We start from the raw sequence: 144,179 nt of genomic DNA on the forward strand, positions 1-144,179 counted from the left end.
GCATGGTTTTTCAGTTTCAGTTCTCGTTTTCCACTTAGCATTTTGTCTTTTCGACATTCTCGTCTTTTTTCATTTCATGACAATGCCTACCTGTTGCGCCGCCAAATGCATGAGGAGAGCAGCAAAGTCCTCGGGAAATACGTTTCAAAAATAAGAGTCCTTTGCATCGTTATGGGACGACACTAGCAGACGACATAACGTTGCTACACACAGTACGTACGGAACCTCGTCTGCTGAGCTCTGTGTCGTCCCGTTGCGCTAGTGTCGCTAACTCTGCTCTTTGTTGTGATGTATGTTGTCGCGTTTTAAGCCAAAGTTATACCATGAATGAGGGATAAAGTTAAGAAAGAATGGGTGGAAACCTTCATTAAGCAGCTGACTTTGCAGTGCACCATTTTACTGAATTATGTTTAGACCGGACCGGAGCGAAGGCGAGGCCACAATCTGGTGATGTGCCGTCGGTGTTCTGCTGGTTCACAGAAGGTGTGCAAGGAGTCTGTCGCAAGAAAGAAGCCACGACAGACAGCTTCGTCGCATGGTAATAGCCACGACAGGTACTTGTGTCGCGTGGCAGAAGTCACGACAGATACCTCTGTCGTGAGACAAAACCCACGACAGGTGCCTCTGCCGCGAGACAGAACCCACGACAGATACCTGTCGTGTGACAGAGTCCATGATAGGTACCTGTCGCGCGACAGAGCCCACGACAGGCGCCCCTGTCGCTAGACAGAACCCACGACAGATGCCTCTGTCGTGAGAGAAAACCCACGACAGGTGCCTCTGTCGCGATACAGAATCCACGGCAGGCGCCTCTGTCTTGCGACAGTTCTACGACACAAGTCACTGTCGTGCGACAGACTACACGACAGGTCTCTCTGTCGCACGACAGAAATTTCTGTCGTGCTTTTTGATCGGGAAGAGAGCCCTTTGCCGTGCTGTCGGAACGTATCTAAAATCTCATTTGCAACTTCCTGGTAACCACCTGTATTACTCCTCTTTAAAATCACTAAAAATTAATCAACATATCTAAAAATATTTAGGGCTGTTCCATCGTCAATATGTGCAGCAAAATGTTGTCAATTGATGAATGAAAAATATTTCACAAAACCGGAGCGACACCTAATCCTATGCAGATGCCCGGACGTTGTAAAAACCGTCGGTTGTCAAACTGGATAAAAGTGGCATTAATATAAATCTCTAAAGGTGACATAAAAATATCGACACTCAAGCCAGCTGCATTCTGGAAGACAATTAGGCCGTTTCTCTCAATGCAATCACTAACAGCAGTAAACAGGTGATTATGTGCTACTGAATAAAATAGATCCTCAACATCCTCAACATATTTTCATCCGCATGCGCTCTGGTCTTTTGTTGTGTATAAATGCAGGTTGTGGGAGCCTCACTAAAGTTAGTAGGAGTCAGCGCCCGTCCTGTGTACTTCTTCCTGTGTCCTTGTTTTTTGTAGCGCTATAAAGAACTTCGAGAGACTATGTTTCGCCAACTAGCCCCACAGCGTGTTTTGTTAACTAAAATAGACATTTAAACATATTAGAATGTGAGATCTAAACGTAGTAACTTTTCATGCCCTGAGCATTGTGAAGGTTTTCCTCTTGTGCGTGTAAAAGGTTATTTCATGCAGAATGCAAAATATATTTTGGGATGTGTGATGCCCGAAGTATTCGTTTTCATAACGTTATCGTGGTTATTATACCCCTGCTTCACGGGCACTTTCGATACTTATTGAGTCAATGCTCATCAAACTCAATGCAGATCGACGGTTGTCACACGGCCACTTTCAACCGCAATCGAGCTCGACCCTGCTTGGCTCGATGCCAATTCCTCAAGAGTGCTTGAGGTTCCAAGCCGAATCGAAAGCACTCTCGCTGTCATGAAGCTATAAAAGTAAACACAAGTTAACAAAAGAAAACCACAATTGTTGTAACTGATTAAAATGTAAAACATAACATTTTCAGGTACAATACCTGCATATCTGCAAACATTTGAAAATAATCTCTACACTACGCTCCAAGCTTCGCCGTCAGTGTAAACAAAGATGGCGTCCTCCTTCTCGTCGGCGCTGAAACTCTGGAGCGAGCGCGAGACAGCCGCTGTCATCGACTGCGGGCAGGACCGCTTAAATGATTTGCGGCGCCAGAAGAGAAACGCCGCAGTCTATGCCGTAATCACGGAGGCGTTGCGGATCCTGAGGTTTCATCGCACAGCAGCAGAGGTGCGCCACAAGTTTAGAAACCTGAGGCAGATACGCAGATGTACTGATTTGGCTAAGGATTTGGCAGCCGTGCCCCCGACTGCGCAGGTGCGCTGGACATCGCCATGTTACGACTGTCGGCGGAACATTTGGCGCCACCTAACACACATGAGGGAAACTTCTCAATGAGCTTTGAAAATGCCAGTGTAGCACCGGATGTTTCGAGCGTGCTCGAAAATCTCAATGTGGATCGAGTTCAATGAGGATCGAAAGTGCCCGTGTGACAGGGGTATTAAAACTGTTTCATACTATTTTTGCATTTTCTGTGGGTTTAGGTTTGAGTGGTTTTCAAAAGTTCCTTGCGACATTGAACGTGGACGAAGAGTTTTGAGAATCAGTAAAAACTAAAATAAAAGTTTAAGCTTATTAGAATGTCAAATCTAAACGTAGTAACTTTTTATGCGGTGAGCATTGTGGAACGTTTTCCCAATAGGCGTGTCAAAGGTTATTCCATGCAAGATGTTAGAGATATTTTAGGATGTGTATTGCCAGCTGTGATTGTTTTCATAAATTTACACTGTTCTTTTAGAGAATGTTTCACACTACGTTTTCTATTTTCTGCAATTCTTAAGCATTAAGGGTTTTGCAAGACGTTGCCGAAAACCATCGGGAAGCATTTTTTTAAGCGCATATAGGCTGGCTATTACAAGTTGTGTACAGCTCCCTGATGTTCCCTCAAGACAACCGCTTGACAATGGAGCCGTAGAGCAGGCCTACTCATCTCCTGAACAAGCGAACCGCTGGCTTTGTTGCGTGTGTTATGTTTCCGTTTTACTCACACAAATCGTGTAGTCAAAATGATGATCTCTGAACAGTATTCCTGCTAGTCTATCTTTTCCTGAATAGAAAGAAACGTTACGTACTTTTGATAATACCCAGAGGCAGCTACAAAGTTTCTTCCTGTTTCCTTTTCTGCCTCTATTCATATCTTTCAGCTAATTTTTGTTTACAGGCTGACCCGCTGGTTATTGCGTGGCAAATGCTTACGTAGCTTGGCGAAAGCCTGATATTGTGACGTGACTCGCCTACGGTGAACTCCTCCGAGTTGCCGGCGCTTACATACTAGTTATATGATGACTGCTGTCCTTGATGCGGCGACGCACCAACCCCCAAACACATCACTTGACATTGCAAACAAAGACCAGCAGAAGGAAACTCACCCCTCTTCACCTGCAACGAACTTGAAAGGTCGTGGGAAGCGCGACTCGCCCGGCAGGACCTGGGAGGCCAGCCGGCAACCTTGGACCAAGCCGAACGATCCGCTTGAACAAGTAGGGCCCTGGAATAGGGGCTTCACCCGCAAGAACTTCAGTCTGCTATTTCAATAAAATGTTTATTCCTCCTCACCCTTTACTTTATGTGCTAAGTACTCGGCGCAATAGCGCTCCGATGGCATTTAAACTTTACAAGTCCGCATACACTTGGCTTGTTCACAGTGATACAGAAGTCAGCCTGAAACCCGAGGGTCGCTAGGATTTGACTGTGTGTAGTCAGGGAATAGGGGCTGCTTAAAAGAAAACTTTTAACAAGTGCACGCTCATGTGTTTTTGGTCCCAGTGGCGTTGGCGGAGCTCGTCGTTTAGAAGCCTCTTTGAACGTAAGTACGGAGGCTCTCCGCGCTTCGATGTCGACGCTTTCAACTTCCGGTGTTGCGAACGTTCACCAGGTGAGTGGTGTGCTCCTGACTCGCTTTGCACCGCGGTGTTTCTTGCTTGTGGTGCATTAAATATGTTCCGAGAATAACATTAGCAGCTGAGAGTATCAGTTCGTATCGAGCGGGGCGCTGCAGTACCGATTTGGCAGCCGCTGCAGTGGCGGCCACGAGGAATAAAGTGCTCTGTCGTGCGGCGGCTTCGTATTCCTGTATTGCGCCGCAGACTCTGCGTTCAGCGACCAGCTGAAGTTTGTGGGATATAGCCGATTGCGTACGGTGACTGTGGTGCTTCACGCTTGCGTTAACCCCGATATTTATGTGGTTTGTGGACGAAGTTGCAGAAAGAAATTACGCCTAAGGGGGACACTTAGTCACTATTTACGTCCGACAACACGGTAGCACACCGCTCCCCACAGACACCCAGGCTATAGGCACCCATAGTGTGACGCGTTCTCATAGGCACTCTTGCTTGTATTGGCTGACGGTTCCGCTTCTTACCGATGGGTGGCGCAAGTTTCCACTACCAACTCTGTGTTTGATCGGCGGCAGATTGGAACTCTGTGTGTACTGCACTGTGCGATCAATAGCCGACCCACAATCTTAGCCCCAAAATCTCCAAACCCCTCATCAAGTGTGACAGCGGAACAACGCCGCGAAAACATCTCAACGTGCTCTTCAGGTTATTGCATAGAACAAAAAATGGCCCGTAAGAACTAATAGACGCAGTAATCGTCTCGATTCTCGGTGCGCGCCTCAGTTTCGTTGCGAGGGAATCGGTGAATGGAGATTCTGAAAATAGGAAGAGCGAAAGAGGCTCCGTAGTGGAGACCGAGGTTTGAAACCGCGTCCTCATGCCGATGCTCTCAATGCCCTAAGCGCCGAGAGCCCAATGCTCTCACTGCTCACTCCCCAGCACTCATAGGTCCACATCCTCCAGCATTACCGGCTCGAGCGGTGTCCATACCCTCGAGGACAGCGGGAGATCTCCCGGGGCGACGCCTACATTGGCGCAAAATACAAACAGGAATCTTCCCATACTCGCCGCTGTGGCTCAGTGGTTAGAGCACTCGGCTACTGATGCGGAGCTCCCGGGTCCACACTCGACCGCGGCGGCAGTGTTTGGGTGGAGGTGAAACGCTAAGGCGCCCGTGTGCTGTGCAGTGTCAGTGGACGGTAAAGGTCCCCAGGTGGTCGAAATTGTTCCGGAGACCTCTATGGCACCAATTTCCACTATTACACCTATTTCTCCGTTTCTTCTCTTAGTCCCACCTTCCTCCATTCCCTTGCGGCGCAGTTCAGGTGTCGGCCGGTATGTGGGACGTATACTGCGCCATTTCGTTCCCCAAAAACCAATCCTCCCCTCCCCTCCGGTTCAATGCATGCCTAATGCTCGGCTCGCTGCGTTGAATTCAGCTTTTGTTCCGAAGGGGCACAGCACAATTGGCCAAGCCAGCTGCAACAGGAACATCACGCGTGCCCGCTGGAACACGTTTGCGTCGCATCCCAAGGCGCTCACTTCTAGGCGTTCGGCCAGACGAGGTAAAAGCGTTCTCTCACGCCAGTAGTAGTCGTAGTACTTGTAGTGCTTTGTTAAAGTAATAATAAAAAGGAAGGGTAAGATTTTTCCTTTCCCCGGGATCTGCCATCGATATTGAAGCACCTGATCTGGGGCAGTGGATATAAAGGATAACAGGCACAATGAAGAAATGAAATGAAAGAGGTAAGGCGACAGGAAGAGAGTCTAGGGGGAGGAGTAATATAAAATAAACTCTGTACACAATAACTCGCATGCCAGGCCGGGCGTGGAGTGTGGGCGCAGGAGGACGCCTTTGCGCTTTAATTTCCTGTCGCTGACGTGACGTGAAATGTCTACTGCTTTATCACGAGTAGAAACGCCGCATAATGCACTGAACAAGCTCGATTTTAATAATTGATATAATTCAACTTTTATCGCATTGACAAGAAGAACGGGTAAGATTACAAAAATCTGTAGCTCCAATCAACCGTGTGAAGGTCATTGGACAGCGAAAGTGTAAATCGACACCCAATTACTTATTGCGACGTCACTTCAAAATACACACACGTGGCTCTACAAAAAGTGAAGCCGGAGATATGAGCAATGTACTTGAGCTCTATGCTGTATGCCTGATATCAAAATTTATATGCTTTTTGCGTTCAGTTTTCAGCCGAGCCTTTTTCGCTTATGACAACAAGAAAACACAACCGTAATTTTTACCGGCAAACATACGAGGGCGAAGGAACGTGCTTCGCATTGTTTGTAGGCGTCGTTATCTTATATTGTGCGGTTTGCACTTCACACGAGCGCTTCGAATGACTTCAACCCCTTTCGAAGCAGCTGCAAACTTAATACTTACCAGAACGCGTCGGACGGTGTTCCTATTGTGGACACGTGCCTTATCATTCATCATGTGTATTTGATGCTTGTTTTGAGTTTTTGAAGCGAAAAGCTTCAATACGCCAGCTTTTCGAGCCGTTAGTGGGGCCGCAAGTTTGAACTTGAATGTATAGAGGTCAAACCATGAGTATAACCTATAGCAGTCAAGATCGACACCTGACGTCAGCTACAGCCTCGACACCAGCGGCTGTGACGCCAACTGTCTCGGCTTTGATCTTGGCATTATTATTATAGAAGTATGCAGCTTCGTCATCAAAATTACCTGCGGTTTAACTAGGGCTGAACCTGGTTACAGAGCGAACATTGTGGTGGCACTAGACGCGGATTGGTGCCTGTAACGTTGAGTGTGCGCCGCACACTGGATAGGCAGCGTGACCACCCTGCCACCCTAGCAGGTGGCAGTTAAATTGGTGGTTGATTGCGAGAGGTTGGTCACCCTATGAGCGTTGCGGCCTGGTGGTGGTGAAGTCTTTATTTTAAACACGGGCGTTTAGGACACGTAGGTCCTTGTGCCTCCTTACGGCCCCAATCAAAGTGTCATTCCCGGATAAAATCAGAAAAGCAATGGAAAAATTAAAGTGGAGTGAGAAGTAGCCTGCACCTGCAAAGCATCAACAGGCTTAAACCAATCAAAGAAAAAATGAACAGGGCCCATCCGGAAACAATTGAATTTCGTAGACATAGGCAATGGAAAAAATAAAATGGTGGCCATGGTAACTGAAACGGTGTCCAAAAGGCACAACGAGCACAGAGGAATGAAAAAGCCCTGCGTGAGCTGGTTTATTGATGATGAAAGAGATTTTCATTTAGTATGAAGGTGCCCAAAAGGGGAAAAAACACACATGCACAGACAGAAATGAAAGGAAACAATGAGAGTGAAGGTGTAAACTGAAGGCAGGGATGAAACGGGCAGGAGGTGAATGGTCGAAATGATATGAAAAAAGACAAGCAGAAAAAGACGCGGAAGAAAAGAACAATTGTGCACGAAAAATCCTGTCCTGAAATTAAGGGAGAGAACGAAATAATACAAAATAAAATAGCCCCTGAGTTCAAACACACCCCTTCAAACACAAAACTACACACTTACACGCACTCACACATACACACATACTAAATCCGCGACATTTGGTTCGAAGAGGAGCGGACGTCGAAGATATCCGCCTCGGGAAAAAGTGCCATGGGAAAAAGAAGAAAGGAAACAAAATAAAGTAATATTAAAAATAAAATCAATGAAATAAATAAGAGATATAAAAATAAGTAAAATAAATAAAAAGGGAAGGGCGCCCCTAGGACGCGCCGGTCCTGAACACAAGGCCAAAGAACACGGGAGGACAAACCGGCTCTGAAGGCGAGGGCCAAAAATGAGGGGGCGCCTCTCGGACGTGCCCCCGAACAGAAGAAACGTTGGTTCCGATCACGAGGGCCAACGACTGACATAGGGGCCCCCCGCCCGTCGGGTGGGTGGGTCAAAGGAAATGTGTGGCCGGACCGTCAGGTGCTCCCTCGAACATAATTCGGAAGAGCAGCACTGACCACCGCCACCACCTGAGAAAGTAACGCACAAGAGCGTGCGATCATCTCGCTATCGCCGCCAGACAACCGAAGAAACGGCTTCCCCGAGACTGGGCAGCCCGGCCACCGCTGCGCCCGTAATGTCGAACGTCGCCAGTAGGCGCCCCGCACGGGCACTCCGCCGACGGCGCAAGCCCAAAGCTGTGTAAATACGCCGGGAACCGGCCATGCCCAGTCACGAGGGCAACGAGGGGGCGCGGCGGCGGAAAGGAAGATGGAATGTTGAGGGTGTTGGGCACCAAGGAAATAATCCCGGTGGCCTTGTTGTTTACACGGCACCATGCGGCCCGCCTGGCGCGCACGAAAGCGCGAAACGCCGTCCTCACAGAGGCCCCCGAGCGCAGCACACACCTCATCCACGACGACAAGCTGGCCCGCGAGGCCATGACATCCGCTATTTCATTGCCGAGCACACCTGTTGCCTCGGAACATGACAGAGACGAATTAATCTTTTGGATGCCACCGCACAGAGGTAAGATTTAATGCCGTCAATTTCGGAATCATGCGTGGCATATGTAGCCAGCGCCGCAAAGACTTGCAATCCGTATAGAAATGGACCGCCGCCGCCAGCGGCACCAACATTGCAAAACGAACCGCCTCTTTAAAGGCGACCAGCTCCGAGCATAAGGACTGGTCGCGCCCTCTACCCGAACGCGACCGACAGCCCGGAAGTTACCCCGCAGGCCAAACCCTACAAAAGCAGCACGTGCAGCAACGGAGGTGTATGCACCGTCTGTAGACGTGGTGCACCGACAGCGACGCCGCAGCCGCTGTCGCCTCCACGTCCAAGCGGATGTGCCCAAAAGCAACAACCTTCAAGGGGTGCCGAGGGGAATGGTCGAAGGGCTCTTCTACCTCGACAGCCCGGAAGGATCTCGTCCCAAAGTGACATCTTGACGACGGGAAAAGAAGTCAAACTCTGCGTTTAACCTGTCGAGCTCTATCGCCAAGGGTGGGGCGTGCAGAACATCTGCAACGCCCGCGTACTCGTCGCGGAATAGGCCCCCGCCAACACCAAAAGCAGTGACCTCTGAAGAGACACGAGGCGAGCGCAGAGGCCCGAGTGGGGACACTCAGTCCACCAAGCAAGCGATGCTTAGGCGAGCGTCGGTAGCGTTACCTAGCTGTGAAGCGCCCTCAGTCGAGCAGGCGCTGGTTTGCCGCTAATGCGCAAGAAAGTCTCCAGGAGGGCGGACAGCGTCTCGGCACTCTCCTTGAGAATCTCCGCATGGGGAATAAACGTAATGGTGCGGTCGAAGAGAACCCCAGCACCTTCACGGCGGGCCGGAAAGACAGGCGGTCGTCGCCAAGGTGAACTGCGGGCATGGTGCGACCCATTCCCCTCCTGGGAAGAGAAATGATCACGCACGCCGTCTTGTCGCGGGAGACGGTAATCCTGGCACGCCTCGCCCACGCGGCGACTCGGCCGAGCGCATCATCCGGCAATCGCTGGAGCTCATTCCTATTGGCTCCAGGCACAAGGCAGACGACGGCGACTGCATACGCCTGGAGCGATACACCCTCCAGCACGCCCACCGCCAAAAGCCCACATTGCACAACAGGGGAGACAGCGGGGATCCCTGCGGGCTACCTAGGGTGGGACGCGCGACCGCGTCTCCCGCAAGGAGTGGAAACCGACGTCATGGCCAGAAAGAAATGAGCGGAGCAACGCGCAGAGGTTCTTCTGGCACTCCCATTCTCCGAGAGAACTCAGGACCAGGGGCACCACACGCTGTCAAATGCCCCCTGGACATCTATAGACAATAATAGTACGTGCAGGCAGCCGTCCCTTATGTGCCTCAATTTTAAAATGAGTGCGTAGAGGCCCTGAACAGCCCCTCGCCCTCTCGTCAATCCGTATTGGGCCTCGTGGTGCAGGCCGCGACGGACCAGGAATTGGCAAAGGCGATTGAATAAGAGCCGCTCCAACACCTTCCCTTTGGCACAATTGATGACAATAGGCCGGTACAACGCAGGGGCCTCGGGCTGCCGACCGGGCGTCAAGAGGAAGATGATTCTTCCCCACCGCCAGATTCAGGAAAAGTGGCCGAGGTGCAGCGCGGTGTTTAAATGTAAACGAAGAAATTTGGCTGAGATGCCCAAAGTGCTCGCAGCACGCGTGGACTGATCCCGTCAAGGTCTGAAGTCGTTCCCAGTTTGACGCTGGAGATCGCCAACTCGACCTCGCCAAACGTGAAGGCAGCGTCTACTGGACCCCCTAATCAGGGCGGCCCGACGCAGCGTGCAATGCCACGCAGACTGGCGTGTGAAATCAGTCGGGTCCTTTGGTATCTGCTCCTCGAGCAGGACCTCGGCCATCGCCAAAACAAAGTCTGTAAGCTCTCCATCCCGCTTCAAAACCAGAAGGAACAGCGGATGTCCCCGCAGACGGCCGGTTGCCCTCCTGAAGCGTGGCCTCACTGGCAAGCTCGCGCGCAGCCGCGACACGGTTTCTGAACCGGGCCAGGCCTCCGTAAAAGGCGGCTCTAAAGAAAGAGAGCATCGATGCGTCGCGCGCACGCTGGTATCTCCTCCTCAGTGCACGCACGCGCTAGCGCTCGAGGGCCAAGTCTTCCGTCCACCACGACGCCCCCCGGCGGCCCGAAGGAGCAACCCTGCGAGCGGACGAGTAGCGACGGCGCTCCCGCTAAAAATGGCGTGAAACTTAGTTACGACCATGTCTAGGGCACTCCCCGTCCTGAGGTTACCGCTAACCGCCACCGAAAACGAATGCGAGCGGCCCAGCACAGCGATGGCGCGGGCCGCTCCACGAAATATTAATAACCTCTCGCGAGGCGCGTCCCCCGCACCGAAATGAAGTTCAGTGTGACGGTGTTGCGATAAGGTATCTGTATGAGCCACGGCCCAGCAGAACCCCGCGAGCGCCATGACTGGGTTAGCGAGGGTGACGTCTATCCAACTCTTATATCGCGTGGTATAAATGGCGGAGACGCAGTATCGTTGAGGACGAGAAGCTCGGCCCCGGAAGCGAAGCGCAGGAGCTCCCCTCCGCGCGCATCGCAGAGGTCGGTACCCCAGGCCTCATGCATGGTATTGAAATCGGTGGCGACCACTGCGGAGGCACAGTTGCAAGCGTTAGCGCGGCGGAGATCTCTCCAAGGACGGGAGCCATTGGAGAGTGGGGTGCGCCATAAACCCTAACTAAAACGAATGACACCGAGCGGTGCGTGCACTCACGGCCACCACTCATGGTGAAACATGAATAGGAAAGAGGTCGACCTGCCGAAGTCGCGCCAGGATGGCGAATCGCGGGTTGTTCGACGCCGTAATCAACGCCCACTCTTGTGGGATGGACGGTATTGCGTTATCGCGGACATAAGGATCTGAAAGAAGGGCGAAATCAAAACCGCCCTACACAACCCTTGCAACCAGAACTCCCGTCGCGCGTCTGCAGTGGCCTAGATTTGCCTGAATAAATGAGAAATAAAATTAAAAGCCATGGCAATTTGTAGTGAAAAGAAAATCGAAAGAAAAGAGAAACAAACTGGAGTGGCGACAACACTGCAGGCACAAGGGCGAAGGTTGCAGCCTCAGGACACCCCCAAGTCTCGCGGAGGTGGTCCATAACGACTGAGATGCCAGCGACAGAGGCCAGAGAACGCGGTCAAACGAAAGAAAAAGAGCAGAAATTTTACAGACGCGTAAACGAGTTCATGTTGGAGAAAGAAAAAAGCAGAAAATTAAGAGTAAAGTTGGTAACGCTCTATTTTGATGTTTTTGACAACGAATAAGGAGTCTAGAACAGAGAAAAATTAATTTGCGCGCCGCATAATAGGTTGGCGTCTCGATCCGCGCAAAAATCGAGACCGCACAAGCGGTTAGAAATATAATGTGATTAAAAAATCTCAGCGGTAGGTACGAAGCCACCAAAGAACGCGTACGGCAGTAATTGCAAGAAATCTCTTGGGGAACGGGAAGGCGGAAGGGACGCCCCGCACGTAATGGTCAACTGGGAGCCGAAGCACACCAGCCAGCTGTTGCAGCGAAAAGCCGATGCGCCGGTGAAAGAAAATAGAGCGAGAAGGGAAGCCGCCCAAGAAAAATAAGAAGAAACACGATGCCGGAGGCGAAACGAAAAAAAAGAAAAGCGAAAAGAAAAAAGATGCTACCAGCGTGGGCTCCGCGAAGGAGAGAGCGGCGCCCGGAATAACACCCTCTCAATACGGATGGTGTTGCATAAGTACCGTAGACGAAGTAAGAAAAACGAAATGCCTCCGCCAGCTAAAAAAATAAAAAATGACAAGAGGAAAAAGAACTGAGATCGCGCCGTGGCGTAGGCACCTCGAGGTGCGACGCCAACCGCGATGTAAAAAGAAAGAAGCCCGGCTCCCCACCCCCTTATCGCTAGTGCCCCAATCCAAAGAGGGCCATAAGCAGTTAAGATCTAAGGAGGGCCATAATAAGTTCTGGCCCGCAACATAGACACCCGTTCCTGCAAGATGGGGCATGAGGCGGCGCCCGCAGGATGCGAGGAACCATGGCTACCAGCCCTCCGGCACTCGGCACACGCAACCGAGGCGTCCCACGCGTGGACCGCACAAATCTCGGCGAGGTGGGGTTGAACATATTTTGTGCATACAGCGTGGTCTGGTTGCGCAGATTGACGGCACACTCGACAAGAGGGGCCTTAAGAAGCACAAAATGTGCACATACGCACATGAATGTCCTCAGCCACCAAGGCTGAGAACCAGCCGCTTTTGACTCTGTCCCTGTCTAAGAAGCGTCTGAAGGCATCGGGCGCCAAGCACAGCATGTGTGTCTTCGCTCCATCGCAGTGCGTGAATGTATAAGAACGGATAGTTCTGCGTTCACCCATGTCTAGACCTGGATTCTTGGCGTTGATGTGGCATATGACCTCGTCGTTGGCATCGTCGAGATCAGGTCAGTAAATGCGAATGTGGGGTTTACGGCGCACATGACTGGAACATTCATGACTGTTCATGTGGTTTCGTTGGACCGCACGGCCGGGCGCAAGTTGTCTGCCGTCATGCGATCTTTGGCAAGAACTGTTACGCCCGCGGGCGTAGGACGCAGAACAACAGGGCCTATGTCCGCGTCTTCGGGGACGATGTTATTTTTGAGAGTCGCATTAAGTTCTCGCCGCGAAACGTTTGGCGTGGGCGCTGATGGTAAATATGCAACGTGGTAAGGCTGGACTTGCCGATGCGGCGAGGCGTCTATTGCAGATGAATGTGCACGAGCAGCTGGCGTCGAGCCTCACAGGACCTCAGCAAACGTGAGGGTCCGCGGAGCCTCCAGCAAAGTGGGCCGCGGAACGCGAGTGGCAGCCACGTTAAGGCGCGCCTCGGCATTGAAGGCCCGGGCTCTGGCCTCCCATGACTCCCTATGCTGCGCAGAGCGCATGGCCCGCAGGACTTCAGCGCGTCTGCTCGCATCCGAGGTCAGTGCCTGGTAGAGTGCGCAGCGATTGACCACTTCACCTAAGAGGTTGATGATGGCCACGCGGTGTTGAACGGCGATCTTGTTATATCCGCTGTTCACATAGGCGACCAGCTTGTCCTGCAGCGGGATCACCTCGGTAAAATCCGGCTTGGCGCAAAATCATAAGTTGAGAAGCGGCTTAGGAGGAGCCGCCGGCGCAGAAGTGGGCTCGATCACGGGAGGACCGGCAGGGGGCGTCCCGGAGGAGGACCCCGGGGTGGTAAGGACGTCACTCGATGAAGGCTGCCGCTTAGGGCTCTCCTGCGCCCTGGGACCCGTGGCGCCCTGAGGAGCAGCAGGAGGCAGCGCGGTCTGGTCGGCCCCGGAACTTGAGCAAGGAGGTCATCTCCGTCCTCAGAGAAAGGTGAACTCGCAGGATTGGACCGTGCTCCCAAAGTGCCCGAGTCCGAGGTCACGTCCGGTGAAAGACGGTGTAACTCCAGAGTGGGCATGTTCACCCCAGTTGGCGACGCAGAAGGCGGCATACGTGATACTCATTGCTGCGGCCGCGGTCGAGACAATGCCCGACCACCAGCACGGCAGGACGAGGCCGGCTGGCCCTAGGCCTCTCTACGGCAATGCCTCAGCACGAGGCCTAGAGTTCCAGAAGCGCGTAAAAGCTGCGGCTAAATCGCGGTCCGCAAAATGCGGTATAATCCACAAAAAGCGGTTAAAAACCGCTAGCAGTCGCCTGAGACCTTGATAGAGGGGTCTACAGGCCGTCAGGACCGCGGGGACAAAGGCCGGTCCCCTGGCCCGGCAACAGCAGTGGCCCGCATCGTGAAGTTACAGAGGGCAGTAGTAAATCTTTTGCTTTAAAACCACGTGTCCATTCATGTGCGCTAAAGACATGAGTGCCTTCCAACGAGGAATTCCTGAAATTGCCGCTATTAACCGAGTCATATGGCCGTGAAATCTCTTAAGGTTGTGACAAAGACGCGGCTGCTGTCTAACACAGGCCCGTGGCCTGTTCGCTTGCTGTCAGGAAATCGGACTGGTTACCTGTGGTAGCGACATGAACCGAAGTACAAACCGCCGTTCCTTTGGTATCGGCGGACTTTCCACCTCTGGCGCTCGAAGCGATCGCCCCACTTCTGGCGTTCACGGTATTTTTCCGGCGGCGTCTCGTAACGAGAAACTTGTCGATGCCTGAGAGGCGCTGCTTTTTGTTGCGGTTTTATATTGCTCACTTGAATTGTCGCGCCGGTATTTCGCACTGCGTGAGAAGAGGTCACTGCACCGTGTCGAAAGCAACATGAGAACAGACCGACTGGTCTGCCTCTCCTTGCCTACAGGTAAATAATCAACCCTGCCTATATATGCTTTAAGCGCTGCCAGGGTCAAACAGTCTTCCAACGTGGTACTTGACGTCCGCGGGTTCTGAGAATGTAACGATTTTAGCTGCCATTCTTTTCAAAACCAGGTGATCATCATCGCAAAACCGCGGCGAAGCTCACGCCGAAACTGTGACGAAGTTTCCTTTCCAAATTTAATGGAGCAGAAACAAGCTTTCCATCCCCGCACCCCGAGGGGGATAAAGCCCAAATCCGGCGCTTCGTCTCTCGACGGCTCAGACCTATAGGCGGTGGCTGCAGTGATCTATGCTGACTGTTGTGATTGACATATACTACATTATAACAACAAAAACGTCGTCGTCGTTGTCACTTTTCATTCATTCATCTTCTCCCAAGACTGGGTGGCAATAGCGCTTTACAAAGTAAAACAATATAAGTCAATAGCACTGCAACCGTGGTCGCGCAGTGTAGCCGGATGAATTTTGTAGGAAGGCTCTCTTACGTTGACAATGGTCCTTTAATGTAGCCGCACACAAAGGTGGGAAGGCGGCCGAACTATCTCTTTGGCCGAAGAGGAGCTGGTGAGTGCTGTGGCGAGTTAAGCAGTGAAAGGCGCAATGCACGCTGCGCGAACTGCACAGCCATAAGTGAGAAAAAATTCAAATAAGGAAGGGTGGCAGGCGGGAGGCATGATGTCATCAATGATATTCAGGGCCGGTTTACAGGGTGTGTCCCGAGGCTTAGATTGCAAACATTTGGGGATGAGAGTTACTGAAGAATACGTTAGTAATCTGCGATTCGCTGATGACATTGACAACCTGTGGCACTCATGAGATGAAGTACAAAGCATGCTAAATTAATTAGACAAGCACAGAAAAATGGTGGCTATAAAAATTTATATGCAGAAAAGAAATTTTCAACAGTATCAGAAGAGAACAGAAATGGTAAGGGAATACGTATTCTTGCGGGCTGGTAGTGACCGCAGATGTGGATCACTAGAGTGAAATAAAAAGAAGAATAAGAATGGGCTGGAGCGCAAATGGCAGATTCTCTCAGATCATGACTGGCAGCTTTTGAATACTCCTGAAGCGAAAAATATTTGAGAGCTGTACCTTACCGGTACTCACCGAGGGGCAGGAGCGTGGATGCTGACGAAAAGGGTGCAAGTTAAGCTCAGGACCACGCAGCGAGCTACGGAGAGGAAAATGATAGGCGTAACCTTGCGAGACAGAGAGGGGAAAGGGGTTCAGGGAATGAACGCGGGTTAATGTGATCTTGGTAGAAATCAAGATGAATAAATGGGCTTGGGCACGAAATGCAACGCGGGGGCAAAATAACGAATGGTCATTAACAGTAACAGACCGGATTCCAGGAGAAGCTAAGCGCAGCAGAGGACAGCAGAAAGTTAGGTGGGCAGATAAGATTTAGAAGTTTGCGGGGATACAGTTGTCTCAGGTGGCACAGGACAGGGTTAATTGATGAGATATGAGCGAAGCCATTGTCCTGCAGTGGGCGTAGTCTGACTGATGATAATGGCCTGTGGCGTGAATTTCAGCGATATTCAGGGCTTCCAGATTGAGCTATTAATACCCAAATTAGGCTACCTTCGTCCAAGTGGGGCATCAATTTTCTCTTGGCTGTGGGGTAATTTTTACGCTGCTTTATATTTTTGGTCTGCAGCCTTTCTCGGCTTTGTGTCAACGATCGATACATCTCTGAAGAGGCTATTTTCGCTGTTGAAGCGCTGTTAGCTGATAGTAAACATTAGGTGCGTGGGCTTCGGAACAGACGGCCCAAGTGTCCTGCGGGCGCAGCCCAACAGCCTTTAGAAAAAACTTACGGCAGAAAATGCTTACTCCAGAAGTGTGTGTGTCATTCCCTTGAGTTAGCCTGTAATATGGCGATGATGTGCTACCCACCCACAATGACTACCTTGGATATAATTTACCGGAATTCTGGTACGCGAAACTTTCAAATGGATTACACGTTCCCCAAAACGGCAGCAAGAGTACAGGGAGACGTACGCCACTATCACCTCGGCCGGTGTCATCAATAATTATTCAGGACATAGCCCGAGGTGATGGTGGCAGTGCTGGGCAACTTGTTATGGCTCGGAATTGCACCTGGCTTGCCATGAATTGTGAATCATTGGGCTGCACTGGAAGCCCACTTTCAGGCAAAGAGAAATACAAAGTGCTGCTAGCAGCAAGAGTGCATATTAAGCAAATGTACACTGGTGAGCAGAATTAACTTTTCGTTGAATTCTTAAGCCCACTTATCGGTGAGTTTTAGCGAACGAACAAGCCTATTCGGCGCGAGTCGCCAGCGCCTGTTGGGCTAACTGAGAAATTTATTTCTACTGCGAACACGTTATTGGCATGGGTTGTAATGCCTGCTGCTAAGCAGAACCACAACGCAGAATGGTATCAGCACATATTACGTTTCAGGGCTTGCGGTATGGGAGTTCTATTTCTCGACAGCCTCGAAACGTCTCCTCTCGGAATGTCTGACAAATGTTTTCGGTTGTATAGACGGTGCAGCTTTATTTTTTGCGTGCAATAAAAGTGCGCTGAATGGTCTGCCTTTGAAACTGAAGAAACTGAGCTCCCTGCGCTTTCTCGAACCAAAAAAAAAAGACAAAGTACTCCTCCGATTTTCTCCATCGCTCCTTCGTTGCTTTTATAGCGACAAATTCAGTTTTAGCAACCGAATTTGAGTATTACCTGCTCCAAACGAAATTCGACAATCTGACAGAGGATACTCATTTCAAAATGATTCTGGGTAAGCGAGAGAAAAGCAAAATGTGTTGCTGGTAAGCCGGCCTCCCCTTTGGTCTAAACTGGCACTCTCTTTGTTGTCACTTCCATTATCAAAGGCTGCCGTTGAAGGAGTGTTCAGTCAGGTCTGGCTCTCTATAACCGACCTGCGAAATAGAATGTCGAACTAGACTTTTTCAAGTACTCTTTCACGTGAATCAGCTCTACCTACTTTCTACTGTTTATTGTATTATGCTAGACTTTGTGGTAGTCACAATCTGTACAAGATTTTGTTTCGCTTAATTCGTTGTGTTCAGCGAAATTGACGCGAGATGTAACAATACTGCAATACTGTATGGCTGAATGTATACCATTTTGGGCTATATGTGGTCTACGTAAAATTTTCGCTTTTGGCTATATTTGTTCTACTTGTAGTTGGAGCTATTCGGCAACCCTGTCTGCGTCGTCTGATTCGTTTTGTCTCGATATCGGTGGCACGAAACTTCGATATTGAGATCTGCGGATTCTTGCCGTAGGGCGGGTTTTCGGCCAGCATTATAACGGCGTTCATAACTCATACCTTCCGCCGCACGGTTGCGGGCTCTGGCCTCCATCTGACGTGCAGTGGTCCGAGCACGGCGCTTAACCTTGGCGCCGCATTCGTGGCCACCCAAGGCTGACCGACAGTCGCAGACGGCTCATTCCACGCCAAACATCTCACATGTTGCGCTCGACCATCTCTAATTTTTTCAAAAATATTCACGTGAACTTGTAATGTTCGTAATCAAAGTAAAATATTTTTGCCAAAAAACAAATTTATTCGAGATGAGAGGGCAGTTTGAATATTTAGAAAAGGAGAGAAACCATGGCAGTGCTCAATTATTTATAAAAATTCAAATTTTTAGAAACACTTATCAATTTTATTCGTTGACATTTGCAGAGACTCTGGCTTTCGATATAATTCGGAGCATGCTGTTTTATACGGCATAAATATTTTAAAATTCGAAAAAGATAAGAAAATATACAATTTTTGTCGTTTTATTTTCAATATGAACTTGCGCTTAGATATTAAGAAATAATTGTTTCGTTTTTCTTGATGTCTAGTATCTATGAGAAATGTTACAGGTGACGAAACGGCGTATATCGCGGTGAAAAAAATACGAAAGCTACGAAAAGTGCGTTTTGAGCCAAAAACACTCGTTAATTTCACCCCGAGCTGCTCCAAGTAAAAATAATAACAATACCGGGGGACGTAGAACCGTTCATTGCCTTTCAGTTCTGAAAAAGGTTTAGAGGTAATTTTTGTTGGAAGAGAAAAAAAAACAATTTTTGAACTCAGCTTTCGGTTTGCAAGTTGCGTCGCCTGTGGAGCATGAGACACCGACACTGTGGCCAGACTAAATTTAGAGTTCCTGATTTTAAATGAGGCTTGCAGTGCAGGCAAACGTGGGAACGTTCAGTAGTTGCGAAAAGAGTTTCTTAACGCTGCCGGTACACCGCATGCCCATGTGAGCAAGTTGTTCGGTGTAGTTCTGTCGCACTCAGTCATTCTTTCCAGTGCCATGACAGACGTAAGCACCAGCAAAAGAGCTTGTGAGACGTCGACCTGGAAATGACCAGAACGATACGGTGTTGAAAACAATCCTCGACGCAGCAGCACCACGTGGCACCTGACCCTTGGGGCCGTCAGAGGCTCATGACCAGTTCTTTCCGGTGAGATGTCTTGGTTGTATTTGATTTAGTCAGTGCAATGTCTGCAATATTACTCCAGCGACAACTGTAAAGAAGCCACTATGCTGGCGAAGCACCTTCATGCGAGAGACACACCTACGCGTGAGCGGGCCGCTTTCACCTCCAACGCGTCTCGTGCAACTGGCCGCAAGCCCGCAGCAATGCCCACTTTCTACCTTCACGTGTGCTCCGAGGCATACCCTCTCCACGATCTTAGTCCGATATAAATAAAGCACTTGTGACACGCTTGTCATGCCGGCTGGTCAGGCCTCCTCGTGGTCCATGCGAGACAGCACGCAGAATGCCCTTGCTTTTGTTCTGTTGGCTGCCCGCACCAAAGCGCGTATGCTCGAACTTCGAAGGCGAAAACGATCTCGTTATTGCGTACCATCCGCGAAATGCGACACGATATCTTCTTCAGCGTCAGGTCTAAAAATTCATGGCTGCGAACGACAGAAAATTGAAGTCATTGTCTTGCCATAAGTGTCGTGCCATTCCAGGTGCCGTCTACTACGGTGAAGAGGCGTTAACTTAATAGAGGACGCAAATTGTGACGTGAGAGCTTGACCTGAAATTTTTTTATCCCTTTGTACAAAAATTACCTCGACAAAAAATTTCAGAAATGAAAAGCAATAAGCTTTCTATGTAACCCGGATTTGTTTGTATTTTTAGTCATGCCACCTCAGTGTGAAAGTAACGAGTGTTTTTGGCTCAAAACGCACTTTTTGAAACTTTAGTATTTTTTTCCGTTGATATACGCAGCTTCATCACCTGTAACATTTGTTATGGGTTCTGGACATCTAATAAAAACAAAACGACTATTTCATAATTTCCAAGAACAAATTGATCTAAATATTCTTTAAAATAAAAAACTACAAAAATGACACCTATTCATACTAAGGTTCCATTAAAAAAAAATATTTATGCTGAATTAACCTGCATGCTGCGAACTATATAGGCAGCCAGAACCTGTGCAAATGATAAAAGAATTGCGAAATGTTTTCTATAAATTTGATTTTTTTATTGATTATTGAAGAGTGCCTGGTTTCCCCTTTTCTAAATATTGAACTGACCTCAAGAATATTTTTTTCCGGCAAAAATATTTCAAGCTTTGGTTGCACAACTTATCATAAGTTTGCATGAATCTTTCTGAACAAATTGGAGATGGGCGAGTGCAACGTCTGGGATGTTTGGTATGGAATGACCCACACTCAGTTGAGACGTCGACATGCATGACGAGCTGGGTCTCCCGGTCCTTTCCTTCTTTTCCTCCTTTCTCTTTTTTCCTCGCTGTTTATCGTCCACGGGGGGAATCCGTCGCTGTTGCTGAGTGGTTGGGACGCTCGGCAACTGAGGCCGAAGACCGTGGTCGAATATTTCGCGTTTCGACCGAGCAACGCAAAAGGCGCCCATGTGCTCGACCGTTTGAGATCGAAATTACTCCGGAGCTCTCCACTACGGCACTTCTGTCTTCGTTCTTTAACTACTTCCTCAGTCCCTTCCCTGAAAACACGATGGGCCTGCCGAGAACTGTGAACATTTCTGCGTCTTTTTCTTTCCTCTCGACGAATGCATTGACGTCATTCATCAGCATGGCCGACGACGACTGCGCGAAATGCGCTGAAAGAAGCTAAAACATCTATCGCAGTAAGCATTTCGCTAGGCCACAAACACACGAAGATAGGTTGTACAATAACATGGTACCTTCTTCGGGTGGAATAACATCGCTTTTAGCGCAGTACAGACCTGGCCATAGTTGTGTAGAGTGGTCGATCGGCACCTCCGAGCTACACGTGCGACTCTTGGCGGTTGCCGCTGGATTCAACGTTTGTTGGCCAAGAGCGCCAGAAGCATGGATGCAGCAAGCAGTTGTGGTGCGTGTGGGATTTGTTGGTTGACAGCTTTGATCGGTAAGGGGATTGAACGACAACAATTGGCCGCAGCCGCTGCCAGTGTCGGTTTAAATCAAACAAAAACAGAGGCTGTGCGATAGGATATAAGCTGGATCCCGCTTGAAGAGCGGGAAGCACGGAGTAGCATTCTCACTGAACAACAGATGATCACGATGAATAAAAGCAGACGGTAAGCTGAGGTATTTAACTTCAATTTAGACTATATGATTTGGACTCACTTAAAGTTCGAGCGTGGGGTGTGTTCGAACATAACGTTTTGACCCCTCCGCAGACATCGGGAACTGGATGCGGTTAACTTGAGCGGAGCCTTTTTCAAATTTCCGTTGTACCTTCAAATTGACGGTTTGCGGAAACCCCTAAGTAGTCTTATCTGCAAGGCTTGCTTTCGAACCATAAGGTCTCAAACCCAGACGACACACTCACATTTATCGAGCGAACGAAAACTCCGGATGATCCCACTCTGCCTGCATCAACGTCCAGGCAAGAAAAGGGGGGAGACCGTCCATTGTCAAAGTGCTGTGGGAAGTGGGTTGTTCGTTGTAGTAGCTAAGGAAGGTGAAGAGGGAAGTTGGATTGAGAGTGTTGTTCAGCAGAGAATTTTTAGAAAGTTTAGTATGAAGTAGCTCACACATTGCTGAAAAAGGAACAAAGGTTCATTTCCTTCTATTTCCTGCCTGGCAACTACTGCAGTGCTGCAGAAGGTTGAGTGCAATCCGCTTTTGAAAACCGTACTTTAATACTCTTTCGACGGCTCTCTCAGGGCCATCTTGAAAAAAGGGGCGATTCCTTAGTTTACTCAGAAAGGAGAACATGACTCGTTTCACTTCCACAAGGAATGCGACATTGTCATCACGGAAAGAGACCATTTGGTTGGAAAACCAGACTTGTGGAGAAGCTGACCTGCAGATTTAGTAGTATTAGTGGTTTATTAGTGTACAAAGCTTTCGCTTGCCATTTCTTCCTTACGCTACTCTCAATACTTCTCGCTATCCTTTCCCTTTCACCTCAGCAGGCTGCGCTCGGGTGCTTGCAGGTTTTTTCAAATAGTGAATTTTGAACGGAGTTAAAAGGCCGCGAATGTTTCGGTTTCGTCGGTACACGACCCGCGGTGGCTCCGATAAAGCAGATTTGCAGCGTTCACTTAAACATAGTATGTTAGTCTCTGGCTAGAATGTGTAAGTGAACTCGAACAGGAGAGAGCGTTATATTTAGATTGCTACGGCTAAATTTGTCGGCAGCCATAGAGCTCCTGAGAATCTCTTCGCGGTTCAGATCATACGGCTTTGAGGCCACCAGCACAGCCTCATTCTTTCTTAGATCAGGATGATAGAAACCAGCCGACGTGACAACGTGGCCCAGGTATCCCCCTTCGTAACCATGAAGCTGCATTTGTCGAAATTCAGCTTCAGTCCGGCTTCCTTCAAGCGATGCAGTACTCGCTCGGGTCAAGTTCTTAAGGTGATCAATATCAATCCGCCCGGTCACTAAGACGTCATCAAAGTAGAAGACCACGAGCCCAGTCCTTGCAATAACTTGCCCATCTTCATGTGGAAAATCGACAGTGCTGACGTAACGCCGAAAGACAGGTGAGTGTTTTGTTACAGCCTTTTTGACGTGTTGATGGTCAGCAGCTTAGAGGTTGCTTCGTCCAATTTCACTTGCAAATAGGCATCTTCGCGGTCGAGCTTGGTGCATTTTTCACCTCCACTCAGTCAGGCTGAGATTTTCTACACTTGATATCGGATACCTTTCGTACACAGTCATGGGGTTTACTGTGAGCTTGAAGTCACCGCAGATTCGAATCTCTCCGTTGCGCTTGAGAATAAGCACAATGTGTGCAGCGGAAGTTAGTGCTAGACTTCTGCGAGTAGCACAACCTTGTTATTGTAAACAGAAAAATAAATGTGAAGGACAAACCACGTGGGAATCACATAACAGACAGACGACAATTGACTCTCGCCTAATGTCGCAGGGGATCTATAGAAAACTCGAAATAATAGAAATAGACAAAAAGGGGAAGTACAGCCTGGGAAGTGATCATAAGCGTGTTAGCAGTTGGGAGCCCTGGTCAAAAAGAAATGCAGAGCGCGAAATAAACGACGAAAAAATAGCGTTAAGAACAGTCTGCATAGATGAGGCAATAGAGAATTATCCATGGAAAAGTGGGATTATAATCAGTTAGAACTACTCAATTGCAGGAAACTGCTGGAGAAGAAAGAGTGAGCCACAAAGCTGGCGGAACAAGGAAATTAGGGAGGCCATCGAAGAACGACGGGTACGCCGAGGAGAACGCAGAGAAGAAAAGAGGGCGCAGTTATCTGAAGGGGAAATGGTGAAAAATTGGGCATCTTAGTGCCGAAAGAAACGGCAAGTGCAGGTCTTCGTCCAGGCTAAAATAAAGCAGTCCTGTCATTGCTGGCCGGCTGAAGTTCGTGATGAAAGTAAAGAGGGCCAAGAAAAGTGTTGAACCATATGAGCTGGCTGAGTAAAACGAATCAAAGAGAGCAGGAACAGATTCAAGAGGCTGAGGGAAAATGTTTAGAGGGAGACGACGCTGTATATCAGTTACAGCTGAGTCATTTAGGAACGACGATAGGGCACTGCACCCAGATGAGGCAGCAACACAGGACAGGATAAAAGAAAACAGCTTAGAGCTGACCAGTTTTAACTGAAAAAAGGGGGAAGAAAATAATCCGAAATGCACATCCGCAGGGATAGACGAAATTGCATTCAAGCTGATTAATGAACTCGGCCCAAGAAGCAAGGAAACTATGATAAAAGTATTGGAGACAGTCATAGCAAATAAGCAAATTCCGCACAGCTGGACACAGAGTACAATAAATTTGATTTCTAAGGCGAAAGGCGATAAGACGAACATATCTTTCCTGCCGATTACGATATCATCAGTTATATACAGGCTCGCAATGAAGGCGGTGAAATTAGAAATGTAGTCATTGGTAGAACGTAATAGAATACTCTGAGAACTTTAGAACGGCTTCAGGAGTGACAGGCGCTTAGAGGATCAATCAATCAATCAATCAATCATTCTTTATTTTTCCCAGAAAGAACTGGAATGGTCTCCTGGGCTAAAAGCTGGGTGAGCAGCTTGACGAGGCCCAGGAGACCGTTACATGGCAGAACAGTGAAGTTGAGAAAAAAAGAATAATGTGAATATAAAGCAATGTACACCATACGCAACATAATACAGTATTGCGGCAACATAATACAGTATGTAATGCACCATATTCGCCAAAATGAGCTAAAAATAGTTAAAAATAGTACAAGTTGACATAAATAACAGTACGAAATTGTAAACAAAGGAAGCACAGTAGAAAAAACTAAGTATAACATCAAAATGTGGTTCACAATGTTATGAAGTACGTGCGCAATTTCTTGGGATTCAGACGAGTTGTGTTTTGGTACATATTAAGCATTGATGGCAGGTTATGTGCTAATGATTGATGTTTATAGTAAGTGCGGAAGTGGGGGATTTCCCAGACATCTTTACTTCTTGTGTGTATATCTGTGCTACGTAGTGTTAAAAATGCCAGAGATGAGAGTAAGTTCTTGACTTCAGTAGAGGAAAAAAAGAATGTTTGGAGTAATCGATATTTGTATAAGTTATCAACCCTTATGATGTTAAAGGAAACAAACGCATCTTTAGTACTGGCTGTTGGATCGATATTTCCAATGTAGCGGATAACCTTCTTTTGTAACAAATGGAGTTTGTCTAAGTTTGTCTTTGTTGTTGTGGCCCATACCAACGAACAGTAATTTAAATAGGAATTGAATAAAGCATTATAGACTTGAAGTTTAGCTTTTACTGGAAGCAGTCTCCGACAACGCGATATCATGCCTGCAACTGAGGATAGTTTTTTCCTAAGATAGTGAGTGTGTGCATCCCAGCTTAAGTTCTGAGAAAAATGTACACCGAGGATTTTATGAACGTCCACAATTTCTATGTTATGGCACTGAAAATTAATAGACTGATGTATTTCAACAGGTTTATTCCGGGCACGGAATATCATTGCTTTTGTTTTCATTGTATTTATTTTAATTACGTTGAGCTGAGACCATATGGATAACTTCTGGAGGACTTCATTGCATTTTATTATTAGTCGGTCCACATTGTACTCGGGAATAAGTATGGTACTGTCGTCAGCATATATTATAAATTGAACTGTGGCATCTATGTTTACAAGATCATTTATATAAGTATTGAATAATAACGGTCCTAATATGCTACCTTGTGGAACGCCGTGAGTAATTGGTAGGAGGGAGGACATATAACCGTTTACATATACACACTGAGTCCTGTGGCTGAGGTAGGACTCCAGCAGGGCCAAACAATTACCGCGAATGCCATATGACTGCAGCTTACTAAGGAGCACTTTATGATGTAAGCAATCAAATGCCTTGCTGAAATCTACAAAAAGGGCAGCAGTTAACAAATTATTTTCAATATTCCGCAAGATATTTTCTTTAAGTGCTAACAAAGCTGATTCCGTTGATCTGCCTTTCCTAAATCCGTATTGTGCAGCTGTCATAACGTTTTCTTTATCGAAAAATTGTGTTATCCGAGTGAAAATGATTTTTTCAATTCCCTTGGAGAAGATAGGCAGCACAGATATCGGGCGGTAGTTAGTGGACAAGTTACGTTCGCCACCTTTAAAAATAACAGATACTCTGGCTGTTTTCATTTGCTCAGGAAAGGTTCCAGACTCTAGAATTAAATTAAAGATATGTGCAAGTACAGGACTAATTATCGGTAAAACGTACTTAACCGGTCCTATCTGCAGGTCGTGAATGTCTAATGCTTTACTGTTCCGCAGGCACATAAAAGTACTGTATATCTCAGATTCATCAGTTGGCTGGAGGAATATGGTTTCAGTGACAACACTATGGTGCGAATTTGTGGAGGGGGTGCCATTACATGCGGCAGCAGCGTTTACAAACTGATGATTGAAGTGTTCTACTAGAGCTTTGTCCCGTAATTCATTACCATCTACCATTACAGTATCTGGCATATAATTTTTGCTCTCACGACCGAGGACGTCGTTCATAGCCTTCCAAGCAATGTCTGGGCTCTGCCGGGCAACATGTGCAAACAGATGCTCGTAATATGCACACTTTGCCCGTCTAAGTTCACTGTTCACTTCGTTTCTGACTTTCTTAAATTCTTTTAAGGTTGTTTCTAAGCGTGTCTTCAAGAAAGAATGATAGAGGCGGTTTTTGTTTGTAATTTTCTTTAAATGGTCACGAGTTACCCATGGTTTCCTGGCTTTTTTTGAAGGTTTGTGCATCTTCAATGGAAAATGCCTAGCGTACACACACACAAAACGTGTAATGAATTCATTATAGGCATCGTTAACATCCATTTTATTGGTCACGGGTGACCAGTCTTGTGACAGAATGTCCTGCTGAAATGCCTGTAAACCATTCTGGGTGATGTGCTGAGCAATAAAGGACTGTTTTTGTTTGATAGATTTGGGTGAGTGGGTAGAATATGCCATGAAAACTGGACAATGATCACTTATGTCGGACACAATAGTGCCAGAATTGTAAACAGTGGTATCGATATTAGTTACAAGGAGGTCAAGTACTGATGATGTAGTTCTTGTGATACGAGTTGGCGTGATTATTAAATTTTTGAAACCAGATGAAACCAAAATGTCATTAAACTCGAAAACAGAATTGCATTCTTCAAGCATGTTAATATTAAAATCTCCCGCGCAGATCAGGCGAAGGTTATTATCACAAACATAGTCCAAAAAAGATTCATAAAATTCCATAAAGCGTGCAATATTACCACTCGGAGGGCGATATAGCACAGAGATGACATCGCTCCTATTTTTGACAGTCACGATTTCATAGTCATCCGTTACAGTGCTGAAATCCGACACCAGGCAACAATTCTTTGTTTTCTTGACAAGAACTGCCACACCACCACCTCGTCTTTCTGGACGATTAAGAAAAAAATTATCGTAGCCATATATATTTACCATTTTACAATGAGTTGAATACCATGTCTCAGAAATCATAAGAATGTCAACTTTGAAGCGAAACTGATCCAAAAGCAGAGCAATATCATCCTCCTTGTTACCAACTGAGCGGGCGTTTATATGAATAACAGATTCGCACAAGGGGAAATCACATTTGACTTCGGTAGGTAAAGCGAGCTCTTGATAATTCATTGTGCAACTTATGTTCTGGCTTTGTGGAGTCATCATTCCTGCCCACTCTCGTTACGAGCCGATGTGTCGCCTATCTGCCTGGAAACAATCTTCTCGACATCACACTCCCTCGCTATCTGAATGATAGGCGTATTATCTGCTTGCTTCGCGAAAATCTTTCCGTTGTTCGTCCAAACTGATTTCCAGCTGTGTTCGTATTTCCTTTTCACGGTCATTCCAAGAAGCTTTTTTAGCGCTGGGCAAAGATGTTCATTTACATAAACTGGGGTTGTATCTTCGAAACCAAGGTCACTGTTTGTGAACCGTTCCTTCCTAGCCTTTCTCAAAACAGCATCACGCTTCGCTCGTGATCTAAACTGGACGACGATGTTGGTCTTGTTGACGTTTTTCTTTGTCGGGACGCGATGGCAGGTTTCAATATCGCTTTCCTCAATAGGCTCACTTATCAAGCTGCCAATGTGGGACAGTATTTCGGGGAGTGATTCAGTTTCCTTCTTGATTACGCCTTGAATTTCAAGGTTGCTTTTTCTGGAATATTGCTCAGACTGAACAAGCCTGTATTCGAGATCGTCTATTTTGATTTCCAGGGATGAACACTTTGCGTGGAGAGCTTTATTTGCAACTCTTAGCTGCGTATTTTTTGCTGCCTCATCGTCCAGCTTTTTTCCCAGGTCCTCAATCGTTTGATGTGCGAATTCCAAACTCTGGGTTATATTTCTCTGCTCATTTTTCAGTTCTCGGATTTCACTTCGCAAGTCTCGTTCAAGGGACTCACGAAAAGCTTTGACTTCTTGTTTCAGTTCCTCCTTTAATTTAGCCAATTCAGTTCTCATGTCTTCCTTTAGTTTGCCTATTTCTTTACTCATGACCAAGGTGGCTAGTTTCTTTGCACAAACCAAAAACACGAAACACAGAAACACGAAATGGAAACAATGCACTGTACACCCGTAACTTGACTCGTAATGAGCGGTTTCTAGATTGGCAGCAGCGACGAAGCGCAGAACAGAAGTAGACCAGTGGAAAAAAAAAATTTTTTTTTTAGCACTAACCTGCAATGAAGCAGAAGACTTAGCGAAGTGCACACACGCTTCACCGCTACTGCCAAGTGAAGGCTGTGGGGATGAAGGGGCTCCTTTTGTAGGGTCCAGTCGAAAGACGACTACGCAGGCGTAGACGAAGCAGCAAGTAGCAGGCGTACGTAGCCAGCGATTACGCCTCCTGGTATCTGGAAAGCCGATGATCGCACGGGCGTTGGACCGGATGGCTTTTAAACAACTTTGCAGTATGTGCCCTGCAATGAAGCAGAAGACTTAGCGAAGTGCACACACGCTTCACCGCTACTGCCAAGTGAAGGCTGTGGGGATGAAGGGGCTCCTTTTGTAGGGTCCAGTCGAAAGACGACTACGCAGGCGTAGACGAAGCAGCAAGTAGCAGGCGTACGTAGCCAGCGATTACGCCTCCTGGTATCTGGAAAGCCGATGATCGCACGGGCGTTGGACCGGATGGCTTTTAAACAACTTTGCAGTATGTGCCCTGCAATGAAGCAGAAGACTTAGCGAAGTGCACACACGCTTCACCGCTACTGCCAAGTAGCCTCTTCGTGCTTACCCAGTGCACAGAAATAGCTAAAGCGGAAAACAGACCTCCGCGTTTAGCCTTAGTGGACATAAGCGGTGCGTATGACAATAGGAAACTCCCGTGGAACATATTAAAGGAAGAAGGTATCGGTCATAAGGTAACTGATATTCTACAGGGAATATACCGTGAAAATAAAGTTGAAGTTATATGGGAAGGGATAAAAGGTACGACGACTACAGAAGTACAAAAAGGAGTAAGGCAAAGTTGTCCTCTATTACCGCTGATGTTCGTGCTTTATATAATAAGAATGGAAAGAAGGCTACAAGGAAGCAATCGAGGTCATAATATGTCGTACAGATGAGGCGGAAATGTAGTTGAGCAACGGCTGCCCAGGTTTCATGTATGCGGACATATTGTACTGTTCGAAGATAGCCAGGAGTATTTGCAAACTCTGGTACATTACTGTGGCGACGAAGAAGATGCACCAGGTTTCACATTTAGCGCAAATGTGTCAGGTGTGATGATTTTCAACGATACAACTGATCAGGCGCTTACAATACAATGCCTTGAAATACCCAGAACGGCCGAAATCAAACATCTCGGAGTATGGCTAAACGAAGGACAGACATGCACGGAAAAGCATGAATAGTCTATTGTGACAAAAAGGCAAACAGATGCCGAGATGATGAAACATCGGACATAATGAGGGCACACCAAATATGATGTAGTGAAAGGTATTTGGAAAAAAATAATGGTGCCGAGGCTTACTTTTGGGAACGTTGTTTTGTGCTTATGGGCAGAAGTAAATCAGAGAGCTGCTTGAAGATTAGCACTGGGTGACCACGGCAAAACCTCAAACGAGGCAGTGCATGGCGATATGGGTTGGTCATCGCTCAAAACACGGGCAGCTGAGAGTAAAACACTACATGAAGAACGCCTGAGGAAACTGGACGATAACAGTTGGGCAGCTAAGGTATTTAAATCCCTATAGAGAAAGAGCGTTGACTCACACTAGCGGGAAAGAACTATGAAACTAAGCAGTGAGAATGCCGGACGCGATAACGGAGAAAGAACATTGAACGAAAGATTTAAACCGCGAGAGGTAAAAAATTGAATAATTCAATGGGAAAGAACCGTAGTGTAGAACTATATATTGTCACGGAGTTCTCACGGAGAGACGCTTCAACAGCTGGAGTCGGCAAGAGGAGACGGTAATGGCGGCCGATCCACGATAGCACGATCGCAACCTCATCGTCTTCGCGGACAGCTTGCGCCACCTGGCAACACTAGGTGGCATTATTCCCCCCTCCGAAAAAGAAGGGCATCGCAGTGGTGCCGCCAGCAGCGTAGGCGCGCTAAGGTTCAGAAGGGAAACAGAGAAGAACGCGAGGAAAACGGAGCACACACAGAGACACAACGGAGGGCCGCTAAGCCGTTATCGGGCATAGTACGGCTTAAGCCGCACAACGTGCACAATGTCAGAGCTGTTGGGTTGTCGACGTCTCGGTTGCGCGGCACCGTCGGGAACCACTTCATAGGTAACATCACTGATACGCCGTAGCACTTTATAGGGGCCAAAGTACCGGCAGAGTAGTTTCTCGGACAAGCCCTGGCGGCGGACAGGTGTCCACACCCAAACTTGTTCACCGGGATTGTAGTCGACCTGTCGGTGTCGAAGGTTGTAACGGCGCGCATCAGTGCCCTGCTGCTGGCCGATGTGTACGCGGGCAAGCTGACGGGCTTCTTCAGCGCGTTGGGCAATTTCATGAACATCGGGTGCGAGTTGGTCGTCATCGAGGCATGGTAGCATCGCGTCAAGCATGCTCTGGACTTCACGTCTATATACAAGACGAAAGGGAGTAAAGCGTGTAGTCTCCTGGAGGGCCGTGTTGTACGCAAATGTGACGTACGGTAGCACCTCATCCCAAGTTTTGTGCTGAACGTCTACGTACATTGACAGCATGTCCGCAATGGTCTTGTTTAAGCGTTCGGTTAGCCCATTGCTCTGCGGATGATAAGCTGTGGTCTTGCGATGGCTAGTGCAGCTCAACGTAAATATATGGTCGATTAGCTGCGCTGTAAACGCTGTGCCTCTGTCGGTAATAACGCACGAAGGGGCTCCGTGCCGCAAGACGATGTTTTGCATGAAAAAGTCGGTGACCTCTGAAGCTGTGGCACAGGGTATCGCCTTGGTCTCGGCGTAGCGATTCAAATAGTCAGTAGCGACTATGATCCACTTGTTTCCTGAGAGTGACAACGGAAAAGGACCGAGAAGGTCCATTCCTATTTGATCGAACGGAGAGCGGGGTGTAGTAACGGGCTTGAGAAAACCCGCCGGCTTAAGCGGTGGCGTCTTCCGGCGCTGGCATTCACGGCAGCTTTTTACGTACCTTTGGACATCGTCCGAGAGTCCGGGCCAGTAGTACATGTTGCGTATCCTGGCGAGCGTCCGGGAAAAACCCAGATGGCCTGAAGTGGGCTCGTCGTGGCATGCCAATAAAATGTCGGCGCGAAGATCGGCCGGAAGTACCAGAAGGTAAGCTCTTTCTTGGCCTCTCGAGTTCTTCTTGTATGAGATACCGTCGCGCAAACAGAAAGAGCCGAGACGTCGAGCGAAGTGTCGTGGTAGAGGCATGGCGTGACCTTCAAGGTTGTCAATCAGCGGTCGGAGGTCCGTGTCAGCCCGCTGCCGGGCTATTATGTCCGATGCATTAAGTATACCGAGGAAACCGCTGTCGTCGTCGATTTCGGGACCGGAAGAGTCGAGTGGTGCACGCGACAGCGTGTCGGCGTCTTCGTGTTTACGGCCCGACTTATATACGATGGTAATGTCGAATTCTTGGAGCCGTAAACTCCAGCGGGCCAATCGTCCAGACGGGTCTCGCAAATTAGCCAGCCAGCATAGGCAGTGGTGGTCGGTTACGACTTTGAATGCGCGGCCGTAAAGGTAAGGGCGAAATTTCATGGTGGCCCATACGACAGCAAGGCATTCCTTCTCTGACGTAGAGTAATTGCGTTCGGCGCGGGAGAGAGTACGGCTAGCATAGGCTATAACTCTCTCAATGCCCTCTTGGTGTTGGACAAGGACAGCTCAAAGACCGATATTGCTGGCGTCGGTGTGGATCTCGGTGTCGGCCTCTTCGTCGAAGTGTGCAAGAACGGGAGATGTCTGAAGGCGTTGGCGGAGCGAAGAGAAAGCCGTCTCTTGGTCTATTGTCCAAACGAAGGAGGTGTTGCTCCTGGTGAGGCGCGTCAACGGCTCTGCAATCTTTGCGAAGTCCGCAATAAACCGTCGGTAATATGCACAGAGACCCAGAAAACGCTGGACAGCTTTCTTGTCAGTCGGAGTAGGAAAATTGGCGACGGCGCTGTCTTATCGGGGTCGGGTCGAACTCCGTCGGCGCTCACAACGTGACCGAGGAACCTGAGCTCTGTGTAACCGAAGTGGCACTTCTGGGGCTTCAGCGTAAGGTCAGCGGAATGGAGGGCTCTGAGGACAGTTCGCAGGCGCACGAGATGCTGTTCAAAAGTTTCTGAAAAAACGACAACGTCGTCCAGGTATACAAGACAACTTTGCCACTTGAGGCCGGTGAGGACAGTGTCCATCATCCGTTGAAAAGTCGCTGGCGCAGAGCACAAGCCAAAAGGCAGCACTTTGAATTCATAGAGGCCATCTGGTGTAACGAAGGCAGTTTTTTCGCGGTCCCGTTCGTCCACTTCAATTTGCCAATAACCGCTCTTCAGGTCAATGGATGAAAAGTACTTAGCACGCCGTAATCTTTCCAGGGAGTCATCAATGCGGGGCAACGGGTAGACGTCCTTTTTAGTCACATTAATTTACGGTAGTCCACGCAGAATCGAAGTGTTCCATCCTTCTTTTTAACAAGGACAACAGGCGAAGACCACGGGCTTTGGGAAGGTTGAACTACACCGTCGTCAATCATCTCCTGAACTTGCTTTTGGATTACTTCCCGTTCTTTGGCGGAAACACGATAAGGCTGCTGGCGGATAGGGCGAGCGTCGTCATACGTAATAATCCGGTGTTGCGTTAGGGGCGTTTGACGAACTTTCGACGAAGAAGCGAAACACTGTTTATACTCCAATAGCAAGTGCTCTAAGGCGAGGCGCTTCCCTTCGGGGAGGTTGCAGTTGATGTCGACATTCGGAACAGATTGGTCGTCAGTGGCGCTCGATGATTGGTCGTCAGGGGCCGCTGCCGCGAACGCAAAGCAGACCGGAACATCCACAACCGCTTCAGCGGTAGCGATCGCAGTTCCAGAGAAAAGGTGCCGGTGCTCTGGAGAAAAATTTGTAACAAGGATCGCAGACCGGCCAGCGCGAATTGTTAGTAAGCTTCGAGCGGCGCAGATGCCTTGAGTCAGGAGGAGCGAATGATTAGCCTCGGCGACTGCTTCAGCGTCGTGCAACTCAGCACAGGCGACTTCAATCAAAACACTGCTACGGGGCGGAAGTGTGACGCTGTCGGCGAAAACGCGAAGTGCGGCACTGCGTTGGCAGGAGTTGTCGAGTTCGGCGGCTTGCTCTGTGGAAAACATGACGATTCGGTTGCGCAGATCGATAATTGCTCCATACTCCCGCAGAAAGTCGATGCCGAGGATTAGGTCCCGAGAACACTCGCCCAGGACGATGCAGCTGACGACGAACGTGGACTTGCTGATCTGAACGCGAGCAGTGCACATACCCTTGGGCGTAACCAGATGACCGCCGGCAGTTCGAAGGTGCGCGCCAGGCCAAGGGGTAATCACTTTTTTCAGGATGGTCGCCAGTTGTCCACTTAAGATCGAATAATCGGCCCCGGTATCAACTAATGCGCTTACTCTGCGACCATCGATAAGAACGGGTATTTCTAAAGAAACGCGGTTTTTTAACTCTGGTGATGGCGTCGGCGGGTTTTTGTCGGATTGTAGCGGCGACGACGGGAGGTCTTCAGCACAGCGCCCCCCAGCGACCTCGCCCCCGAAGGTCGCGGGTTTCAGTTTTCCCGACGAGGACTTGGCGATCGGCCCGGTGCCGCTCGCGAGAAGCCGGGAGGTGTCGGGGAAGAGCGCCTCGGTGAGGGTGAGCGCGACTGCCGCTGCGCTCGGGATGGATTGCGCTGGTCCGCAAGGAATTCTTCAATTTCAGGGGGTCGTTCACCTTGACGGGGTCTCGGTGAGTCGGTGCGGAAGCCTTGGATGCCGATGCGTCGGTAATAACAATTTCGATAAAGATGACCTGGCTCTCCGCAGTGAAAACAGAGCGGTCGTCGGTTAGGTGTACGCCAAACGTCGGCCTTTCGGAGGGGTGCTCGACGATCCTCGAAGTACTGCACCGGTTGCACAGAGGGCCGCGGGGCTTGAGGCGTGGCGTGAATTGGTGGCGGCGAAGCGGGAGCCGGACGCCTTGCAACTTCGGCGTACGTCGGATGGTGGTAGTCCCCAGGCAGAGGTGGTACGTCGACCACAGGAACAGGGCCCCGGAACGCCTGTTGCACCTCCTCTCGTACAAGAGCGGAGATGGAACCGAGCGCAGGCTGCGACGGGCTACAAAATTTGTGAAGCTCCTCACGCACGATTGTGCGAATAAGTTCCCGCAAATCATCAGGATGCTGTCCGATGGTGGCAAACGATGATGTGACTGCAGCAGCATGCACGGGCCGGTCGTAACTGGCGCAACGCTGTTGCAGGACCTTCTCCATCGTTGTGGCTTCCGAAAGAAATGCAGCAACTGTAGATGGTGGGCTGCGCACGAGGCCTGCGAACAGCTGCTCTTTGACGCCTCTCATTAAGTGCCGAAGTTTCTTCTCTTCAGGCATGGCAGGATCAGCTCTCCTGAAGAGCCGCGTCATGTCCTCGACGTACATTTGTACGCTTTCGTTCGGTAGCTGGACGCGGGACTGGATTGCCCGCTCCGCTCTTTCGCGGCGATCCGCGCTGGTGTAGGCCTCCAGCAGGCGACGGCGAAACTCTCGCCAGGAAGTTAGAACTTCCTCACGGTTCTCAAACCACGTGCGGGCGCCATCCTCTAGGCTAAAGTAGACGTTTCTTAGTTTCGCGGCGTCGTCCCACTGGTTATAAGCAGCCACACGCTCGAAGTGAAGGAACCAGTCCTCCACGTCTTCGAAAAGGTCCCCGTGGAAGGCCTTGGGAACCCGCGGGGTCTGCAAGGTATAGTGGGCAGGTGTAGCACCGGCAGCTTGCGTGAGAATACCGGTGGCTGGCATCATGACTGTCGCGAGTGGTCCAAGCTCCGGTGAAAGTCCCTGCAGCCTCCGGCTGAAGCGGTGTACCGGGGTGTCAATCGGCGCAGGGCTGGCGGCACGGCTCCCTGGAGGGGTTTCTTGCATGGGATACTCGTACCCAGCAGGCTCCACCAAATTGTCACGGAGTTCTCACGGAGAGACGCTTCAACAGCTGGAGTCGGCAAGAGGAGACGGTAATGGCGGCCGATCCACGATAGCACGATCGCAACCTCATCGTCTTCGCGGACAGCTTGCGCCACCTGGCAACACTAGGTGGCAATATATTCTGGGAAAAGCAGTTCAGGAAGGAAGCGTTTTATGATAACTCAAGAGGCTGTGCCCTATTCATTGAAGCTCGGTCAGGGTGCCTTAGAACGCGGAGCTGCATAAATAAATTTAACGAAGATGACACAAGTGCTGTGTGTGATAAATCTGTAAAAACAATTGTAGACCTCATGGTCGAGTGTGATGGTGTCCTTCCGAATATCAATACAGGCCCAGTCACATTTCCTGAGGCCCTAGGGTTTAAAGATAAATATGGTCATCTAAATAAATCTGCGGAGGAAGTAAGCAAAATTGGATTGGAAGATTCGTGACTCATAAGCAAAGAGGTGACATTTTTTTTATACGTCTTTGTTTCTGCATAAAATAGGCCTAGCCTTGCGGCAGAAATGAGGGGCTTCATGGGGGTGGAGGTTAGGTTAAATGTGTAGGAGAACGTATTTAAAGAAAATGGCGAATATTAATAACAATTTACAACAGAGTTAAGCAAACATTAAGGAAAAACGACGAGCATGGGGCGGAAACTGCCATCACGCCATTTCAAAGGAGAAGCTCCTTCCTTCCTTTCTTCCATCCATCCATCCATCCATCCATCCATCAATCCATCCATCCATCAATCAATCCATCCATCCATCCATCCATCCATCCATCAATCCATCCATCCATCCATCCATCCATCCATCCATCCATCCATCCATCCATCCATCCATCCATCCATCCATCCATCCATCCATCCATCCATCCATCCATCCATCCGCTTATTTTTCCATCTGTTTTCCACACACTCCATTGAGTCATTGGATGGGGTTGACACCAGTAACCTTGGTTGACGCGAAGTCCCAAGGAAGGTATATTGTGTTCAACAGGAAACAGTCTCACAAAGGCTGAGGATGCAGTCTGCCACAATGCCTCAGTCTTTTCCTCCCATTTCAAAGGAGGCGCTCCTACCTTCCATCCATCCATCCATTTATTATTATTTCCATCTGTTTCCGCACACTCCAGTGAGTCACTGGATGGGGTTGACACCAGTAAACTTGGTTGACGCGAAGCCCCAAGGAAGGTATATTGTGTTCAACAGCAAGCAGTCTCAAAAAGCCAGGGGATTCAGTCTGCCACAATGCCTCAGTCTTTTCCTCCCATTTCAAAGGAGACGCTCCTACCTTGCATCCATTCATCCATACATTTATTATTATTTCCATCTGTTTTCCACAGACTCCAGTAGTCACTGGATGTGGTTGACACCAGTAACCTTGGTTGACGCGAAGCCCCAAAGAAGGTATATTGTGTTCAACAAGAAGCAGTCTCACAAAGGCAGAGGGTGCAGTCTGCCACATTGCCACAGTCTTTTCCTCCACCCCTCATCACCCCTTTGGCCATACATACACATGGCTCTAGCAAAGATTTCAAACGCACCTTTTCTAGGTAATGTTAGGGTTGATTGCGGCGGCATAGCCGTCAGGGCCTTGCATTACTCTAGGCTCGAATACCTTCTGATGAGTTAGAACTCTTCCCGGAAAAGTTCCGTATGACCCCTGCCCTTCCTTCAATCAAAGCAATCAATGAATTTATCAGCAACTTCAATGAAAAGGAGTCGGTGTGTGTGTGCTCAAGCGTTTTGTGTTGCATGCTGTGTTTGTGTTGCGGAATTTTGTGGTATGCCGTAACTATGGCCGCTTAATACCTTCCTGAACTGTGACTCCTCACACTCCAAGCGCGTGGGTGCCATTCTTGTATTCGTTTTCTTTTCTGTAGCGAGAGCTACACTGGGCTACCAGCCGAACACTTTGCGGTAGCCGGGAGAGGACGATTGTGCGCATGCGCCGTTACCATGACTACTGGAGCGGAGCAGCAGGTGCGACATGTTCACGATTATTCACGAACACAATGCTGTGCCCGGCAGTACTAAAACACTTCGATCCCGCGTTCACTGGCAGGTGCAAACACTATGGGAAGGTGGCTGACACCTACCACATGGTTTGGGCTTGCCAGCGCAACTCAGCTCTCTCCCCCACCCCAACCCTACCAGAGAGGAATGGGAGGCGACCCTGCTTGGCTCTTCGGACCTTCAGTCCCAAAAGGCTTTGGTCAAGAGGGCTAAGCTGGCGGCTTCGACCAATGGGTTCCCGGAATAAGGACTCCACCCATCGCGGGGCTCTTTAAAGAGCCTCCCCTCTTTCATGAAATATAGGCTTTTCACCACCACCATCACCACGGCCGTGCTTGACGTCACGGGGATGAGCAGTTATCTGCATGCGTCGACACCATGGTACCCAGGGAGATCCCAAAGGTGCGCCGCGCGCTTGGGCGCCTCCTCACCGCATGCCGCTCTATTACACGAGCCGCACGTCGCATGCGCAGCGTTGAGTATGAAAGGGGGTATCACAACGTTTCATATGGATGCACAGAAGGAGAGCCCAGCCGCTGCTAAATGGCGGTATAGAGAAGAAACGATTAACTCTTTCTATCCTGAGGTTGTCGCCTGGCACTTGGCTACTCAACCAAGAGAGGATGATCTTAAGAAGGCGAAGAAAGCAGCGGAGAGGCCAGAACAGAAAGCGAAAAGGCTTGCCAAACGGAGATGCCAGATTGCCGAGCTTAAAAGAGGCGCATAGGCGCCGAGATGAAGACCTATATCTCTCAACGCTAAACATAGTGACGACAGCAAGCTCAGCCATTGAAACGTACCTTTAGCTACGTATATCGTGGCATAGCCAAGCTAGGCAACTGCCAGTTCTTTTTTTGGGGGGGGGGGGGGCGGGAGAGGTTAACTCGGGGTCATTGTAGCAGCCTTGTTCCAACGCCTATATATATTCGTCTGGAATAAGCATTTAACACTCTGAAGAAGTTTGGTCGCAAGTAGAAACATTCGGGACAGCGCAGGCTGCTTACCCTGTTGGCGGCTGTGCAATTAATTGTTAGAGGCTGCCCGGCAAGAGACCCCTGGATCGCAACCCAAGTCCCACCGATGGCAGAACCTGCCATAGAAGTGCAGTGGCGCATTGCTATACCGCTGCACCACTGCGCCAGAATGCTAGGAAGAAACCCAGGGACCTATGAATGTATACAATGACAATTCGGCATATATGCACACTAACCCATTATCGCTACCCGAACAACTGGCATTCGTGAACACTAGACCTGAGTAGACGAAAAGAAGGGAAAACCCAACTGCTACCGCACTTATTTCGGATTTAGAATGACTACGAAAATCGATCATCATTTGTATTCTTTTTTTCAGCGCTTACATTTCAAGGATGCCGATGACATGGCTGTTCAGGAAAACCGGCCTGCTTTCCGGCATTTCTTAAGCACGGATTTATTTTGTGTTGCTCATTGCCGTTTGAAATAAAAAAAGCCAACTGGTGTCTTCACTTGCCCAGCAATTCGCATTATACCTCAAACGTCGTTATGATGCCGCTTCCTTGCGCCCTGTGCAAAACTGTGGAAGCCCGTCGTTTGATTGCGAGTACCACAGACTTCTATACAAGTTGGCTGGATTTTTGGGTTTTTATTGCTGAAGTGCAATTGTGAAGAATGCAACGATAATTTTGGAGGTTGTTTATCCCGCCTAATTGCGCGAAGCACACTGAATTTTCCTGTGCATTGCAGGTTCAATTTATTGCTGGCACACAAGAAATAGTTGCTCTTCAATTTTTCGCCCCGGACGTTCAGCACGCAGGTCGGAATGATTTGTTGCTCCCTTTTTATCTATAGGGCCCAATTATACCTCATAGAGCTAAAGAATTGGATATTGCTTTTGTGTGGCTATGGATATCACCTTATGTTACGCTCTAATGCGTATTGTATATTTTGCATCCTGTGATTTTTTTGTTTTAATATACAATTGCTGTGATTATGATTGCTCATTATTCCCTGTTTAATTTGCATTTACTGACAGCAAATACGTACGCTCTGTTGTCTGTTTCGCGTCACAGCTGTATTGTACTGTTCATTACATCATCTATTTTAGCGTAATTACCTTTTGTGCGGCTGAAGAAGTTGCTGGCCTCGCTCAGGCCCAATTCTCTTAATTCAGCATCCAGGTTTATAAAAGAGAAGTGAACTTGAAACAAACTGCGATGCGCGTCCATAAGCTGTAGACATCTTCCTGGCGTAACGATGACGTTGCCAATACTAAGGTAAGAACTGCCGTGCGTGCGCTTGGTAGCTAAAGGAACCCCTTTGAGGGGTGACCCTTTGCTTTAAATATTTGTTAGCCCATAGGCAGCGGTTTTCTTACAAGTGGTTCACGGTTGTGACGATGGTTGTGACATTGCAAGCGTGAGGTCACGCGCAGAGATCACCGTCAAGTGAGCAGGAAAAATACAGCTTTATAGTGGTGTGGGGCGCAAATAAGACGCCACTGGCAAATAATGGAAAAAATGTTCGTAATTTAGTATTTGCAGTAAGGGTATTACATAAATTTTGGAACGTCGAAAACACACCAATGTTTCCAATAATCGAGCTTACACTGCACTCTAGTTCGCATGAAGCGGAGTGTCTGTGCTTGAAATTTATTTCTTAGCTCTCGGTTTATGAGCCTTGAAGACAAGGCAATGCAAGGGAGTGCGCATCGTAGAACCCCAAAGGATTTTTTAGTTATCTTCTGTCGGGCGAAATAGCACGCGCCTTGTGTTTGCATTTTCCTCGCACCATCAGTACATTGTTGTAGCTTTACACGAAATTAACATTTATTTCTTCCCGGCCTCCCTTTGTTCTCTGCGTCCGTAATTTCTTGGTGCCTAGTCATAGATCGAGCTGGAAGCATCTATCGACAGCGGTCGCCTGTCTGACGTAGAGTTCAAGGTTCGCACGGATAGATTCCTCAAGGCGGACCAACGCAAGTTCCGCGCCCACAGGCTCCAACTCCCGTTGAGCAGCGACGTTTTTGACGCCATGTTCTTCGGGGACCTTTCTGAGTAGGGCGTCTTTGATGTAACGGACATCCGCCCAGACGGCTTTCATATCATGCCCAGGTAAGCACCAGAAAACTGTCAGCCTCTTTTGCCACTCTCGCGCAGGCTCCACTCTCCCACGGGCACAGGTTTCGCGACAGCAGCTGAATTAGGGTAGACGAGCGTCAAATTTCTATGCAAAAGCGGCGCAGTGATCGGCAGTGACGCGAGTTGTAGGCAAAAAGCAAGACGCCTACAGGACTGTGCCACTGTGTCAAGCGACACTGGCGTCGAAACGAACTCGCGTGTGCGGATATTTCAAGGTGCGCGTCGGTTGTGGTTACAAATGTTTCTTTTTATGCCTGGAGAAAACTTTTGATCGTTTTCAACCTGTTCGCCAGGCGGAATTACCAATCGATGAGCTGCTTCGGCTTCCTTCTCCGCATCTAGTTACCAGCAAGTAAAAGGGTGGCTGCGGCAGGCGACTGCGTCGACATGGTTAAATAAAACCTTTCGAGAGCTTCCGTTCTGGCCATCCGTTCTGGCATTATCTTTATTAGATACTCGCCCTTCCTTACGTTGTGCCCAACCTTGTGGCCTTTAAAAGTATAATAAAATGTGATGATTAATGGAACCGAGAAAACGTGAGGCGTAGAGATAAAGTGATTGTCTACAGTCCTCAAATTTCGGCTCGATACAGCACACGTACGTGACTGTTACTAGTACAATGCCATCAACGACGCGAATCAGCTTTTCCTGCGGATTAAAATGACGAACCGTCGCTTCGGAAAACGTGCAGAAAAACTGATCCAGCAGCGTTTAATGAGGCAAATGTTGTCTCTGTGTTCTTTGGAACTTTGTCCATCGAGTGCGCAGCTAAGTGTGCCTGCACACTTTTTTGACGAGAGTGGATACCTCCCTTCACTGGCAGCGTACGGAGGTCCGCTAGAAGGCTCGCTTTTTACTCTCTAGATTATCGGCAAAGTGCGCAAGCACAATCATCGACCGTTTTGTTCTAGCTTCAAAGGAAAATTGGCGCTCAATGTGCTGAGCTGAATATTTCAAGTCATTCTGCTTATTTTTAATCTCAAAATATGCATCCAAGCGAATCATCAAGTGCCGAGTGCATTCTTCTTTATAAAAGTTGATATTGGTGCGGTGTTTATGCTGCGTCAGCCGGCCTCTGAAGGAGGTGAAATTATGGAACCTAGATAATCTAGGCCATAAGTTTAGTCAACTTGATCTTAGATCCTAGAGGCGTTTAATCGCTCTCTGGGAGCGATGTTGGAAGGAGACACTTGTTAGCTCAAGAAAGTGAAGAGATGGAAATTACGTGTCGTACTCCTTCCAGAGTTTGGAGTTGCTTCGGCAACGTTGGGACTGGCGGCTCCACAGCTTTGATCGCTATGTGACTCGCAGCAGCTCTTCTGCCTTTCTTTTTCCTGCACGAAGGTTTCGGCACGTAGTGAAAGCAACCGGGACCGGACAACGGACCCGGAATGTCGCGTCTAATCTTCGAACCCGACCGCGGCGGCTGCGTTTTTATGGAGGAAAAACGCTAAGGCGACCGTGTGCTGTGCGATGTCAGTGCACGTTAAAGAACCCCAGGTGGTCAAAATTATTCCGGAACCCTTGACTACGGCACCTCTCTCTTGCTTTCTTCTTTCACTCCCTCCTTTACACTTCCCTTACGGCGCAGTTCAGGTGTCCAACGATATGTGAGACAAATACTTCGCCATTCCCTCTCCCCCAAAACCAATTATTACTATTATTATTCTCATGCCGACAGTACAGCAGAAGGCGAACAAGGCGTTCATTCTTGAATCGTTCGTTGCGCTACTGAATAGCAACCAAGTGGATTAAAATTAGGATGAGACCTGTAAGTTCCACTTTAAGGGTGTGACGCGATAGTTTTATTGGGTTATAACACCCATGTATGCAGAACTTGTCATTCCGGACTTCATATTTTCCTCGGAGTCTTCATAGCAGAGCGGTTAAGCGATGGACCTGACATAGCAGATGCAACCATCGGTGGGGCTTCGGCGACTCAGGTTACTCCTCCTGAACAACTTACTGCAACCGATCATTAATTTCACTGCTATCTGGTACGGCGGTCAATTTGCTCACGATCCGGTCGGCAAGTTGTGATGATACCATGAGGTTACATGACCTACGTTGCCACCCAGGTTGTTTCTCCATGGACTTTTTGCTCAAAAGGCCGACGACGACGCCAGATTTTCAATAGAACGTGAACATCAAACTATCGCCTTAATAGCCGCGAACAAGCTCCTTAGATTTTAATTCAGAAGTGCATCACTAGCCTCGAAGCCAATCCGTTAGGGAAAGGGGCCCACTTGTGCCGTCCACGGCCGCTGCCCATCGCTTTCGCCCCTCTTTGACTTTAAGGAACTTTTGAAATCTATTGCGACTTTCTTCCTTGCATCTTGTGGCGCCACCAACCGGTACCACAACTTTACAGCATATCGCGAATAGTGCTAAAAATATGCAAACGGGCATACCCAAGGATGACGGTCTCGCCTTTTGCCTGCAGTACGGAAGTGACTTCTGACGCCAGTGCGGCCGCATCTTCATGACATCATGCTCTGACAGGATGGCGCCTGCCTGTGGAACTCCGTGCTACAGTGTCGGTCGCAGATAGCGAGAACACTTGAGCACGTGGCTGAAGATAGCGGGAAGAAGAGGACCTGGGCCGTGGGCATTGACATGCTGGCTGCCACTTTCGTTTCCGTTCTAGAAATTTCTCTTTCTCCAGCGGGCACGCCGAAAACGTCCGGCGTTATCTATGGGGGACTTAAAGAGTGTCAATTGGTATTCAGCTGGGCACCTAATCCAGGAAAAGCAGATGCCCTCGCAATGACCTGGTTTTCCAAAGATGTGACAGAACCGAGTCGCGTTGCTCTCGCCTGTGAACGGTATCATAACTTCACTAGTCTTATTTACAAAATAATAAAAATTTTTGGAGCGCGACAAATCGTCTGATCAAGGTGCTTGCAACGGCTACCCTTAAAGCAGCCCTTTTCGGCGAAAGACTGAAGTCTCACAACGTAAACTTGTTAGGAACTGACACCACCAGTCACCATTAAGTCGTTCTTCGCTGAAAAACGTACAGTTCCAGGACGGTTCTCAGTATGCCCTTGAAACTTTTGAACGCTAGAACCTCGTCGCCTTTATATTCGCCTGTAGGCCACCTCTCGTCGCCTACAATTAAGTGTGCCGGGCACTATGTAAAATCATGAAAACTCTTTCCTTTGCAACAGGTGAAAGGCTCTTCAGTTCCTATGAATAACAGTGTCTCTCTTAAACACAGGGTTTGAAGGAAGGAAGGAAGAAAGGAAGGCCTCAGACATTGATGCCACATGCCCACTACGAGGGAGTGGCCAAGACACACAGGGTTGGAACAGGAGTGACTCTCGGTGGGGTGTGCTTTTCTTCTTCGTCTTCCGCGTATTTTAAAGTCATGCTTGGCATAGCCTGAAAGTTTAATTAGAGCTTGTATTTAAAAGAAGTGTGAACTTCCAGGCTGTGGTTTTAAGTTTGATAAATAGTTCTAAAAATTAATTAAACTTAATTTCATTACCCGTCTACAGTGAGTTTCTATTAGAGGCCTTTGAGAACCGCGTAGCTATTTGTGTAGCTGGGAATTTTCTGGGCGGACATTGCCTATTTGTCGGAGTGCTACCGCTTCTTATTATCTCATCATATTAGTTGGCTTCGTTTTAGTCATTGCTTTATTTTTATTGATCTCAGTCATTCTTAGATATTTTTATTTTTGTTCAGTCATTTCTAATCACTTTCAGTCATTATCCCTTTTACATATTCGCTTCGTTAATCAGTTAAACTCTCTTTGGGCAGCCGCCTTCCGTCCTTTTTCCAAAAAGGGGAGAGGAGAATTTCTGTCTTCACTCTTCCACCTGCCATGACTGGGAGGTGGATATTCTGTGTACACAACCTTGCATACGCCGACAGCTGCGAGTGCCCACATTTCGGCTTAAAATGCGGACGCATTATAAAGTGAATAGAAAAAAATCTTGGCTCCTGCCATAAGCCAATTCTTACCGCCAAGTTTGAAAACTCGAAATGGGCAACCATGTGACCAGTGCTATGTGACCGATACGTAACCAGGACATAGAAAAAAGAATGATGAATTAGAGGCAATTAGGTAATTAATGAGAAGCATAAGACAATTACCGGGTTATTAGATGGGTGGGTGTTTAGTGGGTGTTCGGGAACGATGCATAGCGGAAAATTTGAAAACACGAAATGGTTGCTTGGATTGAACGATAAAACAACCATGGAGCCAGATTTGAAAGGCGACCAGTGTCGAGGAGGCGTCAACGCTTTCGCATTTTTTTTTGTGTGGGTAGCTGCGGTGATCTCGATTTTTTCTTTTTTCAGACGAGACAAAGACCACTTTTCGTGGCTTATGGGCGATGTATCTAGAAACTTGCGGCCAGGAACACGCTTGACAGCGTGCATCAGCAAGCTCGAAACAAAGTACATAACAGTAAACAAAAATTGATCATTTTCATTTCCATTCTAGTGGTTTTGTACATGAATTACCCTGGAGTGCACTAAGATTGTGTTAATTGAGAGGCGACTATTAACAAGGCTAGCATTTTTGGCCATTGCCTACTCCAGAATACACAAATGCTGTGTTAATTTAGAGGTGAAAAAGTAACGACTGCGAGACAGTGTACGAGCACTACACAAGACACTACAGAAGACAAGGCAAACTACAGAAGACAAGACAGACTACAGAAGTCAAGACAGACAACACAAGACAGGAGAGACCACAAAAGGCAAGACAGACTATACAACACATGCCCCAAATACGACAAGACTACAGACAACAGAAATTTTCTGTCTTAGAATCCCGTAGCGTTTTTTGAACGGCATCGCCTCTATTTAGAGGAAAGGTTCTTGTCAGCTATCCATTTATGCTTGATGCAGGTACTTGTAGTCTGAACAGTGTACTGGTTGCACTAAACTCAACAACGCCGGCCAGAAAGTACCTCATAACGTCACTGGTGGAACGATGCACAGACTACATCCAACAACGCCTGAGTCCCGCAAATCTGTGCTCGTACTTGGACTGCTACGCGTTGACCAGCGAGCCAATCATGGATGACGTTTTTCTGGAAATAATGCGATCCTGGCCACTGTTGACATCAATACCAGTGCTGTCGTTCCAGGACCTCGAGCAAGCAGAGACGTACACCATCGACAACATATTGGAGAATGTCAGGTGTGTCTTGATGCCGATAATGAGAGCCTGCAGGGAATTTTCGTTGCCCCTTACAGTGTAAAAGGCGTGACGTCCTCGCTGATTTAATCACATCGCTTAGAGAAGCGATGTCCCTGAGAAACTGGCGACAAATTCTTGCCGTATTTTGGTCTCATTATTTTGTTCATATACCGTTTCGTCGGCAGTGTCTCTTGGAAACCAGTGCTTTTTAGGCGCTCCTTATGTACATTTAAATATGTTATAAACGCCAATATCATAATCATAACAGTAATAATTCATTCATTCATTCAGACTTTATTTTTCTCTTGGACAGAGAAGGAGACAGGACTAAAAGCTCGTAAGCTTGACAGAGGTCCTGCCCCCTTTATCAACTTGGCAGTACAGTACACAGGCAGAGATTTTCAATTTTGCAAATAAATACTGGAACAAAATAACAGAACACCTTGTAAAAAAGCAACACTATGCATTGCAGCACAAACATAAGTATTAGAAAAACAAATAACTGGCCATGGGGAAACGAAAAAAATAACAGGTATAGGTTTAAACTGAGTGCAATATTACGTAATCTTGCTACGAAAACATCGCTTAATTACATGACTTGAATGCTGAAAGGGGTCAAACAATTCTTCGTTTAATTTATTTATTAATGCTGGAACAGTATAAGAAAGAGACTGCTCTGTGTAATAAGCCCTAGGCGTCGGCACTAACCAAACTGCTTTATGTCTAGTCTGCAGGATATGCGTGTTTTTCTCAAGTTCTGCCAGATAACTAATATAATGTTCATCACTTTGTGAAGAGCGTTTATATATCATTAAAATTCTATAATTGTTTAAACTATAGATTGGCAGGATTTCATATTTTAAAAACAAGTCATGTGTGGGGGAATAATAAGGAACACCAGCAATGCACCTTACAGCTCTTTTTTGAAGAAGGTGAAGCTTGGATACATTTGTGACACCCGCAGTGCCAAAAACGGTACAACAATATTGTAAAAGAGAAAGAACTAATGAGTTGTATAGCAATACCCTAACTTTGACAGGAAGAGTACCGCGCAGCCGCAACATGACACCGACAGCTGAAGATACTTTTGATTCGATATAGTCAACATGATCATTCCAAGTCAAATGCTTTGAGAATATAACGCCAAGGATTTCACAGAATCTACAATTTCAACAATATCAGAGCTTAACAACACGTTCAACGGCCTAGAAATTATCTTTCCTCTTGGAATGTGCAATATTATTTTGGTCTTTTGAGAATTAATCTTCAAACAATTTGATTTTGCCCATGTATTTAATACACTCAGTGTTCTGGTTGCTTTCTCTTCAATGTCACTTTCTGATCTCCCGGTTATGAACACCGAAGTGTCATCAGCGTAGGATACAATTTTTCCATTAGTTACACATTGCACATTGTCATTTATATAGATTAAAAATAAGAGCGGACCCAGTATACTTCCTTGAGGGACTCCTGCATAAATATTTTGTATTGAGGACAACAAATTTTTAAAGTCAACATATTGTGTTCTGTTGGACAAATACGATTTCATAAGTTTGTGTAGTAATAAAATTCTGTGGTTTATCAAGTCAAAAGCCTTAGTAAAATTTATATATATGCCTGCACCTATTTCCTTATTTTGAAACATATCTATAATGATTTCTTTTTGCGTCAGTAGTGCTGTTTCAGTGGATCGATTCTTTCGAAACCTGTGCTAAATGTCAAGGAGCAGGTTGTTTTTCAAAGAAAGATAGTACCCTACAATGCATTAATTTTTCTATACCCTTCCAGAAAACTGGCAGTATAGAAATTGGACGATAGTTAAGAATCAAATTCTTGTCGCCGCTTTTAAAAACCGGTATCACTGGAGCCATTTGCAGTGCCTTTGGAAATACAGCGCTGAATAATATGAGATTGTAAACGTGAGTAACAGCGGGTCATATTAGGTGAAGAACATGTTTAATGGGCGCTATTTGGAGGCCAGTTGCATCTACTGACTTGCAATTTTTTATATTACTTATGCACGAGAAAACTTCTGCGTAGTTCGTGGGCGCAACGAAAAGGAATGATGGACAGCTGCTTCCCTTAATGAATTATTGTAGTTTTGGCAGCACTCTACACGACTATGAGATGCTTGTAAGATAAAGAAATTGTTGAAAGCATAAGCTAAACAGGTCCCATATATTCGTTCACCTTTATGCTGAAATTTTCGGAAGTATCACAGGTATTTCGTTGCAATAAGCAATTCAGTTTTCGCAAGATTACACCCTATCGCTGTTGTTCAGGGCTCCACAATACATTTCTGAAATAGGCGTCTCGAGCCATTCTTAGTTTTGATGTTAGATTATTACTGTAATTTTTGAATTGCCGAAGCAACTCTTCATCTTTTGATTGTACAAACTGTGCGTACAATCGGTTCTTTTGCTTGATCATTTGCAGCAAGTCCGACGTTAGCCAGGGTTTCCGCGCTTTTCATGACGTGGCAGTCTTTTTTAGTGAAAAATGTGAATCATATATAGCCTTGAATGTAGTGATGAAGTTAAGGTAAGCGGTATCACTACTATCTTCCTCAAAAACGTGGTTCCAGGTCTGTTGGCTAATCGCAGCAAGAAAGGATTCAAGATTTTTTTTCGTTATATATTGTGTATAAATTATTTGCCTCTTGTAATTAACATGTACAGCTTTATCAGCCATCATGACGATTCCAAGATGATCACTAATGTCGGTATATACTACGTCTGCAGTTACTAAATTACTGTCAACATTTGTAATAAATACATCTAATAAAGATTCACTTTCTAAGGTCACTAGCGTCGGCTTTGTTATTACGCTACAAAAACCATTAGCAGCAGTTAAATACTGGAGTTCTTTTTGCGATTGACTCAATGAAAGCATATCTATGTTAATATCGCCACCTAGAACCATATCTATAGACTGATCAGTTGCGTAGCTAAAAATCGTTTCAAGAAATTCAAAGAAGTGATTAATGGCACCAGATGGTGGCCTGTAAATAACACAGAAAAGTTTGTTAGAACATTATAGAGTGAGCACTTCGTAATCAGCAGTTGTCGTCATGTATTTTACGACTATTTCGCACGATAATGTTTCTCTAAGCAGAAGCGCGACGCCACCTGCCCTTTTATCTTCGCGGTTTTGAGGGAAGCACTGATAGCCAGGACGGTGAAAAACAATTGATGCTGGTGTGTACCAGGTTTCAGTTAACATGATCGCTGTTAGTGACACTCCGAAAGTATCGAGAAGAACAGCTAATTCACCTTCTTTGTTTGTTAAGGATCTGACGTTTAAATGAAAAGCTGACAAAACACATTTTTTTTTGGTTTCACTATATGCTTATTTCGTGTGGCTGATAACCCATGCCGTGAAACAAATTTTAGGTGTCCGCAGGTATAACTACACAATTTGACGCAAATCATCAAACTTCGTGTTCGTCATGACTGCTGAGGTATCCGTTCTGCGCACAAATATTTTACCATTCCGAGTCTATGCATATTTCCATTTCCACTGCTTTTTCTTTGCATTTGCCGCACCGAACAGTTTTTTCATGGAAGGGCTCAAGTGCTCATTAATGAAGATGGGGGTTTTGGGTTCAAGTTCAATGTCCTCTGACGTTATGCTCAGCTTTCGAGCTTTCTCAAAAAAGCAGTCACGAACTGATCTGCGAACAAACTGCACCACTATATTTGGCGCTTCTGTATTCCCCGTAGTTCGAAAGCGGTGACAGACCTCGATGTTTCAACTTTCAAGGGGCATCTGAATAGCCTTCGCTATCTTCTTTGTGATATACATGACATTCTCGTCTTGCGTCTTCGGAACACCTTTCACTTCAACGTTGTGACACCGCATGTGCTGTTCATTTTGTAGAAGTTTCACTTCATGCTCTTGAATTTGAGCATGCGAAGCGTCTCGTTCCTTTTCTAGTTTTACTATAGATGTTCTTAGCTCTCCATTTTCCAATTCAACGCGGTTCACGGACGTTTTCATTTCTTCATAACTCTCGTTTATGAAGCCTAGGCTGTTCTTTACCTCGCGGATGTCCTTTCTTATGTCCCTTTCGAGACTTTCCTGTAGTTCGCGGAACTCTTTAAGTTCTCGTTTCAGTTCCTCAAAAAGTTTAACAAGTTCCTTTGACATTGCCACTGGGCAAAGCGGAAAATAAGCTTGCAGCTCGGTTGACGCAATGACAACAACAATACACAAGAGCAAGTACAAGCGATAGTTGGCATGCAACAGCAGCAGTCACGGCAAACGAAAAAAAGCTCCCAGGTTAGTAGGAAAAATTTCACCAACCTGAGAATGCACAGCAAAGCGCTTCGAAAAGCGTGCGATCGCCGTGACTGCTCCTGCCAAGTCATCATTAACGGCAATAATCAAAGCTGTGTTTATTCTCCTCAAAGATAACCAGCATAAGTAATCCTTGCACAGAGTTCTACTGAGATTCAAAACTGCCTCGTGGCATATATTTAGTACCGAAGTGACGTGGTTGCAAGTTCCGCTTGATGACTTCCAATAAGGAACTTCAAAGGTGAGAGAAACACACTTGGTTTTTGGGCATCAGGCATGAAATGTTTTTAGCGCCTGTTCTTGGCAATCTCAAACGTCACCCTGAACTCGTGGTGACGTTCATTGCAAAACCAACGGCCATGCCTACCTAAAATTTTAATGCCACCCCCCCCCTCCCCGCTTCCTCCGGCCCTATCTTCGCGCCATCCAATTGAATATCGTGGCGCCGTTAATCGTCGTGTGACTGTTAGCATATGTTTCCGTTCACGCGTTTTTCATGCCGGCCCTCTAATTCTGCTTAATTCCTCGATTCCTTTTGCCTTCCATTTACCCGCTGTGCGTTTCACAGGCTCGCTGCTTTGAAGTGTTTTCGATAATGTTGAAATTTGCCAAGGAAGGCTGAGCCCCACCGTCACTGTTTCCTTTTCAAACACGGTTGTAGCCAAAACAAACACGGCTGAAATTTATTCAATGGGCAAGCAACCTTCTTCAGGCCTGTAAGAAATGCGGTCTGTCTGGTCGTGAGTGTACATGGGCCGGCATAAAATAATTTACAAGACCACAGTGTGATATATTCCTGTACGGGCCGTAGAAAGTGCTAGCTGGCCTATTTAGCGCAGTCGCGGCGAGACCATATAATATAGAGAGCCGTTTTGTAGCTTTAAATTTACAGCTTAACGTTGTTTTCCTTGGCTGCCTGCTCATATTTTCGTGCAGTCACTTAAAGTTGATGATATCGACAGAGTGGAGTGCTAATCTGCTTCGCCCTAAAGCTCGCGTTTGGCTTCATGCAGGTCTTGAGGAGGCCGCTTCGCTCTCGGATCTTGCGGCTCTATTATGCGAAAACACAGCAGCCGCTGAAGGTATCGGTGTCGTTCCCGGCACTGCTTTTGCATTGGGGCGATGTTCTGACGACGTTGCCCCATAATGAGAGCTAAAAGCATTTCGTGCTAAAAGAAATTATGGCTTCTGGCGAGTGTTTTAACATCTTAAGAAAGCGCTCTGTCCGTGCCGGCGTTTTTTCTAACCCAGCTGGGTGAAGAGTTTTTCTCGGGCATCGATGCATTTTAGAGCGAATGAACTGTTAGTGTACATCCCCCCCCCCCTTCTTAGGGTATCTGGCGTCAGGATGAAGTTAAGTCACTAGCACCTCGATAGCAAACGAGGGCAATAAACATCTGATTACACATGACCATCTGGTGGTGGCCTGCGATAACATCACTTGGGAGCCCCAAGTGATACTGGTGAAGAGAGGCAAGGGTGATAAGGGGGAAAGCCGCTGCGCCTGTCAGCACTTCACGTCTGGTAAAGCTGGTCCCATCGATAACATCAATCAAGAGGTTGGGCCGCGCCGAGGTTCCTTGCCATTCGTGCTATAAAAGCGTTGTTCGTTTGCGGAAGGGTTTCTTCTCTCCCGACAATTGCATGGCCGCGCGCTTTGGGAGTCCCTGTTAAGGGCGCTCACGGCTCTTAGCTCCCTCGCGCTGGGCCGAGCCCCAGCATTCCAGCGAGGAACGATGTCAGACGCCATCGGGGATCTACAGGTGGTTCGGCGAGCTCGCCCTGCAGAGCAGCAAAACAACAGCGGTTGGCCTTACGATTAGCCGTTCATCACAAACAACATTGCGGTAAGTCCAGGGAAGTCTGCAAATCAAAGGCGAGCATTAGTGCGGCAAGTGCAGGAAAAGCAGCAAAATCAAACACGGAATGATCTGACAGAAGTACCGCCATTTCGATGTGGCAGGATTTATAAAGCATCCAAAGCAAAAGAATCATTTGAAAGGTTTCTCATCAAAAGCATAATAACAATATCACCACTTCTTACGCGCTATGCTCACATCTATTGTCTGATCGTTGGTGCAATTTTTTTACTAATATTTCGGGGCCAGTTTCGGCGTAACTTGTGTGTGTGTGTGAAAAACCTTATTTCAAAGAGGAAGCTTGAGGTAGCCGGAGCAACCTCTCGCAATCTCTAGGTGGGCTCCTCATTACAGGAGCCCATTGGCGACCGCCGCGACTCGGGCTCGGTGGATCAGGACCTTCTGGCTTTCTAGGTCCGAGCAGCCGAGCAGGGCTGCCTCCCAGTCCTCCCGGGTGGGGTTGGGTTTAGGGGCGAGGTTCGGGGTTGACTGGCATGTCCACGCCATGTGAAAGATGTCCGAAGACTTCTCCGCACAAGTGGGCATTCTCCTGTACAGGCAGGATCAAAGTGTTTTAAAACGGCCGGGCACAGCAGCGTTTTGGTGTAAAGGCGTAGGAGTGTGCGTTCCTCCACCTTTGTGAGGCCCTTACAAGGCTTGTGATAAATTGCATGGCCGAATTGGAATAATTAAGTAATTTCTCGAAAAGTGAGGGCCGTATTGGGTTCGGGATCCGTATCCAAAGGGTCTGAAGGCGTTGCCCGGAGAGTGAGCGCGCGGGCGGCGGCGTCTGCCGTTTCATTGCCTTCGAGGCCCATATGAGCTGGAGCCCATACAATCGTTCGAGACGCGGGGGCCCCGAGGTAGTTACTGTTTTGAAGGATGCGATGCCCAAAGAGAGGAATGTACCCCTGTTTAATATTTCTGCAGGCCCCTCTCGAGTCGGTGACGATCACTCGCGACTCCTGGTCTGCGGCGGCTAACGCGATGGCAACTTCTTCCGCATGTGTTATGTCTGGAGCTCGGAACGTTAGGCCATTCACCACGATTTTTTGGTGGACGACTGCGGCCGTGTACCACCCCCCATGGTGAGGGCCTGAGGCGTCCACGTAGAAGATGCCATGTTCGTTCCCATAGTGACGGGCCAGTGCCTCCGCCCGCGCAAGGCACCTGCAACTGTGGTCGCCACGTGTCATATTGGCCGGAAGAGGGCGTACGTGCAGGGCGTATCTCCAGATTTCAGGAATGCGTACGCGCTCTTCCGTAAGTGTTGGGTGGTGGATGTGTAGTCGGGCTAATAGGCGGCGACCCGACGGCGTTTTTGAAAGCCTTGTGTATTGATTTGTCAAGTGCGCCTCCCGGAGCTACGCGAATGTGTTAACCATCCCCAGGCCCATGAGACGCTGGTTGGATGTGGTGATCGGGAGATCGAGGGCACGCTTGTACATCTTTCTGAGAATCACTTCGAGGGCGTTCTCATCAAACTTGCGCAGGTGGAGGTAAGGAGTAGAGCAGAGGACTCGACTGGTCACGAATGCATGCGCCAGCGGCAAAGCGTCTCTGCACCGTAACCCCCCGCGTTTGTTGGAAACCCGGCGGACCATCCGGCCCACCTGGTCCCCCACCTTGCGCAGTTTTGCTAGTGTGGTATCAGCCCGTCGATGTTTGTGGATAAGGAGACCAAGTGCTCTAATCTCATCGTGTTCGGGTATCGGGCCGCTGGCCAGAGATAGTTCCATTTTGGTGGCGCACTGAAGCGACGGGCGAATGTGCACAAATTCGGATTTGGACGGTGAGCACTGAAAGCCGCAGCGGTGGGCGTAAGCGTCCACGATCTCCGCCGCTTGCTGCAGGTCTCCAATGTCTCCAAGCGATCCGTGCTTGGCCCAGATGGTTATGTCGTCGGCGTACAGCGCGTGCTGGATGCCTTCGACCTTCGCCATCTGAGTCGGGACTTTCATCATGGCCAGATTGAAAAGTAATGGCGAGAGGACCGCACCCTGTGAGGTTCCTCTCGTTCCCAGTTTATATGGGCCGTGTTCGTCGCCTTGTATTCGGATGAAACTTCGTCGATCCGAGAGAAATTGCTCGATGTACTGAAACGTGTTATGTCCACAGTTCGTTTGGGAGAGATGTTGCAGGATGATTTCGTGTGTGACATTGTCGAAAGCCCCCTTCAAGTCAAAAGCGAGTACTGCCTTATCGTTGAAGGGATATTCGACAGGGTTGAGAATTTCTCGGTCGAGTTGAAGCAGAACATCTTGAGCGGACCTCTGCGGGCGGAAACCAAACATGGTGTCTGCGAATGTATGTTCATTTTCCAGAAACCCTGACAGCCTATCCCGCACCATGGTCTCCATCAGCTTTCCCGCTCAACACGTGAGAGAGATGGGGCGGAGGTTGTCTGTGTTTATGGCTTTGCCGGCTTTCGGAATGAAATTTACCAGGGCGGTCTTCCATTCAATTGGTAGAGGTGCCTCACCAAGCCAGATCGAGTTGATGAAAGCGAGGAGGGTTTCGTAGGCGAGATCGGGAAGATTAGCAAGCATTTTCAGAGTTATCTTGTCCCTGCCCGGTGCCGTTCCTCGTTTCATTTCAGCTAGGGCCGCCTTGAGGTCATGCAACTGGAACGGGTGATCCAGATTCGCGTTCTCTGAACCTGCATACGAGAACGCGGGTCCTCCGGGGTCCTGCTTAGTGCAAAGATACTGGTCGCGCAGTTTGCATGCTAATTTTGATGTATTTCCATCGAAGCTATGAATAGCTCGTTGGAGATGTTTTTGTGTCTCGGCGCGGGTTTGAGTCGGGTCAATTAGGGCGCGGAAAAGGCGCCACGTGCTCCGGCCCGAAATATGTCTGGCCGCCGTGTTGCAGCGGTTTACCCAGTGTGAGTCGGCAAGTTGGGCCGCGTACTCTGCCGCTCGCTGGGTGAGCTCGGCGATACGAATTTTGAGCTTTCTGTTACGTTTTTGGCGGCGCCATCTACGGTCGAGCCTGTGCCGCGCCTCCCAGAGGTGCAGAAGGTGGTTGTCCACCTCCGGAGTGGCCTCCGAGAGCTGAATTTTTGTTTTCACCTAACGAAGGTGTGTAACCTATCCTTGTGCCCACGCGTGGTAGCCTTGTTCGTGGATAGACGCCGAATTGATGTAGTTTTGCCGGAACTTATTCCAGTCTGGAAGCCGAGCTTGTGCGTGGGGTCTTGCCAATGGTTTAGTCCTTACGGTGGTGTGATGACCCCCATAATGCGCAGGTCCACACGGGACGGAGAGGCAAAGAGACACCGTATGGCTCAGTTTAAACAAACAGGTATATTCAATAATTACACATGATTAAGATTATACATCAGAGGCTGGGGCGTCCGAGCTTACGTGCCGACGACTTCATGGGGGCGATGGAGTGGCTCCGGAGTTGGGCTCGAGCGGTTGCTGGCAGAAGCTGCACGCCGTCGGGCTTCGGCGCTGAAGGCCCTCTTGGCGAACGATGTCGTCCTGAGCGTGTATGCAGTAGAATTTCAATAGTCGTCCGTTTCTTCGAGGATGGTTCACAAACCCTTCCTCTAGTGTCGTTCGGCTTGGAAGATGAACAGGAGGCGAGCTTGTAGATGATGACAGCAGAGCATAATTTTACAACATACATATACAGAGAGTTAAACTGGAAAAAAGCAGAACTGAATTTACAAAAGAACAAACTTTGCACTACTTTACTCATCGACCGGGCAGGTTAGTGCCTAAGTAGCATCACATTACATGCTAAGCATGGAGCCCCAGCTCAGACTGGACTGCATCCGTTTACATGTGCTTTTAAGCACTTGATTAACAGAGGACTAAGGGCGGTCATTTCCAGTGGCCCGCCCAAAGCATCAATTCTCCAATCCAAAATAACATGCGAGATGGGGACCACCCCTTGGTTTGGGCTTAGCCTCGAACCCAGAGTCTGTTAACAATACAAACTAAATAAACAACAAAAACGCCACCACTCTCTCTCAAGTGAGGGTATACACAGGCTCTCTCTTCGGAGCTAATTCACTAGCGCCTGTCTTTCCACATTCTTGGCGAGTACTGCCTGTCCGCCATGACAGGTGTCCGTCACGGCCCTTCTGGGAATGCGCTTTTGTTCACGAGGCACGGCGGGAAGCTGTGGGTGCCTTCCCGGCGATAGCCCACGTCGAAAGGGGAAGGAGGGAAAGAATGTTGTCTTCGCGGTAGCGCATAGCGTCGGCTGTGGTACGGCGCGCTCTGGCCCGCTGACAGCTCCCTTGTCCTGGAATGTGCCCGGAAATTGGAGAGGATAAAGCCTGTTTCCCCGCGGCGGCGGCGGCGGGTCCGGTTGTTCTGGTCGTCACTCAAAGAGCATGGCTGGGTAATTGATGATGCCGCTGTCACGGCGGCGGGTCCCTTCGTCTACGCCGCGCCGTCGAACGTGGATCCTCGTAGCACACACAAAGAAATACCTGGGTTTCCGTCTACGCCGCGCCGTCGAACAATGTACCTCGTAGCACACAAGGAATGTCACACTCGCTCACCCTCCAGAAGAATGTTCTCCGAACATTTGAGTCCCTGCAGCTCCCCTTGTCTTTCAGAATCGCCTCGCACAGTGCGTCCGACAAAACACTTTTCGCTGCACTCAGCACCACTGCACAACACCAATGCCTCCGCTGTCATAACTGGTGTCTCCAGAAGCAGCACTGATCTTCTTTTACAGATAAACATGAAACTCAGCACCCAAGCCTCTCCTTTCTAGTCCAAACTGGACGAAATAAATTTACCACAGTTACAAAGGAGCTCCCACTTCTAGCACGATCACGGCACAGACAAAAAATATAGATAACGAAAGGAAGTAGGGCAGGTTCTGCATGCGCTCCGCATGCTCTCCTGTGAAGGTGTTACTTAATGACAGAAAGGTTTAACTATTAACTCCGATAACTTAACACATACGCATATAGCAATGTTATGAGCTGCGGCATTACACAATTCTAACCAGTTCACAACTCCGCTCTGTTTACGCCATTAGTCCGACTTAGCTTTCCGATTTCGCAGCGGATATCGGCCTTCATGAGTCATACTAAGTAAGTCTGTGCCCCTTTGTCTGCTTTGGGACTCGCGAGGGCTCGTGGCAGGAGCCTCTCCTGGCGTTATCTGCGCGGCAACCTCGCGCGCTTCTTCTTCTAGCAATGCATGAAGTAAATCCGGTGGCATTCCGGCCGTCACCTCGGGCGCCTGCCGAACAAATGCAGAAGAGGGCGTTTCTTGCGAACTATCTGCGTGCTCCGCTTCACTTCTGTCCCCATCAAAATCCGCGCTTTCCCTTTCCTCATTTCGTGAATACTGAACCGGTGCCGACTTGAGGCGATTTGCGTGTATCCTTATCAAACGCCGGTTCACGTCTCGGACTCTGAAGTTTACCGGAGAAAGCTTCTCGACAACCTCGCACGGTCCTCTCCACTTCGTCTGGAACTTACGAGCTAGCCCAATCTGCCTTTGGCAGTTTTCAATGTACACGCTGTCCCCCACATCAAACGGCGCGTCTCTAGCACTGCGATCGTGCACCTCCTTCCTGCGCTTCGCCGCTTTCTTTAAGGACTCCTTTGCGATGTCCCTCGCCACTTGCAAGCGCGATTCTAGCTCAACCTTATAGTCGTCCAGTGAAGCGTATGGGACACGACGGGGGCCCTCTGGCACTTCACTAGGCTGGTCCGGGTCTCGGCCGTAGAGAAGAAAGAATGGCGATTCGCCCGTGCTCTCGTGTGCTGCGGAATTGTAGGCAAACATTGCATACGGGAGCCACAAGTCCCAGTCCCGCTGGTCGCGCGAAACAAAATGCGACAGGAACCCGGCCACGGTTTGGTTCAGTCGCTCCACCGCGCCGTTGCAAGCCGGATGGTACGGTGTTGTCTGCTTCTTAGCGATCTTAAGCAGCTCGCAAACTCTCCTCATTAGCTGCGACACGAAGTTCGTTCCCCGATCTGTCAAGAGTTGCCTCGGGGGTCCATGTCGGAGCACGATCTGTTCGACAAATGCTCTTGCAACCGTGTCTGCCTTCTGATCTGGGAGTGCTACCGCTTCCGCGTATTTTGAAAGGTGGTCGACAAATACTAAAATGTACTTGTTTCCGGAAGTGGTCGTGGGCAATGGGCCCATTATGTCCATACCTGTCCGCTCGAAGGGAGCCGAAACCTCAGGGAACGGCTGAATTGGAGCTGGTCTTCGTCCCTTGGGTGTTTTTCTTTCGAGACAGGAATGACACTTCGCACAGTAGTCTCTAACATCCCGTCGCATGCCACTCCAAAAGTACAAACGCTCCACACGCCTGCGTGTCTTCGCTACGCCAAAATGACCGGCGCATGGCGCATCGTGAAACGCGCGAAGAACCCTTTCTGTCCGCGACCGAGGTATGACGACTCTCTCCCAAGCGGTTTTCTCTGGTCTCCCTTTCCTGGTTGGCCTCGTGCGCCGACACAGGGTGCCGTCTTTGCCAATGAAATAACCTAGCTGTTCGGGGTGAGACGGTGCGCCCTCTAGGCTTTCGACTATTCGCTTCAGGTCAGGATCTTTGCACTGCTCTGTGCGTAATTCGGCGGGGTCGACTACTGGGACAAACTCATCTATAGCTGCCACGGCAGCTGTGCGGCTGAGTGCATCAGCATTCAGATGTGTCTTTCCTGACTTGTGCTCAACTTCAAAGCAGTATTCCTGCAGGTGTAGATTCCATCTAGCGAGTCGCGAGCTAGGGTCCCTGACACTCATCACCCATTTCAGAGGATGGCAGTCTATGACTAGCTTGAATTTGCGGCCGTAAAGGTAGCATCTGAAGTGCTTTACTGCCCAGACAACGGCGAGGCACTCCCTTTCCGTAGCTCCGTACTTTTGCTCTGTGGGGCTCAGCTGTCGGCTAGCAAAAGCAACGGGATGTTCTTTGCCCTCGATAACCTGAGATAGCACGGCACCCACTGCGAACTTTGACGCATCTGTGGCCATAACGAAGGGCAAATTAAAATCCGGGTGGCGCAACAGCGGTGCACTCATTAGCTTCCTTTTCAGGGCCCCAAAAGCATTCTCCGCGTTTTCGTCCCAGCGAAAGGCGACATTTTTGGCTGTTAAGGCGGTGAGCGGCTTAGCGAGCTTGGCGAACTCCTCTATGTGCCTTCGGTAGTAACCGATCAGGCCGAGAAACTGCCGGACCTGGCGGACGCTAGTCGGGGATGGAACATCCGAGACACACCTTAGTTTCTCAGGGTCCGGTCGCACGCCGTCAGCTGAAACAACGTGCCCGAGGTATTTCACCTCGTTTTTGAGGAATTGGCACTTAGAGGGCTTCAGCTTGAGACCCGCTCCTCTTAGTCGCACCAAAACCTGCTCAATATCGCGCAAATGGTTCTCAAAACTGTCACTGTATATGATAATGTCATCCATATACACGAAGCACAGCCTCCCCAGAAGACCTGCCAGGATAACATCAGCGGTTCTCTGCCAGACAGCAGGGCTGTTGGCCAGACCCATCGGCATTCTTTTCCATTCATAGTGCCCTGAGGGCGTGTTGAATGCCGTTTTCTCGGCATCTGCCGGATCCATTGCTATCTGCCAGAATCCCGCCGCCATGTCCACTACCGTGAAGTACCTGGCAGAGCCCAGCTGAGAAAGCGTCTCCTGTATATTGGTGATGGGGTATGGATCGATGCGAGTTACGGCATTTAGTTTGCGGTAGTCCACTACCAATCGATACGAGCCATCTGGCTTTTCCACCAATAGTGCTGGTGCTCCCCAGGGTGACTTTGAGTGTTAGACAATGCCGCGATCAATCAGGTCCTGCACCTGCCGCTCCATCTCCTCACGTTGGGAGTAAGGAATCCTGTACGCACGCTGGTAAACGGGCGATGAAGTGCCGGTTTCTATCCTGTGCTTTATAACGCCACAGCAGCCCAAATCCAGGTTGGACGCGGCGAATACCTCCGAGTAGTCGTTCAGCAAACCAGCCAGAGCCTCCCTCTCCCTGGATTTTACGTGAGAAAGATCGAACGACACCTTTGGAGCAGCCGAAGGACTAGCATGCTCTACAGTTGCGAGTACCGTATCGGTGGGCTCACGTTGCTCTATCGCAGAGGTGAAGAAAGCCAATGTTTTGTTCTTGGGAAGGCTCAGTGGCTGCTGGCTACAGTTAACCACCCGTAGGGGCACTCTGTGGGCGTCATTAACTGTCACGAGGCACGCGGCTGCCTTCAGGCCATTGCTGAGAGAGTCGACCGGCTCAAGCACTCCCACGGCGCCGCTCTCTACATCTGAAGGCACAAACGCGTACAAAATGTGCTCCGACCAAGGAAGGACGACCGCCTCCTCGCCCAGCCGGACGGCAACCCGCGAATATACCTTCTCCAATGATCCCACTGTTTGACGGGTGTCAATATCGGTAATGCGAATCTCAGCCCCTCTCCTGTTCAAAAACGGAACTTTTGAGCCGCCCGCATTAACCTCTTCATCAAAGAATGAGACTACTACCTTCCCTTTTCTCAAAAAATCCTGCCCTAATATACCTGACACTCCGTTTGGCAGAGACACCGTGTCCGGGCATACGTAGCAGGGGTGCTCCAATGCAATTCCGCCGAGAGAGAAGTGTAACCGGTAGAGTCCACTTATGCCAAGAGGATCCCCCGTTATGCCTACAAATTTGGTTGCCATGCCACCAGACGCTTCCAACACCTCGCGGTCCCCCTTCCTTCGAAGCGTGTTAAAACTGCTCTTCTTAAGCAATGTCACCTTTGACCCCGTATCTATCAACAATTCCATGCAACAACCATTTAACTTGCAACGCACAACAGGGCATGCCTCGTCGGCCACACAAACTACCACCACCTCATCATCTACTGCTCCCTCCCCACGCTCCTCAGGCTGGGGAGGACTAACTAGTTTTTTGTCTCGGTATCTGGAGCCCCGCTGTAGGCTTGCTTAGGGCGTGTCTCGCCTGCTTCTCTTTGTGGCTCCCCACGGCGCACGTTTTGGCAGAACCTAGCGATGTGTCCGCGACCCTGGCAAGCGAAGCATACGATTTCCTCAAAATCTCGCATACCGCGCCTGTAGCTTTTGAGGAAATCGTATGCTTCGCTTGCCCCTACGGGTGGTTAACTGTAGCCAGCAGCCACTGAGCCTTCCCAAGAACAAAACATTGGCTTTCTTCACCTCTGCGATAGAGCAACGTGAGCCCACCGATACGGTACTCGCAACTGTAGAGCATGCTAGTCCTTCGGCTGCTCCAAAGGTGTCGTTCGATCTTTCTCACGTAAAATTCAGGGAGAGGGAGGCTCTGGCTGGTTTGCTGAACGACTACTCGGAGGTATTCGCCGCGTCCAACCTGGATTTGGGCTGCTGTGGCGTTATAAAGCACAGGATAGAAACCGGCACTTCATCGCCCGTTTACCAGCGTGCGTACAGGATTCCTTACTCCCAACGTGAGGAGATGGAGCGGCAGGTGCAGGACCTGATTGACCGCGGCATTGTCGAACACTCAAAGTCACCCTGGGGAGCACCAGCACTATTGGTGGAAAAGCCAGATGGCTCGTATCGATTGGTAGTGGACTACCGCAAACTAAATGCCGTAACTCGCATCGATCCATACCCCATCCCCAATATACAGGAGACGCTTTCTCAGCTGGGCTCTGCCAGGTACTTCACGGTAGTGGACATGGCGGCGGGATTCTGGCAGATAGCAATGGATCCGGCAGATGCCGAGAAAACGGCATTCAACACGCCCTCAGGGCACTATGAATGGAAAAGAATGCCGATGGGTCTGGCCAACAGCCCTGCTGTCTGGCAGAGAACCGCTGATGTTATCCTGGCAGGTCTTCTGGGGAGGCTGTGCTTCGTGTATATGGATGACATTATCATATACAGTGACAGTTTTGAGAACCATTTGCGCGATATTGAGCAGGTTTTGGTGCGACTAAGAGGAGCGGGTCTCAAGCTGAAGCCCTCTAAGTGCCAATTCCTCAAAAACGAGGTGAAATACCTCGGGCACGTTATTTCAGCTGACGGCGCGCGACCGGACCCTGAGAAACTAAGGTGTGTCTCGGATGTTCCATCCCCGACTAGCGTCCGCCAGGTCCGGCAGTTTCTCGGCCTGATCGGTTACTACCGAAGGCACATAGAGGAGTTCGCCAAGCTCGCTAAGCCGCTCACCGCCTTAACAGCCAAAAATGTCGCCTTTCGCTGGGACGAAAACGCGGAGAATGCTTTTGGGGCCCTGAAAAGGAAGCTAATGAGTGCACCGCTGTTGCGCCACCCGGATTTTAATTTGCCCTTCGTTATGGCCACAGATGCGTCAAAGTTCGCAGTGGGTGCCGTGCTATCTCAGGTTATCGAGGGCAAAGAACATCCCGTTGCTTTTGCTAGCCGACAGCTGAGCCCCACAGAGCAAAAGTACGGAGCTACGGAAAGGGAGTGCCTCGCCGTTGTCTGGGCAGTAAAGCACTTCAGATGCTACCTTTACGGCCGCAAATTCAAGCTAGTCACAGACTGCCATCCTCTGAAATGGGTGATGAGTGTCAGGGACCCTAGCTCGCGACTCGCTAGATGGAATCTACACCTGCAGGAATACTGCTTTGAAGTTGAGCACAAGTCAGGAAAGACACATCTGAATGCTGATGCACTCAGCCGCACAGCTGCCGTGGCAGCTATAGATGAGTTTGTCCCCGTAGTCGACCCCGCCGAATTACGCACAGAGCAGTGCAAAGATCCTGACCTGAAGCGAATAATCGAAAGCCTAGAGGGCGCACCGTCTCACCCCGAACAGCTAGGTTATTTCATTGGCAAAGACGGCACCCTGTGTCGGCGCACGAGGCCAACCAGGAAAGGGAGACCAGAGAAAACCGCTTGGGAGAGAGTCGTCATACCTCGGTCGTGGACAGAAAGGGTTCTTCGCGCGTTTCACGATGCGCCATGCGCCGGTCATTTTGGCGTAGCGAAGACACGCAGGCGTGTGGAGCGTTTGTACTTTTGGAGTGGCATGCGACGGGATGTTAGAGACTACTGTGCGAAGTGTCATTCCTGTCTCGAAAAAAAAACACCCAAGGGACGAAGACCAGCTCCAATTCAGCCGTTCCCTGAGGTTTCGGCTCCCTTCGAGCGGACAGGTATGGACATAATGGGCCCATTGCCCACGACCACTTCCAGAAACAAGTACATTTTAGTATTTGTCGACCACCTTTCAAAATACGCGGAAGCGGTAGCACTCCCAGATCAGAAGGCAGACACGGTTGCAAGAGCATTTGTCGAACAGATCGTGCTCCGACATGGACCCCCGAGGCAACTCATGACAGATCGGGGAACGAACTTCGTGTCGCAGCTAATGAGGAGAGTTTGCGAGCTGCTTAAGATCGCTAAGAAGCAGACAACACCGTACCATCTGTCCGGCGTCACGGAACCTCTGTACCCGCACGTGACGTGGTTCAGTGTCGAAATGCTCAAACGCGAGCTTCTTAAATTCCGCAAATGATTTTGTGGATTTTACTTTTTCGTCTCGCCATGCAAAATCATGAGCAGCTCCTGCCATCTTACACCTCGCCATTCCCAGCATTTGAGCATCGGACCATCCCCCCATTTTCCCAGTCTCTTCTAGCATGGAAAAGAAATCGCAGATTGGAACCCCTGTCTTATCTCCCGTAAACGTCGGAATGACGCTTCCTAATGCCAGCATGCTTGCTCCGAGCGACGGCTGTGGAGTGGGAGCTCCCTCAGATACAGTCATTTTTTTTTTCAAGCCCTCCAGTGCCTCAAGCCTCTCAAATGGGGGTAAAAGTCCCACAATCAGTCCCGTGATTCCCTTTTGATTACAATTTTGAAGTCATGAATGTCACAGCATTCAGAGGACATTTGCTTTTGAGACCCCACTTCTGACACCAGTGTGATGACCCCCATAATGCGCAGGTCCACACGGGACGGAGAGGCAAGGAGACACCGTATGGCTCAGTTTAAACAAACAGGTATATTCAATAATTACACATGATTAAGATTATACATCAGAGGCTGGGGCGTCCGAGCTTACGTGCCGACGACTTCATGGGGGCGATGGAGTGGCTCCGGAGTTGGGCTCGAGCGGTTGCTGGCAGAAGCTGCACGCCGTCGGGCTTCGGCGCTGAAGGCCCTCTTGGCGAACGATGTCGTCCTGAGCGTGTATGCAGTAGAATTTCAATAGTCGTCCGTTTCTTCGAGGATGGTTCACAAACCCTTCCTCTAGTGTCGTTCGGCTTGGAAGATGAACAGGAGGCGAGCTTGTAGATGATGACAGCAGAGCATAATTTTACAACATACATATACAGAGAGTTAAACTGGAAAAAAGCAGAACTGAATTTACAAAAGAACAAACTTTGCACTACTTTACTCATCGACCGGGCAGGTTAGTGCCTAAGTAGCATCACATTACATGCTAAGCATGGAGCCCCAGCTCAGACTGGACTGCATCCGTTTACATGTGCTTTTAAGCACTTGATTAACAGAGGACTAAGGGCGGTCATTTCCAGTGGCCCGCCCAAAGCATCAATTCTCCAATCCAAAATAACATGCGAGATGGGGACCACCCCTTGGGTTGGGCGTAGCCTCGAACCCAGAGTCTGTTAACAATACAAACTAAATAAACAACAAAAACGCCACCACTCTCTCTCAAGTGAGAGTATACACAGGCTCTCTCTTCAGAGCTAATTCACTAGCGCCTGTCTTTCCACATTCTTGCGAGTACTGCCTGTCCGCCATGACAGGTGTCCGTCACGGCCCTTCTGGGAATGCGCTTTTGTTCACGAGGCACGGCGGGAAGCTGTGGGTGCCTTCCCGGCGATAGCCCACGTCGAAAGGGGAAGGAGGGAAAGAATGTTGTCTTCGCGGTAGCGCATAGCGTCGGCTGTGGTACGGCGCGCTCTGGCCCGCTGACAGCTCCCTTGTCCTGGAATGTGCCCGGAAATTGGGGAGGATAAAGCCTGTTTCCCCGCGGCGGCGGCGGCGGGTCCGGTTGTTCTGGTCGTCGCTCAAAGAGCATGGCTGGGTAATTGATGATGCCGCTGTCACGGCGGCGGGTCCCTTCGTCTACGCCGCGCCGTCGAACGTGGATCCTCGTAGCACACACAAAGAAATACCTGGGTTTCCGTCTACGCCGCGCCGTCGAACAATGTACCTCGTAGCACACAAGGAATGTCACAGTGGTATTGATAAGGCAGTGGTCACTACCGAGGGTTTCCTCGGTATTGATCCATTCTGCGTGTACAATGTTTTTGGTAAAGGTGAGATCCGGACATGTATCCCGGGTCACGGAATTACCCAGCCGCGTTAGATATGCAGGGTCAGTGTGAAGAGTCAGGCCCAGCGTGGACGCGAGTTCCGCTAGCTTGCGTCCCCGCTTCTCTTCACGCACGTATCCCCATAATGTACTGTGGGTGTTGAAATCGCCCACAATCACCAGGGGGTCCCTGCCCGCAGCCTTTACAGCGCGGCTAAAGAGTGCTGCGAACGTTACATTTTTGAGCTTGGGGGAACAGTATATGTTGAGTACGTGGACTGGTGCATCTTGTTTCTTGAGCGGAAGAAGTGTCACCATCGCATGGGAATATTCTGCGCAAAGTTCCAAGTCAACTAGATTAGCCGTATAATTTTTATGCCCGCAGGCGCAGGAAGAGGGGTCCTGCTGAAAGGGGATGTAATTTGTGAGGGTGACGCCACTCCCTGGCTCCTGGAGGGCAACCACCGCGGGAAGAGAATAGAAAGTTGAAAGGTAAAGTCGGAGATCCGCCCTCTTTGCGCGAGAACGGAAGCCCCGACAGTTCCACTGGACAATTTGGGCGGGGGTGGCCGAATTGGGTCTTGGGGAGCGCCTGATCTTAGGGCTGCTCGCCATGGTCATTTAGATTGAGGAGGGGTTGCACTGACACTGCTCCGGAGCCAACACTCGCAGGAAGGGGGGTATCCTCCATACCAGAGAGTGAGCAGTTGTCGTCGTCGGCTACCTCGGGGGTGCGTCTAGAAGTTTTGTGAGGGCGGCCGGGTAAGGAACCGCCGGGCCTGCGCGAGGAGCGCAAGGAATTCGCAATTTGTTGGGCAATCATCGCGTGGATTGTCTCTTGCAATTTGGAGATGGCGTTTACCATCATTGAAATTTGATTTTCTATAGCGGCGAATCGGGCATCTGTGGCCCCGAGGCGGGCCTCGAATGCGGCCTCCAAACTTGTTACCGCCTTCGGTACCACGAGCTCACTCTCCATTACCTCAGCCGCAGGAGGCGAGGGGGGAGAAGAAGACTGGTTGATTTTAGATTCCAATTCGTTAATTTCCTTTAGCAGCATCTCATTTTCGGCCCTGAGTGCTGCTGTTTGATCTTGCTCGGTGCTATGCGCCCTTGGAAAGGGAGTGGAAAGGGGGAGAGAGAAGCAGCCCCACCCGAACCGCTCACCTGGTGGCCATTTTTGACTGCGTTGACCCAGGCCCTGGTATCACCGCGTGTTTCTGTCGACTGTTTCGCCAGTCCGCCATGTGGTGGCGACACATTGGATGGTTGTTTGGCAGCACCTCCGGTAGGTGGGTTCTCGGTGTTGGAGATTTCCTGGCCATGCTGATCGCCGGGAGGCCCAAGATAGCGGCTTTTCTTCTTGGACGCCGTTTTTTTTCTTTTTCGTCTTGGGTGTGCGGAATTTTGCTGCACAGTCACGAGAGTTGGTGGCATGGGAGCCACCGCACAGAGAACACCGGGGAACACAGTTGTGAGGAGCCCGCACCCCCTCCACTAGCGGAGCTTGGAATCCGCAGAGTCCACAGGTGTTCGATCGCAGGTTTGGACACGCATCAGTGCGATGCCCGACGACCCCACACTGGCCGCACGCCGGGATAGTTTTGTAGTAGTTTCTCACAGAGACGACCATCATCATCATCATCATCAGCCTTACTACACCCACTGCCGGGCAAAGGCCTCTCCCATGTCTCTCCAATTAACCCTATCCTTTGCCAGCTGCATCCACCCTTTGCCTGCAAACTTCTTAATCTCATCCGCCCATCTAACCTTCTGCCGCCCCCTGCTACGCTTACTTTCTCTTGGAACCCACTCCGTTACCCTTAAAGACCAGCGGTTATCTTGCCTTCGCATCAAAGTTAATAAATAAGCGCAAGGTAGCCGACATAAGGAAGTTTAATATGGAGAGAATTGAGCATGCTATAAAGAACGGAGGTAGCCTAAAAACAGTGAAGAGGAAACTAGGCATAGGTAAAAACCAGATGTATGCATTAAGAGACAAGCAGGGCAATGTCATTAGCAATATGGATAAGATAGTTAACGTAGCCGAAGAGTTCTACACAGACCTGTACAGTAGCCAATGTAATCAGAGCGCTAATGAGAAAGACAGCAGTGCACAGCAATACGTCATCCCGCCAGTTACGAAAGATGAAGTAAAGAAAGCCTTAGAAGCAATGAAAAGGGGAAAAGCAGCTGGGGAGGATCAGGTAACAGCAGATCTGTTGAAGGATGGAGGGGACATCGTGCTAGAGAAACTAGCCACCCTGTATACGCAATGCCTTATGACCTCGACTGTACCAGAAGCTTGGAAGAATGCAAACATTATCTTAATTCATAAGAAGGGAGACGCCAAGGACTTGAAAAATTACAGGCCGATCAGCTTACTATCCGTTGCCTACAAAGTATTTACTAAGGTGATCGCTAATAGAGTCAGGGCAACGTTAGACTTTAATCAACCAAATGATCAGGCAGGCTTTCGTAAAGGATATTCTACAATAGATCATATTCACACTATCAATCAGCTGATAGAGAAATGCGCAGAATATAACCAACCTCTATATATAGCTTTCATTGATTACGACAAAGCATTCGACTCAGTGGAAACCTCAGCAGTCATACAGGCATTGCGTAATCAGGGGGTAGAAGAGCCTTATGTCAAAATACTGGAAGATATATATAGCAACTGCACAGCTACTATAGTCCTCCATAAAGTCAGCAATAAAATTCCAATAAGGAAGGGCGTCAGGCAAGGAGACACGATCTCGCCAATGCTGTTCACCGCATGTTTGCAGGAGGTATTTCGAGGCCTGAATTGGGAAGAGTTGGGAATAAGAATAAATGGAGAATACCTAAATAATCTGAGATTTGCTGATGACATTGCCTTGCTGAGTCACTCAGGAGGTGAACTGCAAATCATGATCAACGAGTTAGACAGGCAGAGCAGATCGATGGGTCTAAAAATTAACATGAAGAAAACCAAGGTAATGTTCAACAGCCTAGCAAGGGAACAACAGTTCACAATTGGCAGCGAGAGCCTAGAAATGGTGCCGGAATACAGAGACGACCATGTTGTCATAATGTACGTAACGGGGCTTCTCCTTACCCGCGAAAGTGATGCGTGCTTTGTTGGATGTCCCGAACTTCCGGATTTCCAGGATGGTGCCGGCGCGCCAGCACACTCTGTCTTTAAGAGTTTGCGTGGTGTCCGAGTTACGGACCACGATCACGCCGTGGCACATGTTGCCGCCGTCTTGTCTTAGGTAACCCCGAAGCGGAATCGACCCATTGTCGGAATTTACTGCGAAGTCCCCGATAAGCTGGTCAACCGCCTCGATGTCCGGGGTATGCACAATGATGAGGTTTTGCTTCGTGAGGCTAGAACGGAGATGGCGCGGGCCCGTTTCAACCCGAAGTACGCTGAAATGGCAGTGCCGTAGCCGGTTTCTGTGAACGCCTCGTGAAGAGAAACGCTTTCTCTGGGCTTTATGACGTAGTCTTCAGGTGTCGGTTTGGGCATTGGACGCGGCTTCCACTTCGAGAACGCCTTGTCCTTGCTTCCCGTAGCGCGCGTCGCGGGAGCGTTCATGTTTCCGACCGACGAACCGGCGGCCGGGGCGGCGCCGAACGCCGCCATCTGGGCTTTGTCTTGGGAGCGGCGTGCAGCCGCTTGAAGCAAAGCTTGACTCCGAATTTCGGGAGTAACCGTCGAATTTGAATCTCCGATGGTGGGCACCGAGGTCCACAACATCGCCTCAGGGTCGTAGCCGCGCACTTCTTGCGCGGAAGTCGCCATCTTGTCCTCGGAGGGCCAATTCCACCAGGCCAGGCGTTGGCGACGCCGTTAGGCTTAACGACGGCGCCGACGTGGTCGGTCGAAAAACGGCCGTAAATTTAGAGAAAATCGGCCTACCTGGACGAATTCGGAGTCGAATTCGTAGTCCAGGTGTTCCGCTTCGTTTTCCGGCTCGTTTGACGCTAGTTTTGCCGGGGTAGAATGAACTTCACTCGTCATGTTGTTCGAATGATTTTTGTGAGAATTGGAGCGAAAAAACCCTAAATAATTAGAACTAAATCTCAGTGCACAGATGGATGAAAAATAAAAAATGTTTTCGAGGAATGGAAATGACGCAGTAACTGTCTCCCACATCACTGCTGACACCAAAAGCGCACATTAGGGAGGAGATAAAGGAGGGAGTGAAAGAAGAAAGGAAGTAAGTGGTGTCGTCTTGGATCCGGTCTCCGAAATAATTCCGACCACCTGGAGATCTTTAACGTGCCCTGACATCGTGCAGCACCCTGGTGTCTTTTGGGTTTCGCATCCATCGAAACGAGGCCGGCGCGGTCGGGTTCTAAACACGGGTAATCCGGCTCAGTAGACGAGCACCCTAACCACTGAGCCACTGCGGCGGGTCCAGATGGGTGGCTCTGGTATGGTTTTGTATTCTTGGCGTCGAAAGCTGAAGGGCTCTAGATCATTTTACTTGAAAACTGCCAACATTTTTGTAGCGCAGTCTCCTCGTCGGCACCATGCGTTTTGCGAGCATCACCGCTTTCCTCGCCCTCCTTTGAAAAACATTGTGGTGGTGTACTTTTGGTTATACCTGGAGTGACGAGATAGCTACAGCTGGCCGGGTGGAACTTGCTCAGTTGATTTACAAAGTCAATATTTCGCCGCTCCATTACTCTGGGCGTTCCACCTCCATCTTCGTCCACTTCACACGGCGCATGCGCGCAGCTGTGGAAGCTCGTTTTCGCCGGCGCGCCGCGCCACCGGCACCAACAGCTGCTCCGCATCACTAGGCTCGTCACGTGACCAACCACGTGACGAACCACGCGGTCAACGACGGCACCTCGCCATCGGCAGCTGCTCCACACCACGTGACAAACCACGTGACAACTTGACAGTGAAGCGACGGCGTGGCGGCGCAGCCACAAGGTAGCGGCGATGCCACGCTGAAGGCTCGAAATACTACCGTAATGTACCTATCGCTACACAAACACTCATTCTTTCTCTATTGTGTCCTGTGTGCATATCAGGTACGCCCCGGAGATGGTGACGGGACTCGCCGTGTGCTGGGACTAGGAGCAGTGCGTCAGGAGCCGGGGCACGGATTCCCTGCTGCAGCTGAAAGTGGTGATGCGTCCTTTCTTTCCCAAGCTGAGCTTCCTGACTCTGACCGCCGAGGACTTCATCAGGGGCCCGGTCACGTGGGGCATCACGGACGGCGACGAGGCCCTATCCGTGCTGCCGAACATAGTGTCCAAGAGGGCGCTGCCACTTCCTCCAGGATTCTGTGAGTTGACGCAGCCCCCTTACTAACTGTGCTTAAGTGCTCTGTAAAACTCATGTTTAAGGGCCAAGGTTGTCCAATGGCTATCCGGATTTGAAAAAATTGGAAGTAATTTGGCAACGACCGCAAATAGCAAAATTGTAAACTTACTAGAGAGCGAAATGAGAAAAGAACGTGTTTCAAAAGTGCTGACATTTCGGAACGTTTGCCCCTAGAAGCCGCCGTGGTGGCTGAGTGGTTATGGCGCTCGGCTGCTGGCCCGAAAGACGCGGTTTTGATCCCGGCAGCGGTCGTCGAATTTCGATGGAGGCGAAATTCTAGAGGCCCGTGTACTGTGCGATGTCAGTGCATGTTAAAGAATCCCGGTTGGTCGAAATTTCCGGAGCCCTTCAATACGGCATCCCTCATAGACAGAGTCTCCTTGGGACGTCAAACCTCTATAAACCAAACGTTTGCCCTTAGAACTAGTGCAAACGTATTTCGTACAAACTGCTACAAAAAATTAAACGCATTGGCTACCTGTAGCTTTGTTTTCATGGACGTGATGTTGATATACAGCTCTATATTATCTCTTTGAAACAACAGACTTGAAATGGAACCATAAAAGAGGCCTACTGGGCATCTCATCAAACAAGAAATTTGTTTTGTTTTCTGTAATATAAGCAATTCTTATCAGTAAATCGGGCACACAAACTGCGTGTCTTCATATATGGCCTTTCAAAGGCATCTTTCCTCATTTCCTTTTGGTTGAATAAAGAGCTATGTTCTATCTCGTTAATCGTATCTGTAGTGTCGGCACTGGTTACCTTTTGCGTCCTGTCCTGCCTATCTTGTTCTTAGTGCGAGGTGTTCACGTCAACACGGCCACTCGCTGTCGATAGAGACTATTTCTACTGAAGGCTGGGAACCTTCGCAATAAGTAAGGGGTTGGACACTTATTTCTTTATTTATCACATTACCCAGAGCGCCTGTTTGGCATTAAAGCTGTGAGGGGAGCGTGAAAACACATTCATAAGAATACTTGCCGGAAGACAGCGAAAAATATATTCACAACAAATGAAATGCAGCACAATTGATGCAAACAAACAAAATCATAAAAATACAGCAGTGCGGTAAACGATCTATTCGGTCTAATCCTAAGAATGCTTAACAGTGAAAGTACACAGAATTAAACCTTCAAAACTTGGTATTAATTAATAAGGACGCGCTAAGGTCAGGAACCAAGAAGACCAAGCACGTACCCTTGGAAAGGTTTGTATCCATGACAAGCTCGTCACAACTAGCTGTGTATTGGGTAGGAATTGCCCTCAGCAAAAGTAGAAAGTTGTCACAGTACCTTATCCAGAGAGGTGATGAAACAATGGTGGGATTAAGTAGCACAGCGGTGGTCACGTGTGTGGCGAACGGCCGCTGGGCTCCACATTCTCGCCAGATGTCGCCTGCTACGTAACGCTGTTCGTTCGCGGTCGTCTCCCCATTTAAGGCAATTCACTGCGTGTTAGGAGATTGATGCTAAACCATGCATAAGCGTCAGAAAAGTGTAATGTTGCGGCTACCTTCGGGAGTCAGCGGCAGTTTCATCGGCTAAATTCGTCACCACAGAGACCGCGTGATGCCCCGCCCCCGCCTTGTTCAGCCCAGTGCAACAACCCAATGACCACAATACAGCTGAGTTTTTAGGACAAAATTGCACTCGCATTTTTGTATTGCGGTTCCATCATGTAGACATCACGTGAAACCCCATCATGTCAAGCACTGTTAACCGGCAATAAAGACAGAAAAAACGCAGCGGCAGGATAGTGGTTTAGCATCCGCGTCGCATGTGGGAGGTGCGGGGTTCGATCCCCAGTTCCGACGGGTACGCACCGGTGACACAATCGGTACAAGCTTCCCTTGGCGTGGTTCTCGGCTTCATTAGGGTGAAATGCCTGGGAAATAGGCCTTTGATCCGATCTTGAGGAAACGAAAAATATCTCATGTAATGCCACTATTTGGGCGCAGATGCCCTTGCGGCATAAAAATTAACTATCTTCAGTATGATGCAACGTCTGCTTTGCTTTATTCGCACCAGACTTTCTTTCATGCACAAAATTGTATGTGCGGTCATTTTTGTGTTTGTTACCCTTCAATGGACTGCTCGGATCAAAGCAGTGACTCTTCACCACATACGAATACATTATATCGCCGGGAAAGAAGTAATTCACTAAAGGAAAGTATCCTTCGGCGAAAAAATAAACGAAAACAGCGTTCCTAAATAACCACAGTAAAAGTGGTGGTGGTGGTAGTGGTTTTATTAAAAATAATAGTAAAAAGGAAGGAAAAGATTTTTGCTAGCCCCGGCATCTGCCATCGATTCTGAAGCACCTGAGCTGGGGCAGCGGAAATAAAGGACAGCAGGCAGAATGGAGAAATGAAATTAAAGAGGTGAGGGGACAGGAAGAGAGGATAGGGGGAGAAGTAATATGTACAAACTATTTACACAATAAGAAATGTGTCCAGGTTGTGCGCGTGATTAGTTCATTTTAGAGGTATTAAATCACACACGCGCACAGCACTGGGTTGGTTACAACTGGAGTGGGGCGTCCAGTTATTAATCGTTCAAGGTAGAACTCGCACAGTAAAAGTCGCCGAATTAAAAAAATTTGCTGTGGCTCAACCGGCTGAGTAAGGTTATAAATACCGCAAGGCAACCGATGTCGGCGCAAAGACGTTGGCAGCATCCGCTGCCCTTTTCCACTTGAGATAACCTTGTTGCTGTGTTGTTGCTTCTCCAGTCGTGCCTTGAGTTGTTCGGCGGTTTCACTAGCTCCACGAGCCCGCTTTCGTGAGTTATCTCTAGCGAACGCAGCTTCTTGACGCTCTCTCTCATAGGGATCGCTAGAAGCAGCCCTGCGCGTCCAATGCTCTGCGGAAGAACTCGCGCCGGTGACCGGTTCTGGCTCCACGGCTGCGGTGTCTAGGCGGCGAGCGCTGGCCTAGGAGCGAGCGTTAAGTACCGCGGTATGACGTCAAAGCCATACCTAAGGAGAGCCTCCAGTTAGGGGTCAAAGTGAAGCGTCATTTGACCATCAGCTTTGCTTGCGAGAAGCGGACATTTTCGCTTTAAATCTACCAATCTCGGAGAGGAGAATGCACACATCAAGAACGCGGACGACGGCGCGTTCGAGGGAGGCTGAAGGCACCGTGTAATAAAGCAATGCCACCTCGAAGCAATCAGTTGTACGGGAGAGAGTTCGTGATTTGAAATTATCAATTGCGTTAATAAAATTTCATGATAAATTATGCGCTAACCGTTCTGTTTGTACGCGGATGTTATAACGACCCGTTAATTACAACACTCGCGGTAACTATCAAAATGCGTAGAAGGGCTGAATATTGAACAGCGACATTTAAGACCGTCCTGGATTGGACTGCGGATGGAGCCGAAATCTCAGCACTTCACCGCAAAATGTCTTCGTGGCCAGCACGCAATTCTGCAGCGATTCAACTAGAAAAGCGTGCTAAGCTAGCTGCAAAATAAAATCGATGCTTAATGCATCTCCACTCATGACACAGCACTAAAAGCGTGGCAGCTGTTTGTTAACTAGGAATTGCGTAGTCATCCTGAGGCTGTGGATTAGCTCAGATAATCCGGGATATAAAAAGCGAAAAGTGTTGGTGGTAGTGGTTTTATTAAAAATAATAGCAAAAAGGAAGGAAAAGATTTTTGCTAGCCCCGGCATCTGCCATCGATACTGAAGCACCTGAGCTGGGGCAGCGGAAATAAAGGACAGCAGGCAAAAGTGTTGGCTTTCAGTTTTTTCATAGGCCTAGCGTTGACAACGTTTTAGACTCTAGTGATTTTGAGGAAAAGAGGAACGCATAACTTGCTTCCTGGGTCAGTGGACGCCTCAATCGTTCTTTGAGATACGTGGCGGTAGTGATGGAGAGAAATTTTCAGGTGTTCAGGTGTCCAACGATATATGAGACAGATATTGCACCATATTTTTTCGCCGGAAAGGAATTATTATCATTATAATCTTTAGTGTGCACTGACATCGCACTAGACACGGGCGCCTTGGAGTTTTGCCTCTATAAAAACGTTGCCACCGCGATCGGGATAAGAACCCGGGAACTTCAGATCAGTAGCCGAGCGCGCTAACCACTTAGTCACCGCGGTGGGTCTGTGGTGGTGGTGAAAACTTTTATTTGGTGGAAGGGAGTTCGGAAGCCACAGACAGACAGACAGACAGACAGACAGACAGACAGACAGACAGACAGACAGACAGACAGACAGACAGACAGACAGACAGACAGACAGACAGACAGACAGACAGACAGACAGACAGACAGACAGACAGACAGACAGACAGACAGACAGACAGACAGACAGACAGACAGACAGACAGACAGACAGACAGACAGACAGACAGACAGACAGACAGACAGACAGACAGACAGACAGACAGACAGACAGACAGACAGACAGACAGACAGACAGACAGACAGACAGACTGGCTTTATTTCTGCAAGTGAGTTTTAGACGAACAAACTGCGATGACTCAGTGGTTAGCGCGCTAAGGTACTGATCCTGAGTTCCCGGGTGGAATCCGACAGCGGCGGCTGCGTTTTTATGGAGGCAGAACGCTAATTCGCACGTGTGCTGTAATAATTGGCTTTTGGGGAAAGGAAATGGCGCAGTATCTGTCTCATTCATCGTTGGATACCTGTACCGCGCCATAAGGTAAGGGACAAAGGAGCGAGTAAAACCTGAAAGGGAGAGGTGCCGTAGTGAAGGGCTCTGGAATAATTTCGACCACCTGGGGATCTTTAACGTGCGCTGACATCGCACAGCACACGTGCGCCTTAGCGTTTTGCCTCCATAAAAACGCAGCCGCCGCGGTCGGGTTCCGTGTGCTGTACGATTACAGTGCACGGCAAAAATCCCTACGTGGTAGAAATTATTCCTGAGCCCCCACTACGTCACCTTTTTTTTCATTCTTTCAATCCCTCCTTTATTCATTCAATTAGGGCGCGTTTCAGGTGTCCAACGATATATGAGACAGATACTGCACTGTTTCCTTTTCCCCAAAACCAATTATTATTGTGTTAGACCTTGGTGGGTCAGTGGGCCACTGCGCGCTTCCGCACTGCGTCATGTAGGTCATGACGGGACATGACGTCGGCAGCCCGAGCCACCTCAGCAAGCTGCGATGTCGGGTCAGCAGACGTGAGGAGGACCTCCCAGTCTTCCCAGCTCGACATGGTGTGCTGTCCTTGAAGGGGAGGGTCAGCAGGGCAGCCGAAAAACATGCGGGAGAGTGCGGCGTGAGGGTCGCCGCATAGGGAGCTCGCAGGGGACGTGCCACAAAAGTGGGGTAACAGGTGAGGGGATGACAGAGAGCGGATCTAGAGGCTTCTGAAGATCTCGTTGGAGTGTCTCTGCCACATGGTCGGCGTCCCTATTCCAGGACACCGCATAACGAGACCCCGTCTCTTCCCATTTCACCAGAGCCCTTTGGACTCAAGGAGCTTTCAAAGGGACCACCGAAGGCGTGACGTGTGGCACGTCGGCTCCGTGGAATGACCATCTTTTAAAGGAGGAAACGACAACGGACTGCTGAGAAGGTGTTGTGCGTGTGCCGCGGACGTGGTAAGGATCCTGTGAATACTATTACCAAGACCGCAAGCTTGTCGGATTTCATTGCGTCTTGTGTATTCTACTGCGCCGAAATCCTCAATCAGCCAAACGGTAGGCCTAATGCCGAGGTGGCCTGAGCGGTGGCCGAGCGCCCCCGACGTTAGGTCCTAGAGACATTGGCGTCACCATGACGATGGAAATGAGCGTTGAGGGTACGGGTGTCGATCCGACATAACTTCAAAGTTTGGACTTGGTGACAAAAGTATCGGAACATATCGCGGAGCTTCAGGACCGCAAACAACGAGAACGGACAGATGTCGCCGATAAAAAAGCGACGTTCAGCGCTGGAATAGGCAAAACCGGCAGAGACGCCGGTCGGATACAGTGGACACAAGTAGGGCGCTACGGGAGACGCTCCAATAAAGCGGCGGGAAGAGAGCTCGCAGAGCTTTCGTTGGCGTCACACCTGCCGCGTCCTGCGAACGCCGGTCACCAGATTATTATTAGGCTCAAAGAAGGACTGACACTAAAAAAGCTCTCGGTGCCAGTGATTGGCGGGGTACTAAGGATGGCGGCTGGCATTCTGTGGCGGAAAGGTCAAGAGAACAGGATCTTCGTGAACGACAAGCAGGCAACACTGGTATACAGCACGCCCGAAGAGGACAATGAAAAAAAGTGTTGGGACTGAAGTGAATAAAGCTCGACGAGAAGTACGAGGTGTCGACTTACATGGCGGCACCTGAAAGCTGTGGCAAAGAATTGGTACGCGGTTTCCGTCTGATGCTGTGTGAGAAAGAAATGCAATTGGCTTTCTCACCCCAGCAGAATCCTCCCATTCTTGGCGCGCAGGATGGGCGAAACTAACTCAGTGATCATCACTATTGGTCACGCCTATGTGCCGAAATAGATTATCTGTTTCGGGGTGCCAATGAAGTGCTTTCTATACAAGAAGAGATATGAAGTATGCTACATGTGCGTTGAGGTGTGGCGACGTGTGCGACAGTCCGCATGCGGAGTGCAGAGGGTGTGGGGCAACCTCCCCGACGAAGGCCCACGAGTGTGTGCCGACACTGCCGAGGTGCCAACTGTATGGCAAGGATCACATCGCCGGAGATAAGAGGTGCAGGGCACTCTTCTGAACACCTTATATAGACAAGAAGCGACAGAAGAAAATGAAGATTGAATACAAAGCGAGATAGAATGAACAGAGGCGCATGGCTGACGCAGAAAAGCAACGGCGCAGGTGGAACAGCTAGTTTAGAGACCATTCGAGGAGAGAATCGGGACATCTCAGCAAGTCGAGACGGCGCTCTGGATATTTCCCTCGACTTCCATCGCTGGGAAAAGAGAAACCTACACCGAAGGAACCACAGGAGCGTAGTGGCGGCACGAAGACGAAGACAAAGTCTACTGGACCAAAGATGGATTGGGTAAATAAGGTCTCCCAGAATGCTAATGCATAAATTATTAATGCTCTTCAAGAGGAAAACTAGATTTTACAAGAGCAAATTGGAGAATTACGAAAACAACTTGATGAAATTAAGAAACAGCTAGCAAAATACCTCAACCAGAACCGGAAACATCCCGGACATCTAATCCTCCACCCTTAAAGAGGAAGAGAGCTAAGAAAACAGAGATCGTGGATCGTCACGGAGTGAGAATTGTAGCTCTTGAAGTTGAAACAAAGCCTTTGCATGGAATGCTTCAAACGGTACTTGAGCAGCTGAAACAGATCGGCACTGCTGTCGAGCAAATGAAGGTTGACTATAGGAAAAGGAAGTTGCAACGGCTCTGCCAAGAGGCTCAAGTACTCAAACAGAATCGATCTGAGCGTCACTGTAATAACAAAAATTGGCAGTGGAACTGTAGAGGCTTCTCACATAAACGTGCGGTTATGCAGTGCATTCTCGCCAATGGCAATATACCGGAGGTTACTGCAGTCAAGAAGAGCGGAAAAAATGCTACATTATCGGACAACAATTCTTTTTGGTGTCGGGTAATGCTACCGATGCTACCGGTAAAGCTACTGCACATTCTGTAGCGGCGATAGTGGACAGACTGGTGTGGGGAGCGGCTCTTGCTTGTACTTGTAGCTTGCAGAGGAAAATCCGAAGCAGCTTGGGGAGGGAATCTAGCCAGGGGTGGTGCGTCAAATGACGCCGCAGCTTCTGAGTCGGGAACAGCAGTGCAGGAAGGTGGCGGGAGCTCCAAGCCAAAGTACGCCTTCAGGCCCTTCTTGAAGACAGCGTAAATGTCTGGGCAGGAGGCGGTAACCGCAACTTGGCCAGGAGACTTGGTTGGAGTTTGTGGCCCGCGTGCTGATAGCGCTGCAGCTGGCTGGACACATGGTGGATGTGAAAGAGTGAGTCGAGAAGCGCCAGCCACAAAACGGGGTCCCTGCCATAAAAGGCGTGTAGAATGGGCAGCCGAGGAATGAAGGAGCGCTGATACTGCTGAAAGAACTCACCGGATGCGATGGTAGGCGCGCACATGGCGGAGAGAAAAACCTGCCGAAAGCCGGGTGCGAACAGCGGGCGTGCAGTGGCAAGGCGAAGTGGAGGGACAGTACGGGTGGGGGGAGCGCACAGCCGGTGGGAGCGTGTTGCGTGCGTCGAAGCTGTCGTCCGGAGTCACCAGATGAGGAAGGTGATCTGCATTCATTAGAGGTCCCGGTAGCCACGGCCGGTGAGCAGGTGGATTTGTCTGTCGATGTTGCTGGCCAAGCCGGGTTCCGAATGTGTTGTCTGTTGCGCGAGCGAGGCCGCGCTCCGAACAGCAACTTCGTCAGCGCCGCTGGCGATGCCAGCGCCGCTACAAAAGATCAGCCAGAGAAAAGGGGACAAGAATCTCAGAAACCAACTTGCAGCATTCAACAAACACATTGAAGAGCATTCATTGGAACTCACCAAGCAAAATTGGGGCAATATTTGTGTAACAAATGGATGGGAATATTGGCAGCGCCGGAACGTGGAAACTGCTCCAACATTTATTAGCTCCAGAGAAATCAAAATGGGAGGCTAGACAGGGGCTTCAAAAGTTGCTGTATAAATATGAAGTTTCGACAAAGGAACTTCTCGCCGAGGTTAGGGATCGCGACCACAGCTGTTCTGAAGTCCTTGAGTACGCGGGCTCGGTAAAGCCGGAATTGGACAGTCCCATCACTGTCGGGGAAGTGAGGGTTGAACTCAACAGCCTAGGAACCAAAATGTCTGCCAGGTCGGACACAATCAACAACAGGATGATCAGGAATCTTGACTTCAAGCTTGACTTGAAACAACCGATCTTCTTCTTTGGGGCAAAGTACTCCATGCGTAGTCCTTTTTTCCAGCGTTTAAAGTAAACCCGCAAAATGTGAAAAAAATGAAAATTAAAAAACACGTGACTGAGTTTGTAGCAGCAGCAGCGCCCTTACGCAGCATGGGCAGCGCCAGCCGTCGAAGATGATGATGCCGAAGTTCGGTGGAATTGAGATTTTTCCTTGTTTCGGTGTCACGCGCCGTTCGGCTCCACGCCATCAGATGTTCTAGCACTTCACCGAGTAAATCAATCATTTCCTTCATCGTGCTGACCGCATAATGATTTGCGCGATAAACTGATGACACGGATGTGATGCAACTTCTGCGCCTGGGTGGTCATGCGGCCAATAATGAACTGGCTGTTGACTTGAGCGAGCCACAGTTGAGGGTCAGCCAGCGAGAACAGGGGAAGGCGAAGGGACAGCGCAAGGACAGCACTGGACTGTCCGTCACCGTGCATGGCGGAGGTGTTATCCTCGGCGTTGGCCATGGTGGGGGCGGGCGTTCGAGCGCCGTTGCGCAGTCCTTCCTTGGCCACCGTGTGAACGGCTCTGGCATACGGCCTCTCCCATCAAAAGTCCAGGTCATTGAAGACTTTCCTCTGCCAGCCGTAATCCGCAAGCTCCGTGAATTTCTCGGCCTTATAAATTTTATCGCCTTTTCATCCCTCAGTGTGCTGCAGTCTCAAACCACAGACGGACATGCTTCAAAGCAAGAATACAAACTTCGCACAACTGACATAGTCATCAGCTGCTGTGGATTCTTTCCAGGCCGCCAAAGCGAAACTATCCGACTTCGCTCTCTTTGCCCATCCGCGCCCTGATGCACCCCTACGCCTTATGACCGACGTCTTCTGCTCGGGCGTTGCAGCCGTGCTCCACCTGCACATGAACGATTCTTGGAGCCCTCTTTTTTCTCCCGCAAGTTTTTCGCTGCCAAAAGTCGCTACAGTACTTTCGGCTGTTAACTCTTTGCCATGCACATGTCCGTGCGGAATTTTAAGCAACTCCTCGGGGGTCAGTAATTCCACATCGTTACCGACCACAAACCACTTATTTTTTTCCCATCAAGTCGAGGAGCGGTAAATTCTCGCCCCGTGAAATTCGTCACCTTTCATACGTTGCAGAATTCACAAGCGACATCAGACATGTGCAAGGTTTTGACAATGCCCCGGCGGAAGCACTCTCACGTATTACTGCTTCTCTAGCCTCGGCTGCTCTTCCGTTGAACCTCGACTTTGCCGCCCTCGCAAAAGCGCAGCAACACTACTCGGAGGTTATGGATCTTTGCCAGAACCCTCGTTCGCTGGTTATCTATGACATTCACCTGCCTTCGTTCGTGCCCCGTCCCTATTATCTGCGGCACTTCGGCCGGCACTCCGCGCCATTTAGTGACCTATGCCTTTCGTCGTCTCTTCTTCGACTCCCTCCACGGCCTATTTCATAACAGCATTCGCGCACGCAGCATCTTCTCACGAAACGTTATGTCTGGCCCTGCATCAACAAGGACGTGCGCGCCTGGGCCCGTGCCTGCCTGACTTTCCAGCAGTCTTAAACTCAGTGACTCAAGACCTCTCCCTTCGGCTCGTTCCCTCTGCCGTCAGCCCATTTTGACAACATCCAGGCTGATATCTTTGGTCCCTGACCACCTTCAGCTAGACAATCATACCTTCTTACTTGCATCGATCGGTTCACTCGCTGGCCCGAAGCGTTCCCTCGGCCTGACGCCCCCGGTGACACCATTGTCAGAAGCTACCTCGCCGACTGGGTCTCCCGGTACGGGGTTCCCTCGATCATCACCACTGACTGTGGCGCCCAGTTTGAATCTTCACTTTTCAATAACCTTATGACATTACTTAGAACTTCCCGAATTATAACTACTGCTTATCATGCCATCACCAACGGTATGATCGAACGCTCCCATCGTTTGCTAAAACCACCCCTCAAAGCCCAACTCGACACCACCCACTGGACTGCCCCCCTACCTTTAGTTCTGCTCAGCCTCCACGCTACACTGAAACACGGTCTTCGTTGCACTCCCGCAGAACTTGTCATCGGCTCACCCGTGCGTCTTCCTGGTGAATTTTTCTAATCTACCGGTTCGTCGACAAGTCCCGACCCTACCGATTGCGTGACGCAGCTCCGCTATTTTTGCCGCCATATCAGAGCGCAACATCTACGACGCCAGTCTCTACCCTCTTCACATGTTTCATCTGATCTCGCGACTTGCACTCACGTGTTTGTTCACCGAGACTGTCCGCAAGCCGCTTCAGTGCCCCTACAACGGTCCCTTCCGTGTACTCGAGAGAACATCGATGTTTTTCGTCGTCGATGTTTACGGGCAAAACTGACACCACTTCAATCGACCGCTTGAAGCCAGCCTTCACAGAGGACGCCTCTCTTACTGGACCTTCATTTGCGCTTTTTTTGCCCGAACCGGCCCGCCGGCTGCTCTCCACCGCCATCTCTCCCTGCCACTCCTCAGAAGTGGAAAATATCGTTCCTGCTCCCAGCGTCACCAGACTCCTTTACAAGGGGGGGGGGGGGGGGGGGGGGGAGGCTACTGTAGCAGAAGCGCCCTTAAGCAGCAGGAGCAGCACCAGATGTCGAAAATGATGACCTCGAAGTGCGGTGGAATTGAGCTCGCTCCTCATGCCGGCGTCACACGCCGTTCGGCTCCCCGCCATCAGACGTTCTAGCACTTCAGCCAGTAAATCAATCTTTTCCTTCATCGTGCCAGCATCAAACTGCCTGGCGCGACATGTCCATGCGCTACCTCATTGCAGCGCTCCGAATCGTGCTTCGAAAGGGCGAAACGAGCGTGCTGTCCGTGCGCAAGTGAGCGGCCGCCGCTCAGTTAAACGGGCTGCTCAATGATACACAAATTACATAGGGCGCGTAAAACTGCATGCATTCTTTGAATGGGAAAGCACTGTGTCAGCTCTCTTGCTAGGTTTATTAAAGATTCCCTTCTTTCTAGTGACACACCTACGCATTAGCGTGCATGATGAAAATGTACAGCGCACATAAAGAGGAGGACACAAGGGAGACCCATGGAACACACGAGCTCTCACTTGCAACTTTCAGAGGTGGGCAAATGGTGGTGGTGGTATTGGTTTTTTTATTAAATTAGTAGTAGAAAGGAAGGAAAAGATTTTTATTAGCCCCGGCATCTGTCGTCGATACTGAAGCACCTGAGATGGACAGCGGAAAGAAAGTATGGCAGGCAGAATAGAGAAATGAAATGAAAGAGGTGAGGGGACAGGAAGAGAGGATAGGGGAGAAGTAATATATACAAACTATGTGTCCAGGCTGTGCGCATGAATCGACACATTTCTTATTGTTTAAATAGTTTGTATATATTACTTCACCCCCTATCATCTCTTCCTGTCCCCTCACCTCTTTCATTTCATTTCTCCATTCTGCCTGGTATCCTTTCTTTCTGCTGCCCAGCTAACGTGCTTCAGTATTGATGGCAGATGCCGGGGCTAACAAAATCTTCTCCTTCCTTTTTACTATTATTTTAATAAAAAACCACCACCACCATTCGCCCGCCTCTGAAAGTTGCAAGCGAGCGCTCGTGTTTTTTAAGGGTCTTCCTTGTGTCCTCGTCTTTGCGCTGATTTTTACTTTTTTTCACTCACCCTCACTCTTGAATCTGTCTCATATATCGTTGGACACCTGAACTGCGCCGTAAGGGAAGGGATAAAGGAGGGAGTGAAAGAAGAAAGGAAGGAAGAGGTGCCGCAGTGGAGGACTCCGGAATAATTTCGACCACCTGGGGAGTTTTAACATGCACTGACATAGCACAGCACACGGAGCGTTTTCCCTCCATAAAAACTTAGCCGCCGCGGTAGGGTTCAAACCCTGGAACTCCGGATCAGTATCCAAGCGCTCTAGCCACTGAGCCACCACGGCGAATCCAATGGGTCACAAAAAAGTGTAACGTGGGGTTGAGGTGTCCACCAAGATGAATAGAGCTGCTGCATCTATTTCTTTCTTTAAAAATGTCTCTTTTCCTGAAAACACGTGCGATTCCTCCGCGTAAGCATACCTAAGTGCCGTCAGAATTTTTTGGCCAACAGGAGAATATACGTAAACCACTCCGGATCAATGTATACCTGATGATCCGCACGCTGCGTTGGGCTTTTGATGGTACGGGGCACATTATAGGTGTCAAGACAATTGGTAAAGCCAGCCCGCTGAAACACGAGCATCACGCGTGCGCGCGGGAGCGCGTCTTTGCATCCTCTATCGCACGGCGCTCACTTCTTAGCGTTCAGCCAGTCAAGCTGCAGGTGACCTAAAAGCGCTTTCTAACGCCAGACCGGGCGTGTAGTTGCGGACGCAGGAGGACGCCTACGCGCTTTCATTTGCTGTCGCTGGGGAGACGTGAAACAATTACTGCTTTGTCACCTGTAGAAATGCCGCATAATGCACTGAGCAAGCTCGATTTTGATAATTGTTATAACTTCACTTTTATCACACTGACAAGAAGGACGTCTAATATTAAAAAAAATTAGCTGCGGTCCAACCACCGCTGAACGTGGTTAGAGAGCGAAAGCTGTGGTCAATGGGGCAAGTAGACGCGGCTTGGCATCTGTCTGAGTGCATGCTTACCGCACACGGGATAGGTAGCGCGCCCACTCTGCCGCCTTGGCAGGTGGAAGGTAATTTCATTTCATTTCATTTCTTGAAGCCTTAAGGGCCCGTGGGCATTACATAAGGCGGGGGCAAGAACAGTGTGTACAACATATGGTACCAGCTCAACAAAAACCAAAACAAAAAGCAATGAAACGAAACAAAGCAAAACATTAAAATTAAATCATTAAAATTAAAAACATTAAAGGAGATAGTAACACAGGATCAGATTATTTGATGAAGCCGAATACATCACGTAAGACACAGGTGATTCGCTAATTCAGTGCGGAAAATTGCTCGATCTGTGCAAGAAGCAATATTATCAGGCAGGGCATTCCATCGGGCTATTGCATCTAGGAAGAATGAAACATTCATAGCTGATGTGCGGCCTTTAATGGGAGCTATGGGATGAGTGTGGTTTAGGCGAGGGGATATTCTTGATGGCGGCTGCAGCAAAGGATGCCTGTTGATAGGGCGGTAGAAAAAGGAATGAAGGAGGCATAGGCGTGATACGATGCGACGTGATTGGAGACTTGGGAGGGAAAGGGCTCGTTTTAGTGCAGTGACACTACTATCACGCGAGTACTGTGACATGATGAACCGTGCAGCTCGATTTTGAACGGCTTCTAATTCATTTGTAAGGTATGCTTGTGAAGGGTTCCAGATGGATGAGGCGTATTCAAGCTTTGGGCGTACGTATGTCTGATAAGCTAGTTGTCTGATTTCAGGTGGTGCTGATGTTAGGTTCCGTCGCAGATAACCAAGAGTGCGTCAGGCCTGGGAGCATATTGAATTAATATGAGTGACCCATGATAAGGATGATGTCAGGTGAACGCCAAGGTATTTTTAAGAGGAAGTTCGGGCAATGGGAGTTGAATTAATTTATTTTTTTATTTTTTTATGAATACTGTCAACCCTCATTTGAGGGTCATTACAGGGAGGGAAAGTGAACAGAAAAAAAAATACATATATAATCATGAATGAACAAGCTTCTTTGAGCATACAATACAAGAGAGCATTGAAACGCAACACAGTTCACACCACTGTAGAACCACTTGCTATACAAAAAGTAATATTGGGCAATCAGTTACGCGCCCATCTACAAGAATCCCATGCCTAGACGGAATCCCCAAGTGCATTCAAGAATGCCGCTACACCTGTAGACTCAGCAACGTGAGCGGGCAGTTTATTCCAGTGCTCAATAGCATCCGGAAAGAATGAGCAGCGAAAGACGTTAGTTCGTGTCAAGTATGGCCGAATCGCTTTGTGGTGGTTAAGGCGGGAGCTTAGTCTACCTGGAGGCTGCAGATATTTTTCTTTATTGATGTTAATTTCTCCGTGAATTATTTGGTAAAGTATTTTTAATCTCTGCTTTTTACGTCTTTTTTCTAATGTTTCTAGACTACATGAGTTTAACATCTCCGTTACCAAATCTGTTGTCCTGTATTTTGAACAAATGAATCTCGCTGCACGTCTTTGAATCTTTTCTATTTCCATTGAAAGAATCTTCTGCCGAGGAGACCATACTACAGATGCATATTCAAGGGAAGGCCGTATGAGAGATTTGTATGCTAAAAGTTTGACATCTTTCGTTGCTCTCCCCAACTTTCCTCTTAGAAAACACAGTTTTCTGTGTGCCACCGCACAAACATATTCGACATGATTGTGCCAACTTAGGTTGTGAGAAATTGACACCACCAGATGCAGTTAATAGAGGTTTGTTTACGAGAAAAGGACATGAGTTGGCATTTGTCTAGGTTAAGTGGCATGTGCCATTTTTCACACCATGATGCAATTGTGTGTATATCATTTTGTAGCTTAATGGTGTCTTCAGGGGCATGGATGATGTTATAAACGATGCAGTCATCCGCAAAAAGACGAAGTTTGGTTATTGTGTTAGATGGGAGATCATTTATGTAGATTAAGAATAACAACGGTGATAACCCTGCGCCCTGAGGGACACCTGATGTGACGTCAGTATGCAATGAGCTCCAACAGTTGGCGAATGTAAATTGCACGCGCCCTTTAAGAAAGTGCTCGAGCCAGATAAGTAATGTTTGCGGGATTCCAAGTAAAGCAAGTTTAGCTAGCAGATGATTATGCGGAACACGGTCGAATGCCTTGGAAAAGTCGAGAAAGATGGCATCAATTTGTAGGCGATTGTCCATGTACTGAAGGATGTCGTGAGTGAATTCGGCGAGCTGTGTTTCGCATGATAGTAGTTTTCGAAAGCCATGTTGGTGCGGGTAAAAGTAATTTAGTGATTCAAGATGAGCAATTAAATTTGATGCTATTACGTGCTCAAGGTGTTTGGACGGGATGCTGGTGAGCGAAATTGGTCGATAGTTGTTTGGTTTTGACCGATCTCCTGATTTGTAAATAGGAATTATTTTTGCTTTTTTCCAATCGTGAGGAACTTCGCCGGTACTTAGGGACTATGAGAACAACAGGTATAGTATTTTACTTGATATTGCGGTAGTATTCTTTAACATTTTGGTGCTAATTTGGTCACATCCAGCTGACGACGATAGTTTGAGGGAGTTAAGTTGGCTATTCCATCGGCATTAATTTCTATTTCTGGCATTGAAGTCACTGGAAAGTCATGCATGGAAGGAACAATAGCGTTAGTGGAAGAAAACACTGATGAAAAATACTTGTTAAGAGCCGTCGCGCATTGATCTAACTCGACCGGTTGGTCATCATCTCCTGAGAGTTCGAACTGCTTAGTATGGCTTTTGGGGGAGAGAAAGGTTGCTCACCCAAAGAACGGTGCGGCCAGGTCTATTTCTGCATTGCCGCGTGTGTGCCACAACGTTGTCAGCACTACTTTATGCAGTCCACATCTCACCATCGCCACGTACCTCAAAGCGCGAATGAAGCGTCCACTGACCACGGACCCAGTTATGCGCGAGTCCTTTCCTCAAAATAATCGTACAATTGATAGTCCAGTCACTAGTGATGTGAATTCCTCCTCTTTCCCTCGTCGGTTCTTGACTGTTTTCTTTTCGCCTGTGTACCAACTGGCCCATCTTCCTCTTCTGGAGTCAAAAACGTTGTCAACGCCAATGCGAACGAACACAGTGAACGCCGACGGCCTATACAGAAACAGAGGCGAGCTCTCGGCTTAGGCGACGGTGGTAATGGCGGCTGGGTGACGTCATAGCTGTCACGTGGTTTTCCCTTGGTTCAAGTTAAAACTCGGGCATACGGCGAAGAAGATGCGGAAGAGTAGTAAAGCTTTCGCTTTAAAAACACGTGAACATTCACGTGCGCTCCACTTCATCAGTGCCTTCAAACCTGGAATTGCTTCTTCCTTTCTTAATTCACTCCCTCCTTTATCCCTTCCCTTACGGCGCGGTTCAGGTGTCCAACGATATATGAGACAGATACTGCGCCGTTTCCTTTCCCCCAAAACCAATTATATATATAATAGCCGCTGTTAACCGAGACATATGCGGCACTGAAAAGCTCTAAATGTGATGACAAAGACGCAGCCGCAGTTTAACTCAGGCCAATGGCCTGTTCGCGTGCAGTGCGCAAACCGGACCGGTTACCTGTGGTAGCGATACGAACCGAGGCACAAACCAGCGTACTTTTCGTATCGGTCGCCGTTTCTCTCGAAGCAGGCTTTCTGCTTCCGGCGTTCACGATATCCTACCAGCGGCGTCTCAGAACGAGACGCTGGTCGACGCCTGAGAGGCGCTAATTTGTGTTGCGGCCTTTATATCGCGAACCTTAACTGTCGCGCCGGTATTCTGCTGCACTTCGCTGTCGCGCCGGTATTCTGTGGCACTTCGCTGTCGCGCCGGTATTCTGCTGCACTTCGCTGTCGCGCCGGTATTCTGCTGCACTTCGCTGTCGCGCCGGTATTCTGTGGCACTGCGTGAGAAGAGGTCACTACACCATGTCGAAGGCTTCAGCGTCAGAACGGACCAACCTGTTTACCGCTCTTTGTCTACATGTAAATAATCACCAACCCAGCCTCTATGCTCTAAGCGTTGCCATAATCAAAGCTTTGGTTCTCTTGTAACACGGTGGTTTACGTTTGCAGTTTTCAAGCATGAAACGCATTTAGCTGTCGTTTGGGAAATTAGACGATCATGCCGAAACCGCGGCGAAGCTGACGCCGGAACTGCTGCCGAAAGTTTTCTTTTCCAATGAAATCCTGCAGAAACAATTTTTCAATTCCAGAGCAGCTTCGTCCCCCACGACTCAGACTACTCGGCCACGGCTGCTGTCATCCCTGCTATATGTTGTGGTTGCCATGTGCTACTTTGACGTGATTGACATGTACTGCCAAAAGTTGGGACTAAGAGCGACTGGAGAATACCTTAGTAATCTGTTATTCGCTAATGACATTGACAAGCTCTCGCAGTCATGAGATGAAGTGCAACTTAACATGCAGAAAAGAATTGTTCAACACTCTCGGAAGGAAACAGCACTTAACAACTGGAAGCGAGATGCTGGAATTGGTAAATGGAGACTTATTCCTTAGGGCAGTAGAGACCGCTGATCCGGATCATGAGAGGAAAATAACTAGAATAATAATTTGATGGAGAGCATATGACAGGTCCCCTCAGATCATGAATAGCAGGTTACCAATATCCCTCAAGAGAAACATATACAACACTTGTATCTTACCGGTACTTGCCTCTGGGCCTGAAACTTGCAGGCTAACGAAAAGAGTTCCGCTCAAGTTAAGGACACCACAGCCATCTATGGAAAGGAAAATGATGGGTGTAACGTTAACAACAGAAAGTGCGTAGAGTGGCTCAAGCAACGAACGCGTGTTAATGACATCCTAGTAGAAATGAAGAGGAAAAAATTGCCTGGCTTAGCTAAGGTTAAGCCTAGGATGCGAAGCATAATAGATTTGTGAAAGGGTATAGCCTGGTGACACTTGGTTATACTTGGTAATGCTTGGATACACTTGGTTTATGCTTGGTAATGCTTGGATATGCTTGGTAATATCTAAGTATTGCATAGATTAAAGAATGACAACACATGTGTTACTCTGTTTCATCCTTGCTTATTTCATTCCGACGAGCTTCCCTGTCTGTAGGCGGCATTTCGCTGTATGACTGCCTCGGCGTGAGGAGCGGGGCTCTTATATACAATGCCGCGACGACAATCGCCCCCTAGCGGGAGGCGGGGGAGTTAGCCTTGGTGGTCGCGGCCGCGCGGCGACCGCGCTAGTTGAGCCCCGTTTCTCCACAGCTGGCATGACGTCAGACCACGTGCTCGGCTGCAGCGCCCCTAGCGGGAGGAGCGGGACTTAGCCTTAGTGGTCGCGGCCGTGCCAGGCTGGGCTATGGTTGAGCTAAGTAGTGTCCCTATTATGCTTCGCATAAAAATGGGCGTGGACACGGTATGTAAATCGAGGGCAAGGTAACCGTTGCCCCCTAAGGGTAACGGACTGGATTCCAAGAGAATCCAAGCGTAGTGGGGGGGGGGGGGGGGGGGCGGCAAAAAGGTAATTCGGTGGGCGAGATTACGAAGTTTTTGGGGATAGGGCTACCGCAGGTGGCACACGAGAGGGTTAATTTCAGAGAAATGAGAGAGGACTTTGTCCTGCAGTGGACATAGGCAGGCTGATGATAATAGGCTGTGGCGTGAGCTTCATCTATGGTCTCGGCTGCACGCCCTGGTGAAGTTTCGCGACTGCGATCGTTTTGAATCCATGTCGGTGGCACGGAATTTGGATCTTGCGAAGTGCTCCCTTATCCCTTCCCTCACGGCGCGGTTCAGGTGTCCAACGATATATGAGACAGATACTGCGCTATTTCCTTTCCCCAGAAAACCAATTATTATTATTATTATTATTATTATTATTATTAAGTGCTGAATCTTGTCGAAGGTCCCTAACACCCTCGAAATATAGGGCCTGGCACGAAAATACAGGGCAATCGCTTCTTCCCGTATATTACTCAGCATAATGAGCTTACATGCGACCCAGAGGCTTGCTTTCTCTGCAACGCACCTCTGAGTAAAAATCACCTAATTTGGCAATGCCCCTAATATCCGGGAGCTAAACAGACTGATCCCTTTGATCAAGTTGGCTGTAGGTCCTACATCCGCAGCCCAAATGCGAATATAAAAAATATCGCCCTACGCCTGGTGGAGGAGGCTTACTCCAAGACCTCTGCGGTCACTGCGCAGGAGGGCCGGCAAGGGGTAGACCCTCCCTTTGGCTGAGCACCTGCCACGAGGTCCATGTCGGTGTAAATGGTCTTCTCTCTCTCTGCTTAAGAACGTTTTTGCGGCCAACATTATGTACCCGCCGCGGTGGCTCAGTGGTTAGGGCGCTCGACTACTGATCCGGAGTTCCCGGGTTCGAACCCGACCGCGGCGGCTGCGTTTTTATGGAAGAAAAACGCTAAGGCGCTCGTGTGCTGTTCGATGTAAGTGCACATTAAAGATCCCCAGGTGGTCAAAATTATACCGGAGGCCTCTACTACGGCACCTCTTCCTTTCATCTTTCACTCACTCCTTTATCCCTTCCCTTACGGCGAGGTTCAGGTGTCTAACGATAAATGAGACAGATACTGCGCCATTTCCTTTCACCAAAAACCAGTCGTTATTATTATTGAAACATTATGAAAGCGTTCATAGTCTATTCCATCCGCCGCACGGTTGCGGGCTCCGGCCTTCTTCTGACGTGAAGTGACCCGAGCATGACGCTTAATCTTGCCGCTGCGTCCATGGTCGCCGAACGCTGACATTCGCAGTCTGAGTTGCGACATCGACTCAATGACGAGCTGGGTTTTCTATGCTCTACTTATTTTCGTTCTTTCTCGTTTTTCATCGCTTTATTATCGTCAGATTAGGGAATTCGTCACGGTTGCTCAGTGTTTTGGAGGATCGGCTACTGAGGTTGAAGACCGTAATCGAGCGAAACGCAAAAGGCGTCCATGTGCTCTACCGTATGAGATCCAGATAACCCCGGAGCTTCCACAATGGCGCCTTTGTCTTCGTCCCTTCAATACCTCATCGCTCCCTTCCTTCACAACACGATGTGCGCACCGAGAATTGAGGACGTTTCTGGGTGTTCTTTCCTCACTACGAACTTATTGGTGTCATCATCGTGAACGACAACGGCTACGCGAAATGCGCCGAACGAATCCGAAATATCTATCCCAGTATGTATATCGCTAAGCTAAACACACTCGCGAAAACGTTATACAATAACATCGCACGTTCTTAGGGCTAAATAGCATCACTTCCAGCGCAGCACAACCATGGTCATAGTTGCAGACCATGGTCGAACGGCAGCTCCGAGCTACACGTGCGGCTCCTGGCGGTAGCCGGTGGATTCGACGTTGGTTGGCCAAGAGGGCTAGATGGACGGATTCAGCAAACATTCAGCCGTGGTGCGTGCGGGATTGGTGGGTTGCAAGCTTTGATCGGATAGTGATGGAACAATAGCAATTGGACGCAGCTGCCCCTCCCCCCCCCCCCCCCCCCCCTGTGTCAGCTTAAAGTAAAAAAAAAAACTGAGCTTGTGCAGTAGGATATAAGCTGGATGCGGGTTGAAGAGCAGGAAGCGCCGAGTAGTATTCTCACTTAACAACGAATAATCGCGGCGAATCAGAACAAACGGCCAGCATAGATGTTAAACTACAGCATGTACTACTTGATTTGGAATCATTTTAATTCTGACATGGGGTTTGTTCGAACGTCACGTTATGACTCCGTGTGAACATCGCAAACTGGCTGCGGTGAACTTCAGCTGAGCATTTTTGAAATTTGCGGTGTACCTTGTAATTGACGATTTACAGAAACCTGTAAGTCGTCTTCTCTGCAATGCTTGCTTTCCAAATATAAGGTCTGGAACCCCGACAGCACACATATTCTTGGAGCGAATGTAAACTCCGGATGGTCTGGGAAGGAAAAGGAGGAAGATCGTCCTTTGTCTCAGTGCTGTGGGAATGGGGCTCTTCCTCGTTGTGGCTGAGGGCGCAGGGGAACGGGGAGGAAGGAAGTTAGAGCGAAGGTGTTGTTGAGCAGAAGATTTTTATAAAGTTTAGAACGGAGTAGCTCACTACTTCTGGAACAGGAACAAAGCCAAGTTAAGTTGATGGGCGAGTAGGCTAAGATATTACATGACTACAGCGCCACGAACGGGACATAAAACCGCACAGGCAGGAACATAACTCATGTGGCTGTTGATCCCCTGCCTGTGTCCTTCTTCTAGGTCACATTCGCTGCGCTGTCGTAAGGGAAGCTACAAAGGTCAATTTCGTTTTATTTTCTGCATAGCCTCTATTGCAGTTCTACAGAAGGTTGAGTAGAAACCGATTTTCAATTCTGTAGCATCATACTCTTTCGACAGCTCTCTCGATGCCATCTTGAAGAAAACTGGCGACATTCCTAAGTTTATTCAGAAAGGGGAACATGACTCGTTTCGCTTCCACAAATAATGTGACAGTGTCATCTATGAACGAGACATTTTGGTTGGATAACAAGATTTGCGGAGAAGCTGTCTTGCAAATTAATGAGTAGTATTGGTTTATTAATGCCCTGCAGGACACCAACCAATAATGCCCCGCAGGGGCACCTTGAGTATTCAGCTGTTTGTGCTTGGTGTCACCACGGACCCTTAGCCCCAATCGAAGTCTCATTACCGGTTAAATGGAGGAAAGCAACGTCAAAAATAGTGGAATGAGAAGTAGCCTGTACCTGCAAAGCATCACCAGGCTTAAACCAATCAAAGAAAAATGAACAGGGCCCATTCGGGCAAAAATCTAGTTTGGTAGAAAAAAAACAATTGGAAAAATAAAATGGTGGGCATGGTAAATCAAAACGGTGTCATAAGGGCGCAGCGAGCACAGAGGGGTGAAAAAGTACCCGCGGAGGCTGGTTTATTCTTGAAATATGTGTGGTTTATTAGAATGTGATGGTGCCCATAAATAAGAGAGAAGAAAAGAAAAACACAGGGAAACAGAAAGCGAAAGAAGGCAACGAGGATGAAAATGTTAACGTAGAGAAGAAGGTGGCAATAGGGCAGGTAGAGAATGATTGGAACGACCTGAAAGAGATAAAACAGACAAACACAGGAAAAAGATAAAGAATAGTACACAAAAACAAAAGGAAAAAAAAACTGCCTTGCCAGTTTTGAAAAAAAAAACACATACATACCACCTACATAAAGATACGCACTCCCAATCACACACACAAACAGACACACACACACGCACACACAAACACACACACACACGGAAGCCGTGACAGAGGAGCGGACATCAAAGACGTCCACCTCACGTGGCCTGATCGTCTCCCCTGTGAACCGCAAATGTCCCGGGAGAAAAGGAAACAAAGAGAAATAAGAAAGGAAAGCAAAGAAATGCTTAAAAAGAAAGAAAGAGAAAAGGGGAAAGAAAAAAAGACAGAAAAATTGAACAGAAATGAAAGATTAAAAGGAAAAGCAAGGGTGCCTGATACTAGAGGCTCCCAAAGCACTTGAGGCCGGCTCTCAAGGAGAAGACCAAGAGGACCAAAGGGACCGAAGGGAGGCCAGCAGACGACGATTAAACGTTGAGAAAAAAAACTATATGAATAAATAAATAAAAAACAAAGGAATCAGGGCGGCGCAGTGAGGCGCCCCGAAGGGACACTGGAAAGTGAAGTCTGTCGTCTTCAATTCCGGAGGCCAACAAACAACCTTAAGGTCGCACGCCCGCGGGCCAAATGGACGCACGGAGGAGTGTGCGTCAAAAACAGAGGGTAATTGGGGCGCCTCAGTGACGCGCCCCCGAAACACACTCAAAAAGGTTTTGTTGCCCGGGATCCTGCGGGCCAACATACGACTCCAAGGCCCGACGCCCAGGGGCCAAGTGGGGCCAAGGATAGGAATGTTCCATAATGCGATACAGCGCGAATAAAGACGGGGACGAAGCGAGACAAGACACCACAGCGCTGTGGTGTCTTGTCTCGCTTCGTCCCCGTCTTTATTCGCGCTGTATCGCATTATGGAAAATTACCAACTAGCCCGATCTGCCACTCTTGCAGGATAGGAATGTACAACATAACACAAACACAGAGGTAAATTGGGGAGCCTCAATGACACTTCCCCGGGCAATACTAAAAAAAATAATAATAAAAAGAAATGAAAATAAATAAATAAATAAAACTTGCCAGCCGCGACCGTGCAGGCCAACAAAAAACACTTAAACCCGACGCCCGTAAGCCGGGTCGGGGAAAGAAAGAAATAAGAGAAAAAGAAAGATAGGAGTTAAGTGCTGCGCCGAACATAGTTCGGAATAGCAGCACCAACTATAGCAACAACTCTACACAACAGCGCGCATGATCGGGCCTCACCCAGCCATCGTCTCCATAGAGACGAATTTTGCGCCCCGTCATGACCAGGCAGACCGGCCACCACATGAATAGTTATTGGACAGTCGGTCAGGTAGTGTCGTACGTCACCTGAAGGCGCCCCGCATGGGCATTCAGGCGGCGACGCAATGCCGAAACGATGTAAGTAGTGAAGAAACCGGCCATGCCAAGTTACGAGTGTAACTATGGGGCGTGGTGGCGAAAAGTTAGAAGGTATGTTAAGAACGTCGGGCACCCAGGAAAACATTCTGATGCCCTCGATATTTTCGCGCCACCACGAGGCCCATCTGGCACGGACGACGCCTCTAAAAGGGGTCCTAACGGCCACCCTGGAGCGCAGGACGACCCTCACACGAGGAGACAAGCTTTCGCGGGAGGCAACAATGTCTGAAATTTCGTTTCCGAGCACTCCCGCGTTTCGCGGGACATGGAAGAGGTTTATCGGTCTGTTCTGGGCAAGCGCTGAGAGATCAGATTTTTTATTAACAATGTGGATGTCTTGCGTGGCGTATACTGCCAATGCAAGAAGTGAAAGCGAATCCGTGTAAAAAAAACGGCCGTGGCTTAGCTGGTTAAGCCTGGTGATTGCGAAGCAACTGGGTTCAAACGCGGTAGCCCTTCTGGCATCGGCGGGTATCTATAGCCATTAGAAACACTGTAGAAAGAAATCTTTTCCTCTTTAAGGCTATTCTTGCATGTATTGCACATCACGGCACCGGATAAAGTCTCTTCTTTCCAGTCCGGGTAAGCCTTAAGCAATGTGGGAAACATTAGAACACTCCCCGGCGTAAGTTTGTCCCTATGCCACAACCGGTCACACACTGTACAGGCATAGCCGAACAGGTTGTTAGTAAACCGTCTGTTGAATTCACGCGTTGCCGTCTCAAAATCCTTTACTCTTCTCGCATGTTCTTCACGTCGTTCTACTGCAATGTGTCCTTCGGGTTGAGTCGGACCAGCCTTGGTGAGAGATTTCTGCTGTCGTTTCTTCGAACGCTCTTGTCTCTGCTGGGGTGTTTCTTCTGCACGCTGTTTTCTTCGCTTTTCGTTTTCCTTCTCTCGAAACGCACGTTCCTTCTCGAGCCGCTGCTGCCGCTGTTCCGGGGTTTCTTGGACACGCCTCTGCCGTTTAGTCGCGTTCCAGCGTTCTGAACTAGTAGAAGGAGACTCACTGTCGGGCAAACTCATAATTTCTTCCTTTGCTTCTGCTGTTTCCACAGAGGAGGTTGCACGTTGTCGCCGAGCTGCATACTGGGCACGCCGCTTAGAAGGTCGTTCTTCTTCCGTCTCCGTAGCTCGCAGATGCTTCCTCTTTGCATTCTGCCGAGCTGCCTTGTTCGTAGGCACCATCGTAACATCTGGCTGTATGACTGCCTTGGCGAGAGGAGCGGAGTTGTTTTATAGAGCTGGTGTGACGTCACTCTGACGGTAGCGCCCCTGGTGAGAGGAGTGGGAGTTAGGCCGCCGTTGGTGGCTACCGCCTCGCCTCGCGACGGCGTGAGATGGGGCCTCGTTTTTACACAGCTGGTGTGACGTCACTCTAGGTCACGTGGTGTGACGTCACGCAGCGAGGTCACACTAAAGGTAAATGGTGCCTACCACCGCCTCGCCACGGAACGGGCTGAAGTGCGACCTAAAGTAGTATTGCTTCGCAATAATAAAACGGGCGCGTCCCGGTAGCGACCACGCAAAGCGGACCACCTACGAGAACGCAACCAGTTCCGCAGCGTAAGGGCTCGACGCGCCCTCCACTCGAAACCGAACGACCGTTCGAAGCCGACTGCGAGGACCGAACGCAACAAACGCCGCTCCCGCAGAAACGGAGGTGTATGCACCGTCAGTATAAACGTGGTGCACCGGCAGCTACGCCGTCGCCGCCGCCGCCTCCACGCTCAATCGGCAGTGCTTTAAAGCTACAACCTCCGATGGATGCCGCGAGGAGTCGTCGAAGGGCTGCTCTATCTCGACAGCACGGAAGGACCTCGTCCCAAAAGCGGTGTCTCGCCGAAGGGAAAAGAGGTCAAACTCCGCGTTGAGTCTGTCGAGGTCTATCGCCAAAGGCGGTGCATGCAGGAGAACCTGCAACGCCTTCGTGATCGTCGTGGAATAGGCCCCCGCCAACACCAGAAGCAGGGACCTCTGCACAGACACGAGGCGAGAGTAGAGACCCGAGTGGGGGCACTCAGTCCACCAAACGGGCGACGCGTACGACAGTGTTGGCAACACGACGTGGCTGTAAAGCAACCTTAGACGGGCCGGCGCCGGCCTGCCGCTGCCGCCGCGGTGGCTGAGTGGTTACAGCGCTCGGCTGCTGGCCCGTAAGACGCGGGTTTGATCCCGGCCGCGGCGGTCGATTTTCGATGGAGGCGAAATTCTAGAGGCCCGTGTACTGTGCGATGTCAGTGCACGTTAAAGAACCCCAGGTGGTCGAAATTTCCGGAGCCCTTCACTACGGCGTCTCTCATAGCCTGAGTCGCTTTGGGACGTTAAACCCCCATAAACCATAAACCAAACCAAACCGGCCTGCCGCTGATGCGCAGGAAAGTCGCCAGGCGGGCGGACAGCGTCTCGGCGCGCTCCTTTAGCCTCTCGGCATGTGGAATGAACGAGATGAGGCGGTTAAAGACTACGCCGAGCACCTTGACGGCAGGCCTGAAGTACAGGCGGGCGCCACCAAGGTGAACTGCGGGCATGGTGTGGCCCATCCCCCTCCTGGGAGGCGAGATGAGCACACACACCGTCTTATCACGCGAGATGTTAATTCTCGCCTCACTCGCACACGAGGCGACTCGGCCGAGCGCGTCATCCGCCAACAGCTCAAGCTCCTGTCGGCTGGCTCCAGGCAACAAAACGACAACGTCGTCCGCGTACGCCTGGAGCGACACGCCCTCCGGCATGGGCACCGCCAAAAGGCCACGCGTCACTAATAATTGGTTTTCTGGGGAAAGCAAATGGCGCAGTATCTGTCTCACATATCGTTGGACACCTGAACCGCGCCGTATGGGAAGGGATAAAGGAGGGAGTGAAAGAAGAAAGAAAGAAAGGAAAAGGTGGCCGTAGTGGAGGGCTCCGGAATAATTTCGACCACCTGGGGATCTTTAACGTGCACTGACATCGCACAGCACACGGGCGCGTTAGCGTTTTGGGCGAACATTAATAACAATTTACAACAGAGTTAAGCAAACATTAAGGAAAAACGACGAGCATGGCGGAAACTGCCGCCACTCCATTTCAGAGGAGAAGCTCCTGCCTTCCATCCATCCATCCATCCATCCATCCATCCATCCATCCATCCATCCATCCATCCATCCATCCATCCATCCATCCATCCATCCATCCATCCATCCATCCATCCATCCATCCATCCATCCATCCATCCACTTATTATTTTTTCCATCTTTTTTTTTGCGCACACTCCATTGAGTCATTGGATGGGGTTGACACCAGTAACCTTGGTTGACGCGAAGCCCCAAGGAAGGTATATTGTGTTCAACAAGAAGCAGTCTCACAAAGGCGGAGGGTGCAGTCTGCCACATTGCCACAGTCTTTTCCTCCACCCCTCATCACCCCTTTGGCCATACATACACATGGCTGTAGCAAAGATTTCAAACGCACCTTTTCTAGGTAAAGTTAGGGTTGATTGCGGCGGCATAACCCTCAGGGCCTTGCATTACTCTAGGCTCGAATACCTTCTGATGAGTTAGAACTCTTCCCGGGAATGTTCCGTATGACCCCTGCCCTTCCTTCAATCAAAGCAATTAATGAATTTATCGGAAACTTCAATGAAAAGGAGTCGGTGTGTGTGTGCTCAAGCGTTTTGTGTGGCATGCTGTGTTTGTGTTTCGGAATTTTGTGGTATGCCGTAACTGTGGCCGCTTAATACCTTCCTGGACTGTGACTCCTCACACTCCAAGCGCGTGGGTGCCAATTTTTGTATTTGTTTTCTTTTCTGTAGCGAGAGCTACACTGGGCTGCGGTAGCTGGGAGAGGACGATTGTGCGCATGCGCCGTTACCATGGCTACTGGAGCGGAGCAGCAGGTGCGACATGCGCTTCCCCATCACATCCTATTATAAGGATAGGCATCGCCTCTACCCGGCCCCTGCAAAGGTACTGGGGAAAGCAAACGAACGCGTTCTACTCCGATTATTCACGAACACAATGCTGTGCCCGGCAGTACTAAAACACTTCAATCCCGCGGTCACTGGCAGGTGCAAACACTATGGGGAGGTGGCTGACACCTACCACATGGTTTGGGCTTGCCAGCGCAACTCAGCTCTCTCCCCCCACCCCAACCCTACCAGAGAGGAATGGGAGGCGGCCCTGCTTGGCTGTTCGGATTTTCAGTCCCAAAAGGTTTTGGTCAAGAGGGCTAAGCTGGCGGCTTCGACCAATGGGTTCCCGGAATAAGAACTCCACCTATTGCGGGGCTCTTTAAAGAGCCTCCCCTCTTTCATTAAATATAGAATTTTCACCACCACCATCACCACGGCCGTGCTTGACGTCACGGGGATGAGCAGTTGTCTGCATGCGTCGATACTATGGTACCCAGGGAGACCCCAAAGGTGCGCCGCGCGCTTGGTCGCCTCCTCATCGCACGCCGCTCTATTACACGAACCGCGAGTCGAATGCGCAGCGTTGAGTATGAAAGGGAGTATCACAACGTTTCATATGGATGCACAGAAGGAGAGTCCAGCCGCTGCTAAATGGTGGTATAGAGAAGAAAAGATTAACTCTTTCTATCCTGAGGTTGTCGCCTGGCACTTGGCTACTCAACAAAGAGAGGATGATCTTAAGAAGGCGAAGAAAGCAGCGGAGAGGCCAGAACAGAAAGCGAAACGGCTTGCCAAACGGAGATTCCAGACTGCCTAGCGTAATAGACGGCGCATAGGCGCCGAAATGAAGACCTATATCTCTCAACGCTAAACATACAGTGACGACAGCAAGCTCAGCCATTGAAACGTACCTTTAGCTACGTATATCGTGGCATAGCCAAGCTAAGCAACTGCCAGTTCTTTTTTTTTGGGCGGGAGGGGTTAACTCGGGCTCATTGTAGCAGCCTTGTTCGAACCCCTATATATATTCGTCTGGAATAAGCATTTAACACTCTGAAGAAGTTTGGTCGCCAGTCGAAACATCCGGGACAGCGCAGGCTGCTTACCCTGTTGGCGGCAGTGCAATTAATCGTTAGAGGCTGCCCGGGTAGAGACCCCTGGATTGCAACCCAAGTCCCACCGATGGCAGAACCTGCCATAGAAGTGCAGTGGCGTATTGCTAGACCACTGCACCACTGCGCCAGGAATGCTAGGAAGAAACACAGTGACCTATGAATGTATACAATGACAATTCGGCATATATGAACACTAACCCATTATCGCTACCCGAACAACTGGCATTCGTGAACACTAGACCTGAGTAGCAGAAAAGAAGGGAAAACCCAACTGCTACCGCACATATTTCGGATTTAGAATGACTACGCAAATCGATCATCATTTGTATTCTTTTTTTCAGCGCTTCCATTTCAAGGATGCCGACGACATGGCTGTTCAGGAAAACCGGCCTGCTTTCCGGCATTTCTTAAGCACGAATTTATTTTGTGTTGGTCATTGCCGTTTGAAATAAAAAAAAGCCAACTGGTGTCTTCACTTGCCCAGCAACGCGCATTATACCTCATACGTCGTTATGATGCCGCTTCCTTGCGCCCTGTGCAAAACTCTGTGGAAGCCCGTCGTTTTATTGCGAGTACCACGGACTTCTATACAAGGTGGCTGGATTTTAGGGTTTTTGTTGCTGAAGTGCAATTGTGAAGAATGCAATGATAATTTCGGATATTTTTTATCTCGCCTAATTGCGCGAAGCACACTGAATTTTCCTGTGCATTGTAGGTTCAATTTATTGCTGCCACACAAGAAACAGTTGCTCTTCAATTCTTCACCCCGGACGTTCAGCACGCAGGTCGGAATGATTTGTTGCTCCCTTTTTATCCATAGGGTCCAATTATACCTCATAGAGCTCCAGAATTGGATATTACTTTTGTGTGGCTATGGATATGACCTTATGTTACGCTTTAATGCGTATTGTATATTTTGCATCCTGTGATTTTTTTGTTTTATTATACAATTGCTGTGATTATGACTGCTCATTATTCGCTGTTTAATTTCCATTTACTGACAGCAAATACGTACGCACTGTTGTCTGTTTCGCGTCACAGCTGTATTGTACTGTTCATTACATCATCTATTTTAGCGTAATTACCTTTTGTGCGGCTGAAGAAGTTGCTGGCCTCGCTCAGGCCCAATTCTCTTAATTCAGCATCCAGGTTTATAAAAGAGAAGTGAACTTGAAACAAACTGCGATGCGCGTCCATAAGCTGTAGACATCTTCCTGGCGTAACGATGACGTTGCCAATACTAAGGTAAGAACTGCCGTGCGTGCGCTTGGTAGCGAAAGGAGCCTCTCTGAGTGGTGACCCTTTTCTTTAAATATTTGTTAGCCCATAGGCGGCGGTTTTCTCACAAGTGGTTCACGGTTGTGACGACAGTTGTGACATTGCAAGCGTGAGGTCACGCGCAGAGATCACCGTCAAGTGAGCAGGAAAAATACAGCTTTATAGTGGTGTGGGGCGCAAATAAGACGATACTGGCAAATTAATGGAAAAAATGTTTGTAATTTAGTATTTGCAGTAAGGGTATTACATAAATTTGGGAACGTCGAAAACACACCAATGTTTCCAATAATCGAGCTTACACTGCACTCTAGTTCGCATGAAGCGGAGTGTCTGTGCTTGCGATTTATTTCTTAGCTCTCAGTTTATGAGCCTTGAATACAAGGCAATGCAAGGGAGTGCGCATCGAAAAACCCCAAAGGATTTTTTAGTTATCTTCTGTCGGGCGAAATAGCACGCGCCTTGTGTTTGCATTTTCCTCGCACCATCAGTACATTGTTGTAGCTTTACACGAAATTAACATTTATTTCTTCCCGGCCTCCCGTTGTTCTCTGCGTCCGTAATTTCTTGGTGCCTAGTCATAGATCGAGCTGGAAGCATCTATCGACAGCGGTCGCCTGTCTGAGGTAGAGTTCAAGGTTCGCACGGATAGATTCCTTAACGCGGACCAACGCAAGTTCCGCGCCCACGGGCTCCATCTCCCCTTGAACAGCGACATTTTTGACACCATGTTCTTCGGGGACCTTTCTGAGTAGGGCGTCTTTGATGTAACGGACATCCGCCCAGACGGCTTTCATATCATGCCCAGGTAAGCACCAGAAAACTGTCAGCCACTTTTGCCACTCTCTCGCGCAGGCTCCACTCTCCCACGGGCACAGGTTTTGCGACAGCAGAGGAATTAGGGTAGACGAGCGCCATGTTTCTGTGCAAAAGCGGCGCAGTGATCGGCAGTGACGCGAGTTGTAGGCAAAAAGCAAGACGCCTTCAGGACTGTGCGACTGTGTCAAGCGACACTGACGTCGAAACCAACTCGCGTGTGCGAATATTTCAAGGTGCGCGTCGGTTGTGGTTACAAATGTTTCTTTTTATGCCTGGAGAATAATTTTGGTCGTTTTCAACCTGTTGGCCAGCCGGAATTACCAATCGATGAGCTGCTTCGGCTTCCTTCTCCGCATCTAGTTACCAGAAAATAAAAGGGTGGCTGCGGCGGGTGACTGCGCCGACTGATTAAATAACACCTGTCGACAGCTTCCTTCTGGCCATCCGTTCTGGCATTATCTTTATGAGATACTCGCCCTTCCTTACTTTGTGCCCCACCTTGTGGCCTTTAAAGGTATAATAAAAGGTGATGATTAATGGAACCGAGAAAGCGCGAGGCGTAGAGATAAAGTGATCGTATACAGACCTCAACATTCGGATCGATACAGCACACGTTCGCGACTGTTACTAGTACAATGCCATGAACGACGCGAATCAGCTTTCCCGCGGATTAAAATGACGAGCCGTCGCTTCGGAAAACGTGGAGAACAACTGATCCAGCAGCGTTGAATGATGCAAATGTCGTCTCGGTATTCTTTGGAAGTTTGTCCATCGAGTGCGCAGCTAAGTGTGGTTAATTCGGCCTGCACACGTTTTTGACGGGAGTGGAGACCTCCCTCCACTCTCAACATACGGAGGTCCGCTAAAGGGCTCGCTTTTTATTCTCTAGGATATCGGCGAGGTGCGCAAGCACAAGCATTGACCGTTTTGTTCTTGCTTCTTAGGAAAATTGGCGCTCAATGTGCTGAGCTGAATATTTCAAGTCATTCTGTTTATTTTTAATCTCAAAATATCCATCCAAGTGAATCCTTAAGTGCCGAATGCATTTTTCTTGATAAAAGTTGATATTGGTGCGGTGTTTATGCTGCGTCAGCTGGCCTATGAAAGAGGTGAAATTACGGAATCTAGATAATCTAGGCCATAAGTTTAGTCAGCTTAATCTTAGATCCTAGAGGCGTTTAATCGCTCTCTGGGAGCGATGTTGGAAGGAGACACTTGTTAGCTCAAGAAAGTGAAGAGATGGAAATTACGTGTCGTACTCCTTCCAGAGTTTGGAGTTGCTTCGGCAACGTTGGGACTGGCGGCTCCATAGCTTTGATCGCTAAGGTGACTCGCAGCAGCTGTTCTGTCTTTCTTTTTCCTGCACGAAGAGGTCTTCGGCACGTAGTGAAAGCAACTGGGACCTGACAACGGGCCCGGAATGTCGTGTCTAATCTTCGAACCCGACCGCGGCTTTTGCGTTTTTATGGAGCAAAAACACTAAGGCGCCCGTGTGCTGTGCGATGTCAGTGCACGTTAAAGATCCCCAGGTGGTCAAAATTATTCCGAAGCCCTCCACTACGGCACCTCTTTCTTCCTTTCTGTTTTCTGATTTCACTCCCTCCTTTAATCCTTCTCTTACGGCGCGGTTCAGGTGTCCAACGATATATGAGACAAATACTGCGCCATTCCCTTTCCCTCAAACCAATTATTATTATCATTATTCTCATGCTGACACTATAGCAAAAGGCGAACGAGGCGCTCATTCTTGAATCGTTCGTTGCGCTACTGAAGAGCTACTAAGTGGATTAAAATTAGGATAGACCTGTAAGTTCCACTTTAAGGTTATGACACGATAGTTTTAGTGGTTATAACACCCATGTATGCAGAACTGGTCATTCCGGACTTCATATTTTCCTGGGAGTCTTCATAATAGAGCGGTTAAGCGATGGACCTGACATAGCAGGTGCAACCATTGGTGGGGCTTCGGCGAACAAGGTTACTCCTCCTGGACAACTTACTGCAACAGATCATTAATTTCACTGCTATCTTCTACGACGGTCAATTTGCTCAGGATCCGGTGGGCAAGTCGTGATGATATCATGAGGTTACAGGACCTATGTTGCCAGCCAGGTTGCTTCTCCATTGACTTTTTGCTCAAAAGGCCGACGACGACGCCAGATTTTCAATACAACGTGAGCTTCAAACTATCGCCTTAATAGTTGCGAACAAGCTCCTTAGATTTCAATTCAGAATTGCAGCACTAGCCTCGAAGCCGATCCGTTAGAGAAAGGGGCCCAGTTGTGCCTCCCACGGCCGCTGCCCATCGCTTTCGCCCCTCTTTGACTGTAAGGAACTTTTGAAATCTAATGCGACTTCTTCCTTGCGTCTTGTGGCGCAACCAACTGGTACCACAACTTTATAGCATATCGCGCATAGTGCTCAAAAATATGCAAACGGGCACACCCAAGAAGGACGGTCCCGCCTTTTGCCTGCAGTACGAAAGTCATTTGTGACGCTAGCGCCGCCGCACCTCCGCAATGTCATGCTCTGACGGGATGGCGGCTGCCTGTGGAAATCCGTGTTACAGTGTCGGTCGCAGATGGCGAAAACACTTGAGCATGTGGCTGAAGATGGCGGGGAGAGGAGGACCTTGGCCGTGGGCTGGGACATGCTGGCTGCAATTTCGTTTCCGTTCTAGAAATTTCTCTTTCTCCAGCGGGCACGCTGAAAACGTCCGGCGTTATCTATGGGGGACTTGAAAGTGCCACTCGGCATTCAACTGGGCACCTAAGCCAGGAAAAGCAGGTACCCCAGGAATGACCTGATTTTTCAAAGATGTGACAGAGCCGAGTCGCGTTGCTCTCGCCTGTGAACGGTATCATAACTTCACTAGTCTTATTTACAAAATAATAAAAATTTTTGGAGCGCGACAAATCGTCTGATCAAGGTGCTTCCAACGGCTACCCTTAACGCAGCCCTTTTTGGCGAAAGACTGAGGTCTCACAACGTAAACTTGTTAGGAACTGACACCACCAGTCACCATTAAGTCGTTTTTCGCTGAAAAACGTACAGTTCCAGGACGGTTCTCAGTATATGCCCGTGAAACTTTTGAACGTTAGAACCTCGTCGCCTTTATCTTCACCTGTAGGCCACCTCTCATCGTCTATAATTAATTGTGCCGGGCATTTTGTAAAATGATGAAAACTCTTTCTTTTGCAACAGGTGAAAGGCTCTTTAATTCCTATGAATAAAAGTGTCTCTCTTAAACACAGGGTTGGAAGGAAGGAAGGAAGGAAGGAAGGAAGGAAGGAAGGAAGGAAGGAAGGAAGGAAGGAAGGAAGGAAGGAAGGAAGGAAGGAAGGAAGGAAGGAAGGAAGGAAGGAAGGAAGGAAGGAAGGAAGGAAGGAAGGAAGGAAGGAAGGAAGGAAGGAAGGAAGGAAGGAAGGAAGGAAGGAAGGAAGGAAGGAAGGAAGGAAGGAAGGAAGGAAGGAAGGAAGGAAGGAAGGAAGGAAGGAAGGAAGGAAGGAAGGAAGGAAGGCCTCAGGCGTTGCTGGCAAATACACACTACGGGGGAGTGGCCAAGACACACTGGGATGGAACAGGAGTGACTCTTGGTGTGGTGTCCTTTTCTTCCTTGTCTTCCGCGTAATTTGAAGCCATGTTTGGCATAGCCTGAAATTTTAATTAGAGCTTGTATCTAAAAGAAGCGTAATCTTCCAGGCTGTGCTTTTGAAGTTTGATAAATAGTTCTAAAAAATTAAAGAAGCTTAATTTCATTACCCGTTTACAGGGAGTTTCTATTGGAGGCATTTGAGAACCGCGTAGCTATTTGTGTAGCTGCGAATTTTGTGGGCGGACATTGCCTATTTGTCGGAATGCTACCGCTTCTTATTTACTCATTTTATTAGTGTAATTCTTTTTAGTCATTGTTTTATTTTTATTGATCTCAGTCATTCTTAGATATTTTTATTTTTGTTCAGTCATTTCTACTTACTCTTAGTCATTATCTCTTTTACATATTCGCTTCGTTAATCAGTTAAACTCTCTTTGGGCAGCCGCCTTCCGTCCTTTTTCCAAAAAGTAGAGAGGAGAATTTCTGTCTTCACTCTTCCACCGGCCATGACTGGGAGGAGGCATTTCTGTTTATACAACCTTGCATACGCCGACAGCTGCGAGTGCCTACATTTCGGCTTAAAATGCGGACGCATTATAAAGTGAATAGAAAAAAAATCTGTTGACACCTGCCATATGCCAATTCTTACCGCCAAGTTTGAAAACTCGAAATGGGCAGCCATGTGACCAGTGATAAGTGACCGATACGTAACCAGAATTAATGAGAAGCAAAAGGCCATGAACGGGTATTTAGACTGGGCAGGTATATAGTGGGTGGGCGGAAATGATACATGGCGGAAAATTTGAAAACTCTAAATGGTTGCAGGGATCAAACGATGGTAAAATAAGAGTTTATCGATAACCAATCAATTGAACGAGAAAACAACCATGGAGCCAAATTGAAAGGTGGCCAGTGTCGAGGAGGCGTCAACGCTTTCACATTCTTTTTGTGCGGGTAGCTGCGGTGATCTCGATTTTTTCTTTTTTCAGACGAGACAAAGACCACTTTTCGTGGCTTATGGGTAATGTATCTAGAAACATGCGGCCAGGACCACGCTTGACAGCGTGCATAAGCAAGCTCGAAACAAAGTATATAACAGTAAACAAAAATTGATCATTTTCATTTCAATTCTAGTGGTTTTGTACATGAATTACTCTGGAGTGCACTAAGCTTGTGTTAATTGAGAGGCGACTATTAACAAGGCTATCATTTTTGTCCATTGCCTACTCCAGAATACACAAATGCTGTGTTAATTGAGAGGTGAAAAAGTAACGACTGCGAAACTGTACGAGCACTACACAAGACACACTACAGAAGACAAGGCAAACTACAGAAGACAAGACAGACTACAGATGTCAAGACAGATTAAACAAAACAGGAGACACTACAAAAGACAAGACAGACCACACAAGACATGCCCAAAATACGACAAGACTACAGACTACAGAAATTTTCTGTCTTAGAATCCTCTAGCCTTTTTTGAAAGGGATCGCCTCTATTTAGAGGAAACGTTCTTGTCAGCTATCCACATATGCATGATGCAGGTACCTGTATTCTGAACAGTGTACTGGTTGCACTAAACTGAACAGCGGCGGCCAGAAAGTACCTCATAACGTCACTGGTGGAACGATGCACAGACTACATCCAACAACGGCTTAGTCCCGAAAATCTGTGCTCGTGCCTGGACTACTACGCGTTGACCAGCGAGCCAATCATGAATGACGTTGTATTGGAAATAATGCGATCCTGGCCACTGTTGACACCAATACCAGTGTTGTCGTTCCAGGACCTCGAGCAAGCAGAGAAGTACACCATCGACTACATATTGGAGAATGTCAGGTGTGTCTTGGTGCCTGTAATGAGTGCCTGCAGAGAATTTTCCTTGCCCCTTACAGTGTAAAAGGCGTGATATCCTCGCTGATTTAATCACACCGCCTAGGGAAGCGTCCCTGAGAAACTGGCGACAAATTCTTGCCGTATTTTGGTCTCATTATTTTGTTCATATACCGTTTCGTCGGCAGTGTCTCTTGGAAACCAGTGCTTTTTAGGCGCTCCTTATGTACATTTAAATATGTTATAAAAGCCAATATCATAATCATAACAGTAATAATTCATTCATTCATTCAGACTTTATTTTTCTCTTGGACAGAGAAGGAGACAGGACTAAAACCTCGTAATCTTGACAGAGGTCCTGCCCCCTTTATGAACTTGGCAGCACAGTACACAGGCAGCGATTTTCAATTTTCCAAATAAACTCTGAAACAGAATAACAAAACACTCTGTGAAAAAGCTGCGCTATGCATTGCAGCACAAACATAGGTATTAGAAAAACAAATAACTGGTCATGGGGAAACGAAAAAATAAGAGGTATAGGTTTAAACTGAGTGCAATATTACGTAATCTTGCTAAGAAAAAATCGCCTAATAACATGACTTGAATGCTGAAAGGGGTCAAACAATTCATTGTTTATTTTGTTTAATCATACTTGAACAGTATAAGAAAGAGACTGCTCGGTATAATATGCCCTAGGCGTCGGCACTAACTAAATTTCTTTATGTATAGTCTGCAGGATATGCATGTTTTTCTCATGTTTTGCCAGATAACAAATATAATGTTCATCACTTTGTTAAGAGCGTTTATATATAATTAAAATCTATAATTGTTTAAACTATAAATTGGCAGGGCTTCATATTTTAAAAACAAGTCATGTGTGGGGGAATAATAAGGAACACCAGCAATGCATCTTACAGCTCTTTTTTGAAGAAGGTGAAGCTTGGATAAATTTGTGACACCTGTAGTGCCACAAACGGTACAACAATATTGTAAAAGAGAAAGAACTAATGAGTTGTATAGCAATAGCCTAACTTTGACAGGAAGAGTACCGTACAGCCGCAACATGGCACCGACAGCTGAAGACACTTTTGATCTGATATAGTCAACATGACCATTCCAATTGAAATGCTTTGACAATATAACGCCAGAAATTTTAACATAATCTACAATTTCAACAATATCAGAGCTTAAGAACACGTCCAACGGCCTAGAAATTATCTTTCCTTTTGGAAAGTGCAATATTATTTTTGTATTTTAAAATTAATCTTCAAGCAATTTGATTTTGCCCATGTATTTAATGCACTCAGTGTTTTGGTTGCTTTCTCTTCAAGGTCACTTTCTGATCACCCGGTTATGAATACCGAAGTGTCATCAGCGTAGGATACAATCTTTCCATTAGTTACACATTGCACAATGTCATTTATATAGAATAAAAATAAGAGCGGACCCAGTATACTTCCTTGGGGGACTCCTGCATAAATATTTTGTATTGAGGACAACCAATTTTTAAAGTCAACATATTGTGTTCTGTTGGACAAATACGATTTCATAAGATCGTGAGCTTTTCCACGGACACCATAGCTTGCCAGTTTGTGTAGTAAAATTCTGTGGTTTATCAAGTCAAAAGCCTTAGTAAAATTTATATATATGCCTGCACCTATTTCCTTATTTTGAAACATATCTATAATGATTTCTTTTTGCGTCAGTAGTGCTGTTTCAGTGGATCGATTCTTTCGAAACCTGTGCTAAAAGTCAAGGAGCAGGTTGTTTTTCAATGAAAGATAGTACCCTACAATGCATTAATTTTTCTATACCATTCGAGATCACTGGCAGTATAGAAATTCGACAATAGCTACGAATCAGATTCTTGTCGCCGCTTTTAAAAACCAGTATCACTCGAGCCATTCGCAGTGCCTTTGGAAATACAGCGGTGGATAATAAAATATTGTAAATGTGAGTAACAGCGGGGCATATTAGGTGAAGAACATGTTTAATGGGCGCTATTTGGAGACCAGTTTCATCTACGGACTTGCCATTTTAATATTACTTATGCACGAGAAAACTTCTGTGTAGTTCGTGGGCGCAACGAAAAGGGATGATGGACAGCTTCTTCCCTTCATGAATTCAATGTAATTTTGGCTGCACTCTACCTGACTCTCAGATTCTTGTAAGATAAAGAAATTGTTGAAAGCATCAGCTAAGCAGGTGCCATATATTCGTTTACCTTCATGCTGTTCTTCAGGGCTCCAAAATACATTTGTGAAAGAGGCGTCTCGAGCCATTCTTAGTTTTGATGTTAGATTATTTATGTAATTTTTGAATTGCCGAAGCAACACTTCATCTTTTGATTGTACAAACTGTGCGTACAATCGGTTCTTATGCTTGATCGTTTGGACCAAGTCGGACGTTATCCAGGGTTTCCATGCTTTTGATGACGTGGCTGTCTTTCATAGTGGAAAATGTGCATCATATATAGCCTTAAATGTAGTGATGAAGGTAAGGTAAGCGGTATCACTACCATCTTCCTCAAAAACGTGGTTTGAGGTCTGTTGGCTAATCACAGGAAGAAAGGATTCAAGATTTTTTTTTCGTTTTAGATTGTGTATATATTATCTGCCTTTTGTAATTAACATGTACAGCTTTATCAGCAATCATTACGACTCCAAGATGATCACTAATGTCGGTATATACTACGTCTGCAGTTACTAAATTACTGTCAACATTTGCAATGAATACATCTAATAATGACTCACTTTCTAAAGTCACTGGCGTCGGCTTTGTTATTACGCTAAGAGACCATTAGCAGCAATTAAATACTGGAGTTTTTTCTGGGATTGACTCAATGAAAGCATATTTATTTTAATTTCGCCACCTAGAACCTTATCTTTAGAGTGATCAGTTGCGTAGTTAAAAATTGTTTCAAGAAATTCAAAGAAGTGATTAATGGCACCAGATGGTGGCCTGTAAATAACACAGAAAAGTTTGTTAGAACTTCGTAGAGTGAGCACTTCGTGATCAGCAGTTGCCGTCGTGTATTCTACGACTTTTTCGCACGATAATGTTTTTCTAAGCAGAAGCGCGATGCCGCCTCCCCTTTTATCTTCGCGGTTTTGATAGAAGCACTGATAGCCGGGAAGGTAAAAAACAATTGATACTGGTGTGTGCCAGGTTTCAGTTAACATGATCGCTGTTAGTGACACTTCGAAAGTATCGAGTAGAACAGCTAATTCACCTTCTTTGTTTGTTAAGGATCTGACGTTTAAATGAAAAGCTGACAAAACATTTTTTTGGTTTTACTATATGCTTAATTTCGTGTGGCTGATAACCCATGCCGTGAAACAAATTTTAGGTGTCCGCAGGTATAACTACACAATTTGACGCAAATCATCAAACTTCGTGATCGTCATGACTGCTGAGGTATCCGTTCTGCGCACAAATATTTTACCATTCCGAGTCCATGCATATTTCCATTTCCACTGCTTTTTCTTTGCATTTGCTGCACCGAACAGTTTTTTTATGGAAGGGCTCAAGTGCTCATTAAAGAAGATGGGGGTTCTGGGTTCAAGTTCAATGTCCTCTGACGTTATGCTCAGCTTTCGAGCTTTCTCAAAAAAGCAGTCACGAACTGATCTGCGAACAAACTGCACCACTATATTTGGCGCGCTTCTGTATTCCCCGTAGTTCGAAAGCGGTGACAGACCTCGATGTTTCAACTTTCAAGGGGTATCTGAATAGCCTTCGCTATCTTCTTTGTGATATACATGACATTCTCGTCTTGCGTCTTCGGAACACCTTTCACTTCAACGTTGTGACACCGCATGTGCTGTTCATTTTGTAGAAGTTTCACTTCATGCTCTTGAATTTGAGCATGCGAAGCGTCTCGTTCCTTTTCTAGTTTTACTACAGATGTTCTTAGCTCTCCATTTTCCAATTCAACGCAGTTCACGGACGTTTTCATTTCTTCATAACTCTCGTTTATGACGCCTAGGCTGTTCTTTACCTCGCGGATGTCCTTTCTTATGTCCCTTTCGAGACTTTCCTGTAGTTCGCGGAACTCTTTAAGTTCTCGTATCAGTTCCTCAAAAAGTTTAACAAGTTCCTTTGACATTGCACTGGGCAAAGGGGAAAATAAGCTTGCAGCTCGGTTGACGCAATGACAACCGCAGTACACAAGAGCAAGTTCAAGCGATAGTTGGCATGCAACAGCAGCAGTCACCGCAAACGAAAAAAAAAGCTCCCAGGTTAGTAGGAAAAATTTCACCAACCTGAGAATGTGCAGCAAAGCGCTTAGAAAAGCGTGCGATCGCCGTGACTGCTGCTGCCTAGTAAGGCGTCGATGCGCTCTTCGCCGACGTTTCTGCTTTCCGCCAGGAATCCACGCAGGCGCAGTACACTAGGCCAGGAAATGCCCTTTAAGTACGTGGTCCGATGGTGGTAGTCGTGTCCAGCGATATAGCTTGTCCGGCACCTGAGAATGTACAGCAAAGCGCTTCGAAAAGCGTGCGATCGCCGTGACTGCTGCTGCCAAGTCATCATTAACGGGAATAATCAAAGCTGTGTTTATTCTCCTCAAAGATAACCAGCATAAGTAATCCATGCACAGAGTTCTCATCATCATCATCATCATCATCATCATCATCATCATCATCATCATCATCAGCCTTACTACACCCACTGCAGGGCAAAGGCCTCTCCCATGTCTCTCCAATTAACCCTATCCTTTGCCAGCTGCATCCACCCTTTGCCTGCAAACTTCTTAATCTCATCCGCCCACCTAACCTTCTGCCGCCCCCTGCTACGCTTACTTTCTCTTGGAACCCACTCCGTTACCCTTAAGGACCAGCGGTTATCTTGCCTTCGCATTACATGCCCTGCCCAAGCCCATTTCTTTCTCTTGATTTCGACTAGGATGTCATTAACCCGTGTTTGTTCCCTCACCCACTCTGCCCGCTTCCGATCTCTTAACGTTACACCTATCATTTTTCTTTCCATGGCTCGCTGCCTCGTGGCATATATTTCGTACCGAAGTGACGTGGTTGCAAGTTCCGCTTGATGTCTTTCAATAAGGAACTTCAAAGGTAAGAGTAACACACTTGGTTTTCGGGCATCAGGCATGAAATGTTTTTTAGCGCCTGTTCTTGGCAATCTCAAACGTCACCCTGAACTCGTGGTGACGTTCATTGCAAAACCAACGGCCATGCCTACCTAAAATTTTAATGCCACCCCCCCCCCCCCCCCTCCCCGCTTCCTCCGGCCCTATCTTCGCGCCATCCCAATTGAATATCGTGGCGCCGTTCATTGTCGTGTGACTGTTAGCATATGTTTCCGTTCACACGTTTTTCATGCAGGTTCTCTAATTCTGCTTAATTTCTTGATTCCTTTTGGCTTCCATTCGCCCGCTGTGTGTTTCATAGGCTCGCTGCTTTGAACTGTTTTCGATAATGTTGAAATTTGCCAAGGGGGGCTGAGCCCCACAGTCACTGTTTCCTTTTCAAACACGGTTGTAGCCAAAACAAACACGGCAGAAATTTATTCAATGGGCAAGTAACCTTCTTCAGGCCTGTAAGAAATGCGGTCTGTGTGGTCGTGAGAGTACAGGGGCAGGCATAAAGTAATTTACAGGATCACAGTGTGACGCATTCCTGTAGTGGTCGTAGAAAGTGCTAGCTGCCCTATTTAGCGCTGTCGCGGCGAGACCATATAATATATAGAGCCGTTTTGTAGCTTTAAATTTACAGCTTAACGTTGTCTTCCTTGGCTGCCTGCTCATATTTTCGTGCAGGCATTTAAAGTTGATGCTATCGACACAGTGGACTAGTGCTAATCTGCTTCGCCTTAAAGCTCGCGTTTCGCTTCATGCAGGTCTTGAAGAGGCTGCTTGGCTCTCGGATCTTGCGGCTCTATTATGTCAAAGCACAGCAGTCGCTGAAGGTTTCGGTGTCGTTCCGGGAACTGCTTTTGCATTGGGGCGATGTTCTGACGACGTTGCCCCAGAATGAGAACTAAAAGCATTTCGTGCTAAAAGAAATTATGGCTTTAGTCGAGTGTTTAACATGTCAAGAAAATGCTATGTCCGTGCCAGCGTTTTTTCTAACCCAGCTGGTTGAGTAGTTTTTCTCGGGCATCGATGCATTCTAGAGCGAATGCACTGTTAGTGTACATTCCCCCCCCCCTTTTTTAGTGTATCTGGCGTCAGGATGAAGTTAAATCACTAGCACCTCGATAGCAAACGAGGGCAATAAACATCTGATGACACTTGACCACCTGGTGGTTGCCTGAGATAACATCACTTGCGAGCCCCAAGGGACACTGGTGAAGAGAGGCAAGGATGATAAAGGGAAAAGCCGCTGCGCCTGTCAGCATTTCACGTCTGGTAAAGCTGGTCCTATTGATAACGCCAATCAAGAGGTTGGGCCGCGCCGAGGTTGCTTGCCATTCGTGCTATAAGAACGTTTTTCGTTTGCGGGTTTCTTCTCTCCCGAGAATTGCATGGCCGCGCGCTTTGGGAGTCCCTGTTAAGGGCGCTCACGGCTCTTAGCTCCCTCGCGCTGGGCCGAGCCCCAGCATTCCAGCGAGGAACGATGTCAGACGCCATCGGGGATCTACAGGTGGTTCGGCGAGCTTGTCCTGCAGAGCAGCAAAACAACAGCGGTTGGCATTACGACCAGCCGTTCATCACAAACAACATTGCGGCAAGTCCAGGGGAGTCTGCCAATCAAAGGCGAGCATTAGTGCGGCAAGTGCAGGTAAAGCAGCAAAAGCAAACACAGAATGATCTGACAGAAGTACAGCCATTTCGATGTGGCAGGATTTTAAAAGCGTCCAAAGCAAAAGAATCATTTGAAAGATTTCTCATCAAAAGCATAATAACAATATCACCACTTCTTATGCGCTATGCTCGCATCTATCGTCTGATCGTTGATGCAATTTTTTTACGAATATTTCGGTGCCAGTTTCGGCCTAACTTCACTCGTCATGTTGGTCGACTGATTTTCGCGAGAATTGCAGCGAAAAAATCCTAAACAATTAGAATTAAATCTCAGTGCACAGATGGGTGAAAAGTGAAAATTTGTTTCGAGGAAAGGAAATGACGCAGTAACAGTCTCCCACATCACTGTTGACACCAAAACTGCACCCCCCGACCGCGGCGGCTGCGTTTTTATGGAGGAAAAACTCTAAGACGCCCGTGTGCTGTGCGATGTCAGTGCACATTAAAGATCCCCAGGTGGTCGAAATTATTCCGGAGCCCTCCACTACGGCACCTCTCTCTTCCTTTCTTCTTTCACTCCCTCCTTTACCCTTCCCTTACGGCGCGGTTCAGGTGTCCAACGATATATGAGACAGATACTGCGCCATTTCCTTTCCCCCAAAACCAATTAAAAAAAGGAAGAGATAAAGGAGGGAGTGAAATAAGAAAGGAAGTAAGTGGTGTCGTCCTGGATCCGGTCTCCGAAATAATTCCGACCACCTGGGGATTTTTAACGTGCTGTGACATCGTTCAGCACCATGGTGTCTTTTGGGTTTCGCCTCCATCGAAACGGGGCCGCCACGGTCGGGCTCTAAACCTGGGTAATCAGGCTAAGTACTTTAACCACTGAGCCACTGTGGCGGGTGCATATGGGTGGCCCTTGTACGGCATTGTATGCTTGCCGTCAGAACCTGAAGGGCTCTTGATCAGTCTACTTTAAAACTGGCAACACTTTTGTAGCGCAGTCTCCTCGTCGGCACCATGCGTTTTGCGAGCATCACCGCTTTCCTCGCCCTCTTTAGAGAATAAATTGCGGTGGTTTACCATTGGTTATACCTGGAGTGACGAGATATCTACAGCTGGCCGGGTGGACCTTGCTCAGTTGATTTACAAAGTCAGTCTTTCCCCGCTCCATTACTCTGGGCGTTCCTCCTTCATCTTCGTCCACTTCACACGGCGCATGCGTGCCGCTGTGGCAGCTCGTTTTCGCCGGCGCGCCGCGCCACCGGCAGCAACCGGAGATCCGCATCATAGGCTCGTCACGTGACCAACCACGTGACGAACCACGCGATCAACGACGGCACCTCGCCACCGGCAGCTGCTCCACACCACGTGACAAACCACGTGACAGCGTGGCAGTGAAGCGACGGCGTGGCGGCGCAGCCACAAGGTAGCGGCGACGCCACGCTGAAGGCTCGAAATACTACCGTAATGTACCTATCGCTGCACAAACACTCATTCTTTCTCTGGTGTGTCCTGTGTGCATATCAGGTACGCCCCGGAGATGATGACGGGACTCGCCGTGTGCTGGGACTAGGAGCAGTGCCTCAGGAGCCGGGGCACGGATTCCCTGCTGCAGCTGAAAGTGGTGATGAGTCGTTTCTTTCCCAAGCTGAGCTTCCTGACCCTGACCGCCGAGGACTTCATCAGGGGCCCGGTCACGTGGGGCATCACGGACGGCGACGAGGCCCTATCCGTGCTGCCGAACATAGTGTCCAAGAGGGCGCTGCCACTTCCTCCAGGATTCTGTGAGTTGACGCAGCCCCCTTACTAACTGTGCTTAAGTGCTCTGTAAAACCCATGTCGAAGGGACAAGATTGTCCAAAGGCTATGCAGATTTGAAAAAAATTGGAAGTAATTTGACAACGACCGCAAACAGCAAAATTGTATGCTTTCTAAACAGCGAAATGAGAGAAGAACGTGTTTCAGAAGTGCTGACATTTCGGAACGTTTGCCCCTAGAAGCCGCCGCGGTGGCTGAGTGGTTATGGCGCTCGGCTGCTGGCCCGAAAGAGGCGGTTTCGATCCCGGCCGCGGTGGTCGAATTTCGATGGATGCGAAATTCTAGAGGACCATGTACTGTGCGATGTCAGTGCACGTTAAAGAACCCCGTGTGATCGAAATTTCCGGAGCCCTTCAATACGGCGTCCCTCATAGACAGAGTCTCTTTGGGACGTTAAACCTCCATAAACCAAACGTTTGCCCCTAGAACTAGTGCAAACTTATTTCGTAAAAACTGCTACAAAAAATTAAATGCATTGGCTACCCGTAGCTTCGTTTTCATAGACGTGATGTTGATATACAGCTATATATTATCTCTTTGAAACAACAGACTTGAAATGGAACCATAAAAGAGGCCTACTGGCCATCTGAACAAACAAGCAATTTGTTTTGTTATCTGTAATATAAGCAATTCTTATCAGTAAATCGGGCACACAAACTGCGTGTCTTCATAGATGACCTTTCAACGACATCTTCATTCATTTTCTTCTGGTTGAATAAACAGCTATGTTCTATCTCGTTAATCGTATCTGTAGTTTCGGCACTAGTTACCTTTTGCATCCTGTCCTGCCTATCTGGTTCTTATTGCGAGCTGTTCACGTCGACACGGCCACTCGCTGTTGACAGAGACTATTTCTACTGAAGGCTGGGAAACTTCGCGATAAGTAAGGGGTTGGACATTTATTTCTTTATTTTCCACATTACCCACAGCGCCTATTTGGCATTACAGTTGTGGGGGGAGCGTGAAAACACATTCATAAGAATACTTGCCGGAAGACAACGAAAAATATATTCACAGCAAATGCAATAGAGCATAATATGATGCAAACAAACAAAAGCATAAAAATACAGCAGTGCGGCAAACGATCCATTCGGTCTAAACCTAAGAATGCTGAACAGTGAAAGTACACAGAATTAAACCTTGAAAACTTGGTATTAATTGATAAGGACGCGCTAAGGTCAGGAACCAACAAGCCCAAACAAGTACCCTTGCAAAGGTTAGTATCCATGACACGCTCGTCACAACTAACTGTGTATTGGGTAGGAATTGCACTCAGCAGGAGTAGAAAATTTTCACAGTACCTTATCCAGAGATGTGGTGAAACAATGGTGGGATTAAGTAGCACAGTGGTGAGCACGTGTGTGCCGAACGGCCGCTGGGCTCCACATCCTCGCCAAACGTCGCTTCCTATCATAACGCTGTTCGTTCACGGTCGTCTCCCCATTTAGGGCAGTTCACTGCGTGTTAGGACATTGACGTTAAACCATGCATAAGCGTCAGAAAAGTGTAATGTTGTAGGAGTCAGCGGCAGTTTCATCGGCTAATTTCGTCACCACAGAGACCGCGTGATGCCCCGCCTCCGCCTTGTTCAGCCCAGTGCAATAACCCAATGGCCACAATACAGCTGAGTTTTTAGGACAAAATTGCACTCGCATTTTTGTATTGCGGTTCCATCATGTAGACATCACGTGAAACCCCATCATGTCAAGCACTGTTAACCGGCAATAAAGACAGAAAAAACGCAGCAGAGGATAGTGGTTTAGCATCCGCCTCCCATGCGGGAGGTGCGGGTTCGATCCCCAGTGCCGCCGGGTACACACCGGTGACACAATCGGTAAAAGCTTCCCTTGGCCTGGTTCTCGGCTTCATCAGGGTGAAATGCCGGGGAAATAGGCCTTTGATCCGATCTTGAGAAAACGAAAAATATCTCATGCAATGACACTATTTGGGCGCAGATGCCCTTGCGGCATAAAAATTATCTTCATTATCATGTAACGTCTGCTTTGCTTTCTTCGTACCAGACTTTCATTCATGCACAAAATTGTATGTGCGGTCATTTTTGTGTTAGTTACCCATCAATGGACTGCTCGGTCCAAAGCAGTGATTCTTCACCGCATACGAATACATTATATCGCCGGGAAAGAAGTAATTCACTACAAGAAAGTAACCTTTGCCGAAAAAATAAACGAGAACAGCGTTCTTAAATAACCACCGTAAATCTCGCCGAATTAAAAAAATGGCTGTGGCTCAAACCGGCTGATTAAGGTTTTAATTACCGAAAGGCAACCGATGTCGGCGCAGAGACGTTGGCAGCATCCGCTGCCCTTTTCCACTTGAGATAACCTTGTTGCTTTGTCGTTGCATCTCCAGACGTGCCTTCAGTTGTTCGTCGGTTTCACTAACTCCACGAGCCCGAGTTCGTGAGTTATCCCTGCCAACGCGGCTTCTTGACGCTCTCTCTCATAGGGATCGCTAGAAGCAGCCCGGCGTCTCTAATGTTCTGTGGAAGAACTCGTCCGGGTGACCGGTTCTGGCTCCACGTCTGCGGTGACTAGGTGGTGAACATTTTCCTATGAGCGAGCGGTAAGTCTCGTGGTTAGACGTCACAGCCACACCTAAGGAGAGCCTCCAGTTAGGGGTTAAAGTGAAGCGTCATTTGACCTTCCGCTTTGCTTGCGAGAAGCGGAGATTTTCGATTTAAACCTACCAGTTTCGGAGAGGAGCAAACACACATCAAGGACGCGGACGCCGGACGTTCGAGGGAGGCTGAAGGCACCATGTAATAAAACAATGCCAGCTCGAAACAATCAGTTGAACGCGAGAGAGTTCGTGGTCTGAAATTATCAGTTGCGTTCATAAGGTTTCATAAATTATGCGCTAACCGTTCCGTTTGTACGCGGTTGTTATAACGATCTGTTAAAAACAACCCTTGCGGGAACTATCAAGATAGTGGAGCTGAATATTGAACAGCGAAATTTGCGACCGTCCTATATTCGACTGCGGGTGGAGCCGAAGTCACGAAACGCCTTCGTAGCCACTTCACAAAATATCTTCGTAGCCAGCGCGCAAGTCTGCAGCGATTCAACTAGAAAAGCGTGCTAAGCTAGCTGCAAAATACAATCGATGCTTAATAGATCTCCACTCATGTCACAGCTCTAAAGGCGTGGCAGCTGTTTGTTAACTATGAATTGCGTAGTCATCATGAGGCTGCGGATTACCTCAGTTAATCCGGAATATAAAAAGCGAAAAGTGTTGGCGTTCAGTTTGTTCATAGGCTTGGCGTTGACAACGTTCTAGACTCTAGTGATTTTGAGGAAAAGAGGAATAATAATAATAATTGGTTTTTTGGGGGAAAGGAAATGGCGCAGTATCTGTCTCATATATCGTTGGACACCTGGACCGCGCAGTAAGGGAAGGAATGAAGGAAGAAGTGAAAGAAGAAAGGAAGAGATAGGTGCCGTAGTGGAGGGCTCCGGAATAATTTCGACCACCTGGGGATCTTTAACGTGCAGTGACATCGCACAGCACACGGGCGCCTTAGCGTTTTTCCTCGTTTTTCCACTGCGGCACATGTCTCTTCCTTTCTTCTTTCACTCCGTCCTCTATCCCGTCCATTACGGCAGGGTTCAGGTGTCCAACGATATATGAGACAGATATTGCTCCATTTTTTTTCGCCGATAAGAAATTATTATTATCATTATAATCTTTAGTGTGCACTAACATCGCACAGGACACGGGCGCCTTAGCGTTTTGCCTCCATAAATACGCAGCCGCCGCGGGCGGGTTCCGTGTGCTGTACGATTACAGTGCACGGCAAAGATCCCTACGTGGTAGAAATTATTCCTGAGCCCCCCCCCCCCCCCCCACATCACCTCTTTCTTCCTTCATTCTTTCAATCCCTCCTTTATTCATTCTATTAGGGCGCGGTTCAGGTGTCCAACGATGTATGAGACAGAAACTGCGCTATTTCCTTTCCCCCAAAACCAATTATTATTGTGTTAGACGCTGCTGGGTCGCTTGGCCACTGCGCGCTTCCGCTCTGCCTCATGCAGGTCATGACGGGACATGACGTCGGCAGCCCGAGCCACCCCAGCAAGCTGCGATGTCGGGTCAGCAGACGTGAGGAGGACCTCCCAATCTTCCCAGCTCGATATGGTGTGCTGTCCTTGAAGGGGAGGGTCAGCAGGGCAGCCTAAAAGCATGCGGGAGAGTGCGGCGTGAGGGTCGCCGCATAGGGAGCACGCAGGGGACGTGTCACAATAGTGGGATATATATATATATATATATATATATATATATATATATATATATATATATATATATATATATATATATATATATATATATATATATATATATATATAATTGTTTTTTTTGGGGACGGAAATGGCGCAGTATCTGTCTCATATATCGTTGGACACCTGAACCACGCCGTAAGAGAAGGGATAAAGGAGGGAGTGAAAGAAGAAAGGAAGTAATAGGCGCCGTAGTGGAGGGCTCCGGAATAATTTCGACCACCTGGGGATCTTTAACGTGCACTGACATCGCACAGCACACGGGTGCCTTAGCGTTTTCCCTCCATAAAAACGCAGCCGCCGCGGTCGGGTTCGAACCCGGGAACTCCGGATCAGTAGTCGAGCGCCCTAACCACTGAGCCACCGCGGCGGGTATAGTGGGATCCCGTGAATACTATTACCAAGACCGCAAGCGATGCTTGTAGGATTTCATTGCGTCTTGTGTATTCTACTGCGCCGAAATCCTCAATCAGCCAAACGGTAGGCCTAAAGGCGAGGTGGCCTGAGCGGCAGCCGAGGGCCGCCGACGTTAGGTCCTAGAGACAGTGGCGTCACCATGACGATGGAAATGAGCGTTGAGGGTACCGATGTCGATCCGGCATAACTTCAAAGCTCGGACTTGCTGACAAAAGTATCGGAACGTATCGCGGAGCTTCAGGACCGCCAACAGTGAGAACGGCCAGAGTCTGCCGCTAACAAAGCGACGTTCAGCGGTGGAGTAGGGGAAGCCGGCAGGGAGACGCCGGTGGGATACAGTAGACACAAGTAGGGCGCTACGGGAGACGCTCCAATAAAGCGGCGGGAAGAGAGCTCGCTAAACTTTCGTTGGCTTCGCACCTGCCGCGTCCTTCGAACGTCGATCACCAGATCATTATCAGGCCCAAAGAAGGACTGACCCTAAACAAGCTCACGGTGCCAGTGATTGGCGGAGTACTAAGGGTGGCGGCTGGCATTCTGTGGCGGAAAGGTCAAGAGGAGGACAGGATCTTCGGGAACGTGAAGCAGGCAACACTGATTTACAGCACGCCCAACGAGGACGATGATAAAAAGTGATAAAGCTCGACGAGAAGAAGTACGAGGTGTCGACTTACATGGCGGCACCTGAAAGATACCGCAAAAATGTGGTACGCGGTTTCCATCCGAGGCTGTGTGAGAAAGAAATGGAATTGGCTTTCTCACCCCCGCAGAATCCTCCCATTCTTGCGCGCAGGATGGGCGACCCTAACTCGGTGATCATCACTATTGGTCACGACTATGTGCTGAAATAGATTATCTATTTCAGGGCGCCAATGAAGTGCTTTCTATATAAGAAGAGATATGAAGTATGCTACATGTGTGTTGAGGTGTGGTGACGTGTGCGACAGTCCGCATGCGGAGTGCAGAGGGTGTAGGGCAACCTCCCCGACGTAGGCCCACGAGTGTGTGCAGACACTGCCGAGGTGCCAACTGTATGGCAAGGATCACATCGCCGGAGATAAGAGGTGCAGGGCACTCTTCCGAACACCTTATATAGACAAGAAGCGCCAGAAGAAAATGAAGATAGAATGCAAAGCGAGTGAGAATGTAGAGAGACGCATGGCTGACGCAGAAAAGCAACGGCGCAGGCGGAACGGCTAGTTTAGAGACCATTACAGGAGAGAATCGGGACATCTCAGCAAGTCGAGACGGCCCCCGGAATCTTTCCCTTGACTTCCATCTCTGGGAAAAGAGAAACCTACACCGAACGAACCCCAGGAGCATTGCGGCGGCACGAAGACGAAGACAAAGTCTACTGGACAAAAGAGGGATTGGGTAAATGAGGTCTCCCAGGATGCTAATGCAGAAATTATTAATGCTCTTAAAGAGGAAAACTAGATTTTACAAGAGCAAATTGGAGAATTACGAACACAACTTCATGAAATTAAGAAACAGCTAGCAAAAAACCTGATCCAGAACCAGAAACATCCCGGACACCTAATCCTCCACCTTTAAAGAGGAAGAGGGCTAAGGAAACAGAGGTTGAGGATCATCACGGAGTGAGATTTGTAGCTCTTGAGGTTGAAACAATGCCTTTGCATGGAATGCTTCAAACGGTACTTGAGCAGCTGAAACAGATCGGCACTGCTGTCGAGCAAATGATGGTTGACTGTAGGAAAAGGCAGTTGTAACGGCTCTTCCAAGAGGCTGAAGTACTCAAACACAATGGATCTGAGCGTAACTGTAATAAAGATTGGCAGTGGAACTGTAGAGGTTTCTCACGTAAACGTGCGGTTCTGCATTGCATTCTCGCCAATGGCGATCTACCGGAGGTTACTGCAGTCAAGAAGTGCGGAAATATATGCTACATTATACGGCAACAATTCTTTTTGGAGTCGGGTAACGCTACCGAAGTGACAACCATTGTAAAAAGAAACATTTCCACACTGCAGCACGAGACGGGGAATGCGCATATCGATCATGTTTTGGTCGAACTCAGCCCTCGTAATCGCAACAACAATCTATTCTTCCTGAACGTGTATAGCTCACCAAGGCAGTGCAAATGCGACTTTGTCGATCATTTTACGAAGATTAAAGTTATTTCAAAAAGAATTGCACTCTTGATAGTGGGCGATTTTAATGCGCACCATCCGACAGCGGGATATAAATTCACGCAGGTTAAAGGCAGAAGTCTCTGGGATAAAATTCAACATGGGCTCATTCTCATTACGGACCCGGTGAGGCCGACTAGGAAGAGAAACAGCTTATCCGAGGACCCGACACCAGATCTAACCTTGGTCGGTAGTGGCATGCATCACTGTTACATGGTGCAACACCAGGAAAGACCTAGGTAGCGATCATAGGATACTAGAGATCATCGTTGTGAATGCCTCACCTGTTATCAGTAAGAGGAGAGTTGAGACTGTACATTGGGACACTGCTAGAAATATCAGATTGGGACCGGACCCGATAAGCGATATTAATGATTGGAGCAAGAGAGTTATTCAAACTGTTCAGGACGCTACCAAAAACATCGAAATTGTAGGTGATCTTGAAGTCGTTGATAGGCATCTCATGAGTTTATGGAAGAAAAAGAAACAGAGCAAAAGCGCGGAAGGTGATCCGCATTTATTGGAGCTTACGACAGCCGCGGCTGGCTATCAGGCGGAGTGGGCTGTTGATATTGCTGGCCATTCAGGTTGCCGAATGAACTCTGTGTTGCGCGAGCGAGGTCTTGCTCCCATAATCATGAGAGTTGCTGGCGATGCCAGCGCCGCTACAGGTGCCCTGCCCCCTAACCCTACCCCCCCCCCCCCCCCGGCCCGCAAGCGCGACAGAGCAAAAGCGTGGAAGATGATCCACATTTATTGAAGGTCGCGACAGCCGCGGCTGGGTATCAGGCGGAGCGGGCTGTTTATGTTGCTGGCCAGGCCGGTTCCCGAATGCGCTCTGTGTTGCGCGAGCGAGGTCTCGCTCTTATAATCATCACAGCCGCTGGCGATGCCAGCGCCGCTACAGGTGCGCCCCCCACCCCCCAAATAGCGCTATGCCCGATAAACGAAAATATAAAAACGGTATCTACAAGTTTCTTAAGGCGAGAGAAGTTCGGGTCAGAATTCGTCAAGGCCGTCGGGCGGGAGAAACGAGCTCGGGTGCATGAGCCTGGCTGCTTCGTAAAGGGCGACAGGAGCCAAAAGATTTTGAGGATGACGGAAAAAACAGGCTTAAAAAGACCGAGGAACGGGAGGCGAGGTAGGCGTGCTTCAGTCGTAAGGCCTAGAGTTCGGGCTGGGAAAGGTCCCCCCAGTAGTTGTCCGGGAAAGGCCAATACAGAAAACGCAGCCGAGTGCGGATGTGCGGGAGATATGCGATGTGTGCTGGCCCACTCGGTGTAGGCGAAGGTATGGCGAGAGGAAACCACAGCTGTTAAGTGGAAGCCCACAGGGACGATGGGACCCCCCCCCTCCCCTCCCGCACCTGTTACCAGGAGTGGTCATGCCCTGGGGGGAAATCGAGGAATGTACGTCGAGGCGTGACGCCCGCGCTTAGGGTGAGCTGTGGCACTAATCCTTTCTGTCCGGACACGTGACAACCGGTGGATCGAATGCGCATGCAGCGAGCGGCGCAATCCACTGGGCTCGGGCCGGCGAGCCCTGGCCTCCGCCCACTGGCACATGCGGTGCCACTGCACTCATCATCATCATCATCATCATCAGCCTTACTACACCCACTGCAGGGCAAAGGCCTCTCCCATGTCTCTCCAATTAACCCTATCCTTTGCCAGCTGCATCCACCCTTTGCCTGCAAACTTCTTAATCTCATCCGCCCATCTAACCTTCTGCCGCCCCCTGCTACGCTTACTTTCTCTTGGAACCCACTCCGTTACCCTTAAAGACCAGCGGTTATCTTGCCTTCGCATCACATGCCCTGCCCAAGCCCATTTCTTTCTCTTGATTTCGACTAGGATGTCATTAACCCGTGTTTGTTCCCTCACCCACTCTGCCCGCTTCCGATCTCTTAACGTTACACCTATCATTTTTCTTTCCATGGCTCGCTGCGTTGTCCTTAACTTAAGCTGAACTCTTTTCGTTAGCCTCCACGTTTCTGCCCCGTAGGTGAGTACCGGTAAGATTATGCTGTTGTACACTTTCCTCTTGAGGGAAATTGGTAAACTGCCACTCATGATCTGCGAGAATTTGCCATATGCGCTCCACCCCATTCTTATCCTTCTAGTTATCTCCCTCTCATGATTCGGATCAGCTGTCACTACCTGCCCTAAGTAGACGTATTCCGGCACAATTTCTAGGCTCTCGCTGCCAATTGTGAACTGTTGTTCCCTTGCTAGACTGTTGAACATTACCTTGGTTTTCTGCATGTTAATTTTTAGACCCATCGATCTGCTCTGCCTGTCTAACTCGTTGATCATGATTTGCAGTTCACCTCCTGAGTGACTCAGCAAGGCAATGTCATCAGCAAATCTCAGATTATTTAGGTATTCTCTATTTATTCTTATTCCCAACTGTTCCCAATTCAGGCCTCGAAATACCTCCTGCAAACATGCGGTGAACAGCATTGGCGATATCGTGTCTCCTTGCCTGACGCCCTTCCTTATTGGAATTTTATTGCTGACTTTATGGAGGACTATAGTAGCTGTGCAGTTGCTATATATATCTTCCAGTATTTTGACATAAGGCTCTTCTACCCCCTGATTACGCAATGCCTGTATGACTGCTGAGGTTTCCACTGAGTCGAATGCTTTCTCGTAATCAATGAAAGCTATATATAGAGGTTGGTTATATTCTGCACATTTCTCTATCACCTGATTGATAGTGTGAATATGATCTATTGTGGAATATCCTTTACGAAAGCCTGCCTGATCATTTGGTTGATTAAAGTCTAACGTTGCCCTGACTCTATTAGCGATTAGCTTAGTAAATACTTTGTAGGCAACGGATAGTAAGCTGATCGGCCTGTAATTTTTCAAGTCCTTGGTGTCTCCCTTCTTATGAATTAAGATAATGTTTGCATTCTTCCAAGCTTCTGGTACAGTCGAGGTCATAAGGCATTGCGTATACAGGGTGGCTAGTTTTTCTAGCACGATGTCCCCTCCATCCTTCAACAGATCTGCTGTTACCTGATCCTCCCCAGCTGCTTTTCCCCTTTTCATTGCTTCTAAGGCTTTCTTTACTTCATCTTTCGTTACTGGCGGGATGACGCATTGCTGTGCACTGCTGTCTTTCTCATTGGCGCTCTAATTACATTGGCTACTGTACAGCTCTGTGTAGAACTCTTCGGCTACGTTAACTATCTTATCCATATTGCTAATGACATTGCCCTGCTTGTCTCTTAATGCATACATCTGGTTTTTACCTATGCCTAGTTTCCTCTTCACTGTTTTTAGGCTACCTCCGTTCTTTATAGCATGCTCGATTCTCTCCATATTAAACTTCCTTATGTCGGCTACCTTGCGCTTATTTATTAACTTTGATAGCTCCGTTAGTTCTATTCTATCGGTAGTGTTAGATGTCTTCATGTTTTGGCGCTTCTTAATCAGATCTTTCGTCACCTGAGATAGCTTCCCGGTATCTTTTCGAACTGTCCTACCGCCTACTTCTACTGCGCACTCCGTAATTATTGATGTCAGGTTATCGTGCATTGAATGAACATCAAGATCATCTTCCTCAGTTAAAGCCTAGTATCTGTTTTGCAGCGCTATCCTAAACTCCTGTGCTTTCCCTCTTACGGCTAACTCGTTAATGGTCTTCTTCGCTAGCTTCTTCCGTTCCCTCTTCAAGTCTAAGCTAATTCTAGACCTTACCATTCTATGGTCGCTGCAACGCACCCTTCCGAGGACGGCCACATCCTGAATGATGCCAGGTTTAGCGCATAGTATGAAGTCGATTTCATTTTTAATCTCACCATTGGGGCTCTTCCAGGTCCACTTCCTGTTTTCTCGTTTGCGGAAGAAGGTATTCATGATCCGTAAATTATTTCTATCCGCGAATTCGACTAATAACTCTCCCCTGCTATTTCTAGAGCCTATCCCATAGTCACCTACCGCGTGGTCGTCAGCCTGCTTCTTGCCCACCTTCGCATTGAAGTCGCCCATCAGTACAGTGTACTGCGATTTTACTCTATTCATTGCTGATTCTACGTCCTCATAGAAGCTTTCATCGGTCTGGTCATCATGGCTGGATGTGGGTGCGTAGGCCTGCACCACTTTCAGCTTGTACCTCCTATTCAGCCTAATTACTATTGCTGCTACCCTCTCGTTAATACTGTAGAACTCCTCTACGTTGCCAGCTATATCCTTATTAATGAGGAAACCCACACCTAGTTCTCGTCTATCCTTTAACCCGCGATAGCACAGTGTGTGTCCGTCCTTTAGTACTGTATACGCCTCACCTGTCCTCCTAACTTCGCTAAGCCCTATCACATCCCATTTAATTCCCGCTAGTCCCTCGAACAGCACTGCTAGGCTTGCCTCACTAGCTAAAGTTCTAGCGTTAAACGTTGCCAGGTTCAGATTCCAATGGCGGCCTGTCCGGAGCCAGAGATTCTTAGCACCCTCCGCTGCGTCACAGGTCTGACCGCCGCCGTGGTCAGTTGCTCTGCAGCCGCTGGGGACTGAGGGCCGAGGGTTAATTGGTTTGATCATAGAAGGTTGTGGCCAAGTACTACACCAGGGTGGCCAAATCCTGCTCTGGTGAGAGAGTGCGTTGTCGGTTCTGGTCACCGAGATAAGGCCGCACTCCTGGCCTGGTTATGCAATTCCATCGACACGCGGATTTTTCTTTTTTTTTAAAACCCGGTGGAGAATTGCGCGGCACCAGGATTTGAACCCCGGTCCTCTTGCACGCGAGGCGGATGTTCTACCTCTACGCCATCGCTGCGGCCCACTGCACTGCGGTTGGTTAAAATTGGGCGAGAGCTAGATTACTCAAGCTCCGCCCAATTATCGACGGGGTTAAAACCCGCTGCAAAGAATGACTTGGGACGAGCGCGCCGATTCTCAAGCTCGGCCGTTTTTAACAGCCTTTTTAAAACAGCCTTTCTTTATCAGCCTTTTCTTTAAACTGCCTTGTCATCACCACCTTGTATTTCAATCACGTCTTTAATAAATAAGTTTTGCTTTGAGAAGTTGGAATTGCTGCCCAACCGGCAACGTGTCGCCGGACAAATACCTGAAGTACTCTTCGTACTGCTAAAAGCCGTTCCCATCGGGAGGAGGGCAAAGAAGTTTAAATACAGCCGTAGAAGAGAAGGGGATTCCTCGGCCGCTGGCGACGGTGAAACGACGGCGCACGCCATAGGGCCTGCGATCTGCTCCGTGGGGCTCGGGCTGCCGTCTAGGGAAGTGGTCGAAGCGGGCGACGGTGTGTAGCGACTGTTTGCAAAAAGTGAGCCCACTGCGGCGTTGGGACTGCTTGCTGGGAACTGAGGGCACAAGTCTGTGACGAAGGGGTTGGAGTTAGAAGGAACAGTGCTGAGTCCATTGGCGGTGTTGAATGGGCCATGCTGTAAAGCGTCTGAAGCATGACACCTCCTTCGATGGCTATCTTGTTTGTCGCGGAGGTACAGTCACTTGTGAAGGCACCAGGATGGCAGAGATCCGTGCCAGGCGGCTCGGGTGGCGCGTGATGAGTGTCAAATTTCTGGTGGGGCTTGCATGCGCGTCCAGCGATAAGAAGAGTTGGGCTCACTCTGGTTAGGCTAGAGGTAGCAAGCGAACATGCGACTAGAAACGAGTTGGGGCCCGGGTCGAGGCAGCGTTGTTCTGGTGATAGTCCAAGCGCAACACCTGGCAAGCAGGGATGGCAGGAGGCGCCCTGAGACGGGAGCTCGCAGCTGCACGGACGTCCTTAGAGGCCACTGGAGCAAACTTAGGAGTGACCGCGGTGTAGTATGAGGCAGGTGGTTGAGAAGCTTGGCAAGAAACCGACGCGTGCCTGCGTGGCACTTGCCGAACCGTGGGGGGGAGGGCACATTCGGTGGCGGCGATAGTGGACAGACCGGTGTGGGGAGCGGCTCCGGTGTTGTGGTTGTAGCTGGCAGAGGGAAATTCGAAGCAGCTCGGTGAGGGAATCTGGCCAGGGGTGGTGCGTCGAGTGGCGCCGCAGTTTCTGAGTCGGGAACATGAGCGCAGGAAGGCGGCGGTAGCTCCAAGCCAAATTACGCCGTCAGGTCCTTCTTGAAGTCAGCGTAAATGTCTGGGCCAGGAGGCGACAACCGCAGCTTTGCCAGGAGACTTGTTCGGAGTTTGCGGCCCGCGTGCTGATAGCGCTGCAGCTGGCTGGACACATTGTGGACGTGAAAGAGTGAGTCGAGCAGCGCCATCCACAAAACGGGGTCTCTGGCATAAAACGCGGGTAGACCGGGAAGCCGAGGAAAGAAGGAGCGCTGATACTCCTGAAAAAACTCACCGGATGCGATGGTAGGCACGCATATGGCGGAGAGAAAAAGCTGCCGAAAGCCGGGTGCGAACAGCGAGCGTGCAGCGGCAAGGCGAAGTGGAGGGACAGACAGTACGGGTGGGGGGAGCGCATAGCCGGTGGGAGGGGCGTTGCGTGCGTCGAAGTTGTCGTCCGGAGTCACCAGATGAGGAAGGTGATCTCCATTTATTAGAGGTCCCGGTAGCCACGGCCGGTGAGCAGGTGGTTTGGCCTGACGATGTCGCTGGCCAGGCCGGTTGCCGAAAGTGTTGTCTGTTGCGCGAGCGAGGCCGCGCTCTGAACAGCAATTTCGTCAGCGCCGCTGGCGATGCCAGTGCCGCTACAAAAGATCAGCCAGAGAAAAGGTGACAGGAATCTCAGAAAACAACTTGAAGCATTCGACAAAGACATTGAAGAGCATTCATTGGAACTCACCAAGCAAAATTGGGGCAATATTTGTGTAACAAAAGGATGGGAATATTGGCAGCGCCGGAACGTGGAAATTGCTCCAACATTTATTAGCTCCAGAGAAATCAAAATGGGAGGCTCGACAGGGGCTTCAATAGCTGGTCTATAAATATCAAGGTTCGACAAAGGAACTTCTCGCCGAGGTTAGGGATCGCGACCTCAGCTGTTCTGGATTCTTTGAGCACGCGGGCTCGAAAAAGCCGGAATTGGACAGTCCCATCACTGTCAGGGAAGTGAGGGTCGAACTCAACAGCCTAAGAACCAAAATGGCTGCCAGATCGGAAAGAATCAACAACAGGATGATCAGGAATCTTGACTTGAAGTTTGACTTGAAACAACCGATCTTCTTTGGGGCAAAGTACTTCATGCGTTGTCCTTTTTTTCAGCGTTTAAAGTAAACCCGCAAAATGTGAAAAAAATGAAAACGAAAAAACACGTGACTGGGTTTGTAGCAGCAGCAGCGCCCTTAGGCAGCATGAGCAGCGCCAGCAGTCAAAGATGATGATGCCGATGTGAGGTAGAATTCAGCTTTTTTCTTGTTTCGGGGTCACGCGCCGTTTGACTCCACGCCATCAGATGTTCTAGCACTTCACCCAATAAATCAATGATTTCCTTCATCCTGCTGACCGCATACTGATTGGCGCGACAAACTGGTGACACGGACGTGATGCAACTTCTGCGCCTGGGTGGTGATGCGGCCAATAGTGATCTGGCTATTGACTTGAGCGAGCCACAGCTGAGGATCAGCCAGCGAGAACAGGGGAAGGCGAAGAGACAGCGCAAGGACATCACTGGAGAGTCCGTCACCGGTCATGGCGGAGGTGTTATCCTCGGCGTTGGCCATGGTGGGGGCGGGCGTTCGAGCGCCGTTGCGCGGTCCTTCCTTATCATCGTTTCAATGGCTCTGGCGTCCGGCCTCTCCCATCAAAAGTCCAGGTCATTCAAGACTTTCCTAATCCTGCCGCAATCCGCAAGCTGCGTGAATTTCTCGGCCTTATAAATTTTATCGCCTCTTCATCCCTCACTGTGCTGCAGTCCTCAAACCACAGACGGACATGCTTCAAAGCAAGAAAACAAACTTCGCACAACTGACATAGTCATCAGCTGCTGTGGATTCTTTCCAGGCCGCCAAAGCGAAACTATCCGACCTCGCTCTCTTTGCCCATCCGCGTCCTGATGCACACCTACGCCTTATGACCGACGACTTCGGCTCGGGCGTTGGAGCCATGCTCCACCGACACATGAATGATTCTTGGAGCCCTATTTTTTCTTCCGCAAGTTCTTCGCTGCCAAAAGCCGGTACAGTACTTTCAGCGTTTAACAACTTTGCAATGCACATGTCCGTGCGGAATTACAAGGAACTCCTCGAGGGTCGGCAATTCCACATCGTTACCGGCCACAAACCACTCATTTCTTCCCATCAAGTCGAGGAGCGGTAAATTCTCGCCCCGTGAAATTCGTCACCTTTCGTACGTGGCAGAATTCTCTACAGACATAAGACATGTGCAAGGTCTTGACAATGCCCCGGCAGAAGCTCTGACACGTGTTACTGCTTCTCTCGCCTCGTGTACTCTTCCGCTAAACCTCGACTTTGCCGCCCTCGCAAAAGCGCAGCAACACGACTCGGAGGTTATGGATCTTTGCCAGAACCCTCGTTCGCTGGTTATCTATGACATTCTCCTCCCTTCGTGCCCCGTCCACATAATCTGCAGCACTTCGGCCAGCACTCCGTGCGCTTTGGTGCCCTCTGCCTTTCGTCGTCTCTTCTTCGACTCCCTCCACGGCCTATTTCATAACAGCATTCGCGCCACGCAGCATCTTGTCACGAAACGTTACGTCTGGCCCGGCATCAACAAGGACGTGCGAGCCTGGGCCCGTGCCTGCCTGACTTTCCAGCAGTCTTAAACTCAGTGACACAAGACCTCTCCCTTCGGCTCGTTCCCTCCGCCGTCAGCCCATTTTGGCAACGTCCAGATTGATATCTTGGGTCCCTGACCACCTTCAGCTAGACAATCATACCATCTTACTTTCATCGAGCGGTTAACTCGCTGGCCCGAAGCGTTCTATCCGCCTGACGCCCCTAGTGACACCAATGTCAGAACCTTCCTCGCCGGTTGGGTCTCCCGGTACGGTGTTTCCTCGACCATCACCACTGAATGTGGCGCCCAGTTTGAATCTTCACTTTTCAATAACCTTATGACTTTACTTGGAACTTCCCGAAATATAACTACTGCTTATCATGCCAACACCAATGGTATGATCGAACGCTTCTTTCGTTTGCTAAAAACATCCCTCAAAGCCGAACTCGACACCACCCACTGGACTGCCTCCCTACCAATTGTTCTGCACAGCCTCCGTGCTACACTGAAACAGGATCTTCGTTGCACTCCCGCAGAACTTGTCATCGGCTCAACCGTGCGTCTTCCTGGTGAATTTTTCTAATCTACCGGTTCGCCGACAAGTCCCGACCCTACCGATTGCGTGACGCAACTTCGCTATTTTTGCCGCCACCTCAGAGCGCCACATCTACGACGCCAGTCTTGACCATCTTCACATGCTCCATCTGATCTCGCGACTTGCACGCCCGTCTTTGTTCGCCGAGACTGTCCGGAAGCCGCTTCAGCGCCCCTACGACGGCCCCTTTCGTGTACTCGAGAGAACATCGATGTTTTTCGTCGTGGACGTTAATGGGCAATACTGACACCATTTCAATCGACCGCTTGAAGCCAGCCTTCACAGAGGACGCCTCTCCTACTGGACCTTCATTTGTGCTTTTTTTACCCGAACTGGCCCGCCGGCTGCCCTCCATCGCCATCTCTCCCTGCCACTCCTCAGAAGCGGAAAATATCGTTCCGGCTCCCAGCATCACCAGACTCCTTTTCTAGGGGGGGGGGGGGGGGGGAGGGGGGGGGGAGGGGGGGGGGGAGGGAGGCTGCTGTAGCAGAAGCGCTCTTAAGCAGCAGGAGCAGCACCAGCCGTCGAAGATGATGACCCCCAAGTGCGGTGGAATTGAGCTCGCTCCTCTGCCGACGTCACGCGCCGTTCGGCTCCCCGCCATCAGTACGTTCTAGCACATCAGCCAGTAAATCTATCTTTGCCTTCATCGTGCCAGCCTCAAACCGACTGGCGCGACATGTCCATGCGCTACCTTTTTGCAGCGCTCCGAATCGTGCTTCGAACGGGCGAAACGAGCGTGCTGTCCGTGCGCAAGTGAGTGGCCGCCGCTCAGTTCAATGGGATGCTCAATGATACACAAATTACATAGGGCGCGTAAAACTGCATGCATTCTTTGATTGTGAAAGCACTGTCAGCTCTCTTGCTAGGTTCATTAAAGATTCCCTTCTTTCTAGTGACACACCTACGCATTAGCGTGCATGATGAAAATGTACAGCGCACATAAAGACGAGGACACAAGGGAGACCCATGGAACACACGAGTGCTCACTTGCAACTTTCAGAGGTGGGCAAATGGTGGTGGTGGTATTGGTTTTTTATTAAAATAATAGTAAAAAGGAAGGAAAGGATTTTTGTTAGCCCCGGCATCGGCCGTCGATACTGAAGCACCTGAGATGGGCAGCGGAAAGAAAGGATATCAGGCAGAATAGAGAAATTAAATGAAAGAGGTGAGGGGACAGGAAGAGAGGATAGGGGAGAATTTATATATACAAACTATTTACACAATATGAAATGTGTCCAGGCTGTGCGCATCATTGAACACAATATTGTTTAAATAGTTTGTATATATTACTTCACCCCCTATCCTCTCATCCTGTCACCTCACCTCTTAATTTCATTTCTTCATTCTGCCTGGTATCCTTTCTTTCTGCTGCCCAGCTCAGGTGCTTCAGTATCGATGGCAGATGCCGGGGCTAGCAAAAATCTTTTCCTTCCATTTTACCATTATTTTAATAAAAAACCACCACCAACATTTCCCCACCTCTGAAAGTTTCAAGTGAGCGCTCGTGTGTTCCATGAATCTTCCTTGTGTCCTCGTCTTTCTGTGCGCTGATTTTTACTTTTCCTCACTCACCCTCACTTTTGAATCCGTGGCCCTCCCACGCACTCGTCCTCATTTTTAAAAGTTATCCGGACCTCCCTCAACCTCAACCTCCATTCAAAAAAATTGCTGCCCCCTCGCTCTCACCCTCACCCTACCTAACCCTCATCTTCACTAACAGTGGTTTTAAAACTCTAGTTAAATTTTAGTCGACAACTTCTGGTCATCTTATTGAGCAATAAAAATATAAGTCAAGCACTCAAGGCACTATTGGACGAAAGAGTAGATGCTTGTATTATGTGTGCGCGTGCACGTGTGCGAGTGTTGGTTGAGCTAATACTTGTCTATACATATAACATTTCATTGTTATGTATATGCGCTGCTAAAATTAGTCAGCGCGTTGTTGTGTCTGTGAACAAAAAATTGTCAGGGGCTTAGCTCGGCTATGCCAGGATATACGTAGCGAGAGCTGTAGTTCTCCGCTGGTTACGCATATTGTCGAGTTTGTTGTTGTGGCTAAAATATTAAGCATTGAAGTATACTTTGAGACACATTGTTTATTTATTCCATTGTTTTGACAGATATAAACACTGCCCGATGATCGGTAAAACAACACGCGGTTGGCTCAATGCTGCGTAGACAGTATTCAGACTGGTTGCTTTCTTTCAGATACACAAAGACAATCCTTCCGGTCCAGGATCGGGAGTACCCAGGTTCTCACCCGACCGCGGCGGCTGCATTTTGATGGACGCAAAACGCTAAGGCGCCCGTGTGCTGTGCGATGCCAGTGCACGTTAAAGAACCCCAGGTGGTCGAAATATTTCCGGAGCCCTCCACTACAGCACCTCTTTGTTCCTTTCTTCTCTCAGTCTCTCCTTTAACCCTTCCCTCACTTCGCGGTTCAAGTGTCCGCCGATAGATTAATAAAGATACTGCGCCATTTCCTTAACAATAATAATATTAATTGCTTTTTGGGGTACTGCGTCATTTTCTTAAGAATAATAATAATTGGTTTTGGGGGAAAGGAAATGGCGCCTCACCTGTCTCATATCGTTAATAATAATTGGTTTTTGGTGGAAAGGAAATGGCGCAGTATCTGTCTCATATATCGTTGGACATATGAACCGCGCCGTGGTGGTGGTGGTAGTGGTTTTATTAAAATGATAGTAAAAAGGAAGAAAACGGTTTTTCCTAGCCCCGGCATCTGCCATTGATACTGAAGCACCTGAGCTGGGGCAGCGGAAATAAAGGATAGCAGGCAGAATGGAGAAATGAAATGAAAGATGTAAGGGGACCGGAAGAGAGGATAGGGGGGAGAAGTAATATGTACAAACTATTTACACAATAAGAAATGTGTCCAGGTTGTGCGCGTTATTAGTTCATTTCAGAGGAATTAAATCACACACACGCACAGCACTGTGTTGGTTACAACTGGAGTGGGGCGTCCAGTTATTAATCGTTCAAGGTAGAACTCGTGGAGCGTTTGGTCACTGCGTGTAACTACTGACGGAGAATAGACGGGACGTCAAGCCCGTGTGTTCGAGGAATGCACAGAGGCTCACCAAAGTTCGCTCACGAGTGCGCGCACTGCCCTGCGGCCACAATAGCGTCTGGATGGAGTCTGGTAGTATGTCCTGCGCCCTATAGGCCGCGAGCATATCGTTCGACCCCGTCATCGGGACCTTGGACGTGTCGCCGGCGGACCCACGCGTTCTAGCCTTGAGGGACGCCATATCGCTCGCTCACCAGACGCAGAACTCTATGGCGGCTCCCTCCCCGCCATTTCTGGCCACCCCTGCGCTTTTTGCCGCCATTGCTGCACCTGTGGAACAGGCTGTGATGCCCTCTCCCTCTGATGCTGCTGATGCGGGCTCACCGCGGACACCTGCAGCGGAGGAGAGCATGTGTACCCCAATGGAGGAGTCTGCTCTCAGGAAACGACGACGCTCAACGGGGTCCGAGGAGGAGAAGGACTCGGAAACCAAAAGGGACATCGCGGTGGCCAGGCGGGAAGCTCGCAGCCCCCCCCCCCCCCCCCACCGTCACTGTTCCCTCTCCCTCCACACTCGAAGGAGCAGGACCTTCCCAGCACAAGCCCCATCGAGCCCACCTCCAGCCTGCTGCTGATGCTGCTGCTGTTGCTGCTGGGGCGATGGCGTCCGGAAGAAAACCGGGTGCGACCTCGTCAAATCCCGCCGCGCCGTAAGGGAAGGGATAAAGGAGGGAGTGAAAGAAAGAAAGGAAGAGGTGCCGCAGTGGAGGGGTCCGGAATAATTTCGACCACCTGGGGATTTTTAACGTGCACTGACATCGCACAGCACACAGAGCGTTTTCCCTCCATAGAAACTCAGCCGCCGCGGTAGGGTTCAAACCCGGGAACTCCGGATCAGTAGCCAAGCGCTCTAGCCACTGAGCCACCGCGGCATATCCAATGGGTCGCAAAAAAAAATGTAACGTGGGGTTGAGTTGTCCACCAAGATAAATAGAGCTGCTGCACCTTTTCCTTACTTAAAAAATGTTTCCTTTCCTGAAAACACGTGCGATTCCTCCGCGTAAGCATACCTAAGCGCCGTCAGAATTTTTTGGCTAGATTATACGTGAACCACTCCGGATCAATATATACCTGATGATTCGCTCGCTGCGTAGGGCTTTTGATGCTACGGGGCACATTATAGGTGTCAAGACAATTGGTAAAGCCAGCGCGCTGAAACACGAGCATCACGCGTGCGCGCGGGAACACGTCTTTGCATCCTCTATCGCACGGCGCTCTCTTCTTGGCGTTCAGCCAGTCAAGCTGCAGGTGACCTAAAAGCGCTTTCTAACGCCAGACCGGGCGTGTAGTTGCGGACGCAGGAGGACGCCTACGCGCTTTCATATGCTGTCGCTGGGGAGACGTGAAACATTTACTGCTTTGTCACCTGTAGAAATGCCGCATAATGCACTGAGCAAGCTCGATTTTGATAATTTTTATAACTTCACTTCTATCGCACTGACAAGAAGGACGTGTAATATTAAAAAATTTAGCTGCGGTCCAACCAGCGCTAAACGTGGTTAGAGAGCGAAAGCTCTTGTGAATCGGGCAAGTAGACGCGGCTTGGCGTCTGTCTGAGTGCATGCTTTCCGCACACGGGATAGGCAGCGTGCACACTCTGCTGCCCTGGCAGGTGAAAGTTAATGGTCGCGAGAGGTTGCTCACCCAAAGAACGGTGCGGCCAGTTCTATTTCTGCAGTTCCGCGTGTTTGCTACAACGTTGTCAGCACTACTTTATGCAGTCCACATCTCACCATCGCCACGTACCTCAAAGCGCGAATGAAGCGTCCACAGACCACGGACCCAGTTATGCGCGAGTCCTTTCCTCAAAATAATCGTACAATTGATAGTCCAGTCACTAGTGATGTGAATTCCTCCTCTTTCCCTCGTCGGTTCTTGACTGGTTTTTTTTTTCGCCTGTGTACCAACTGGCCCATATTCCTCTTCTGGAGTCAAAAACGTTGTCAACGCCAACGCGAATGAACACTGAACGCCGACGTCCTATATAGAAACAGAGGCGAGCTCTCGGTTTAGGCGACGGTGGTAATGGCGGCTGAGTGACCTCATAGCTGTCACGTGGTTTCCCCTTGGTTCAAGTTAAAACTCGAGCACACTTCGAAGAAGATGCGAAAGAGTAGTAAAGCTTTCGCTTTAAAAACACGTGAACATTCACGTGCACTCCACTTCATCAGTGCCTTCAAACCTGGAATTGCTGAAATAGCCGCTGTTAACCGAGACATACGCGGAACTGAAAAGCTTTAAATGTGATGACAAAGACGCGGCCGGAGTTTAACTATGGCCCATGGCCTGTTCGCGTGCAGTGCGGAAACCGGACCTGTTACCTGTGGTAGCGATACGAACCGAGGCACAAACCGGCGTACTTTTCGTATCGGTCACCATTTTACTCGAAGCAGACTCCCTGGCCCCGCCGCGGTGGCTCAGTGGTTAGGGCGCTCGGCTACTGATCCGGAGTTCCCGGGTTCGAACCCGACCGCGGCGGCTGCGTTTTTATGGAGGAAAAACGCTAAGGCGCCCGTGTGCTGTGCGATGTCAGTGCACGTTAAAGATCCCCAGGTGGTCGAAATTATTCCGGAGCCCTCCACTACGGCACCTCCTTCTTCCCTTCTTTCACTCGCTTCCTTATCCCTTCCCTTACGGTGTGGTTCAGGTGTCCAACGATATATGAGACAGATACTGCGCCATTTCATTTCCCCAAAAAACCAATTATTATTATTATTAGATTCCCTGCTTCCGGCGTTCACGATATCCTACCAGCGGCGACTCAGGACTAGACGCTGGTCGACGCCTGAGAGACGCTGATTTGTGTTGCGGCCTTTATATCGCGAACCTGAACTGTCGTGCCGGTATTTTGCTGCACTTCGCTGTCGCGCCGGTATTCTGCGGCACTACGTGAGAAGAGGTCACTACATCATGTCGAAGGCTTCAGGGTCACAACAGACCAACTTGTTTACCGCTCTTTCTCTACAGGTAAATAATCACCAACACAGCCTCTATGCTCTAAGCGTTGCCATAATTAAAGCATTGGTTATCTTGCAACGCTGTGGTTGACGCTTGCAGTTTTCAAGCATGAAACGCCTTTAGCTGTCGTTCGGGAAATTAGATGATCATCACGAAACCGCGGCGAAGTTTACGCCGGAACTCCTGCCGAAAGTGTCCTTTTCCAATGAATTAATAATAATAATAATTGGTTTTTTGGGGAAAGGAAATGGCGCAGTATCTGTCTCATATATCGTTGTACATGAAATCCTGCAGAAACAATTTTTCTACCCAAGAGCAGCTTCGTCCCCCCACGACTCAGACTACTCGGCCACGGCTGCTGCGATCCCTGCTATATGTTGTGATTGCCATGCACTACTTCCTACCAACAAAAAAAATTAACGTTTCGCGAACGCAGAATCAAATAAGAGCGTTAGCTAAGTTCTTTTCACATATGCTTTCGGAAAATCCCGATACCAACTACGAATTATTATTTGGTATCACTCGCATCCCTCTGCCACCAGTCGTTTGCCCACCACGGCCCTATAAGGTCACCTCTGTTACGCTTTCGAAGACCACAAGTCGCCGGTACGAATCCCTCACACATACCAGGTTTCAACTCGACTAACAGCTTTGTGTCCCCATCGTGCCGATTCATTGGGCGCCACTCCGAACGTACTGCACAAAATGGATGGGCCCTAGTTTTGTTACCTATGTTGGCTGCCTCAAGTGCCGACACAGAGGACTGCGCGTGCGTGGTCACCTGATCGGGATCACATTTTGCTCACCTGAGATTTCCGGCCGCCATCTTGAAATATCGGACAGACAAGAAACGTTGGTATGAGTAGTAAGAGCTAATACCTTTAAACCGTCGCTGTGTGATTTCATCTGTTCCATTTCCTAAGACTGGGCGTCACTAACGTTTAGTAAATTGAAACCATTGAAGCCAATAGTATGCTGCACCCAGGGTCACGCAGCGTAGCCAGATGATTTAGAATGTAGGAAAGCTGCCTGACTTAAGTTGACAATGGCTGTTTAATGTAACCACGCATTAAGCTGGGAAGACGGCTGAATGCATCTCTTAGGCCGAAGAAGAGGTGGTGAGCGCAGTGGCTCGTCAAGCAGTGAAAGCCGCCATGGGCGCTGTGCGAGGTGCCCCGCGCTAAAGAAATCACGCTCACCACCACGCTATGGGTTACGGGTTAGCATTATAGTTCTCAATAAAGTCAGCAATAAAATTCCAAGAAGGAAGAGTGTCAGGAAGAGAGACACGATCTCGCCATTGCTATTCACCCTATCTTTACTGGAGGTATTCAGAGGCATGGGATTGCCAAAAGTTGGGACTAAGAGCGACTGGAGAATACCTTAGTAGTCTGTTATTCGCTAATGACATTGACAAGCTGTGGCAGTCATGAGATGATGTGCAAACTTAACATGCAGAAAAGAATTGTTCAACACTCTCGGAAGGAAATAGAACTTCACAACTGATAGCGAGGTGCTGGAATTGGTAAATGAACACTTATTCCCTAGGGCAGTAGAGACCGCTGATCCGGATCATGAGAAGAAAATAACTAGAATATAAATTGGATGGAGCGCATAAGACAGGTTCCCTCAGATCATGAATAGTAGGTTACCAATATCCCTCAAGAGAAACGTATACAACACTTGTATCTTACCGGTACTTGCCTCTGGACCTGAAACGTGGAGGCTAACGAAAAGAGTTCCGCTCAAGTAAAGGGCACCACAGCCATCTATGGAAAGGAAAATGATAAGTGTAACGTTAACAACAGAAAGTGCGTAGAGTGGGTCAAGCAACGAACGCGTGTTAATGACATCCTTGTAGAAATTAAGAGGAAAGATGCGCGTGGACACGGCATGCAAATCGAGGGCAAGGTAACCGTTGCCCGTTAAGGGTAACGGACTGGATTCCAAGAGAATCCAAGCGTAGTGGGGGGCGCCAAAAAGGTAATTCGGTGTGCGAGATTAAGAAGTTAGTGGGGATAGGGCGGCCGCAGGTGGCACAGGAGAGGGATAATTTGAGAGAAATGAGAGAGGTCTTTGTAATGCGGTGGACGTAGGCACGCCGATGATAATGGGCTGTGGCGTGAGCTTCATCTATGGTCTCGGCTGCACGCCCTTGTGATGTTTCGTGACTGCGATCGTTTTGAATCCATGTCGGTGGCGTGAAATTTGGATCTTGCGAAGTGCTGAATCTTGTCGAAGGTCCCTAACTCCCTCGGAATATAGGGCCTCGCACGAAAATACAGGGCAATCGCTTCTTCCCGTATATTACTCTGCATAATGAGCTTACATGCGATCCAGAGGCTTGCTTTCTCTGCAACGTACCTGTGAGTAAAAATCACCTAATCTGGCAATGCCCTTTATCTTCGGGAGCTAAACAGACTGATCCATTTGGTCAAGTTGGCTGCAAGTCCTACATCCGCAGCCCAAATGCGAATATAAAAAAGATCGCCCTACGCCTGGTGGAGGAGGCTTACTCCAAGACCTCTGCGGTCACTGCGAAGGAGGGCCGGAAAGGGGTAGACCCTCCCTTGGCTGACCACCTGCCACGAGGTCCATGTCGGTGTAAATGGTCTTCTCTCTCTCTCTCTGCTGAAGAACGCATTTGCGGCTAACATTATGTACCCGCTGCGGTGGCTCAGTGGTTAGGGCGCTCGACTATACATGGCTTGCACTGACGTCGTAGCTTTGAACCCTGGGATACTGTTCCGCCATGTTGGTGCAGTCGCAGCGGCCGTGGTGCACTTGATGCAATTCGCGCGTGCGGTGTACTTCCACGGCGTTGCGATGGTTATCTGCGCTGTTGTTGGATGCTCCAACCGCACTTGTTGGGCGAAATCAACAAACACAAACTTTTTTCGTCTTCCAAAGGTCATCGAGCATCAAGGTGACCGTACGAAAGCTTTATGCGCGAAGCGACGGGAGGTGTGGCTGGCTCGTATAAAACGTGCCGATCTCAACACCGAAAGGACGGGCATACGTGTTTGCGGCGCCCACTTCGTAAAAGGTAAGTCCGTTGCATATGCACAGTGTTTATTTAGGTGCATGACGTACAAGCATAGCGGAAAATCTCATTTTAAACAAATTTTTCTTGCATTTTGTAGGCAGACCATCAAAACTGTGGGAGGAGACGGACCCGGACTGGGCCCCTACGCTTTTGCTCGGCTACAGCGCAAAACATGGTGATCCCGGTCGCCACGCTCGCGCGGCAAGACGACGGACCCAGAAACGCGCGGCTCAAGCGGAGTGTCAGGCTGAGGAGTCGGGAACAATGGAGGCTACGAATCCAAATTAACATTGGGCACATCTCTGCGAAGGCACACGTCACTGTCGATCTTGTCGCGCTACCGGACCGTCGAAAACGGCAACAGCGATGAGCTTGATCACTTAATGCGGGCCATAGTGCGCGACGCGACAGGCGAGACCTAAATTGTTGGTCGACAAATCTGTAGCGAGCGATAACAATCTCTCCACGCATGACCGTTTCTTTTTTGCGCAATAACTTGTTGGGTTTCCAAACTAAAATAAACCAGCAACGGTTCCTTTCATATGCCCATAAAAATAGAATAACTCGTGATTTAATCTGAAGTCGTCCAGGTTCAGTACATATGAAGAAATGAATCATTAGCCTGACAGTTTGTAAACAGTTCTTTTTAAAACTTTACTGAGTGATTGCTTACACTCAGTCACTTGTGGATTTAATAACCGTTATTTCTTTACTCTAATCCTTACAAAGATCAATGCCCTGCGGCTTACCTCTCCAAGTAGAAGCACCTTGTCCCCTTGCAGCTGTTTTGCCGACAGTCCCTTCACCCAGCCGCTAGTGAAATAATTAAGCGCCTCGGTGGACTTAAACGCCTTCATTTCTTCAAGGGTCAGAAAGCTTGCAGAAAAAACAAGGTAATTGACGATGTCACCGTAACAAATCTCTGGAAATATGTCATCGCTTGTGTCCGTTCCCGGCCGCAGCATGAACGGGTCGATATTATCGCAGAGACGCACTTTTTCCGCATACCGAACGCGCTCCGACCCCGTAAGATCTAAGCGGTAGGTAGCGTCTAAAGGCTGCTTACTGAGAAGCGGCGGCATGCCACACAAAAGGCAACAAAATTGCACGTGTTACCACTAGCGAGGAAACGCGTGCGATACGCACTCCACCGACTCCGCACAGACTGCACCAACATGTCCGCCGCAGCGCGCGCCGCCGGACGTGACGTCACATGCAAACCATGTATTGATCCGGAGTTCCCGGGTTTGAACCCGACCGCGGCGGCTGCGTTTTTATGAAGGGAAAACGCTAAGGCGCTAGTGCGCTGTGCGATGTAAGCGCACGTTAAAGATCCCCAGGTGGTAGAAATTATTCCGGAGGCCTACACTACGGCATCTCTTCTTCCTTTCTTCTTTCACTTCCTCCTTTATCCCTTCCCTTACGGCGCGGTTCAGGTGTCTAACGATAAATGAAACAGATGCTGCGTCATTTCCTTTTCCCCAAAACCAATTGTTATTATTATTAAAACATTATGAAACCGTTCAGTGTCTATTCCATCCGCCACAGCGCTTGCGGGCTCCGGCCTCCTTCTGACGTGCAGTGACCCGAGCACGACGCTTAATCTTGCCGCTGCATCCATGGCCGCCGAACGCTGACATTCGCAGTCTAAGTTGCGACATCGACTCAATGACGAGCTGGGTTTTCTATGCTCTACTTCTTCTCGTTCTTTCTCGTTTTTCGTCGCTTTATTATCGTCCGATGAAGGAATTCGTCAAGGTTGCTCAGTGTTTTGGACGATCGGCTACTGAGGCCGAAGACTGTAATCGATCGAAACGCAAAAGGCGCCCATGTGCCCTACCGTATGAGATCCAAATAACCCCGGAGCTTCCAAAATGGCGCCTTTGTCTTCGTCCCTTCACTCCCTCTTCGGTCCCTTCCTTCACAACACGATGTGCGCACCGAGAATTGAGGACGTTTCTGGGTGCTCTCGTTTCCTCACTACGAATGTATTGGTGTCATCATCGTTAACGACGACGGCTACGCGAAATGCCCCGAACGAATCCGAAATATCTATCCCAGCATGTATATCGCTAGGCTACACACACACTCGCGAAAACGTTATACAATAACATCGCACGTTCTTAGGGCTAAATAGCATCGCTTCCAGCGCAGCACAACCCTGGTCATAGTTGCAGACCGTGGTCGAACGGCAGCTCCGACCTACACGTGCGGCTCCTGGCGGTAGCCGGTGGATTCGACGTTGGTTGGCCAAGAGCGCCAGAAGGACATATGCAGCAGACATGCAGTCGTGGTGCGTGCGGGATTTGTGGGTTGCAAGCTTTGATCGGATAGTGATGTAACAATAACAATTAGACGCAGCTGCCCCCCCCCCTGTGTCAGTTTAAAGTCAAACAAAATCTGAGCTTGTGCAGTAGGATATAAGCTGGATGCGGGTTGAAGAGCGGGAAGCGCCGAGTAGTATTCTCACTAAACAACGAAAAATCGCGGCGAATCAGAACAAATGGCCAGCTTAGATGTTTACAGCATATACTACTTGATTTGGAATTGTTTTAATTCTGACATGGGGTTTGTTCGAACGTTACGTTATGGCTCCGTGTGAACATCGCAAACTGGCTGCGGTTAACTTCAGCTGAGCATTTTTGAAATTTGCGGTGTGTGTACCTTGTAATTGACGATTTACAGAAACCTATAAGTCGTCTTCTCCGCAATGTTTGCTTTCCAACTATATGGTCTGGAACCCCGACGGCACACATATTCATGGAGCGAATGTAAACTCCGGATGGTCTGGGAAGGAAAAGGAGGAAGATCGTCCTTTTTCTCAGTGCTGTGGGAAGGGGGCGGTTCCTCGTTCTGGCTGAGGGCGCGGGGGAACGGGGATGAAGGAAGGTAGAGCGAAGGTGTTGTTGAGCAGAAAATTTTTATAAAGTTTAGAATGGTGTATCTGACTAACTGTGGAACCGGAACAAAACCAAGTTAAGTTGATGGGCGAGTTGGTTACGATATTCCATGACTACAGCGCCACGAACGGGACATAAAACCGCACAGGCAGGAACATAACTCATGTGGCTGTTGATCCCCTGCCTATGTCCTTCTGTCACATTCGCTGCGCTGTCGTAAGGGAAGGTACAAAGGTCCATATCCTTTTATTTCCTGCATAGCCTCTATTGCAGTTCTACAGAAGGTTGACTACAAACCGATTTTCAATTCTGTAGCATCATACTCTTTCGTCGGCTCTCTCGATGCCATCTTGAAGAAAACTGGCGACATTCCTAAGTTTACTCAAAAAGGGGAACATGACTCGTTTCGCTTCCACAAATAATGTGACAGTGTCATCTATGAACGAGACATTTTGGTTGGATAAGAAGCTTTGCGGAGAAGCTGTCTTGCAAATTAATGAATAGTATTGGTTCATTAATGCCCCGCAGGGGCACCTTGAGTATTAAGCTGTTTCTGTTTGGCGTCACCACAAACCCTAACCCCCAATCGAAGTCTCATTCCCGGTTAAATGGAGGAAAGCAACGTCAAAAATAAAGTGGAATGAGAAGTAGCCTGTACCTGCAAAGCATCACCAGGCTTAAATCAATCAAAGAAAAATGAACAGGGCCCATTCGGACAAAAATTTAATTTGGTAGAATAAAA

At 48.8% G+C, this 144,179-nt stretch overlaps 1 protein-coding gene across 2 annotated transcripts; it reads left to right on the plus strand.

Moving 5' to 3' along the window:
* The first annotated feature begins 13,118 nt into the window (after positions 1-13,118).
* LOC144100702 (uncharacterized) lies at positions 13,119-116,136 on the plus strand. Of its 2 annotated transcripts, XM_077633549.1 has the most exons (3): positions 13,119-13,333; positions 69,969-70,225; positions 115,044-116,136. In XM_077633549.1, the coding sequence occupies exons 1-3, from the start codon at positions 13,295-13,297 to the stop codon at positions 115,087-115,089; spliced, it is 342 nt and encodes a 113-aa protein (XP_077489675.1). In that variant the 5' UTR covers positions 13,119-13,294; the 3' UTR covers positions 115,090-116,136. The 2 variants fall into 2 exon arrangements, 1 of the variants encoding a protein (XP_077489675.1); XR_013307808.1 differs by lacking the exons at positions 69,969-70,225; positions 115,044-116,136 and adding an exon at positions 13,439-13,732.
* Positions 116,137-144,179: the final 28,043 nt, after the last annotated feature.

Source organism: Amblyomma americanum, chromosome 8 (genome assembly GCF_052857255.1).
Source record: "Amblyomma americanum isolate KBUSLIRL-KWMA chromosome 8, ASM5285725v1, whole genome shotgun sequence".
NCBI classification, from domain to species: domain Eukaryota; kingdom Metazoa; phylum Arthropoda; class Arachnida; order Ixodida; family Ixodidae; genus Amblyomma; species Amblyomma americanum.

Excerpts from the sequence above, each read along its gene's own strand:
- LOC144100702 (XM_077633549.1), top strand. The coding sequence starts at position 13,295 with ATGGCCCGCAGGACTTCAGCGCGTCTGCTCGCATCCGAG. Across the intron at positions 13,334-69,968 it reads CGCGTCTGCTCGCATCCGAG|GTACGCCCCGGAGATGGTGA; the intron begins GTCAGTGCCTGG and ends TGTGCATATCAG. Across the intron at positions 70,226-115,043 it reads GCCACTTCCTCCAGGATTCT|GTACGCCCCGGAGATGATGA; the intron begins GTGAGTTGACGC and ends TGTGCATATCAG.